At 38.6% G+C, this 102966-nt stretch overlaps 1 protein-coding gene across 1 annotated transcript; it reads right to left on the bottom strand.

The window, feature by feature from the left end:
* Positions 1-13165: 13165 nt before the first annotated feature.
* Positions 13166-101732, bottom strand: LOC117402603 (shieldin complex subunit 1-like). The gene is made up of 3 exons (XM_034003926.3): positions 101601-101732; positions 92570-92730; positions 13166-17363 (listed from the first exon to the last, which is right to left on the bottom strand). Exons 1-3 carry the CDS (start codon positions 101606-101608, stop codon positions 16864-16866), a joined length of 669 nt encoding a protein of 222 aa, XP_033859817.3. The 5' UTR covers positions 101609-101732; the 3' UTR covers positions 13166-16863.
* Between the last annotated feature and the right edge of the window lie 1234 nt (positions 101733-102966).

Raw genomic sequence — 102966 nt, forward strand, 5'->3', positions numbered from 1 at the left:
GGGAGGGGATGGTGGAGTCAGAGGTGGGGAAGGAGAGGAAAATCTGAGCATCATCAGCATAGAAATGATATGAAAAACCATAGGATGCAATGAGGGGGCCCAGGGAGCGGGTGTAGAGAGAGAACAGGAGAGGACTCAAGACTGACCCTTGGGGGACTCCTGTTGAGAGAGGGTGAGGTGTGGAGGTTGCTCCACGCCAGGTTACCTGGTAAGTGCAGTTGGAGAGGTAGGAGGAGAACCAGGCCAGAGCAGTGCCAGAGATTCCCAGGTCAGCGAGACAGGATGGTAGAATAGAGTGATTGACAGTGTCAAAGGCAGCAGAGAGGTCGAGGAGAATTAGGACAGAGGAGAGAGATGCAGCTCGGGCAGAGTTTAGTGAGTAGGTGACAGACAGGAGGGCGGTTTCAGTGGAGTGATCTGAGCGGAAGCCAGATTGGAGAGGGTCGAGCAGAGAGTGGTTGGACAGGAAAGCAGAGAGCTGGCGGTGTACAGCCCGCTCAAGGGTTTTGGAGAGGAAGGGTAGGAGGGAGACAGGACGGTATCTCTGGAGTGAGGTGGGGTCGAGGATAGGTTTTTTGAGGAGAGGAGTGATAGAGGCTTGTTTGAAGGCAGAGGGAAAGAGACCAGAGAGGTGTTGAGAAGGGAGGAGATGAAGGGAAGTAGAGCAGGAGCAGCAGCTTGAAAGAGGTGAGTGGGGAGGGGGTCCAGGGCACACGTGGTGGGTTTGTGACCCTGGAGCAGGGAGGAGAGGTCAGTCTGAGAGAGGAGAGAAGGTGGAGAAGGAGGGTGAGTTAGTAGGGGATGCAGTGGGTGTAGGGGTTGGAGCAGGAGGGAGTGCGGGGGAGGGAGAGGTGTTAAAGAGTTTGCAGATATCTGAGATTTTAGAAGAGAAGAAAGAAGCAAAGTCATCAGAGGAGATAGAGGAGGGAGGAGGGGGTAGGGTTTAGGAGGGAGGAGAAGGTAGAGAATAGTTTACGTGGGTTGTTAGTGGAGGCTTGGATTACAGATTGGAAATAAGTACATTTAGCAGAGGAGAGAGTAGAGGAGAAGGAGGAGAGGAGAGTGTGGTAGAGGTCTAGGGCAGCAGAGAGTTTGGTTCTCTTCCATTTCTTTTCAGCAGATCGCAGTGTGATTCTTGCTGAGCGGAGCGCAGAGTAGAGCCAGGGTTGGGGAGGGGAAGGGCGAGCAGGTCGGGAGGTGAGGGGAGGGAGGAGGTGAGGGAGGAGAAGAGGGTGGAGGTAGCAGAGTCTACAGAGAGTTGTGAGAAGGAGTCGATAGGAGGGAGGTGAGAGAGAGCAGTGGAGGCAAGGACAGAGGGGGAGAGAGCGGAGGTTACGGCGAGAGGTGACAGTGGGGGTAGGAGGAGCAGGGAGAGAGGGGAGAGACAGAGAAAAAGAGATGAAATAGTGATCAGAGAGGTCCAGGGGGGTGACAGAGAGGGTGGAGGGGCAGCAGGCCCTGGAGAAGGTGAGGTCCAGTTGACGGCCAGCTTTGTGGGTAGGGGGGGGGGGGTGGAGAGAGACAGAAGTCGAAGGAATGAAGGAGAGGGAGGAATCCGGCAGAGTGGCTGGGTTTGGAGAGATGGATATTGAAGTCATCTACCAGGACAGTTGGGGTAGACAGAGAGGGGAGGGAGGAGAGTAGATAGAGCCTTCATCCACGTGTATGTATATATATATATATATATATATATATATATATATATATATATATATATATATATATATATATATATATATATATATGTACCTACTTATTAGACCAAGCATGGAAAATCATTTTTCACAATAAACCTAAACTTCACTGCAAACAATCCTTTACTGACTTCGCTGATAGGTCTCAAAACTTGCTGGTCAAAATGAGATGCGATGTGCATGAAGGCCTATCCCAATCAGTATTTTGTGTAAACTTGTGGATGAGCTGTACATTGAAACTCAAGAAGGCGCTGTGTGAAGCACATTACATAACTAAAAATGTCAATTTCACAAACATACTGAGGCACAGTGTTATTATTCATGGACAAAAATAAAAATGTATCACTGTCATGTCTGCAGTTGCCAGTGTTTAGATGCATTGATTAGATTACTGAAGAATGATTGGGGAAGTGTCCTATGACAGGCCCCAGTACTTTAAAATCCCCTTGTAATGTGCTTACTGGTTGTACATTGCCTCTGATCCTGAGCTGTCCTGAAATCCTGTAATCTACTTTGGTACACAACACATGGATATTAAAACAATAACTCAAAACGGAATTACTTTATTGCTTACTGCTTCCAAAGTAGCCCTGCCTTCTGAGCACATAGACATATTTCATACCCTTTTCATTAGCATAATATTTAAGTTTGTGTCTGTTTATTATCCTAAAATGTGCTTTTAATCAGCATTTTATACTGTTTTAGCACTCATGGATATTTAGAATGCACCCATAGTGGTCATTTTTAATCTCTTTTGGGAAATTCCACCCAAATATCAATGAAGGCAGAAACAATAATATATTCTGTAAGATGCAGGTCATGGTATGGTGAAGTTTGTTGAGTTAAATGGCAGGTTACATGCACTGAGTTTACATTATGATAAATGCTATGAAAAACACCTTTCTTGGTCCCTTTATATTCTTAAGATAGATATAATTTGTATTTTGGCAATACTAGTCAGTAATAATAATAATAATAAGTCTTGCATATAGTATGCTGTGCATATTCCTCATTTGAAGTTAAAATTCATAGCCTCTTTATTAAAAAAAAACAAAATAAAAAAACATTGTCTTCAGTTTATGCTACCTTCTGAAATAAAAACATTAGTCTACACAGCTAGCCCAGTATTATGAGTTTAATATACTTCAAGTCGATATGTGGAAAGTCATGGTGTGGCAGATTGCAAGCGTGTACAGAATTCTAATAGAAAAGACAATCTCTTCATGTTTTTGTAAGGCCAAGAAAGATGATCTTTTCTGTGGTACACATATCAGGCAAGCCTGCGCTGGGATTTCAATCCCCATGTTTTACTTACGCTGTCAAAACATATTCTGTGCACTACAAATAGGCTAAAGGTAATATTTCAAATACATGATTACATGTCTTCTTAGTAAAAAAATAATGTCTATGTACTTTAATAGTGATAGAGCTTAATTGGCAGCACTGGTCATTGAACTTCTACCTCTTTCTGTGTGAGCAGGGAAAGCTCAAGAAGTGTCATTGCAGTTTCTCACATTGCCCAGCATTTGCTTTAGTGTTTCATGTAGTTTAAAGTCTTAACAGACCATCCCTGATTATTCTTAATACTTTCTACCTTCAATTTACTTTTATGCTCCGCCCTTCTCCACCCTTAAAGTAATTGTAGGTATTAAAATAGTTTCATAAAAAGTCTCTGCCATGCGCATCCATTTATTATACAGGTGTTAAATGTGCAGTTTTGAAAGAAATTTGTTACAGCAAACATATATTTAAATTTCAAAACAAGATATCTGGTACTATGTTAAATAAATCTCTTTTTACAAACTATGCTTTCAGACCATCTTGATGAAGTGCAAGTGCAAACTGATAACTCGAGAATAAGGCATAGAATCTGAAGTACCAGATATCATAAATGAAAATGCATGTGTTTCTTTCAAAACTGAACATCTGACACCTGTATAGCTAATGGAAAGATTAATGGAATTATGTTGTTACTTTAACTTGTACTGTCTTCTGAACCTTAAAGTTATACTTTATCCTCTGAATTTGTATAATATTCTACTATAATATTGTATAATATTCTAATATATAGATTTATTATCCTGTGATATGTGTTTCTACATTCATGGACATTCATGGCAATTTATGTAATGAGGTCTGTACACAAATGACCCCTAGGTGTGTGCACCAGTAATTTCTTCTCCCCTGAAACACTGTTTGACAGGGATTTTCTACTGGATTTCCCACATTGCCCAGCAAGTATGCCTCTAACCTGCCTTGAATGTACATTCCTTTTACAGTATGACTTGTTTCCATTCCATGTGCCTGCCCAAGAGCATCTGGAGTTCAAATGAAATGATACACATAGTACAGGATATGTTTTTCAAAAAATCAACTTGCAAATTGTACCGGTTTTGAAACGTGGAAATACTGTACAACTGGGCTTTTTAAGAACAAATCTGCATTGTTTTTTCTTCCAGATTTAACACCTGGGCTTCAAGACTATTTTTGATGCATAGTGCTATACCTCTGCCTCTTCTGTCCTACTGTCTTTCCTATACTTTCCTATAGGAAAGAAGCTGAAGGACGAGAAGAATCTTCAGAGCAGGTAGGAAAATTTGCTGTGAATCATCTGAATCGGATGAGAGAGCGATAAGGCGAAGTTTAGACATTAGTAAAGACAGAAAGTTTAAGCACGTTTTGACGGTCTGAGCGTTTGCTAGAAAGCAAAAACACTAGACAGAGAAGGTGCATGTGATTGGGGTTTACATTGGAAATTACTAATGATAGACATTAAGCAAGCAGCCCCAGCTCCCGCCCCCCGAAACTTGCACAAAGGCTAACATTTATTGTTTCTGCCTAAATCATTTACCAAGCTTACTAAAAAAAAAAAAAAACTAGGAGAATTTTGATTATGCATCTGTATTATGTGTCTCCTCTGTAACTTGGATTTGTATAAAGATTTTCCATGTACTAAATCAGAGGTGCAGAGGAGGCAAAAAAAAAAAATATTAAAAACAAGTGGACTTTAGAAACTCAGCTTTTGTGAGTCTTTTCTGAAGCGTCCTAGTGGTTGAAAAATTACATTATTAAGTACGGTAAATAATTAGTAGATAATACACAACAGGATATTAGACAGATAATACATTAAATAACCACAAACTATAGCAAGTAATTGTAAAACATATTTTTGCAAGTGAAAATTGCTAAATGTTCATTATCCAGGTTTTCAATGGAGGAACTGGTATTTACAGGTTAATTTTAAATTGCCTTACATTTCTCTAAAGGCAATTTCTGTAAACCACATACAGTCATATTTCACTGGTTGGCTAATGCAAGCATTACTGATAGCACTGTCCACACTAAGAGCTATATATTTAAAAAATGAAAATGGACCCACTTTCAGGTAGTATATTGTAAAAGACAATTTAACCTGGAAAGTAAAATTCTCTCCACCCCTTAAATGCCCTCTTTCCTGTCATTAACCAGTCATCCGCTTTACTTAACGATTAACATGTTGTGCAGCCAGTGATATGCAGATTCTACATGACTTTACATGTAGAATGTACACAAACTACTCCACATTGATAAAGTTAAAAAATGCATATAGAATATAAAGAAGTAAGATTTACAAAGAAAAACAGATTAATCTCAGTTGCATAAGTATTCAACCCTTTGCTACTGCAGCCCTAAATCAGCTCAGGTGCAAATTATTTGTTTGAAAGGCCACAAAATTAGTGAAATGGTTTCAGCCTGTGTGTACTCAAAGTGGTTTAAGTTGTAGATAATTTCCCTCAGGTATATAAAGTCTTTCAAGCTGCAACTCACATAGTGATCCAACAAAGCAACCATGAAGACCAAGGAGCTTTCGAAACAAGTCAGGGATAAGGTGATAGAGAGGCACAGAACAGGAGAAGAGTACAAGAAAATTTCAAAGGTGCTGGTTATCCCTCTCAGCACAGTGAAGTCCAGCATTAAGAAGTGGAAGATCCAGTTGCCCTCCCAAACTGAGCAGCTGGGCAAGCAGGAAACTGGTTCAGGATGTCACTCTGAAACCAACAATGACCTTGAGAGATCTGCAAAGTTCTGTGTCTGAGATGGGAGTCAGTGTCCACACATCAACAATAAGCTGGTCCCTACACAAAGCTGGCGTGTATGGATGGGTGGCAAGAAAGAAGCCATTACTCAAAAAGCCTCATCTTAAAGCATGTATGGGGTTGGTGAAAAAGCATGTAGATGATACTGCAGACATGTGGAAAAAAGATTTTGTGGTCAGACGAGACAAAAATTGAACTTTTCAGCCTAAATTCCAATCTTTACGTCTGGCGCAAGCCCAACACTGCACATCACCCAGTCAACACCATCCCAACTGTCAAGCATGGTGGTGGCAGCATCATGTTATGGGGATGCTTCTCTTCAGTAGGGACTGGGAAGCTTGTCATGATAGAGGGGAGAATGGATGGTGCAAAGTACAGGCGAATCCTTGAGGAAAACCTGTTGAGTCAGCCAAGTCTCTGAAAGTAGGGAGGAAATTCACATTTCAGCAGGACAATGACACGAAGCACAAAGCCAAAGCCAAACTGGAGTGGTTGAACAAGAAAATAATTAATGTTCTTGAGTGGCCCAATCAAAGTCCTGACTTGAATCCAATCAACAATTTATGGCGAGACTTGAAGATTGCAGTCCATCGATGATCCCCAACAAACATCAGAACTGGAGCAATTTTCCTGTGAAGAATGGGCAAGAATATCACCACCCTACTGTGCAAAGCTAGTAGAGATCTAGCCAAAAAGAGTCATAGCAGTAATTGCTTCAAAAGGTGCTTCTACCAAGTACTGACTTAAAGGGCTGAATACTTATGCAAACAGCAAATTTCATTTTGTACATTTTCTTTGCAAGTTTTGCTGACATTTAACCTCCTCCTCATATAACAGTGTTCAGTTTAACCACTACAACTTTGAGTAAAATAAAAAGTTTGTTTGAAAAACTGCATACATTATTTGTAATTCAAAAAATGTGAAAACTTTGCATGGGGGTGAATACTTCTGCAAACCACTGTATGTGTGTGTGTATGTGTATATATATATATATATATATATATATATATATATATATATATATTGTGACAAAGTTAGTCCTTCTTTGCGTACTTTGTTCACAAGTATGAGCGGGGACAACACAATAGACACAACAAGTGTAAGTTTATTTTAAACAGGATGTTACCTGCGTGTTTATTTTCAAGGGAAGTCCAATAATCAGAGTTGTAATGTTAATCCAGAGTGTGCCAACAATCAGGTAGTCATCCAAAATAGGGTCAAGAAAGCCAACAGGGTTATCCAAACAGTCCAGGGTCATACACAATATAGCAATCCAGAAATCAATAGAACACACAGAAATCTTCTCAACACACAGCACCAAACTCCTTCTACTCCCCTCTCGCTATGGTGCTGTCAGTTTGCTCCTTTTATAGGGCTGGTCATTACCCTTGATCACCTGCAGGTGTGCTGACATACCTTAATTACCTGGTAAGGATCCTGGGTAGTGTAGTTTGTGGTGGGCGACCATTTTGGAAACTGTAGTCCTATTGGGACCTCCATTTTGTGAACGGACAAAGTCCTAACAAAATCTCTGCCCTCACATATCTCCCATTCAGGACCATGCCCTGAGGTTTATCACAATATATATATAGTATATATTTTCCCCTTGAAGACTAAGTATTTCAAAAAGTCAATTAAATAAGATAAATGGCCTGTTTTGTAAGAATAGTATGTTTTACTTAGGTATCTTGATATGACTGCACTTACTATATCATTTCACCAAGACAGTAAAGTTCTCTCCAACACTTTGATGCTTTCATTCATGTCAGTAACCAACCAGCTGCTCCCCCAATGACTGGCACTCTTTGACCAGGTAAGGTGAAATAACTAAGAAGTGCAAGTATACTTGAAACTAAGTCATGTAATCTAAAAGTGGTTTTAACCTAGTATTGTACCAAATGCAAATACGTGTTGGTTACAGTATAGCACATGCTTCGTTCAGAACTGCACATGTACTGTAAGACTTAATGGAAGTTCATGTTGTAGGAGGTATCCCTGGTAAACCTTATTGGCAACCTGCCTAATTAATCAAGTATGTAGGAAGTATGGGCAACCTGACTTTATAATGAAATAATTGTGTTACACCATTCAAGAGTTTGTTTGCTACAAGTCACAGAAAGGACAGCAACAGTCATGAGCCTTCTCCAAGAGGTGAAGTTTCTAACCACAAAAATGATCATGAAACAGGAATCTTCTTTCTGAAAATCAGTCAAGGACTTCTACAGAACTAAAATATATTTGGAAAAGGCTGTTATACCTACAAAGGCTAAAACTGTTAGAACTTGAATTACCGGTATTACCTTCTATGGAGAGTGCACCATAGACCTCTACCTGTAAAAGACTATATCAACCCAGCCCAAAAGGATCACAATGCTCTCAAAATCCCAAAACCTAAAGGTGCCGCTCCTTGATGCCCTGAGAGATGAGAACTGTGGGGAGGGAAGCTGATAAACCATGCCAGTGTGAAAGATATATCTGCTGTGTATTAAAAAGGGACTGTTCAGATGAACAAGTCTAAGCCTACTGCATTACAAAGGATCCAGAAAACTAGGTTGGGCCACTTTCATGGCTAATTAATTAAAGAAGAGGACTATGCAGATAGACTGTGTTGATCCCATTGGGGATTAAAAATCATCAGGGAGATTTCATAGTACACTTCAACGGGTCAAGTTCCACAACAAGACAGTGGCTAAGTCAAGGTTGCCCGGGTCTGTTCAGTATAATCTACGTTGCATTCTCCACATGGAACTCAGTTGAGTAATTGAATTATAGTTGCATAACATGTGAAAAGTTATAGTTGCATAACAGTTGTGAAAAGTAACTTTTGATGAACCTTGATAAGTAAATGAAAGTTAGATTACCTCATGTTATTTACATGAAGTAAACTTGCTATTTGTGGACAAATATTTAGATACTTTAGATTGAAGGTTTGATGTTATTGAATGTCTTTGATGCATAGATCCATCCATTATCATTAACCACTTACTCCTTTACAGGGTTACGGTGAGCCGGAGCCTAATCCGGCATACAGAGGGCGCAAGGCGAGACTACACCCTGGACGGGACGCCAGTCCATTGCAGGGCACCACACACAGGGCAATTTAGAGTGACCAATCAACCTGGACAGCATGTCTTTGGACTGTGGGAGGAAACCGGAGTACCCGGAGAAAACCCACGCGAACACGGGGAGAACATGCAAACTCCACACAGACAGTACCCTAGGCCGGATTCGAACCTAGGACCCTAGCGCTGTGAGGCAGCAGTGCTAACCACTACGCCACTGTGCCAAACTGCTGCTATTAATTGAACTTTCTTTGCGTCTAGTGTGGGTGTACACAGTAAGTTCTCAATCTCTCCGAACTTAAATAAAACTTCAGATTGGAAACAACTCGATTGTTCCTATAATGTCAGATAAGATTTATGGAATTATTTAATTAGTTATAATTGCTTTAAGCAGCCTACAATATTCAGTGCATTGATGACCTATTCATTCAGTTTTTACTGCACTTTGTTCTCAATACATCCAGCTAAAGACTACATCTATTTAAGTTTTTCCAGTACTATTTCCAGTACAGAGATTTTTTTTTTGTTATCTCAACAAATGAACTGAAAAATATTCTGAAATCTGGACCGTCTATCCAAAAGGCAAATGTAAGCCTTTGTAATTAGGCAGTGTTTCAAAATATGTATTAGCATTTGGCTTACTATAATCACACATTATTCCTATTAATATGCATTTAAATGTTTGTTTGTTTTTGTTTTACTAAGCTGAAGCTTGGGGATTGTATGAACACTGCAGAAAATGTTTCTGTCAGCTAAGCTCAGTAGCTGAGAGCTGAATGAATATTTTATGAACAATTCTTTATAGAGCTGCAGAGAAGAATTGTGTTCAATTACTGATTTTGAGGTTTCATTATATTGTAGTTATATATCCAGTAACAATCAAAATACATAAAAAGGTTTGTGATAACATGAATAAAAAATACAATTGTAACATAGATGGCACACAGATGTTGGGTAGTTTGGGGTGTTAGAATTACATTAAAAGCAACCTGCACCGAGTGCCTTCCAGTCTTTTTTTAACTATTAATATTCTAGCACGCACCAGGGTTATATTTGTATTTAAAAAACTTAAACATTTGCCAAAAACTAAGTTAAATATTAAAAGCAAGCATAGCTGTTATTAACTATAATATTCTTAATTCAGAACTGGCTATGGACCAGATAAAGCAGGTCCAGAAAAGGGAAATCTCAGTGGATGTAAAAGTAAAGTATTTATACAGCAGTCCATTCAGAAGGATACAAAAGGCCACTCTCAGTTGATTTTACTGTGGTTTACTATCCATTTACCATATTTTTAAATACACCTTACCATACCTCTCTGGGATTTACAGAGCTTATCTATGTTTTACCATGCTTTCACCATGCTTTATTACACATTGCTATGCTTTTACCATGATGCACTGTTATATGGATAATTCGATGCAATGATTATTTAAAATAATCTTTAATTAGGATTTTTTTTGTGTCACACACTTTTTACACAGTAACAACAAAATGTGCTGGGAAAAAATGAAGGTATCCATGCTTTAAAAATAAAACAGTTACATAAGCAAGTATGAAATATTTAGTGTAAAGATCTGCTTAGAAGCCAAAGTGTCTTCCACTGAGATTAATTAAATATGCAGAGCTTGCCTGTAGTTTCAGTTAATTATCTTCATGCATTACCCCTCAATTACTTTTTGTATGGATCATTTTGTGTAAAATGCCAGCATATCCACATATGGTCTACTTAAACTTAAAGTAATACTTTCTATTACATTTTTCTGAATGTGCTTAAAAGAAAGAAGAAAAAATACAGTCGAAAATACAATTACATTTTGGTTTAAGGATTCTTTTGAACAGAAGTAAAATATTTAATAATCATTTTGAAAACTAGACTATTAAGCCGGCCTGCAATTTTCTAAAAGAAATTTGATTAATTTGTTACATTTGGTCTATTACATTAAAACTCCTTGACAAACAGAAAATAGAATGATTGTTTTAATAAAAGAAAATTGACAACATTTTACTGCACCAAATCTGTATTCAGTATAAGCTGCACAGCTATACAGGTACAAAAAATATTTTTTGTAAATGTTTTATGATACATATGGCAACTTGACTACTTTCTGACTCAGCAGCTCAGGAAGCAGGATGATAACCAGTGAATATGGTTCAATCCCCAGAGAGATATAACTGTATTATGTATCTCTTGCTCTTAGACATTGCAACCCTCGGGGCTGGGCTTCCTGGAGACTGGTATTGCCAACCTTAGGGATTTGAGTGAAACTGGAAATATAATATTGCAGAGCAGTTACATAAAGTCCTTTAAAATGCACACTCTGTTTTGTTTAGCTTAATCAATGGCCTACGAAAATGGGTCTTGATTCATGCAAATCTAATAATAAAACTGCTTAATTTGGACATGTTCAATCTGTTTACTATAATACTGTGGTTAACACAGTAAGAAGTGACAAAATTATACAGAAAGCAGCAGAAAACCTGATATGAAGGAATTAAAAGTAGAGACAGTTTTGTCAGAGAATGATGCTGCTAAAATCAGAAATCTGAATTCAAGGCAGTACAAATTGCTGAAAAGAGGACTGAAAAGGTCCACTGCAAATAGCTTGAAACATATTTCCTGTGATTCTTTTAACAGTTTCAATGATTGACCCTACAGAAAAGCATATTTTGAAGAAAGTTCAGCCTAGATTTCCCCACAGATATTCTTAATCTAAAAAGCAATTAACAGCAACAATAATTTAACAGCTGCAACCAATGAAGGCAGATGGACATGTTCCAACCACACAATGGGCCAGTTTCCATGCTATTTACACGTGAAGTGACGATGCACGTACACGTTTGGGAGAATTACTCGTGAGAATCAGGTTTGGGGCAGAAAAAAAGGCCAAAGAGTGAGATAGGGTAAATCTCATTTACTTGTGTAAATGACAAAAAACACAGGAAAACCACGGCCATTTTCACATGGAAACCCGCATTTCACGTGAAAATGAGCTTGTTTGACATCACTATAAACACTGAACTGGAACAGGTCAGTTGTTACTGTGGGTTCAAAGACGGCAAAAAGTAAGTGGCTGATGGGTGGTTTTATGGTTAACAGTGGTATATTTCACCATAATCATTATTGTTTGGTGCTGTGTGCCTGTCATGCTGTATATCTCAAGTGGGTTTACAGTTCTGTATAACACTTACAAATGTACCATGAACTGCGTTCTGCACTTGTTATAGTATTAAAGCAACTGTTGAGAATACCCTTGCTGTAAAAACTACGCTAAAGTTAAACACGAAGAGCAAGTGAGCTGCTTAAATGTCTGTACTGAATTCCCTTGATTTTGATCCCAGCTATGTCCGAAGACAACGTATGTCATCCCTCCACTCAAGTTTGCTGGAGCAAGGAGGAAACCCAGGCGTTGATAAATATAGTTGGTGAACTGGTCCAGGCAGCTTGATTGCCCAAAATGGCGCAACAAGTTGTTGCTGCCCTCTCAGAACGGGGAATACACCGTACAGTCCCACAAGCTACGTACAAATTAAAAACACATAAGCAGTCCTACCTGCAGGAACGTGCAAGGAGGTGCCGTCTGCGAGAAGCAGGGCAGTCTCGGTTTCGGTTCTTGTTAGATATGGACTGTTTATTGAGGCAGCGTCTGAAGAGCCATCCTGCTGCCTTTATGAAGGTAACATCTTGTTGCACTTTACATGTACGTTCAAAAACTTGCATTACTGCTACTTCAAAGTAATTGTGATACTTTCATTTTATTGCTGAACCCTCCACCAGAGCTACCACTTCAGCAGCAACAACCTCCTCAAGTAGAGCTACACAACCGCAAGCTGAACTGGTGAGCAAACAGATTCAGATGCCACGGATGTGGAGCAGCCGGAGGAGGATACTGAGGATGAGGAATTGGTGGATGAGATGCACATTCACAATCTGATGTGGCAGATGAAGGCGGTGAGGCTGTATTTTTATTTGTCTCTTGGGTTTAACTGAACTGTATACAGGCATGATATCCAACACACCAACGGTTGATTTTGGCACTGTCCCAGTTGTTGCCTCTCCTGGCAGAAGCCAAGACGCCCCCTCCATCAGGGGACAATCTATGTGCTGTCCAGGTCGCCCTCCAAAGAGAGGGTAACAACGTACACCATGACAGTAACATGTATAAATGTATAAATAAATAAATAAATAAATAAATAATTTCAAAATAAAATTGCAAATGAACATATTGTGTTTTTTTTTGTTTACATCTGTCATGGATGGCTTGAGTGGTGGGTGTGGGTGGTGCAGTCAGACCAGGAAATGAAAAAACAAATACAGGTAGTACGGGGCAAAATGGCGCTGATGCGCTCGTATTTAATAAATAATACAAAATTAAAGATGTAAATAACACAAAAGAAGAGGGCACACTGGCCAAAGCAAAACGGACAGACTATAAGGATGTTAACAAAATGAGTACCTTTCTAGCGGGTAGCATTTACTCTCTCTTTTCTCAATACTGCTGTCTTTTTCCTACACCCTCTAAGCTCTCTACAAATAATGAGCTTGGAGTGGGTATTTTACATCTGTGGCTGGAGCCTTAATTACCTATTAAACAGTTACCTTATTAACGCTCCAGCCACACTCCCACGAGCTTTACAGGGATGGGGATTCAACCCCATCCACATATTACAAGATAGAGTAGTGGTTAGGGCTCTGGACTCTTGACCGGAGGGTTGTGGGTTCAGTCCACAGTGGGGGACACTGCTGTTGTACCCTTGAGCAAGGTACTTTACCTAGATTGCTCCAGTAAAAACCCAACTGTATAAATGGGTAATTGTATGTAAAAATAATGTGAAATAATGTATAATGTGATATCTTGTAACAATTGTAAGTCGCCCTGGATAAGGGCGTCTGCTAAGAAATAAATAATAATAATAATAATAATAATAATAATAATAATAATAATAATAATAATCTCAAAAAAATAAATAATGATGTTGGACGACTTTCATCTGTCTGCATACAAATACAATACAATAATACTACAAATTATAATAACAACAACAACAACAACAACACAAATACAAATGAAATACATACATAAATAACTAAATAGGCACAAGGGGAGGGTTCCCTGTCACAACATCATTCATATTTAACACAACGGTAAATCCAACAAAACTTACAATAAAGAGAGTCTGACAGCACGAGCCTCCTCAGATCGCTGGTGTCCAACTGAAACTGGTGGCTAAGGTAACCTTCCCCGTCTGTCTCACAGGCGTCAGCCACTGATTCCTGAACACCTCATTTTGTTGTTGACACAGGTTGTGCAGGATACAACAGGCAGTGGCAATTTTGGGAACAAACTCATGCTGCACTTCAGTCCGTTTCAGAAATATCCGCCACCTCCCTTTCAAGTGGCCAAACGCCTGTTCACCACTACCTGCATTTGCCCAAACGTGGTGTTGAATACTTCCTCAGCAGCTATGAGCCATCCAGATGGGTAGGGTTTCATAAGCCAAGGAAGTAGGGGGTATGCAGCATCACCAACTAGATATAAAGGCACACCCTGATCCCCTATATGCTGTATTGCCTGAATGAAAGGGAACTATAGATTACTATTGTAAAAAGGATGTGAAATATATGCAAAAGTCTAAATCTATTGTATTTTGAGCCATACTGACATCCCCCAAACATTTTAAAGTATTAAATATCGAGCACTTACTTTGAAACTACAGCATCAAACACAAACGCTGTTAAGTTAGGAACATGTGTTAAATCTTTATACTTTCAGTCTACACATAACAAAAGATGAATCCCTTAGAAATACTAACCTGCAGAAGTGCGTGTTGACCCATGTACAATATTGAAGACTGGAATGCTGCAGCATCATGCGCAGATCCTGGCATGCCACATGAGATGTCTCTTAAGCTTTGAAATGAAGTAACAAAAAATGCCAAAAGTTGTATTTTGATACATTATGGATTTGTGACTTTATAAGGTACTGTACATGAAAAGTCATAATAGACTGTATTTCTTAGAGATATGTTGTCAAGACCTATGTAAACACAAGAGATAACACACTATATACACATACCTGTAATACACAAATAAAGTAATATTCATGAAATTGCCAGTGTCATCCACTACTGCTTGGGGAATGAAAGATGCCCAGTACTTCCTGTTGAGGTAATCTCACAGACAGTGCCGCGGTGCTTTGATGGGAATGTGGGTAGCATCAATCGTCCCCATTACTTGGACCTGAACTTTTCAGCGACACAGCAGACTTTTATAGGTGTTCCTGTACATAGTTTAGACAATTCATCTGTAAACTTAAATTCATATTGTTCATAGGAAACAAACATCTGTTCATTATACATGTTTCCTATTTAAGTTTTTGTCAACATTAATTCATCATGAACAAGTAAATGTTATAAGTGTGACTGCATAAAAATGTAAAACTTTAGTTTCAAAGCATTTATTTTTACAGTACATGTTAAACTGTTGTTCACACATGCTTCTCTACCAAGATTGAACTGAACAAGTGCCTTAATCCTCCATCGTCTGTAATAAAATCCAATACACATTCGTTATGCAGTAGATATACAGTTTATGTCTTCTGGCAAAAGGTACAACAAAACATTTGCAGTGTTTAACCTCTGCATGTGTATGTCAAAGTGTGGATGAACATACTGCTAAGGATTTCAATATAATAAGGAATAGGGTGTTCAGAGACTTGGATTTTCAGAGTCATTTCCTTTAACATGTTTTAAGTTGGTAGGTATTAATTAAATGGCATAAAACCATTAAAAACATGTTAATTACACAACTAAAACAAATGTTCCCTCCTTTGCCCTTATCTACATATTTCCTGAATACCCATCAATACCAATTTAACAATGTGATTTAAGATACAGTAGAACCTGGTGTGATTAAACAAACTAAAACCATTAATATTTTATTTGAAATGATCTTAAATTGATTTCACTTGGTGATTTTAAATGGGCTTGTTTCTATAGAAATTTGTCATCTCTGCAGGGAATTGTGGGATTGTAGTCCTAGATTAAAGTTGACAAAAAAATACATCTCCGAGTATGCCAAACAGTAGATAATCCAGTCAGAGTGATTAGCTCTTCTGGCAGTGCTAAGGAAAGTTCATGTGTACATGATGAATCCGTGGCAGTTTACAGCTTCATCTGTGGTACGGCAGTAAAAATGTCAACATGGAAGTTCATTGCTGTTCATTGTTACTCAATTGTATAGGGGACAGAATGGCAGCTTTTCTTCTTGTGAAATTAACACATTTTAAACAGGCTTGATTTAATACCTGCCGGCAAAAATAAAAACATATTAACCCTTTGCGGTCCATTTATTAACTGCGCGTCAGGCACGCCAGGTCTAATTAATTTTCACACGCGCAGTTAATTTTATACGCGCTGTTTAAAAGTATTTTTTTCACAGTCAAACGGGTTTAAATGGCCCTGCATATCAACAAAGCACTCAGTAGGCATCTCCAGCACCGCCCCACCCTTTTGTTTGCTATAGTGTTCAGCTATGTAAGAAATAAATAATAATAATAATAATAGTCGTACATACCGATCGATCATCTCCGGATCACTCGTTTTATCACCAAACTCCTCAATAATGCGATCAAAGTCATTATTTTATTATTATAACATCTGAAAAAAGCTCTGCAAATGTCCATGATAGTCTCAGTGCACTGACGCACTCAGCCAGCTTGTTTACTATGGACGCCCATTATCTGATACCTGATACCATGTATGACTATTCATGAAATACGCCTTTTTTTTTTTTTTTTTTTTTTTCCCCCCCGACTTGTCTCGGCTCCTGTCGCGCCCACTCGGCAATTGAATGGTTTTCTCGGCTTTTTCCGGAGAAAAAACGACTAAACATCCGTTTATTGCGTTGCTATAATGATGTCGGACCCAGTCCGACAAAGGACCTGTGAGGAATAATTGCAATGTCGGACCCAGTCCGACAATGGACCGCAAAGGGTTAAAGGGAATTATTCTGCAAACCCCTAATAATAATTATACTTTGATTATTTCCTTTATATTGTCTAATATATACTTGATCACATCCACTGATAGCCCTGGGATTGGTCTGATTTTTTCTGCAGTGCTGTCACTTGATTTAGTAGAACTCGCATGATGATTTTGAAATATTTTAGTCCCATGGCTGTTCAACAGAATTTGAGCCATTTGAAAACTTCTTACAACATATTTCTTTTCACCCTTTTCCTTCAGTTGAGAGACTTTGGACGCAAGTAAATCTGATATCAGTTGAAACATTCTATCTGTGTTTTCAGGTTTACTGGAATTACTATAAAGACTGTCAATGTTTTTCCCTGTGAAATCCTCTTCCTCCTCTCCCTCTCTGGGTCTCTCAGAAGCAGATAAGACAATGTTGAAAGTCCTGCCCACTCTGAATAGTGTTTCTTGGTGGGAACTGAATCCAATGTTTTCTGAGGAAGTAGATGGAGGGTCTGCAACCTGCATACAGACATCTTCATATTCTAGGTCCCCAGGTGCTGGAAAACACATAATAAAACATAATTTCAAAAAAAGAAAATGGCTAATACCACGCCCACACTCGACTAAGCAAATAACACAATACAGCTGTATGTTAGTATTTATCATCCTTACTCTCTTCAAGATAAAAAATAGGAATTTCTTCTGGAGGGAGGTGGGGTCGAGGGTAGGTTTTTTGATATCGATTAGATCACGTTTAGAAAAAATATTATTAATTAAAATCAAAACAGTAAATAAAGACACATGGATCAAATCTTACAATTCATTTTTTTAATATTACAGATTTTACTTCAACTTGTGTTGTAGGATTTGGTAATACTGCGAAAAGAGATATGTACCAATGACCTCGGTGACCCAGGTGCTGCCCACATCAGCCGTATGGTTATTCACACAAATGAAATATACAGTGGTTTGCAGAAGTATTCACCCCCTACCAATAATGTCACATTTTGTTGAATTACAAATAATGTATGCACAGGTTTTCAAACAAACTTCTTTTATTCAAAGCTGTAGTAGTTAAACTGAACACTATTATATGAGGAGGTTAAATGTCAGCAAAACTTGCAAAGAAAATGTACAAAATGAAATATACTGGTTGCATAAGTATTCAGCCCCTTAAGTCAGTACTTGGTAGAAGCACCTTTTGCAACAATTACTGCTGTGAGTCTATTTGGATAGGTCTCTACTAGCTTTACACAGTAGGATGGTGAAATTTTTGCCCATTCTTCATGGGAAAATTGTTCCAGTTCTGATAAGTTTATTGGGGATCGTTGATGGACTGCAAACTTCAAGTCTCACCATAAATTTTCCTTTGGATTCTAGTCAGGACTTTGACTGGGCCACTCAAGAACATACAACCACTCCAGTGTGGCTTTGGCTTTGTGCTTCGGGTCATTGTCCTGCTGAAATGTGAATTTCCTCCCCAGTTTCAGAATCTTGGCTGACTCAAACAGGTTTTCCTCAAGGATTCGCCTGTACTTTGCACCATCCATTCTCCCCTCTATCCTGACAAGCTTCCCAGTCCCTGCTGAAGAGAAGCATCCCCATAACATGATGCTGCCACCACCATGCTTGACAGTTGGGATGGTGTTGACTGGGTGATGTGCAGTGCTGGGCTTGCGCCAGACGTAACGTTTGGAATTTAGACCGAAAAGTTAAATTTTTGTCTCGTCTGACCACAAAATCTTTTTCCACATGTCTGCAGTATCATCTACATGCTTTTTCACAAACTCCATACATGCTTTAAGATGAGGCTTTTTGAGTAATGGCTTCTTTCTTGCCACCCGTCCATACAGGCCAGCTTTGTTTTGGGACCTGTGTAGAACTTTGCAGATCTCTCAAGGTCATTGTTGGCTTCAGAGTGACGTCCCGAACCAGTTTCCTGCTTGCCCAGCTGCTCAGTTTGGGAGGGCGACCTGATCTGGGTAGTGTCTGAGTAGTATGATGCATCTTCTACTTCTTAATGATGGACTTCACTGTGCTGAGAGGGATAATCAGCACCTTTGAAATTTTCTTGTACCCTTCTCCTGCTCTGTGCCTCTCTACCACTTTATCCCTGACTTGTTTCGAAAGCTCCTTGGTCTTCATGGTTGCTTTGTTGGATCACTATGTGAGTTGCAACTTGAAAGTCTTCCTATACCTGAGGGAAATTAAGTTAAACCACTTTGAGTACACACAGGCTGAAACCATTTCACTAATTTTGTGACCTTTCAAACAAATCATTTGCACCTGAGCTGATTTAGGGCTGCAGTAGCAAAGAGGTTGAACACTTACGCAACTGAGATTAATCTGTTTTACTCGGTAAATCTTACTTATTTATATTCTATATGCATTTTTTAACTTTATCAATGTGGAGTAGTTTCTGTAGATTCTACATGTAAAGTCTAATTTGAAAGCGACATGGAGTGCACTCAGGTGCCAACAAAATATGAAAACTTTGCAGGGGGGTGAATACTTCTGCAAACTAATGTATGTGTTCTCCTGTTCAACCCCCGTGGCATTATGATTCTCTTCCCGACTGGCTTGCTGGTTCTGTTTTCAGATTAGGCATGATAGCTCATAGCACCCTAGAAATACAGCTTACCCAATGTTGCAGGTTGACAGGGGTTTAGCAGACAAAAGCAAGTATCAGTAACATATATCCCCCTGCCTTGGCTGTTCAGTATGATGAAAAAGTTGATAACCATGATATATATCCACAGTATGATCAGAACTAGTACAGAATAACAATTACCAAGAAATGACTAATTGCAATTTGATGAATAATTTTCCAGTCATATGTAAACTAAGTGTGACATACAGATGGATGGATGAATGGACAGACAGACACCCTCTTATATGTCCAGAATCTGACACTGTCAATATCAAGTTTTATGACACTGTGATGCACAGTTCTCCAGATATATGCAAAATGTGAAGTGTGACATATGTACAGTACTAGTGCCTCCACTATACCCTCTTCATAGGGGATTTCATCCCTAGCGGGGGATAATAAATGTCCATTTGACAATTACCTTGTTTATTTATGTTTTGCTTCATAAGAATATGTCATGTTAACTACTCCTACCTGGTACACTGCTATATTATATAATGCAGGAGAGACTGCAAAGAAGGATAGAATGTGAAAGAGTGTACTGTAGAGAACCAAGGAAACACCAGTGAAATTTAAGTGTAAAAGTGAATATGACTGTGGAACACTGCAGTTTTAAGTATTGAAGATATTTTTCTAAAGGACTTAACACCTCAAAGAATTTCTGATTGCTGAATAAAAATACAGATCACAGGGTAGGCAGTTTTATTTTTATTTTTATGTAGGTATGCAAAATGCTGCTGCAAGTGTTAACTATGTCTAGGAAATACAATAATATCACCCTGGTTTTGACCTCATTACATTCGCTTCTGTTATGATTTAGAGCTGATTTTAACATTTTACTCCTTACCTATAAGGTGTCACATGGTCTCGCTCCATTACATCTCACTGAATTATTATCGCCATATATCCCTGACTATACACTATGCTCACAGGATGCCAGCCTGCTGTGACTACCACGGTTTATAATGCATACCAGGGGTGAAAGAACATTCCCTTAACTTGCCCAGAGCCTTTAGCATTCCGTACCACTCTTGTTAGAGAAGCAGAGTGTTCCTGTATTTAAATCTTGTTTAAAAACATATCTTTTAGAAAAGGTATTTCCTGGTACACTGTCATAAGGTTATTGATTTATTTTAAACATCTGACTAACAACTAAAATGTTTCTTATTCATTTTAAACTATTTTCAATCATATTTGCTTTGCTAAAATTTGTTCAGCGCTTTGAGAGGACCTGGTCTTGAAAGGCACTATATCATGCAATGTTGTTGTTGCTGAACACAAAAGTGTTTTAATAAATTTTAATTGAAAATAAATGACGTAGCCAGTGGAACATTTAACCACTACAAAGTACAGTGTGAGACAATATCATTGAGAAACCAATGATTTACTACTGTTGCAGCTTACAAATTACATCCACCTTTATTATAACACACAACCATTTTGTATTACCACAGTGCTTCTTGTAATGAGGTTCAAATAAGAAAGAGAACCCTCACACAATGCTATACTTTCCCCCAGTGTCTCATAACTTGCCCCAAACTGCCAACTTCAAACAATTCACTGAAAACACTCCAGACACAGACTATAGAATAAATCTTGCAGCACTGGGCTATTCTAACTTTTTTGAGCTGTTTCTTGAAAGCTGGCTATGAATTATATAAGCTCAATTCAGTAAATTTGCAGGCCTACTTCAATATTTCATAGAATCATAAAGAGCAGCACAAGCTTTCAGTTCAAAGCAAAGAAGTGGGTTAGAAAGAAAAAGGAAAGACTCTGCTGCTAAAACACATAGATTTAGATATTTTTTGTAGGTTCTTGAGATACATTAAAACGTAATAAAGGATAATAGCCCATACAATAGACAATTGAGACACAAGCTTTAATCTTCACTGCGTATTCCCTTCTTCATGCTCTGGCAAAATAGCCAGAATTATTTTGATATTTTTTTTTGTTTTGTTTGAACACAAATAAATGTCTGTGTGGTTAGCATGTTTTTTAACATCAGAATTACATTGTCCACGTAGCAAATCAAAGGCATTGGAAACACTTTCCTTTAATTTGGTTCTTGCACTATACGCCATGGTCTGAATTGCCCTCCTGGCTTTCAATTCAATATCCCAATCAAGATTTCAACTAACCTTTAAACCTTTCATGTTTCCAGTGGGCATATCCACCTACTGTAGGGCTTGTTAGTGAGTTACAAGGAGATATTCTTGGGGGAAAGTGAACAGCAGCCCTGAGTTTTAAAGCATACGCACTTCTCTGATGGGATGAATGACAGGTGCACAGGGTTACTGTAGGAGGCAAGTTGTTTAACTAGTTTGTGCACAAAGCATCAGCTAACAAGCATTCAATTTATTTCCCCAATTTGACACAAAAAACTCACTATGGCTTGGGCTCATGTTAAAATGTATGCAAAATGTATTTTTTTCCTCACAAATGAGAAAATGTTAATATGAGAGAGAAAAAAAAAATGTTGTGTTGCTACCAAGTAAGCTTACCTTTTCAAAACATGTTTAACTGCGTGTGTATGTATATGTAGGACTAGAATATATGTGTACTGTATGTACAGTATGCTGGGGAGTACTGAAAATTCTACCACACAACCCACAATGAAAAAAGAAAATCTGAATCAATTTTAAAAGCTAGTCTGACATTATTTATCCATTACTTTTTTGATTTGAACAGATAGCAAAACTGAGAATGCTCCTTCAAACATTTGTTGACAATGTTTACCAGAATGTCTTTTTTAGTTTCTTAATGTATTTTTTTTTTTAAATGTATAAATTCAAATTCTGTTTAACAAATATAAACTAAAAATGAAAAGAAGCTACATTGCACTGTTTTTTATTGCCATGGTTACTCTGCACTTCTTGAACTGGCAAAAGAGCTTGTGTCCCCAAAGCTTGTTGGGGACATTTTTGCATTATATCATCAAGTTTTGGCCAATTTCACTTTTACTTACATTTGATAACAAAAATAATCTGCTAAATAATAATAATAATAATAATAATAATAATAATAATAATAATAAATAATAATAATAAATAATAATATCATCAGAGCCTTCACCCCCCTCATCACCGTCTGTCATCATTATAACAACCCCAAATAATGAAATCCTATGATTCCAATGCCATTACACAGATTGTGCATTCCCATTTGCTTACCTACAGTACAGTAATTAAAATAGGATTGAATTATGCCAATGAAAATGACCATATATATTTATTATAAGAGATAGACTTTGTGCTAACTATTAAAAGGGTTCATTTGACTACTGTAACTGAATCCTTAATAGTGGGGAAAAGAATGCTCACCCTTAAATGGTGTTTCAGTTTTGTAACTACAGTGCTACCCCGTTATAACCCGACCCGTTATAGTGTGGAATCGGTTATAACACGATTAGGTTGTGGCTCCCATTTCCTCCATAATGCAATTTGACTTGCAAACTTTGGGTGAACGTTCCAGATGTACAGTACGAAGCATGGCAGACAGTAAAAAACTAAAACCTTTCTCCGTTAAAATGAAACTCGATGTGGTGGACAGAGTAAGAAAAGGTGATACTCAAGCAGCAGTTTCAAAAGATATTAATGTTTGAGAATCTACACTGCATTGATGACTAAAAGACAAAGAAAAAAGAAGAGGTTTTCTTGATAAGAGTGACTCCAAAAGAGGGCTGCTCTAGGAAAGAAATGTGTTGCACTAAAGAGTGAGACAAGCTGCTGTGTGAATGTGCTGCTGTGACAGTGCAAGACTGATTGTTGTTTTTGATGTGGCCCAGGCTAACAGGGGCCAGGAGCAATTGTCCCAATAAACCATGGATTCGAGTACCTGCAAATTGTGTGTGTCTCCTTCCTTCATTTTCCACCGTATGCTACAATATTAATTTGGCTTGAGGGTACTGTAAATCATTTCAGGAATAAAAATGCCAATATTAGTTATAAGACAAAACACAAGTAATGCAGTCTCCTAATTATGGACCCCGATAACCATATTATAACAGGGTAGCACTGTAACTTGAAATACAACTACAAAACGCTTTTGAATTTCAGGAAAGACATACATTTGCATACTCAGTAACCATAGCAGCACCATATTCTGATTAAAATGTGCTCCTTTCAGTGGTGATTGTTTCAGTCCTTATATCAGTAAGAAGGTTATTAAAATTCAAAGTGTTTTTGTTTTCAAAAGGACAAACCTCTGAATGTTACAACATATGCAGTTTGCCAACAGATGAAACAGAGGGTTTTGTGAACTTGAACTAATATATGTAGTATTTCAAGTGAGTTGTGTGCTATTTTTTGATATGATGAAACATACAAGTAACTGCTCATTGTGAAACTCATATTAAATGTATTATGATTTTGAGGCTATTTAGATATTACATAGATCATTCACTGTGATTGGGTGAAAAATAACAGGTATTCCACATTTGCCAATATTTAATTCCTTGCCTGTTTACTACCGTATCACCTGTGTTCTTTTTGATTTTCATTCTTTCACCATGGATAATTATGCTTACTAACTATTCCAGCAAAAATGATTCTGAAAAAGATTGTGAAGCGAAAGGTGATGCACAGGCTTCAGTGCAAAATGCCAAATAATGATCTAAGCATAAACAATAAAGAATCACACAGAACACACATACTAGTGTTGTTATTCTGTCATTATGGATTCTAACCCGTCAATCAGATTAGATGAGGTTAAAATCTCTAACCACAAATGTGACAAATCTATATATCATTAAGAGTGGTTAATATGCTTGTTTGAGGTCCGAGTGGTCTCGTCCAGCCTCTGCCCTGTCAGCAGGTACTACCCGGATGTCACGGATTGGCTGCAGACTATCACAGAGGTTTGAGAATGTGATGCACTGCTGTTATTGATTCTGGCACCTGCTCTTATCATCGTGGTTATACTCATTTACAGTGGGTGTGCTCATAGGTTCAGCCTCCGCCCTACTGCAATAGGTAAGAAAATAAATAAACATGATTACATAAAATAGGGCTGTGCAGTTACAGTGCTCAGATTTTCCAATTCATTCTTAAAACGTGTTTTTAGTTGTTTGGTATTTTTCAAATGGAATAAAACTTAAAAAGAAACTCTACAGTGAAGTATTCATTTAACTCACAGTTCAGGTATTTTGAATTAGTATATAGCAATTCTCACTCCACTTATCTGAAACCAAGAAAAAAGCAAGAAAATAAAGTATCCGACGAGCAATGACTAATTGACAGGATACTATGCTAGTTGGCAGGTTCTTGCTTTGACACCATGGTATTTGTATTGAAGGCTTAAAAATACCATATATATATATATATATATATATATATATATATATAAGCAATGCCTACATATTGTGGAATCAAACAATAGAGAAAAAGCATATTATTTACTGTAGATGACAAGAAACCAGCAGCTGCCATAAGAGTAGTTTTCCCAGTGATTTAAACTGCTAGAACACATCTGGGAAACTTTGACTGAAAGCAACTCTATGCCTTAAGTACTCAAATCCATGTTAAACAGAACATATATTTATAATATTCTAAATTACAAGTGTTATAGATTTTTTTTTTTTCAAATATTCCAAAACATTTACAGAAGTATACCAAACACTTAGGAAGGGCACTGTATTAATGCAATGTAATGCACCTTTATGTATAGTATATTTCATATACAAGTGGCTAACCACATGATATATCATTAGCAATCAGGGTTGCCAATTTTCATCTCAAAAAACACCAGAATGCATCTCTGAGCCTGAACTTTCCATCCCCACCTACAGGAGGGGGTTAACTCCGTGCCTTGTTACTCGCTTAACGCAATCCCTTACACAAACTCTCCTGGTCAACTGTCCTGGGACCTTGACAGGTATGTACATCATCATAGTACTATAGTACTTTATAGTACTGCTATATATATACTACAAATCTCCCGTTCTCTAACTGACCTGCATGGCTGATTCTCTCAGTGGCTCTAGTGTAGTTCACAGAATGATTCAAAGTGTGATTAACAACAAAGGGGGCAAAATATTCACCCATTGTATTTATTAAGATTGTATTGGAAGCATGTTCTACAGCTAGTCAATGAATGACACTACAAAACCACTTCCCAGGAGCATGATTTTATGACCTGTGATAGGATCCAATTTAAAATCTGGAAGTATCCTATTGAATGCTCTTAGAATATTTGCAGAGGCCTTATACATACACTACTCTGCTTTCCGAGGTAGACTGTTAATAATAAGATATGCACTGCAAATCTGATGAGGGACATACTAAATAAATGAAGAAGTAACCTATTGTTCCCTTCATAATGAAATGCAGACACACACCATGCTGGACCCCAATCTCTGCAACTATCTGACAGGTGCAAAAGCAGGTGTATATTGAAAACCACATTTTCTAAGTCAGAGCATTTCAATTTTTTAAACACATTTTTTAAGAACACGCTTTATTGACACAATTTTACTGTCTGTCATTTTATCTGACAATAACAACTGAATGGCATAAACAAGGAGGAACCAATGACACAAACAATGTTTGTGTTGAAACTGTGAACGCAAGGGGATTGAATAAAAAGTAAAGATGCTCTCCACTCAGATGCTTTCCAAAATGTTCTTTGCTGTAAGGAACGAGGTGTAGGTGTTATTTCAGATGGAACTTTAACATTTACTAACATATTGTCTAATTTCCCCATATATCTACGTAAAGAATAAGGTTTTGATGAGCTAGAAGGATCAAACCAAAGATTAACTAACTGCCATACAACCCCTAGCAAAACACAGTGCATGTAAATCAAGAATTTTATAAAAGTTTGGAATGAACATCAAACCACTAGGCCCCTTAATTCCAACAAAAAAAAAACCCTGTCAAAATAATAATTCATGTTTCAAAATGATGCAGGAAAGCATTTAGGTAACTCAGGGAGGTGAGTTAACATGTGTTAGCCATATTTAGTCACCCTATTAGAATGTGAATCCTTGTTTAGGAAACAAATGTATTGGCAAGATATTTTTTTCTTTAACAGACAGCTGAGTAATAATTGTTGTAAGTTGTACTTTTATGGGTTTTTTTGCATCCAAGGCAAAGGATGTAAATGCAGCTATCAGGACAAAACTGAGTAATGAAGAGAAACTGTTTGCAAGGATTGTCACATTATTAATACATTAATAAACAAAGTTCTGAACACAATTTTTCATGAAAAATCTCTTTGAGAGTTTTTGTTTCCTTTTATTTGTAATAAACAATTACGGCAAGCAATACTGTACTGTGTATTGCACAGTACAATAGTAATTTAATTGTAGCTGAGTAATAGTAATTGTAGTACAGTACAATAGTACAGTATTACAGTACTTCATTACTATAGTATTGTCATTTTACTTTAGTACATTTTAATATAGTATATTTTTTATAGTAATACTATAGTACTTTTTTTGTACGGGCTATAACGTGTGCACAATTTAAATGAACCGTTACCACACCCCCCAGCCACATCCACCAGAAAGCAGCACGGGATTTGTTGCAGTAGCCCTTCAAGACTAACATTTCATACGTCGATATATGTGACAACTTCAACTCCGCTATGAGACAGCAGCTGCAGGCTGAAGTAATACCCTTCTCTCTGGGGCGGGCAGGCGGGCTGGTGATGGTGGTGGGGGGGTGGTGGGGGGGTGGGGGGGGGGCGTATTGCATTGGTTGGTTAGTACACAGGAAAGAAGCCATTGACTGTAAAATGACCAAGGAAGTGCAACACTATATTTTAAAGTATGGCTTGCAAACACATATTTATTTAATCTAGTGTAGTACTACATTTCATGTTTTAAAATAAAAACACATGTTTTCAACATTTTTTTCTTTCAAAATTGAGACCTACAGTATACTGTAGCAATTGGAAGTGCACAGCAAGTAAGTTATGTTATTACAATCACTTTAACACCACCACCCTGAGCTGCATCCAATATGGAATCATGTAATTTTCTATTTATGATTTGAGCCTGTGCTTTGACCACAATATATAAACCTCTTTAATCTGAAGTGTGTGCCACTGCAATTGAAGTACATTTACTACCAATAACTCTGACCCAGAACACTCACATATGTGCTGCAAGAGAGACAATAAATAAATAAATAAATATTAGGTGCTCATGACAGCATACCCCTGAAAATTATGCAGCAAACTTTGTACATGATTTTACAATATGTTCTAAAATAAACTGATTCAGAACATATGCTGTTTGTCTATTTTACCACCACTGCTACATTATTGTTAATGTACCATGCTTGCTTTTTGTTTTAAAGTTCTGTTATCCATCCATTGTTTATTGTTAATGCTAATTGAGTACTTTGAGTTGCTGCAGTATTATATTAAAACAATGCAATTGATAACCACCCAACAAAAGTCAATATTTACCAATATTTAAGTTTGAAAATCTTGATATTGACCAGAATATTTATATTGTCCCCTTATATATACCAAAACCAAACTTTCAAAATACTTACAGTAATACAAATATAATTTAATACAATTTCAAAAATGTATATTTGAATCTGGCTATTCCATTATAACAATCATACTCGCTGTCTAATTTTCAAGTTTGGATTCATTACACTTTGACGACGGACTTAAATTTTGCGTGCTATACTGTACTGTACTGTACTGTATGTAACCCAGCACATCTTTTGTTCACATTATTTACATTTCTCCTTGGTTCTTTTGCAATTTACAGATCAGTTATTCAAAGCTCTTGTCAAATAGGTTGTCATGTCTGCCATCCACATTCAACATTAAGAAAATTGATATTGAGTATTCAGCAGCTGTTTTAACAGTTTGTTTGTCAGACATTTTTGTTGTCCTTTTGCTCTGGAAACTTTGATTCTCAGTTACAAAAACACTGAATTACAAAATGTTCCATAACATAGCATTGAACAGATAAAACACATCAATTAACCATGGGAGTGTGTGAATAGTCAGCACCCTTATTCTTTTCAAAATACTGTAACGGCAAGCACAGATGGAACACTGTTTTTAATATGCTGTATCATACCTCATTGCTTCAATATACAGCATTAAGTTTGCAATGCATTTTTCTATGGTAAAGGTTTATAAGAGCTGTACATATATATATGTAATGGAGCCTGGGCGGTGCTGTCTCAGACTGGGATTTTGTGTCGGTGGTTGTTTGGCGGAGCCCGGCAGCCCTTGCTGTTCTGTCCTCGGGGGTGTGTTGGTTCCCCAAGCCGGTCCCCCACAGGAGCTGGGATTGATTGCAGTCATTGGGCAAGGGTGGCTGCTTCCCCCAGGGTGAGCCATGGCGACTGGTCGGGCCCTCCTGGAATTGTAGTGTCCCTGTCCAGAGGTCCAGCTGGCTGCAGGTATTTCTCAAAGTCCAGGACAAGAATGGAGGGGTCCTGTACTGCAGTTACCCACACGGGGTGGTTCACCATCTGGCTCGCCTGGCTGAAGTAGTGGCGCTGTGTAGGGTGATGTCGTGTTGTCAGCTGCTTCTGGGGGGAGTGGAGCCCCACTTCCCAGGTTGTACTGTCGTGCTCATCCGGCTGGTAGTGGTTGTAGCAGCGGCGCTGTGTAGGGTGATGCAGCGCGGTCAGCTGCTTCTGGGGGCCACAACTATACGGTGGCTGGGAATTCGGTTTCCCAAGTGCTGACGTGGCATGCTTGAGAGCGGCGAGGCTGTGTGGTCCAGTGGTTAAAGAAAAGGGCTTGTAACCAGGAGGTCCCCGGTTCAAATCCCACCTCAGCCACTGACTCATTGTGTGACCCTGAGCAAGTCACTTAACCTCCTTGTGCTCCGTCTTTCGGGTGAGATGTAGTTGTAAGTGACTCTGCAGCTGATGCATAGTTCACACACCCTAGTCTCTGTAAGTCGCCCTGGATAAAGGCGTCTGCTAAATAAACAAAATATGTCTTCCGGTGATGGTTGTTGTGCCCCGTTGTGCAGGTATCCCGGCTGTCCACAGCCCCAACACAGGTGTGTGCGGGGACCAGCCAACCAGGGCTCCTTTGAGTACGTGGCCCAGAGCAAAGCGATGCGTTCCGGAAGTCAGGTGGGGGTGGACTGGCTGTCCTTTTCCTCTCCTTCTGCCATCTCAACATAGCGAGCTGCCAACAGATGAGGGGGGGTGGTCCAGGTTGGTACCAGGATATCCTCCAGCTGACGTGCCTCGCTGATCGCGTACTGCAAGGTCTGGGCTCTTGCAGCAAGAGGTGGTGCAGCAAATCACCTGGCATCACTGCCCTGATGAACGCATCACTCCCCACCACAGGTGCTAGCTCGGGGAATGGCCACTGTACGAGGACAGTGATTTCATTCCCCAAGGCTCCCAGGGACTCGCCAGGTTGTCTCCGCCGCTCCTGCAACTGTGTCACATGCGTGAAGTTGGAGGCAGCTCACCCGCACTGTTGCTCCAGTGCCATTGCCAGAGCTGTGTAGTCTCTCTTCTCTCCTGGCGATAGCGTAAGGATGCACTTCTAAGCCTCCCCATCCAGCCCTCCTTCTCGGTCTCCAACCACTCGTTGACTTCTGCAATCGCATTGAAGGTGGCCTGGAAGGCCTCCCAGTTGCCCAGCCCATAAAACTTGCCGGTTTTTATGCAAGGTGCTGATGCCACAACAGCCGTCTGCCCACAGGCCCCTCCACTTGCCAGCAGTACCTCAGGCACCACCGCTTCGTCTCCACTCTGGTGCGGTCACACCTCCGCCCTCAGTCCCTCCATGCCGCCTGCCTTTGCCGTTCGCCTCTCTCTGGGTCCTGTCCTGTGGCTGCCTCTCACTCTACCTCAGACTGCACCTCAGCAACCCGGTCTCTCAACCATCCCCTGAGGTCGCTTCCCCTTGGCCTCTCAGGCTGTCCCAGCCTCGGTGTGTCTCTCGTCCCTTGGTGCGGACTGTCCCTGTCCGCTCACTCTCAGCGGCACCCAGCTCCCACTGCAGCCACCTCCCTCTCGATCTCTGTAGCTCTTATCACAGCCAGCTCCCAGAGATCACTCCATCCTGGCTTCTCAACATGTTCTGGCAATGGTGTCACCTGTGTCCCTGCCCGGATCCTCGCCTGAGCAGTGCTACTCAGAAGTCCAAAGCATACGGTTTCTTGGTAAATCATAACATTAACCGGTAAATGTCTGAAAAGCAATCTATTTCTTATAGGGCTGTGTTCAAAGATTCAAAGGTTTGAAGGTTTGTTCGCTAGCCAGGAATTCGAAGGTAGTTCTAAACCTTCGGTTGGTCAGGCAGCATTCACAGACTGTATGTTTTTTTTTTCTCTGTTAACATAAACTGTTTGACAATGTATAATGTATGAATACTATAAAATCACACATTAAATGTCACTCACATGTAAAATGTGATCTTTTGATTTGTATAAGGCATATTACTTAAACAAAAGTTGTTGTATTAAAATCCACTACCAAATGGTTATCCATCGAAACTTTGGCACTGCTGCCGTGCTTTGGAGTATGGTATAGTGGTTGTACTGCTTCAGTAAAATATGTACTGAATATCTAGCGTTCAAGAAATTGTAAGAGAAGTGCTATGGTAGAATATATTTGAAAACATACAAAATATACTGTAGCAGGGCGGTAGTGAGCCCTGCTGTGTAACTGTACTTTGTTTATTTTTAGAACGGGGTTCCCTCCCGCTGTGCAGTTTATTTTGTATTTGTGGTTTATTATTATGATTTAGTTATTGTATTTAAATGACGGCGAAAGTCGTGTCTTTTTGGTGTATGATTTATTTGTATTTATTATTATCGTTGTGTTAATGACGACGTGCGCCGTGTTTGTTATTGTTTTGTTTATTTTTAAAAACGTGTTCTGGCAGAGGTGAGATTGGTGCTCGTCCTCTGCTGGGAATAATTTAAAAACCTTATGCAGAAGGAGGCCATCTCCCGAGTTAACTGAGTGATTGATTTGTTGCTAATCGGGAGATGGTCACCTCCATAAAAGCCTGCAGCTCGCTGCACTCAAGGTGAGGGTGTCAGGAGCAAGAGTGGAGAGAGCGAGAGGAGCGAGAGAAAACGAAACTTAAAAGAATAACTCAAAGGATCAGTGAAGGCTATTGCCCAGCCTGATCGTGTTATTTTGTGTTTGAGACTTGTTTTGTTTCAATATTTATTTTCGCTCTGTGAGCACTTTGTTTTGTGTTAAAAATATTTATTTTGTTTTGTAGTATTTGAATAAAACGGCGCCGCCGCATCTTTTTCTGTTTAAAACTGCAGTCAGTATTTTTAGACCCTGCCTCTGCCTGACGTCACCGCCCAGCCATCCTGTCACATATATGCTAACACTAATATTTTTAATTTCGAACACTGTGCACCGTCTGCCCCTCCCCCCTCCAGCTTGTGTTATCTAGACTGAGACTGAATATTCATTTCTTCATTCGCCATCTCGACAGCAAAGCGTTGTATAGTGTAAGCTGTATTGAAAGAAATGTTTTGAAAACCCTCCGTTGTTTGGGGTCTATTTGTTAAATGCCCAGACGACCACATTTTTAGTTTTATTTAAATTATAAAAACATGACTACTGTTCTATACAATGTATTTTCAAACTACATATTAATGTTTTATTCAAACATTATATAGAGAGATGAGAATATGTGACAGAGAGATATTTTAGGTATTTTAGAAAGATAGAAAGACAGGTGAAAGGTTTGACTATCTGTTAAGGCTGTACTTCTTTCCAAAAAAGACACATGTTGTAATATTGTAGATGACGTAATTCCGACTTTTCGCACAGGGTCGGAGACCCTCGACTCTGACCAGAAATGATGTCGTAGTCTGAAATATGTACTGTAAGTTTTGTAGTCTGAACTAACATTTAAACCTGTCAGTAGTCAAAAGCAATAGTCTTTATATTGTTGGGTTTGGTGTACTATTTAAAAGCTTGTGTATATTGATGTAGCTAAAACTACATTATTTGGTGAACTTGCCCGTGAAATGTACAAAAAATTACCGTGCCAAAATCATAGCCTTAATAATAGATAACAAAAATACAGTATTATATTAATTTATTTAACAGTATGTCATATTAAAAAGTGTTATTATTAAAACAATGTGATTTATGTCCGTAGCGTAGACTCGCATTTTTTAAGCTTAAAACAGTTTGCTATATTTTACAATGTTATGGTAACAAATTTAAAACAAAAAGACAGCAATCAACCTCAGACCGATATACAGGGTGTTAAACAATTCAAGTTCTTGGATAGAAAACGCGTTAACCCTCCCTTTGAAATCAGAAATTCGTGCATGCGTAGTATTGGCGATACCTACTTTTTTCACCATCTACCAATTTCCAAATACCTCGCAAGGCCATTCAGTGCTGTCATAAAACATGTTGGCTGTGTGCCGGTATATGCAATTCAGCCCAAAATGCCGCTTCAATGCCAGCTTTGAACCGTAATAACTTGTCTGTGAAAGGGACTTATAGTTCACCAATGATATAGCAAAATAATTTCCTACAATAGTGTTCATTAATTTAAAAAAGCAATATATAGGCTACTATAGTGTAAGTGTACAATACATTGCAATAATAAAGCTTGTTTTGTATACTATATTGTGCTACTGTACTTCATATAGTACAGTAACTTACTTTCATGTAAACATAATCTTTTGCTTTTAGGTGATATTAAATGGGTTGGAAATCAATGGTTTGACTGGTAAATGAGATAATAACCAAAGTGATATTATCAGCAACTTGTCCACATTGACTCCCAAGTGGAGGGTGACATTAATTGGAGTGCGTGACAGGGTACTGTGTCACATGTGTGGGTAACCGCTGATATGAATGACAGACAGACATGGTGAGGTGGAGCTGAAACGCCCCTCAGGCCCGCAGGATTTATTCACACACAAAACAAAAGTAAATAAATGGGTCCTGTGACACTACCAGTAACACACAAAGGACACATACAGTAAACTACAAATGCAAAATAAAACACAGTACAAAAACTACAAATAAAAGATGCCACACAGGGCGAGCGCTAGCCTTAGTAAACGAGGCATCCCGCTCCAGGAACCGGCTACACTACGTAACCCTTGCTATACATTACTTGGGATCGCCTTCCCCTAAACTAACCTACTTATGAGCTGGTATCCATACGACGACTCCTGCTGCTTCATACGGCCTTGGCTGGGCATTGTTTTCACAAGCATCGCTTGCAGTTTCAGGGTTGCGTAGCTGTAGTTCCTGCAGAGTAGACGTTTTCCTCCTGAGTATACGCAGCTCCCCTCTATAGCATGGCGGTGCAGTTGCCCAGAGCGATCCCCACCGGTTGTTTTTATGCTGACGGACGCTCAGTCGAAACCCGCCGACCTGCTGATTGAGGAGTGGCACAGCCAATCACTTGATGCCCTTCCCCTCAACCAAGCCTAGCAGGCACTAAGTCTGACTACGCCTGAAAAAATAAATTTAAAATCACACACAACTCCAAAAAAGTACACAAAACAAACCTATTTCCACACATTAATTACCAACACTAATTTCCCAAGGCCCTGCCACAGAGTGATAAGCAGGTTTGACTGTATTACTAAGGCTTTCATTGTATTGCAATGGATTATCAATGTGTATCCAAAATATGGTGCCATCCTACCAATGGCTTAAACAATTTCAGCATCATTTTTCTACCCTTGGTCCAGCTGTTAAATTGCTATTGTCCCACTTACTGATGAAAACCATTTGGCAAGGGTATGCCTACTTACTGTGAACTTTGCAACTTTGCATTATATGCAGTCGCTTACAATAGGACATGGATTTAACATCTTATCCACAGGATGGAGCACAAGGAGGTTAAGTGACTTGCTCAGGGTCACACAGTGAGTAATTCAGTGGAAGAGGTGGGATTTGAACCGGTGACCTTCTGGTTACAAGCCCTGGACTTTAACCACTGGACCACACCAAACTATCAATAACCACAGTATATATCAAACAGAGCATGGCATTTGATCAGGGAGTTTTATGTCAGCCACATTTTATTTAGAATTTGCAATACATCAAGGAAAATTAAAGCTGATGAACTGTTTTGAATTATGTGAGTGCCAATGAGACAAGGTCAAATCTTACAACTAGAACCCTGTGTTTTTTGCAAATACAAAATTGCACGAAATAAAACTAAATGCAAATATAAAATGAAAAGTCATTATAAAGCAAACAGAATGGCATTTTTAAATTGGGAGGTTTATAAAAAAAATATACTTTAAATAAATACTTGCAATCATAGTTGTGGCTCATCTGTTACCATAGACAAGGTCTGAAGGGAAACGGAAGCTCTCACTAGCACTTGCGCAGATGTATAATTTGGAACAAGTCGTTTGTGAATTAACGTATGTAGCTGACGGTGACAAAATAATGAGGTGTAGATTTTGTAACTGTCGGCTGGAATGGGAGTCAAAAGATACCGTCGTTATGCATTAGCTGTTTATTCCTTTTGGGGAAAATATGGCTTGATTGCTTATATTTTGTATTAGTGTGCTAATTCTTTGTTTTATTTCAAGTGGTGCAAACTTTGCACTGGAGCAAATGCTGTTTTGGTTTTGAATGGATTCGAATTAATAAATCTGCTTTGCTTCGTGTTTAAATACTGAGAAACCCCAAGCTTGTTGTATACTGCTTCAGTGCAATGGAATTGAAATGGTAGATTGCTGTATATACAATTATGATGACAGCCACACAATAGTAGGGCAGTGTAAATATATATATATATTTTTATTTGATCTTATTGTATTTTTAGAGGGCCTGGGCAGTATTTACCGTAAATAGGCAGTTAATTAAAAAGAGTGGGGGACTGTACGTTACAATTACTGCCACTAATGAGAAATTATGGAAACTACATTATATTTCTGTGCAAGGTCTGTTTGTCAAAATGCTTACATGAATGCTCCTGTGTCCTTAATACAGCCACTGTTTACTTGCACTGTAATCCTAGATTTTAAAATAATTGTAGATTTCAATAATGAATTGCTTTTGTTTTCTTTAAACTCATTCTTGTACTATAGTAAAGCAAATTATATTTCAAAAGCTAATTTCTCTTTGAAAAGCATGATGCTTTTATTGTCTTTCCATTTCAGTATTTTTCAGCATCTAAACCTAAGCAGGTGCAGAATTATTTCTGTGATCTGGTCAGGGGTCCCAGAATGGCCAGGTGGATTAAAACACACAGTTGCAATACAGCAGCAGACTGATGTCAAAACGAGAATGTGAAAGGGCCTGGGTATTAAATATTGATTACGCACATAAAACAAAATAAGGAAAAAGTAAACACATTTCTAAATACGCAGTATTACTTCACTTTTCACATCTCTATGGTATCAATATCCTTTGACAATAATGATCCCTACAAAGGATGACAAAGCAACTCAAATATGGCCTCTGATGGTTGTTTGCAGCTCTAAACAGGATGAGGGTCTCTTTGTGTTGCTATTTAAAACCTATATGCACAAACTATAGACACATAAGAGGACAATAGCGATTTCAAATGCCAAGTGACCTATTCAGACTCAATTTAATTAGTTAGGAAAAAAGAACTATGCAAGTACTGTAGACGCAAGCAGTGCATTTCGAACTACTTATCGGTACTGCATTAATTAAAAAATAGGACACTGTTTTATTTCCTCCTTGTATTCAAGAATCATAGACATACAACCAATTAATTTCCCAATTACTTACATAAACTGCAATTAGTTCCTATTTCTGTAAGCTCATGTTCCCTCTTCAAATTAAAGTGCCAACATCATCTTGAAAGAAACAGACTAGAAGGTATTATTAAAAGCAGTGCATCTATGACCGTTGATATGTATACCATTCTAATGGACATAAGGGAATTAAACAGCAATGCAGTCTTTAGCTTTCTTGCTAAAGTTGCAAATGCTAGCCACCCATTCTTAAATCTTTAATTTAGAAGCACCTGTAACCACTGCCGTTTACTTTACAGAATGCTCTTTCAAAACTGCTGCTTTACAAAACAGGCCGTGGACATATTACTCCACTCTCAACTGCAGACTGCTCTAGTTGTATAGGAAAGATAACTATACTCAAAACAGTACAGTATACTAATTTACAAAAATGTAGAAAATCGCCCTCAGCAGCAGTCATACAATTGAAGAATGAAACAGCTTTAATCATAATTTCACACAAAAAAGCTTGAGTTATTACCCTGACAAATCCTTTCATTAATGTTGTATAGTTACTATAAATCAGGGATACATTTCAATGACACTTTAACCAATGGTCAGGACTGAGTATGTGGAAAATATATAGCTCAATTAAAATTCAAACCAGATTTTGAATTCTGAAAACAGTGGGGAAAAAACAAAATAAAATCAGAACACTTGTAAACCATAGCAGTAGCACAACTCCAGCTAGCTGTCTACAAGACAACACTGCATAACATCTAACCAGAAAGAATCACAGTTCACAGTTACTATGAATACAAATTCAGTTCTGTCTGTATGTCGCCTTGGATAAAGGTATCTGCTAAATAAACAAATATTAATAATTTCATATGTGTGGCCAAAGAGTACAGAATATATATTATTCTCTCCACTGCTTACATGCTTCGTTCATAGAAATATAATTAGAAATGTCAGATGCCTTTTACAGTTTATATATATGGAAATTAGCTTGTGCTGAAGAGTTCAATTCTTCACTTTATGTCAGAAGTGGTTACTCAAAGTCTTTGCATTTAAGATAGTGACCTGTTATAGACCTGTGGTGGAGTGTCCCGCCCCTATATATTTATTTATTAATATTTGTATTTTTGTTTGCGGCGCAGTTTGTGTTATTGTTTTATAATTTAAAACCCCGTGAGGATCCTTGGCTGATCAGCTACTGATTATTTAACTAGCTGACAGTCACGCATCCTTACCAAACGCGTGCAGACTGTGGCCAGAGTATAAGAACCTGCAGCTGTCCGTGCTGCGGGGTTGTTGAGTGTAGAGAGGAGAGTACGGGAGAGCGGAGAGAGAGAGAGCGAGGAGAATATAACGAACAATTGCTATATAAATAAGATATACTTGTTTCTGTTTATTTGTTTGGCCCTCGTGCCCTTTGGTTTCTGTTTTGTTGTTTAAATCTTTTATTTTGTTTATTAATAAATGCGCTGACCGCAGTTGCGTTCAGTTTCACCCGCCCATCCATTGTTTTGGTTCAGTTACTTCCTGGTCCGTGACGTCACCACACCTCACCACTGCAAGCCATCCTGCCACAAGACCATATTGGAATTATATGGCAAGCTACGTAAGCCCTCTGTTTATTTCCATTGCAGGTTCATCATGTCCTACACAGAATTCAGATTCTCAGACAGGTCTGCCATATATCTCAGGTTAGTACATTAATGAACCTACCATACGTACCGTCAATGTAGTGTCACAGAGTTAGTTAAGGTTAGTTAGGCCTGGTCGGATGTGGAAAATATACAAAATAAGCACAGGTGTTCAGGCAGGATCTTTGTCTAATTTAGTGGTATAGGTATAGGTAGAACACAGAGGAGGTTTTAATACATTACAGGGACCAGTTCTGCTACCTGCCTTGGAAAAGAATAGATCTGAAGGAAGGTTTTCACTCTACCTGAATGAACACCAGTCAGAGAAGGCAGAAAACGATGAGGTCCAGCTTGACTCATGGGAGGATGCAGTGACGTGAGTTGGCAGCTTTCAGACATAAATAAATACTGGAGTCAAACTCCAATGAATTGTTCTCAATCGTCGATCTCAACCTGAGCTTGTGACTTGATGAACCCAGCCTTTGCAATTTGAAATCCCGAATAGAAAACTCTGCGTGAAAAATCTTCACCTACTTGACATCACCTGACTGAATTAATTGCTCCTTAAAAGAAAAGAGTAAGAATAAATTCTCTGTCTGAAAAATAGATGTACTATATAAGTAGAATATGCTAACACTGTTAGTTTTAGATGGGTGGATAAGATTGTTTTGTATGCCTGAACAACATAGTACCAAGCTTTAAAATAGGATTGCACTCCTGAAAGATACGAATATGTTTTAAACTACAACGTTTTTTGAATTGAGAGTGTATATTCTTAATAAATACAGTCTCTATGAAGGAGGCTGTTATACTATTAGTCGTTTTGTTCCTCTTAAAAGGTTTATTGGGTTGCTTAAATTCATTTCACTAAGGCCTAGAGCACACAATTATATATATGTGTGAGTGTGTGTGTGTGTGCATAATAGCTAAATCTACAGGGACTGTTAAGGAACTGAATTGCTATCAAGTAGCATCTTATATGTAAAACATATTTGAATTAGAGCTATAGCATGGTACATTAAACATATACTTCAAATACTAGAACAGAGATATAATTATATCGTACAGAGCATAGGAAAGTTGGGTGAACAGAAATAGACACATACACATACCATAAAAACAATTTTATAGGTCACACTGGCATAAAAGTCGCTCCCCCCCTTTTTGTGTTTAAAATACTTTTTTACAATTTATTTTTTCCTACATGCTCAGCACTGATAAATAAAAATACACAGTTTTAGTTTAAAACATTTTATTCCATTAATAATTATATTATTCTGTTTTTCAGAATTTCTAAAAATTTAAAAAGTAGTAATTAACAGAGCTTAAAATCAAGTTATACATCCCACATCAGATCTGTATTAACCTACCGGTATTTTATTTTAGCTTATCAAGTACCCAAACAAGTTCAAGAACATATCTTCTTGCTATACTGAACATTTCTTTCCAAAACCACTTAGGACAATAGTTCCAGCTGGATTGGCTTTTACAAATTTGTTGTATTCATTCAAATTTAAAAGAAAAGTATTAAACAGTGCTGCTTGCATCAATTAAAAAAAAAAAAAAAACACTGAACAGTGCACCATCCAATAACCAGTAAACAAAACATTTTAGTGTTGCATACTGCGCAGTACAATTGCATTACATTTCCAGCTTACAAATACATTCATTTTGTTTTGTTAATCTGAACCATAACCACATACATACTTTAGAAGTGTACCACTGCGTTGCACTGACACGTAGAACAAGTTACATACAATATGTATTAAAGTCATTCAAAGCACTCAATTCAAACAAAATGTTTATCAGCTAGTTTTTCTTTCACCATTTTAAGTTTGTCTTTGTTTCGTCTCCAGTCCCGTACAGTTTTTTCAGCATTGTGATTAACATGTATTTTCGGCAAATTCAACAACGTGCAATTTCAAACCTGTTGTGTAGCATTTTCATTTTTTGTCTGACTGTCCTACTTTATCCAGTCTTAAAGTCACCTGTATTCTTATAGCACTGCAGTTACAATGAATGGAAGACTTGATAAGTTTACTCGGCTTTCTAACCAATAGCTGTTTGCTATGGATCCCAGGGGCGGGTTCAGTCTGAATGTTGACAAATCAATGGCTCGGGAGGGTGGGATTAAGGAAATTCATAGAGACTGACAGCTAGTGTGTTACCAGTGAAGCAGTATAGCTGTGAAGTTTTCATATTCCGAAGATTGCTAACCACTACTTTCTTTTTATCCACATACGCAAGCGTCTGGGTTGAGAGGAGGTCAGTCAAGAGTCAAAGCTTACTGTTAACATTCAAAATGACTAAGGGTAGTATTGAGAGTAACAAATTAAAACTTTTAATTAGAACAGTGATTTTGTGTTTCTACCTAGCAACATGACTTGAATGCCGCAGATCCTGAACAAATAAATTGGGTCGTTGACAGTTCAGTTTGTGTGAGCCATAACCGTGGCTGTAGTAATCCCATTGTGGCACTAGTACAGTATTTTAATATTAGACACACCAGCGTATTAGTCGCTCTCCTCTTTTAAGGGCCCTGCAAAAATGCTTAGAAAATCGACTTATACAGCATTTTTTACGGTATATAGTAGTCTTGTCATATTAGTTCTGAAAGAATAAAAATGTGTATTAAATGAAAAATCAACTCTCTTTGCTACAGCCTCAATGTGGCACAGATTCATCCTAGAACATCCCCACTTTTAATAATATCTGTTGTATAGAGAATACTATTTCAATCATCCAGCTGAGGGTCTGAAGAGCAATTTGATAATATCATAGTGATTTTAGGGTTAGGATTATGTTAACAGGTTTGGGGTTTAAGGGTAGGATTAGGTTTATGTGAAGATGCTCCTTGAGTTATGGGATGTTCCTGGAACCTCTGGCTCTGGACGTACCAATTTGGGAGTGAGGCTGGAACACAGGAAGCGATAGGGTACAGGGAACCAGACAGTTCAATTTATAAATCTATGGTGTGGTATTTGAAAAATCTGCATATAGTGAATTAAAATGACAATGTTACAAAGAAATTCGATTTAAAAGCGTTGGTTAGATTTTATATTTTTTTTAATTTTACCAAGGCAACAGATACTGATTTACAGACCATACATCATTGAGTGTAGAATTCCTAACCCTAATTTGCACGGTTTTGTATTCTGTAGCCAATACACAGTAATAACAAATGTGCAAACACCAGGGGCAAATCTCTTCTAGTCTATCCCCATAAGTCTAACTGAACAAAAAAATAATAAATTTTGTTTGAAATAAACCAATTTAATAACTTCCAGCTACAAACTGGTAAACACTACTTCAAATCTGCTTTGTATGAAGTACTGATCATGACAAATAAATAAACTGCTGATTAAAAATACATTAAGAAGTTTCAAGAAAGTTAGACTGAGCTATAGATTTAATTTTGGGTAACAGATTGAAACTCCAATCAGAAGTTGATTACATAGAATACAATCGCTATTTTTAAATTTAGCAGTTAGCCAACAAATTGTTTCATGCATTATTCAAGGCTTTGGAATTATTGGTACTGTCACAAACCATTTAATTTTACTATCCAGTAAGGTGTCACATTAAAACTTAAACAAGAATCCCCTCTTACTAATAAATCATACAGACATATATTGATCAGCCCAACAATTTTAATTGTCTGCAGTTTTGTTTGGGCTGGAATAGCAAAATAAACAGTTAGGTGATACAACTGGTCCTAAACCAAATCACCTTTTTGGAAGATCTTTACAAGAAAACGTTCATTTCCAATAAATGAACCCGATAAAAATGTTCCAATATACAGCACCTAGAGAAAAGTCTTACCTTTTTTTAACCAAATACTAGAAGCTATGCCTGCAAGCTTAATTGGCCCTTAATTCCTGGTAGTGTTCTAGCCCTAATCTGATATAAACCGTGTAATAGGTTTGTAACACAATTGTTCATCTAGCTATCATTATTTGTACTTCAGAACATATACAATTAATGGCAGACTGGACATCTGCATAGCCCAAAGCTAGCAATGGGTGCATAATGTGGACACAACCAAAGATCCAAATTTGATTTTTCTTGCAGTTACTAGTACAAAGCCTTAGGCTTATAGATAAATAAGGAGTAATAAGGTCCCTGCTGTTAATGTTTGTGAAGTTTGCAATTCCACAAGTCATTATATCTGCAATATAGAGATGAGCACTAAAGAGTTGAAACTATTTCTTATGTGGAATTATAAAATGTTATTTATATTCTGTTTATTCAGAATATGCAGGATATAGACTGGGGGATTATGAATACATTTAGAATGATGAACTACATTGTCTGGCCACTTTATTAGGACCAGTCTATCCAATAGGATTTGGCATTGCCCTTGTTTGGAGCATGGTATCTTCATTACTATGGAAGGAGCACACGCTGTAGTTTAGTTAAATATTTTTTTGCGGTGAAACACTGTGATGGGGTATGCCCTCCCCCATGTTTTGTTTGTATTATTATTATTATTATTATTGTGAATTTTGTTTTATTATGATTTAAAAGTATTGTTTCGTGTTTATTTAACAAAACAACGTTTTATTATTGTTTGGCAGGGTGGATGGGGTTAAATCCCCTTCCCTCTAAACTTGTGTGGAATATGGCCATCTCCAAATTGATTAAGTGATTACCAATCTGGAGATGGCCACATATATAAAAGCATAGCAGCCACTCATAGAGGGGAGAGGGTTAAGAAGAGTGAGAGAGAGAGAGAGAGAGAGAGAGCGAGAGATCTAGAACGAAGGTAAACAATTGCTACTCGTGCTGGGGATAGACCAGTAGATAGTTGTTTTGTATAAGTGTATAGTATTGGCCATTGTGCCTTTTTGTTTTTGTGTTAAAGTGTTTGTTTTGATTTATTTTGATTTGTTTAATAAATAAGTATCCAGCGCTTCACCCACAGTACTGTGCCTCGGTGTCTCCTTCCTGGTCTGACGTCTCACCACGCAGCCGTCCATGACAAACACCCATCCACTATGCCACAATTGTTAGTGAATGGTTTGAGGAGCATGACAGAGACCAAGCATCTTCCATGGCCACCACATTCCCCATATCTCAATGTTTGGGATGAACTTCAAACAACATATTCACCATTTTGATGCCCATCTGTTTTTAAATTACTGCATGGATTAACATCCCTCAAGACAATTTCCAACACAATGGGGAATCTATGCCACGCTATATCAAGGCTGTGATCAGGACAAGCAGTGACTCAGCTCGATACTAGTAACAGGTATACATTTGCATTATATTCATTGCAGTATGTTACAAATACTTACGTGCTACCATTATTTACAGGTAGGCACGTGTAAGGTTTCAAATCAACATATAATCTAACATCTTCACTTAACAATGAAAGACCACCGGCACAAAAGGACAAAGACATTAACAAGTGCTTTCTGGTTCAGACAAGGACCAGGAGATAAAAAGGACTATTAATAACACTAACTCTTGGGTCATGGTTGTGAAGCTGTAAGATTGTTTTCATAATGACTAGCATTATGTTTCGCCATCTAAGATTGTTTTCATAATGACTAGCATTATGTTTCACCATCTTAAATGCTTGATACAGCGCTACTATAAGGATACTGTCACTTTAACTTTGGCAAGGTTAATTAAAAAGGAGGGTGTCATACACTTGTACTTATACAATAGTATTATATAGAAAAAGGATAGCTATAACAGAGGAGCTTTGCATTTTTTAATAATATGGTTTATTTGTTAATAGGGTTATTATAATATGTATGGAGCAAGGCTAAGGCAATACATCTATAAAGGCATTTCCAATTAGGAATTCAAAATTTAACAAAGATAATGGGTGATGGAGCATTTTGTTTTTGGAACTAATGGTGTCAATATTTATGTTTTGATAAATTATAATTTGGCAACTATGTACAATACAAAGTGACATGCTCATAAGCACCAAGTGGTATTTCAACATATATGGCAATAAATCATACACACCAGGCTGATCTAGTTCCTTCGAAATGGACTCCCATATATTATATTTAAAATCTGTATCTTTATGTCATAAAGCTTGGGGTATTTTTTCCTCCAACATTTTGGATACTGCTTCAACCTGCTGGATCACGTGCATTGAAGCTGTTCTCTGATTGCTCAATGCCCCAGTTGACGAGCGTCAAATAGCAAATAATGGGATTCAATCCAATTTATTTTGCGTTGCTCCAGTGCTGCCCTGGTGTCGCTCCCGCATCGCCTGTGGTGTAAAAGACACTTATCAAAAGTATAGGTTCTATTCATTTTGACGCATCGCTGCACCGCCTGCCGCATCGCGTCTAGTGGGTAGCAGCCTTAACATTAATAGAATACGACAGTGGCAACACCTGCTGTTAGGTGGACAAAATATTGCATTTATATTGGGGATACAATCAGGCACCATTTGCCTAACAAGTCAAAAATGAGATTATTTTCTTTGAGAATGGATTGCCAGAACTAAAAATTATGAGTGATGCAATGCAAAACAATTTGTATACCATCAAATTGAGGCATGTAAGGTTGAAAATAAACATATAATATTGTATTCTGTGTATAGATATGAGTCTGGAAGGAGTCCAATGTTAGTCTGGTGTCAGGGTGGATTTCAGTTTCCTATTGTAATGTCCCCACAGGGATACAGGGTTAAATGGAGGAAAAAGGCAATACATATGGTAACATTCCATTCTATGTAAAGTGTTGTGTCATTCTAATGTGAACCAGAACATAGATTATGTAGGATTAAGACTGCACATGTTCAGAGCCAAACGAAATGCAAATGTATATAAGCTTACAGGAGACTATTTGAATTCCTCGGGTCAAAATGGACTGATCACAACTTCTCCGAATTCGACTGATCACATCTTCTCCGAACCCGTCTGAAAAGACATTCCCAGTTGAAGGTAATGGCCAATTACTATTTTGACTGCAAGTTAGGTGCCTACCATTATTCGACTAGAAAAATTGGTTCCAATAATTGTGATGTTTCTGTATCTTGAATAACCAATGAATGTAAACAAATGTAATAATGTACTGACTACAATCACCTGTTAAGAATGATCTTTTATTAATCAATAAACCGTGTAAGTCGAATAATTATAATATCTGTCCGATTCATTATAATAAATAATAGTCACCACACCCAGCATAATTGGCAACCTATATATACTGTATGCCCACACGTGTGTGGGCAATCTTCAGTTGGGGTATTATTTGATGTATTATGTGATTAGTAATCTTAAAATGAATGAAAATGAGGAGGGCTTTAGTATTGTGTGCTAAATTCTCATAATTCAACAAAAGGACAAAAAAAAGACTGAAATTTGATCCAATCTAAAAGAGTGTCTGGACTACTGTAGCTTCAGTTTTGTATTGAGCCATTCATAACAAACAAAACACGATTCCTCAAACCAAAACAAACAAAATTATTTAATTTACAAATGAAAAGACAAACATCCATTTAAACAGATATAACAGAGACATTTTAAATTGTACAGAACTTTAAATACAGACGGTGCCAAGTTCATACAGTAGAAAAGAAGAATGCCCCAGAAAGGCCAGTGAAATTCTCCACAGAAGGATCTGACTGCCAATTGTAGCATGCAAATGATTGCCTATGTTTCTGTTGCAAACCTCTGTCATCTTGCTATTTCTATCAATGATGCATTATATAAAAGCTATTATGTAGTAATTATTAATTGTAGGGTTTTTTTCCGTTACATCTACCAAAGTTGATGTAATCCAAAGCTTTATGGTTGTTTTGATTACTGCATGAATTATTTATAAGGCACTATATTATTACAAACAAACATACCATTAACAAATAAATAACTTTACCTAAACTGTAAGGTCAAACATATGGGCACTAAATGATACACAATCTGAAACCAAAATCCACAGCCCCAGCATCTTGCTTATGGTTACTTCAGGCTACCGCACACATTTTCTTTCTCTGCATCCAGTTTCATCCACTTGCATGATAAGTGTATGGGACTGACAATTGAACAGTATGAGCCACAATAAGGATACCTGGACATAGCCATAGATTCATACTGTGTGTAAAGTATTGTGGGAGAAAAAAAGGGCTTAATCTTAGTCAAAGTTAAAAAATATAGTCTGCAAAACAAAAAGATCAACAGCAAAACAGCAAGAGACTTGCATGGATGTAATTATGACTATTCTACCTTTAGGGGGATATCAGTCATAAATATATAATGGCTTTGGGGGGTTTACCTTGCTCAATGGGCTTTTCATCATTCCTTAAATTTGCTCTAGTGCATTCATGAAAAAAAACCTGTATTTTCAGACACATGTTCCTACATTTGTAAGAAATTTCTGGTTGAATGGCTTGGTCTAAATCTTTCGATGACAAATCCCTGTCAGGGCATACTTTGGGCGTTCAGATAATATGAGTGTATGGTAGTCGGAAGAGAGTTGTTCTATTGAGTAAGCAATGAGCCTTTGCTGAAGAGAAACTTGAGAGTCCATAAAGTGCCTCAAAACAAGAGTGAGCATGAAGCAAACAGGGGGTCGGTAGGGACACAGAAGTGAAGTCAGGACAGAGTCCAGTCAGTCTTCCATTTTAAACTCCATTCCAAATGCAGTCAAAATTAATTTGCAACATTTCATTCATACGTTTATTTCCTGTAAATAAAATTGGTCATAAAAACGCTTTTAACATATTTGTTCAAACATTTCTCCTAATATATTGACAGACATTAAACTGTTTTTTTTTTTGTTTAAATGTGAAGTTAGAGTGGTTAGGCTCTCCAGAGAAAAAAACAAACAAACCAAAAAAAAACATCTGGATGGACCTGAAACAACTAGAATTGCTGGGGCAATACTCTAGATTAAGTTGTGTCCTGTAAAAGTAGGCACGATAGTTTTCCTCCAAAATAACACTTCTAAGAGCTTACGGGTAAAAAGTCTTATGAACCTGCCCTCAATATTTACATATCTGGAAATGCCAGATATGTATCCTAGGGTGTAAGACCCCACATACTGTGTCCGCCATCAAAACAAATTACCAATAACAAATTGAAATAAATAGTTTTGAAAAATATATACCAGTATTTATGAAAGATGGCACCGACGAAAAATATGGAAACAACTAATTTACAAAACAATGTAAATATTTCCTGGTCCAATATTCAATGCAGTGTTGTCCTACACAGTCCTTAGCCAGAAACCCATTTAAAATTAATAGGCAATGTCATACCCAGTCATTCTGCATTGGTAGCAAGTAGATCATGTTTTGGGTTACCCACTGCACTTGTGGGACAGACTGCTCATTAAAATCTTTTGAATATTTTTATGGGAGAGACCCATTTTCTATTATTTCAGGTATGCCAAGATAGTGAGCAAGTAGTCTGTGAGGTTATCTGACAACAGAATCCCCAACTTCAGTTTCACTGCTTTCCTAGAAAAATTAACAGGGGGAAGATCTGTGCTGACTTTTCTGGTGTATTCATAATGCTGCAGGAAGAGAGCAGTAGCCTTGCAATATCCGCCTGTCAGTCATGGCAGTGACAGAGAGGTGGGAGAGGGGGTGTGTGGGCTTTCTTCTCTCTGAGTGGCTGAGAGGCGGGCCTTGGGGGAATTGCTGGCCCTGTAAAATAATGTTCTGTTGTTCCCTCAGCTCTGCCCCTGAAAGACGAACAGATGAGCTAGCGGAAGCTCCGTTCCAGGACCTAGAACGGCCGGGAAAAGAAAAAAAAGAACCCAAAGAAAAGAAAAATATCGATAGTGGGGAAACCTTGGGCAGACCCCATAAGTATATAGCAAGCAGGCTGAGGGAGCGGTCAAGTGTAGGACGGGGACCCGGGCCGTGCGGGTAGCGATGGTCAGGGTAACGCTGCCAAGTGCAGCACCTTTTCTTTGTAGTTTTGATTACTGTGTTTTATTTTCTCTTTTTGATTTCGCCTTTTGTTATTATTTGAGAGCACCTGTGAGAGCGCCGCGGGTCTGTTTACTTGTGGGTATTTCTGTGGTCCTGTCTACCATTGCTGGTATTCAGGCCACGGACAACAGCGCCCTCTGCGGGCTAAACTAAGAAAAAAAACTAAAGTAATAAATAAAACTGGGCACCTGTGCAGTGTCGTCAAATACACTTCTGTCTCTCATGTCAGTGAAGACCCACACCCTTCCACAGTATCATTATACTGAGATGAATTGTTCATTAAAATATTTTGCTGATTTTTAAAAGGAGACGATTGTTTATTCAGAGATACTAAGATATTTAGAAAGTCAAAAGGTCTGAGAGAAAAAAACAGGCAATACAATCCCCACCCCCAGTCTTGCTGTAAATTATTTGTCGTTTTCATAATTTGTGTCGATACTGTATAATAAGTAATGATACTATTTTTTAATCTATACCTTTTTACAGGGATTACATTAAAACATTTAAAAACGGACACACCACCTTTAAGATTCTTGAAACCCTGCCTTGCTACTTGTTCAGTAAATAACAAACAATCTTGGAATATATCTCAGCACTCTCAAGAGGCTTTGAGGGATGATGTGTTATTTGCAGTTTATAGCAATGCAATTTCAGTTTTCACATTGATCTTTGGAAGTTCTGCAAATACATTTTCCAGAACTGCCTGATGTTCACAGAATACAGAGAAAAAGCCCTTTGCCTTGCCCCCGAACAATGCTTCAAACACTGACCCCTTGTAAAAGTTATATTCAAGGTGGAGAGGAATACACATAATAACCATGCAAGTACATTATTTTACTGTATCCATTTAAAGAAAGACTGTGTGTTTTACCAGAATGTTTCCCAGACATATCTGACAGCAAAGAACATATACTGCATTTCAATTGTGTTTTTTTTTTTTGACTGACAAATTCACAAGTTGGAGATTTTTACATAATTGCCTTCAAACTTAAATATCTTAATGTTCTTGTTCTACATGCTGATCCATTGAATATAGCAGTATCTGCATCATTGATTTTATAGGGCTATGTGCCTATAACTGTATTTCTTACACTGTGTACCAATACAATTATGTCCCACAGCGACTCAAAATAAGTCTTAAAGATACTGAACTTCATTCTTAAAACTAGCCATACCTTACCTTTCAGATTTAATTGACAAGGAATCATTTTAAGGTATATGAACATTTAAATTCACATAAAACAGATGTTTTAGTACTACTAATTTACAATCCTGAAATTTAACAAAAACTAAAATATACAAACGTAATTCTTTAGAGATATTTGGAAAATCCAGCCCATTGTTATAGATGGTTCACAATGCTTTGAACAAACATTAGCTTCCTACAGCTTCCAAGATAAAAACATCAATACAATATTACTCCAGATTATATCCCCCATTCTTTATGAAGACTGTCTCAAAAGCTTTTATCAGTCTAGTCATCTCTGCATAGGCCTACAGTGGATTTACAAAATTAGATTCTCTATTCTACTGCTCCTTCCCGACTAAAGAACAGCTCATTTTGGAAATAACTGCTTCTAATCTGATAAGAGGCGTTTCATATCCTTTGGAAGAACCATTTCATAAATAATTCTAAATTGTATTAACACAACTAGAGTACAGAAAACAAAGTCCCTTTTTACTGAGCAGCATACAATGTCACAGGCTATGATGTGTCCGACTTACCAAGTTGCCTCAGAAACACTGGTCACCAAAAATGAAATATATGTGCTAATTAAAATGTAAGACCAATTTAAGCAGTGTCATCAAACTAGAGAAGGGCACTATACACATAATAAAGATCTATACAATTGAAAGATTTATAACTAAGATGTATAGTATAGTATGGGGACTACGATGCTGGCAGTTGCATAATCATCTTAAACTATAGGCCAAAGAGAAATGTAAGGATTTCCAAAGGTAATAAGTGCCATATTGGTTGTACTATGGTATCTTTCTAGTCTTCCATCTTTTGTTGTTATTCTTTAATATATACCATTAGGGTATTTTTTTTTAAAACTATTTTCAAGAAAGCAATGAAAGACAAACAGCAGTAGAAGTAGAAGTATAAAGTACTGCACAATCTGCAGCCTTTTAAATTAGAAAATAAATTGGCTTCACAATATTATTAGCTACCATATTCAGAAATTAGCTGCACAATTTATACCCAATTTCAAATTTTACTCAAAATCGACTAATCCACGGGATGAGATGAAAAAAAGTAGGCAAAGATGTTAAAACACTAAACAAAAATACAAATCTGAATGTTCTATTATGATCCTGTTCTCTTAGGGGCCTGGTTTTATATGTAAATCATGTATATAATGTTGTCACAAAGACGTCCGGAGTGGGTGGTGTCAGACCAGAGCCAGGAAGTAACACACAGAGACTTGGAGTTTTGGTGAGGCTGAGCGCGTGATCGCGCTCAGCATTTAATAATTAACAGACAGAACAGAAAATAAAAGGTTGGAACACAAAACAGGACACGGCACTATACGCCAAAATAAAAAGACAAACAAAAACGGACCAAACAGACAAAACACGGTGAGCTTCTTTTAACAATTACTTTTCTCCTTCTCTCTCTCCCGTTCTCCACTCACCGAACACCCAACCCCGAGTGAAAGAAACGTGCATCTATATATACACTGTTGTGCTGGGATTCAATTACTAATTAATTATTCACTTGAATCCCAGCACGTGAATTAATTCTGTGCAACCCCGTGCTCACATATTACATTTAACCAGCACGTGAAGTGATTTGTGCTCTCCTCGTGCCTAAATACAAATCTACACTTTTTAAATACACGTGAAACACAGACTCGTTTATATCCCGTGTATCAATGACTATACACCAACATTAACACACGCACCATACAACACATAATATGCACACAGGGGCGGGGCACATTGCCACAAATGTATTGATACATTTTAAACCTGTCCAATAGAACACAGCATGTGAAAACAAAAATAACATTTGAAATAAATCAGATAAAAAAATACAAATGAATTATTGAAAATGTATCTGGCAGTAATGAAACAGTTGTATTTTCCCTTTCCCCCTTATGTACTTTTCAGGCATTACATTCATTTAAAAGTGTACCTTACCAGAGCCGTAGGCAAGAACATATTTTTACTGAGGCAACCCTGTTTTTTGGTCTAAAAAGCTGCACTTCAGGGGCACCCATAGTAACTACTAGCTTGATCAAAAACTAAATGGAAATACTTGCACAAAAATATAATATTTTCAAGAAAGCAATGAAAGACAAACAGCAGTAGAAGTAGAAGTATAAAGTACTGCACAATCTGCAGCCTTTTAAATTAGAAAATAAATTGGCTTCACAATATTATTAGCTACCATATTCAGAAATTAGCTGCACAATTTATACCCAATTTCAAATTTTACTCAAAATCGACTAATCCACGGGATGAGATGAAAAAAAGTAGGCAAAGATGTTAAAACACTAAACAAAAATACAAATCTGAATGTTCTATTATGATCCTGTTCTCTTAGGGGCCTGGTTTTATATGTAAATCATGTATATAATGTTGTCACAAAGACGTCCGGAGTGGGTGGTGTCAGACCAGAGCCAGGAAGTAACACACAGAGACTTGGAGTTTTGGTGAGGCTGAGCGCGTGATCGCGCTCAGCATTTAATAATTAACAGACAGAACAGAAAATAAAAGGTTGGAACACAAAACAGGACACGGCACTATACGCCAAAATAAAAAGACAAACAAAAACGGACCAAACAGACAAAACACGGTGAGCTTCTTTTAACAATTACTTTTCTCCTTCTCTCTCTCCCGTTCTCCACTCACCGAACACCCAACCCCGAGTGAAAGAAACGTGCATCTATATATACACTGTTGTGCTGGGATTCAATTACTAATTAATTATTCACTTGAATCCCAGCACGTGAATTAATTCTGTGCAACCCCGTGCTCACATATTACATTTAACCAGCACGTGAAGTGATTTGTGCTCTCCTCGTGCCTAAATACAAATCTACACTTTTTAAATACACGTGAAACACAGACTCGTTTATATCCCGTGTATCAATGACTATACACCAACATTAACACACGCACCATACAACACATAATATGCACACAGGGGCGGGGCACATTGCCACAAATGTATTGATACATTTTAAACCTGTCCAATAGAACACAGCATGTGAAAACAAAAATAACATTTGAAATAAATCAGATAAAAAAATACAAATGAATTATTGAAAATGTATCTGGCAGTAATGAAACAGTTGTATTTTCCCTTTCCCCCTTATGTACTTTTCAGGCATTACATTCATTTAAAAGTGTACCTTACCAGAGCCGTAGGCAAGAACATATTTTTACTGAGGCAACCCTGTTTTTTGGTCTAAAAAGCTGCACTTCAGGGGCACCCATAGTAACTACTAGCTTGATCAAAAACTAAATGGAAATACTTGCACAAAAATATAATATTTTTAGTGGATGAGGAATGGGGAGAAAACATAAATCAGTTTATGAATATTCAAAAGAAAATGAATGTTTCGAAGTAGGACAAAAAGCAAAAATAGCAGAAGTGGGTCAGATGAGGCAGAGGATGCCTAGCGCTGCAAATACAGCTGCACTGAGATACATGTTCACGCTGACAATAAAAGAACATACTGAAAAATAAGCGGCACATTAAACTAAAGCAAGAAAGTGAACAGAGACAAGCAATCCATTTATGCGGCTTTTACACACACTTTAATAAAAAGAAAGAGCAGAATGACTGTGTTAATGAGTTTGTCAGAACACTGTGCTTTGCTGGACAGCCACTGTTTATTGCAGAGAGGTATGTATCGGTGACTTCGTGCGACAGTACTATCTGTCCATCAGCTTGACACGTCTCCCGATGGCTTGCACTACCCAGTTCTGTCAATTTTCTTTTCTTTTTATGATTTCAAGGCGAAATAAACCTGGCTTGTTTTGTGCTGATGTCATTGTTCACAGATTCTGCTTCAATACATCATAAGCAACGCAGAATCAATATGGGTCAGAATAATGGACACAAATTCAAAAGGGCATAATAATAGGCTCTGGACTTGACCGGAGGGTCGTAGGTTCAATTCCAGGTGGGGGACACTGCTGCTGTACCCTTGAGCAAGGTACTTTACCTAGATTGCTCCAGGAAAAACCCAACTGTATAAATGGGTAATTGTATGTAAAAAATAATGTGATATCTTGTAACAATTGTAAGTCGCCCTGGATAAGGGCGTCTGCTAAGAAATAAAAATAATAATAATAGGGTTATGCTATAGACCGCCAAATTCAGGCACCAAGCAAAATGTAATTGTAATACCGATCCACAAAAAGGGAAACAAAACCGAACCAGGTAACTACAAACCAATAAGCCTCTATTATATGTAAACTTATGGAAAATATAATGAGATCCAAAATGGAAAATTACCTATATGATAACAGTATCCTGGGAGACAGTCAGCATGGTTTTAGGAAAGGGAGATCGTGTCTAACTAACCTGCTTGATTTTTTGAGGATGCAACATCGACAATGAATAACTACAAAGCATATGACATGATCATTTACATTTCCAGACAGCTTCTGACAAAGTCCCTCATAAAATATTAATTCTCAAAATGAACACAGTAGGGACTCAAGGAAATGCATGCACATGAATTAGGGAGTGGTTAACCTGCAGAAAACAGAAAGTGCTGATTAGAGGAGAAACCTCAAAATGGAGCGAGATAACCAGTGGAGTAACACAGGGATCAGTATTAGGTCCTCTGCTATTCCTAATCTACATTAATGTCTTAGATTCTGGTATAATAAGTAAACTTGTTAAATTTGCAGACCACACAAAAATAGGAGGAGTGGCAAACACCATTGCAGCAGCAAAGGTCATTCAAAATGATCTAGACAGCATTCAGAACTGGGCAGACACATGGCAAATGACATTTAATAGAGAAAACTGTAAGGTACTCCACACAGGCAATAAAAATGTGCATTATAAACATCATATGGGAGGATACTGAAACTGAAGAAGAAATATATGAAAAAGTCCTAGGAGGTCACATTGACTCAGAAATGTCTTCATCTAGACAAAGTGGTGAAGCTATAAAAAAAGCCCAACAAGATGCTCAGATATATAGTGAAAAGGGTTGAATTTAAATCAAGGGAAGTAATGTTAAAACTTTAAAATGCATTAGTAGACCTCATCTAGAATATTGGTCACCTCGCTACAAAAAGGATATTGCTGCTCTAGAAAAAGTGCAAAGAGTGACCAGAATTATTCTGGGTTTAAAAGGCATTTCATAAGCATACAGGCTAAAAGAACTGAATCTATTCAGTCTTGAACAAAGAAGACTACGTGGCGATCTGATTCAAGCATTCAAAATTCTAAAAAGTATTGACAATGTCGACCCAAGGTACTTTTTCAACCTGAAAAAAGAAACAAGGACCAGGGGTCACAAATGGAGATTAGATAAAGGGGTATTCAGAACAGAAAATAGGAGGCACTTTTTTACACAGGAGTTGGAACCAACTCCCCAGAAATGTTTATGAAGCAGACACCCTGGGATCCTTCAAGAAGCTGCTTGAGGAGATTCTCGGATCAATAAGCTACTAACAACCAAACAAGCAAGATGGGCCGAATGGCCTCCTCTCGTTTGTAAAACTTTCTTATGTTCTAAACAGCTGTAGCAACACGTGGGGGACGTAGAACGCTATTTTTTTTCAGAACCCTGAGCAACATCCGAAGAATCCGACCCTTCCTCACCAACTCCCGCCTAGACTACTGCAACTCCCTCCTGGCTGGCCTCCCTGTGTCCGCCACCCGTCCGCTCCAGCTCATCCAGAACTCTGCTGCTCCTCTGGTGTTCTCTCTGCCTCACTTCTCCCATGCAACTCCACTACTCCACTCACTCCACTGGCTCCCGATCACCGCTCGCATCCAGTTCAAGACTCTTGTACTAGCCTACAGATGCCTTGACCAGACTGCACCCAGCTACCTCCAGACCCTCATCTCTCCCTACACCCCCACTCGACCTCTCCGCTCCGCCTGCTCTAGAAGACTGGCTCTACCTCCTCTACGCTCCCCTGCCTCCAGAGCCCGCTCCTTCTCCACCCTCACCCCGCAGTGGTGGAATGACCTTCCTACAGATGTCAGGACTGCCCAGTCCCTGACCACATTCCGGTGCCTCCTCAAGACTCACCTCTTCAAAAAGCACCTGTAGAACTCCTCTGTTTTTCCCCTGGGACACATCACCCTTCCTTAAATGTGCTTTACTTGCTCTTATCTGCCCCCTATTTTTACTGCATTTAATCCTGTACTTCAGAGTACTATAAAGTAAAGTGTTTAATCTGTAGTATTTTGTATTTAATTATATCCTGATGTAACTATCACTGACACTGTTATCTGCTGTATTATTGAATTGTATTTTGTCACACTTGTACTTGCTTGAACCAAAGTCATTGTATTCATCATTGTATTTATCTTGCTCTTAATTGTATTATTACTTGCACTGATTCTTGAAATGTATTTGTTTACGACTGTAATTCGCCCTGGATAAGGGCGTCTGCTAAGAAATAAATAATAATAATAATAATAATAATAATAATAATAATAATAATAATAATAATAATAATAATAATAATACTTACTCTTTAAATATACACAATGAATTTAAAAACTAAGTTATTGAGTTTTTAATGTCCCATGAAGATAACAAATTCTAGTCTCCCTTGTGTCCATGCTAGCTACGTGAAGTTTTGGTGTGTTAAACTCTTTATAAAACCAGTTGGTTCATGATTCAGAAGTTGATTGACCATTCAGCGAGAGAAAGAAATGCCAGTTATAGTAATTATATGATAAAAGTCTTGCTGGAACTTTATCTTTATAAAAGCGTGAAATATCATTTTTGAAATGATGAGAATCTTTTAAACAGAGGAGCTGTTGCTACAATTGGTAAACACTACTGTGGATGTTAACGTAACATTTAAAAACACATTTAGTTTGTATAATATCTGAAAGTATTTTATTACGGTAAATCTTTATTTCTTTTCAACAACTGAATGTAGAAGAAAGCTGTAGCTAAATGCACACGCTGTTCTCCCTTTCTCTTCGTAATAATAAAAAAGACTTCTCAAAGCTGATTGCCAGGAAAGTGTGTGGGAAGAAAATCATACTATGGTGGAAAAATCAATTGAAGAAGGTGTATATGCAACACTGATATAATTCCATCCCATTTTCTCTTGTTCAGCTTTGATAAGCCTTTTCATGAGCTATTTTTTAGGATAGCTCATGGTAATTAATATTACCAGAAACACAAACGATAAGCACACAGAATACATTATAGTAGGACAAGCAATAAGCAATCTTCTTGAAATAACCATTACATTCCAGGTTAAACCAGGCTATATGCATTTTCTTTTTTTAGAGCACACCCTCGCTATAACACCCTTCATTATAACAAACCTTTGGCTATAACGAACCTGGCCCTGGACCCCAAATAAAATAAAAAATATATATAAACACACACTGTCAACATCGCAGTCTGTACGCACTTGATGCCACTTTGCCAGTGAAGTCAACTCTTTTGTCTTAATAAAAAGAGCTCGCTGTGAAACCAAAACGGAAATCATTTTTGCAACAAACTGGAAACTATATTGATCATTTGTAACCCCCCCCCCCCCCCCCCATCTGCTCCCCCGCTTCCAGATCCCGCTCTTTCTCCACCCCTGTCCCTTAGTGGTGGAACGACCTACCCATGGATATCAGGACTGCTCAGTCCCTGACCATCTTCCGGCACCTCCTCAAGACACACCTGTTCAGGCAACATCTATAAACCTCAACTCTTGACTATAATGACTACATGTCACCCAACTGTACCAGTACTTGCATCATCTTGTACTTGCACGGAACTGCTCCATATTTTGCCATATTCTACTACTGCTCTTAATTAGAACTATTTTCTGTATCTTGTACTTGATTTTACTCTTAAAAGGAATCTGTACTAATCTTAGTCGAATTCGCTCTTAAATGTAATTATTTACTGTATCCTTTATTTTGCTCTTATTTTAATTTGATCTTACTTTCTACTATTATTATTATTATTATTATTATTTCTTAGCAGACGCCCTTATCCAGGGCGACTTACAATCGTAAGCAAATACATTTCAAGTGTTACAATGCAAGTAATACAATAAGAGCAAGGAATACAATAACTTTTGTTCAAGTGTGACAAACCACAATTCAATAATACAGCAGATAATAGTGATAGTTACATCAGGATATGATTAAATAGTGATAGTTACATCAGGATATGATTAAATACAAAATACTACAGGTTAAACACTTGGCAGATTACAGTATTCTGAAGTACAGGATTAAATGCAGTAAAATAGGGGGCAGGTAAGAGCAAAATAAAGCACATTTAAATGAAGGGTGATAGTGTCCCAGGATACAAACCAGAGGAGTTCTACAGGTGCTGTTTGAAGAGGTGAGTCTTAAGGAGGCGCCGGAATGTGGTCAGGGACTGGGCAGTCCTGACATCTGTAGGAAGGTCATTCCACCACTGCAGAGCAAGGGTGGAGAAGGAGCGGGCTCTGGAGGCAGGGGAGCGTAGCGGAGGTAGAGCTAGTCTTCTAGTGCAGGCGGAGCGGAGAGGTCGAGTGGGGGTGTAGGGAGAGATGAGGGTCTGGAGGTAGCTGGGTGCAGTCTGGTCAAGGCATCTGTAGGCTAGTACAAGAGTCTTGAACTGGATGCGAGCGGTGATCGGGAGCCAGTGGAGCGAGCAGAGTAGTGGAGTAGCGTGGGCAAAGTGAGGCAGAGAGAACACCAGGCAGGCAGCAGAGTTCTGGATGAGCTGGAGCGGACGGGTGGCGGACGCAGGGAGGCCAGCCAGGAGGGAGTTGCAGTAGTCTAGGCGGGAGAGTACCAGGGCCTGGACCAGGAGCTGGGTAGCGTAGTTGGTGAGGAAGGGTCGGATTCTTCGGATGTTGCTCAGGAGATTCTTCTACTACTTTTTACTGTAATTTATAACTGCTCTTATCTGTAATGTGATATTTCGTAATGTGATAATTGGCAATGTGATACTTTGTATTGTGATATTTTGTATCTACTGTAAGTCGCCCTGGATAAGGGTGTCTGCTAAGAAATTCATAATAATAATAATAATAATAATAATAATAATAATAATAATAATAAGTCTTGAGAGGTTAACCAACAGGCAGAGCTGCAGTGAGGACAGCTATTTAGAGAAGAGCCTCTTCTACAAACCTGGACAACTGAATTATCTAAAAGGAGCCAACTTAATTTAACAAGAGACAGCGAGATGTGAGAAAAACAGACAAACAAAACCAAGGCAAGTGGCAAACTAAAATAGACAATAACTTTTTAGCAATTTTAAAGTAACAGTTCAATAAACAGAGTTAAAAGAAGCAGTCAGGGAATAAATATTAAACTAAATGGCATCTCAAAGAAAACAGAATAGTTTTTTTTTTTTTTTTTCAAAAAGCGAACCGCTAGTGACATACAATGGTGAGGACGATGAAAGTGACACTTAAGTGTACCAGAAGCAGTGCTGTGTTAGCTGATGGTGAGTGTGACAGCAGACAAAGAGAACAAGAGCCTGAACCCAGGTGCTGATGAAATCAAAGATGACAACCTTCCAGGGTGCTGAACAATGACTTAGAAGGTACAATTCATGGAAAATAATTATTTGATAGTACAATAAGACATTGGGTTGCAAAGCATGCAGAGAGGTTGGAGATCTATATGCCTCTAAAACGCAAGGGATGATAATATCTATGGGACAATATCTTTTTGTCCTCAAAAAATCTAGCATATCAGTTAATTCACTTTAAATTAGTGCATAGAATATATGCAACACCATATCGGCGATATCAATCGCTCCAGACCCTCTCTGTCATAAATGCACTCAGGGTGTGACTGGAACATATTTACATGTGTTCTGGGAATGTCCTAAAATAGAATGTTTCTGGAAATACATGGCTAATGTGCTTTCTGATCTGACTGGTGTGAAAGTGCCGCTGAGTCCCCGACTGCTCCTTCTCAGGGACGACTCCCAAATTAACGTTAACCTTCAGAAACGTCAAATTTTGTTGGCAGGCCTAACAGCAGCTAAAAAGTCAATCTTACGAGGTTGGATGGAGCCTGAGATACCCTTAGATTGCACTTGGTTGTTTTCATTTACAGATATTGTGCTTCTGGGCTTGAAAACATAATAGCTAGTGTGACAAAGGAGACATTTGCAAGTAATGTTTGTGTTTTGTACAGCTTACAAAATTGCTAAACTAAACAGACAGTTTACCGGCACAAAAAGCTGATGTCTGCATTAGTTCTATCCAAACCTAAACAAGCACTTATTCTTGACGAGTCGACACCCTTAAGCAAGAAAGCAACACTAATTGTTTATTTGAGATTGCAGCTCAGTGACATGAGTGGTCCAAGCAATCTCTTTTAAACAGCCTTGCCAAATTTGGAATATCTCAGGAAATCCTGTGAGTGTTTGGTAGCTTTGTGTTGTGATGGGACCTCAGTTATGTTAGGATGGAAATCTGGTGTTGCTCAGTTAATACTTGATGTTTTTACAGGGGTCATCATTTGGCAATGTGCAACACATCGCTTGGAGCTCAGTGTTAATGACACAATCAAGAAAGTAGGTGGCATAAACCACTTTAAAATGTTCATGGAAAACTATATATGCTTTATCATATTTCTTCCAAAAAATAGAGAACTTAATGAAAGTGCTGAAAGACTAGAGTAAGAGATGTTAATAATTGGGGAAAATGCTTGAAACCAGATGGGTGGCCTCAAGTCAAAGAGCTGGCTGGGAATGCTATTCAGCATTATATGTACACTAAGCAGAGTTCAGAGAAACTGGAGAAGGATAACAAAGAGAAAGCCATGTATTCGGGACTTGCCGAGAGACTTTAGTCAGGGGCATTTGTAATGAATTCAGGAACCATGTACGATGCAGTTGAAAAACTGTGTTATCTTTGAATTTCAAAAAAGAGACTTTGCAATTATAGATGCTCACAGGGCAATCTGTAGACAGATTAGTGTTTTTGAGAGCATGGCTGATTGACTTGGCTCTCAGTGTGTTAGGATCAGAAGCAGTGAAAAGAGGAGAATTTAAAACTGTTGCTCTGCACAAAGGCAGAAAATGCAATGTTAAAAAAGCCACTTACCGGTACTTATAATTCTCTCTTCCAATGATAAATCAAAGAATAGCAACCACACAGGGGAAGCTCAATATGTATTACGTGCTTACAGAGAATTAAAGGAAACTGGAGGGAAAATGATGCTTGAAGGAATTAAACTTAATGGCTGCTGTAAATTCAGTGCCAATTTCAAGTGCCGATATGAAAAAGGCTTCAGCCAGCTAAATACTACTGTGACTCCAACGCGCACTGCACTTTCAATGGAAAGAGCCTCAGCTCCGCTGTTCCTTAAACTAGTCAGTCCCCCTCTTGGAAAGTTTAACCCTGATTGTTATGTCCAATTCGATAGCTAAAGGCAAGTATTCAGCTATTGACAAAGTTAAAAACACAATACACCCCCATCATGACCCCCAGATGGAGAAGATTTGGATGCTATTCTAATCCAAGGCTATCAATGTTGCATGACCAGGTCTTCTTGTAGGTGAGTACCCAGGGTCTGGAAAGTATGGGGATGATTTTAGTGAATATTATGGAGATTAAAATGGCCAAGTATATTATAATAATAATAGTAATAATAATAACAATAATAATACTTTATTTTATATAGCTCCTCCGCCCAGGAGAGCAACCGCCAAGAAAAGGTGTTAAAACCATGCCTCGCCCAGGACAACTGGATGCTGCTAGAGACTGGAAAATGCTGGCAGATGTTGGTCAACGGCTTATTTTTCCACCTAAGATTGCCAAGGATATCTACATTATCATATGGAAGGAAATGTAAATGGATGGAGACACAGATGGATCTCATTAGTTTACTGTAAAGCTACATCTTAGTTGGTGCTTATCTTGGCAAGAGCCGAGTTCAAATCAGCATGAAGTTTTAACATCTACTATCATGTAATGGAAATCATGTGCACATCTCAAGGTGCTTCACAAGAATAAAAAAGCAATTTAAACAATTGAAGATGTAGGCGAGAGTCAAAAGATAGATGGCTACGCAGAGGAGTATATGGTGAAAAAAGGTCAGAGATGTAGTTTGGTGCTAACCCATGCAGAGCCTTAAAAGTTCATAGTAGGAGTTTAAATTTCACTCTGAACTCCACTGGAAGCCAATGCAGGGAAGCTAAAACTGGTGTGATGTGATCATAAGATTTTGTTTTAGTTAGAATGTAGGCCGCTGAGTTCTGGACATATTGCAACTTGTTAAGAACGTTTGTTGAAACACCAGCGAGCCAAGCATTGCAATAGTCTACACAGGAAAAAACAAATGCATGTATAAGCTTCTTTGCATCCGGCTCAGTAAGACAAGGGCGAATACGAGCAATAGTCTGCAGGTGGAAAAAGACACCTTAGTAACATTGTGAATACGCTCTTCAAAAGCCAAATTTGGATCAAAAATAATACCAAGGTTCTTTACACATGTGCTAGGCAGGGTCTCAATTCCATCAACCAGTTTAAAACTTTTGCATTTATGAAGCTCATATGAGGAGCCAACCAGCATTACCTCTATCTTATCAGGGATCAGCTGTAACAAATTCTGCTTCATCCAATTCTTAATATCACTCAAGCAGAATGCTACATATAAAATTAGAGGGGTATTTTCAGCCCCGGTTGTGCATTGTTTAGCATGGACCTTTTTGTACAATTATTTTCATTGCACATTGCACATTATAACATCACCCCTTTTAAAGATATCTTGAAACAAAACCCTCTCTACAGCAGGTACTGCATAGATTGTCTCACTACACTGCTCCAAATATCAGTGAAGGAATTAGCTTATTGTCAATTAGCTTACTGTCAGTAAATGATCATGCAAAAGCTATTGACTATATAGAGGATCCTGAACAATCGTTCGTGGTATACGGTTTTTATTTGCCGCAGTAGGAATGCAAGGACATCCTCTTAAGGCAAATAAAAACCATATATACCACAAACGATCATTCATTATACTGTTTATAAATAAATAGCAATAAAAATGTGTAATTTCTTTAAATTAAACCATGTAATTCAAAGATTATTTGATCCTGTTTATGGTCTCTTTGCAATGTTTTTTTTTCTATCCAAACCTAAACAGGCACTTATTCTTGACGAGTCGACACCCTTAAGCAAGAAAGCAACACTAATTGTTTATTTGAGATTGCAGCTCAGTGACATGAGTGGTCCAAGCAATCTCTTTTAAACAGCCTTGCCAAATTTGGAATATCTCAGGAAATCCTGTGAGTGTTTGGTAGCTTTGTGTTGTGATGGGACCTCAGTTATGTTAGGTAAGAATGCAAGGACATCCTCCTAAGGCAAATAAAAACCATATATACCACAAATGATCATTCATTATACTGTTTATAAATAAATAGCAATAAAAATGTGTAATTTCTTTAAATTAAACCAATTAATTCAAAGACTATTTGATCCTGTATGGTCTCTTTGCAATTATTTTTTTTATTTTTTTTTTTTTTTTTTTTTTAAGATAGATTGAAAGAGAATGACACTATTTTTGTTTTTATTGTCTTGAAGGAAACTTTCCATTTCGGCAATATCTACCGATTTAAATTGCTCATTTTCATTAGGCAAGTCTCTGTTGTTCCTACTATTACTGGTGTTAATGAAGCGGCTACAGGCTGTTCGGATAAGTAAAGCCGATCGTGGTCCAAATCAAAAGAACAATACAAATCTGAAAACAATAGAAATCTGAAGACAATAGAAATCTGAAGTTTCAGACATTTTCAAAATGTTATAAAACACGTATCAGTGGCGGTATTATTTGAAGTACCGTCCTTAATTTCAGCAGTACACCACTGGATTGGATTGCAATGCAATTAAGTGGAATATCAAAAATGTATCTGTGGCAAAGTGGTTCGTAGTGCACAGGTGTAGTGGTGATGCGGTGCACAGGAATGACAGACACAAGACAGTTAATGGTGAAAAAGTAGCTTTTTATTTGCTGACAAATAATAATACCTGGCTCTACACAACGATGTGTATCACTCAGGCAAACCACAGGGTTCAGTCCCGAAATAACAACACACTAAACAAGACGCATGCAAACACAACACGGTCACAAGTCCAGAGTGAGTGCTCAGTGAAAGCGGTGATTTACAGGCTTATTTGTGTACAATGGTGAAGTGGAGTCCGGGTTTAATTGCCGGCAGTTTAGCTACAGCTCCCGGAGGTTAGCCCTCTATAATGACAAGCACAGACAGTAAGAAACAAACAAAACACTTAACACTCGCGGTAATTAATTACTTCCGTTTCCCAAACAGGTCCTTTCAGTACCCACATCAAAAGGAACAGATTACATCGTCACACCTCTTGTTATACCATTAGTCACACCCCCTGCGATAGCTAGTTCAGTCACGTCTCCTCCAATCAATGACTGACACATCGCGTACCGCATTAGGGCGATGACTTTGGGCATTGTGACTCCGCCCCCTTCCTGGATGGCTGGCTTCCGACTGACCCTGAAATGAACTGCCAGACCATCTAGTACGAGGCACACTGTTCCTGTTATACAGCGCCCTCACAAGTCGGGAGGGAGATTGTTGACTAGGATTAATCGCTCTCTGTCACAGTATCCCACTCTAGATATACCCACGCTTGTGGTATAAATACAGATAGGACAGTTTTGTGTGGTTGACTAGTGGAAAACAATGATTGCATTAAACCTGCAAACTCTCTGCAACTCTGTATCCACAGATTTAATAGCTGTGCAGTGTTTGACTGTTGACAATGCACCACACTGAGCTGTTCTGTTTTTGTATAAAGAATGTTTCACAGTGGGATGTTAAAATGAATTCCAATTTATAATACTTTCTTTAAAAACACGTTAAAAAAAGAACTGTATCCAAATGACCAACTATTCCATGTAATAGTACACCTTCTCCCCACCTGCTTTGCCCGTTAACTACTTGTTTGCAATTTCCCTCATGTCCATTTTAATTTAATCAGTTTCTCAAACTAAATAAAAATGCTTAGGCATTTAGTAATAATTCCTCTCATGTCACTGTACTACATGTACAAGGTTTAAGGTTCCATGTCCACTAAGGCTCTTATTTTTAAACTTTCTCTAAGCATGTTATACTGTATATAAGATATTGGACACATGTTAAGACAATGACATTTAGAATGCAAAATCTGCCCGTTTAAACAGTTTGATCCAGGGGCGCTTGCCTACTGTTCAAAGCATGGCTGCTTCTACTGCCACTATCTGGGTGTTAGATTTAAGGGAATTAACTATGATTAAACATTAACATTCAACATAGCGACCATTACTCGCTAGATAACTGATAATGGCGACAGTGCGGTGTCCCGAGGAGGTTATCTACAGATAATGGCCACTGCGTAGGGTATTAATGTTATTATAAACTAAACTAATGTGCATATGCACATTGCTCTTAATGGGACCATTTAGACATTTTTACACTTTGTCACTTGCAGGAGGAGACCGCTTTAACCAGGGTGTGACAGGATGGCTGGGTGGACAGAGACTCAGAGACAGTAAAACTACAGTTTAAGCGCTGCAGCGCATTTTTAATAAACACAAAATTAAAAGATTTAACAAGACAAGTCACAAACACAATACACAGAAACAAAATAACCAGCTCAAGGGCCAAAACAAAAGGTTTAAACAAAATACAAAAAAATGTAGGCTGGACGTTCGCCTTCACTACCTTAGGAAAACAAATTAAGTCAACAAACAGACCTTCTATGTGGTCTCCCCTCTCCCAGGCAATTTCCTCTTATTGAGCTGTGTAGCTCCCTTATATACCATGTGGCCATGGTTGATTGACAATTAATCATTCAATCAACGCCTGACCACATTTTCACATGTATCTGGCAGGGATAGGAATTAACCCTATCCCTGCCAACCACCACCACAAACACACCCAAAACAACCAGGGCTGAAATCTTAACTTTCAGCCCTGTCATATCTAACAAACACTTTTTCATATAATATTTACACATATACATTTAATTTACCCGTGCAGGGCGTCTGCCCTGCCACACAGGGATACAAGAATGCAAAGTCACCCAAACACATCTGAACAATGAGAAAGACTTAAAGTCTAAACTTTTGAAGTTGAAGTCATTGAAGTTTTTTAGTATTTCTACACTTATTTCAATTAATCTGTCAGATTAAATCAAAATAATTATTAATACCCTGAATTCTTCACTGCTATTTTCACCATTTCAGTACTTGAAGCTGCAGTTTATAACTTGAATGAGCAGCATTTACAGAGTGAAAAAGACCATTAACTTGTGCTGGAGGCCAGCACAGCTTTGGCCCATCCCATTTGATGTGATTTAATTATTTAAAAGCTTTGACATTAGAGATTTATAACCCAGCCGCCAGAACCTCAATGCTACTAAGTTTTCTTGGATAAATCATTCTACCACAGCACCAACTGCCCATAAAACCTTGTGTGTACAGTCTCATTACAATCTATATCAGTAGTATGAGATGGGGTTTTGCTGGTAATATTCTGTTCTAACAGCACTCTACAACAGCATACAATACTCCCAATGGAGTTAACTGAATGGGTTTTGAACGTACAAGGTTTTCAACTTTTTAAAAGTGTCTGCCTATTCATTAAAGCATAAAAGTAGAACTTTACTTATTCAACTTTTAGGTTATTTTGAAAGGGTGCATTGCAATATTACCCATATAGCTTGTCCAGAACAAGCAGCTTCCTCACCAATTTGGCTCAACCCTGACCCTACATGAGATGGTAGTTCAGCCTCCATGACTAACTATTCTTTGGCCTCTTAAAGAAAATATTTGGAAAGATATTATGTAACACAGTAAAGTTTCAGAAGTGTATTTTCAAATAAAAGCTGGCTTCAATCCTGCTCGTGCCAAGTTGCCAGTCTTGATGGGGAACCACAGGGAGTGCTGCATAGACACCACCCCTGCCCCCGCCCCCACCTGATTCTTCGTGTGATCCTGAGAAAAAAAAAAGGATTTTCATCGCTTTCCCAAAAAAGCAAAGAAAAGAGTGGGTGCAGAAAAGAAGAAGAGACATCAGTCCTAATTTTCAGTTAAAGAACAAGAATCATCCAGTTTAGCGATGTATCTTCACATAACAATATGAGAAACATAACCTTGTTCTTGGTGCAGGACGCTGTGTAGTTTAAGAAATTATTTATAAATGTGTAATGTTTTATAAATAAATCCAAATACATACTGTATATACAGCTGATTATACAATTATACTTTGTAAATTATATACTGTGTGTAACTCTGTAGTGTAATAATCCCACATCTTCTCGGAATACTCATATTTGGAATACTGCTGATCATATTACAAATATGTTATACTTACTACTTATCTGGAATACTGAGGATTCAGAATAATAAAATATTAGCCTGTACGTACAACGTACTGTTTGTGGTATATAGTGGTTATGGTTGCACACATTTAATATGAATTCAGCACAACCACACAAGATTCAAAACACAGAGGTCACCTTATACACAAGTCAAATGTGCCTCTACTGATGTAATAATAAGGGCTTATCAATTAAAAATGTATACTTGAACTTTATTTAACATATGCAGTACAGCACATATTTTTACATTTAAGAAATTATTAAATGTAATACAGCAATGTACCTGGGTGTGAACTTGTCACTGGGTTATAAAACTTTTTATTAATGCATGTTAAAATAATACAAAATGTGTTTGACTAAGAGTTTGTCACAAAATGCATGACAGAATGGGCATCCTTTTACATTCTCCTGCCTCAACTGTATTTAGAAACAATTTTCAAACACATGATTAATACCAGTAGAAACAATACACAAACAGGTACTAAATATAAACGCTGTACATATTAAATTAAATGTTCTCAAACTAAAACTGACAGATATTTTAAACACTTTTTTGAGGATATAAGTTAGCACAGTATGGTATTTACTTTGATACACGAATCATCGATTTACTCTAGGTATCAGTGGCAGCCATGACAGTATCTAGCACACCAAGCCTGGTTTTCAAATCCACCATGGCCGCTTTGCGGATAAAGTCCATTGTATAGTGCATATTGCTTCCCTATATTTGCACATGTATTTCTTATTTGAACATTATTCACAGGGACTAGCTGTACACATTTTTTAAGCTATATAGGTTTTTAGATTGTGTTGGTTGGGGTGACTATAACTGAATTATCATTGTGTTTGTTATATTAAAACGGTTTCTCATTTAGTTGTGAGGTAAACTTAAAATTAGTTTGGGATAGGGGCAAGCTACATGCAGAAGTCATTGCCCCCACCCCATACTGATTTTTAAAAACTTTGTTATGACTCTAGTGGTATGGATGATTTACATTCAGTAGGAACTGAACAGGGTATTGAAAGCTCCAGCAAGAGCCGTTACAGTGCTGAACATTTTAAACAAGCCGTAAAACTGTTTTAGTGATGACAGGGTGATGTCTAACAGGCAGCATAGAAAAATCATCAATATAATACAATTATTTTAAACAGTATTTACTTGCACAAAGAATGTCACTGCCACAGCTAAATGCATGTATTGGCACTGACAGTTCACTGTTGCAAGGCAAGACTGAAGATCAATCTCAAGCCTTTCACAGGCAAGAGCACTAGACCAATGTCAGTATGTTAAAATATTGTGTATAGCCTTGATTTTCCAACAGGTGATACAAGGTGCCCTTTGTAAGTCTATGCACTCTTGATCTGGAGTGGATTAGCCAATCCACAGCAATATATTCAATTTGGCTTGGCATCAAAGTATGCAGTGATCAATGTTTCTAATAAATAATTGTAGTCACAGTCTCTCTGGTTGCATGCTGGTCATTAATATTTTATCACACAACAAGCAGCAGACTGTTTATGGTTCAAAAATGTAGACAAACTTAGTTTTCAAAATCGAAATGAGATATTCAATGCAAGTTGGATGTGCATACTGTAGTTAGTGCTCCAAACAGCATTACCTAACCTCTAACATAATATTATATCAATACCTGACAAAATTAACAATCTTTTTTTTGAGCATGACAGCAAATAAATAATATTGCTATCTTCAGGGAGCCACATCCTTTAATTAATATGTATTTGATTTCATTTGCAGAGATCAGTAATAGAGCAAGAAATAGAAAACAAATCATTTTTTATTGGGTGTCATGCCTGTAAACTTGTTTTTCAAATGATGTGCGATAATCATGTTAATTAATTACTATTAATTGAAAACCAGATACAACTCTAGTTTATTATAAATAACAATACATTGATCATACAGGAAAATAATAAAACTGGTGAGAGTTAATAAAACCATGAGCAAAGTTCTAATAAAAAGGGTACTGAATGTAGTATTGCCTGATATGATTGTAACATTATGCAATTGAAGTTGTAGTGGCTTTCACTATTGATTTGTCAAAGTGACATGTTTATTAGAATACAAAAAGTGTATATATATATCTATATATATATCTATATATATATATATATATAGATATCTATATCTATATCTATATCTATATCTATATCTATATCTATATCTATATCTATATATATATATTAGTGCCTATAGAAAGTCAACACCCCCTTGAACTTTTTTCACATTTTGTTGCGTCAGTGCCTCAGAGTTTCATGCATTTAAATGAGGATTTTTTCCACTTATCTAAACACCATACTCCACACTGTTAAGGGGAAAAAAGTTTTTCTTGAGAACATTATATATTATATATATATATATATATTATTTAACAATTGTAAGTTGCCCTGGATAAGGGCGTCTGCTAAGAAATAAATAATAATAATAATAATAATAATAATAATAATAATAATAATAATAATAAATAATAATAATTAAATACAAAACTGAAAGATGATAATTGGATAAGTCTCCACCCCCCTGAGTTAATACTTGGTGGAAGCACCTTTGGCAGCAATTACAGCTGTGAGTCTGTTGGGATAGGTCTCTACCAACTTTGCACAACTAGATTTGGCAATATTTGACCATTCTTCTTTACAAAACTGTTAAAGCTCTGTCAAGTTCCTTGTGGCTTGGCCTGAGGCTCTTGCCTCTGCGCCAAGAGGCGGTCTGCCACATACGCAGCTGGCTGTCCCTGAAGCTGCTGGCACAGGGATAAAAACCCAAGCAAAATGCAATAGCAAGCAATGTACAGTTGCTGCTGCCTCAGGCAGGAAGAGCACCTACTTGTCCACAGGCAGGCTGGCCTTGCACATCTCACAGGGATAAAACCAGTCATTATGCAAACAGAAAGCAATGTACTGTAAGAATGTACAGTTGCTGCCTCGGCTTACTAAAAACAGTAACTGGACTGTCAACGAGGCCTGCTTGGTACCAGACTGGGGATTGTAAAACCCTGTTCGGTAGCAGGTTGGAACCGGGACTAAACCGGAATGGTACGGGGTCGGTTTGGTTCCGGTTTGGTGCCTGTAGCACTGGGTCAGTACAGTAGTGTACAGTACTGGCTTTGCATGTGTCACAATGATAAAACCCAGGCATTATGCAAATAGCAAGCAATGTACAGTAAGAATGTACAGTTGCTTCCTCAGCTCTTGTTTGGTACCGATTCCGTGCCTGTAGCACCAGGTAGGTACATTAGTGCACAATGGGGGTTACACATCCTCTACGCCCCCACTGCCATTCTAGGTAACGCCCCAGCTTAGGCTGGACGCGTCTGCTCAAGCAGCAAACCAACACAGCCCTAAGACTGGAGAAAGCCTGCTGTCAGAGCCGTGACAGCCTTCGCAATGGTGCTGCGAGCAGAGACCAAGCCGATACCAAACACTGCGGGAAAGATTGCAAGCAATCAGACCTGATGCAGAGCTAGCCTAGCGACTGCATAGTGAATCAGAGTGGTAACATCGTTTGTTGTACAGAATTTGTACCGACGGGAATGGGGTAGGCCTGGACCTACAGTTACCACTTAAGCAGACTAAAGGGGTGCCCACCTACAGCACTTCTGGCAAACCTACATAGTCTTAAGACTAGGGAAAGCCCGTGTCGTGACAGCCTTCGCAATGTCACTGCACGCAGAGACCAGGGAGGCAACGAAACACTACGAGAGGGGCTGCGGACAGCCAGATCTGAAGCAGAGCTTAGCCCAGCAACTGCTAGTGAATCAGAATGGTTACCTCGTTCGATGTACAGTTTATTGGTGGGAATTGGAGTCAGGTCTGCACCTACAGTTACCACAGGAGCGATCTATAGGGATGCCCAGCTACAGTGCTCTTGGTTAATCCAATAGTCTGAAAACTGAGGAAAACTCTTATTAGAGCCCTAACAGTCTTCACAATAATTCTGCAAGCAGAATTAATGCATCTACGAGACACTGGGGGAGAAAACTTCAAGCAGTCCAACAGGTGCGCTAGTATTTCTGTGAAAATAAATAGAATATTACACAACGAGAAACAATTTTTTCGCACACAAAACAGTAAACACTCGATTAAAGTTAATTCTGTACAATTTTTGTAATAAAAAAGGAAATTTTAATATTCAACTTCAACGAAGCTAGCAGCCTGAGAGAGAACACAATTAGGTTAGGGGTGACGGAGCCACTGGCTTCACACGGGGCACAAGGACGCCGAGGGACTTAACGAAAACCACGGCTGAGTGCACAATATATGTAAATAGCAATTTTTATAAATCACGTAAATATTAGTGCTGGGACAAACATCCAAACATTCGAATGAATATTTTTAGACATGTATTCAGATACAAAAATCAGATGTTTGTATTCACTACAAATGACAAAAATACCTTGCACTTATTTACCGTCTCACCAGAATTTATGTACAGATAATTTATAAAATAGTTCTTTGCGCATTCCGCGAAATAAGTTACTTTACCCGTGACACTGCCATGAATTTTAAAGAAAATAGTTATGTGGAATGTAGTAAACGAGAACCAAAACGGTGAGTTTTTTTCCCATTCACTTTGCAGCGCCATTTCCATGTTTGTTTTATTTGAAGTGTTTAAAATTAAATTTCAGTTTTCGTTTGCTTGTTCAGCTACAAAAAGGTACAAGTAAACCTCATGTTAATTTACTTTATGAAAATGTGTCTATGGCCACTGTTTACCATGAAGAAACAGCAATGACAAGGAATGAAAAATAAATAAAATGCGGTGTCAATATTATGTACTATATATCTGGAATAAACAAAACAACATTTAACTTGAACTGTTATTTGGCATCCTTTGGTTTGTAGTTAATTCACCGGTGGTAAAGTAAGTCCTACGCAACTTATTTTTCATTCCTGGGATATTAGAAGGGCTTAGAACAAGAGGGGCGGGGTGTAAGTGACGTTTTCATAATTTTACAGGAGAGCAAAAATAAGATTTTGATTGTGTTTAATTGCCATTTATCAGTACATGTACAGTATCAATATAATTTAAGAAAATTAAACAGTTTAAAATATTTTTGAATTTGAAACTTCAAAAAGTAAGAATAGCACCAGAAATTTCTTAAGTTAGATTTTTCCATAACACACTGAAATGAATACCCATTGCAGAGAAGTGTGGTTTTCTTCACTAGTTCTATCCCAAACTTGTTTTTAATAACAATTAATAAATCAATATGTATCTTTAAAATATAAATGGTTCACATAAACAGTCATATTTCATAAATTATACTTAAATACTACTGTAAAACATAATTTACAAGATGTTCTACAATTGACATGGGCTGGTTCTTATTCTGTAGTGAATTAATTGCTTGAATCCTCAATTTAACTGAGTAAAATATCCACAAAAGTTAGATATTGTTTTACACAAAGCTTTATTTCAGCCATTTTGACTCATCTGCTGTCACGCAGCCATCCCACAATGCAACACTCCGTGCCAGGAGGGCGTAAGTGTGCTAGTTACGCCCTCCTGGCACTAAGTTTACCTAGATCTTGCAGTTGTGTCTTTATTACTTTCTAACTTTATTCAATGCAGTTTATGATTTCAGTTAGGTCCTTCTGGCACTAGATAGATCTCATCAAGACCTTTAATTTGATATATAAAATATGCCATTTTGACAAAAATGTCACTTATGCCCCTCTGGTTCTGAGTCATCGTATTGTAAGATCTTGCTGTAAAATAAGACGCACACACACACACACACAGGCCACGCCCCTTGAAACTGCTGCTATGCTGTCTCTGCCTGCATTTATATAGGCTTTTATTACTTTTTGAAAAACAAACGAATACCCGAACGAATATTTAAATTATGAGCGAATATCTGAACATGTAAATCCTGTGTTCATCCCAGCACGAGTAAAAATAAAATCACATTAACAGTGTAATTACACAAGCGAATAAGCTGATAAAAGTATATTCAGCACTTATCTGTTCGTAGTCTCTCTTGTCTGGTCAGATCACTGTGCGTGCAGTCTATTTATGCCCTCGGGGTGGACATGACTACGTCACAGGCTCAGACAAGCAGAGGTTACAAGGTATTTAAAGATAAACACCTATGAGGTAATGATTACATTTCGTACTTGATAGGGAACTGGAATCACACATTATTGGTTCCCTATTATGATTTGCTGAACAAGCATATGGTTGTACTTTTTTTCCCCTTTTCTGCCCGATAATGAATTATTTATATTTTGACAACTTATGTGTGTTAACCTAAATGACTGCTGCAACACAATCTGACTGTAACCAATGGTAAGTTAAATTATAGACAATGTTTTCTGATGTTGGGCCTTTCACTTGATAAATGGATAGACAGATGTGAGACATACTAGCATGAGTGTCGGCAGGAATGAATAGAGACCCTGAAGCATCTCTTCAGTACAGCACAGTAGTGACACTAACTTTTGATTTGATAAACAATAAATCAAAATAAAAATGGTTTACAGTGTAAGCTATGCTTAAGTGTTAGAAAGCTTACACCAATAGTTTGAATCATTATGCAGCAACACAGATAGACTTGTAAAGTACAGTTTGAAAATAAAATAATTCACCGATAGTAGTAATTAAGGTTTACATAAAAAAGATTCTAAACAAAATGAATAGCCACTGCATAAAATATGGTTATAAACCTGCTTGGAAGAATCCTGCTTTCTGATTGGTTAGCAGCTGTAAATCATCATTAATTTAAAAAAAAAAAAAAGACCCACAATCAAATTTTGATCTTTTTAATTGAAAAACGTATGACAAATGGTAAGAAGATCAATTTCCAGAATCTGACAAAGTACCGGTACCAGTAATTAACTTTACTTTAAAAGAAAAACGGCACAGTAGAATAACAAACAGAACTAACTCGAACTTGAATGAAATGGAAAAAACACAATAAAAGCTTCCAAATGGGCTGTGAACATCATACAAAACTGACTTCAAGAAAAAGGTAAACCTGTTACCTTTCACTTACTTTCTCAGGAAGAACTGAACACAGTCTCCTTAGGGAATTTTATGCTTCCGTAACAAATAAAGATGGAGAGAAGTACATTTCCAGCTTTATCAGTCTGCGAGCTGGTACAGTATCAATCGATTTCTGAATGATCCGCCGTGCAGCAGAAAAGTTAATTTAGCGAAAGATGCTGCATTTAACACAGCTAACAATGTATTTCTAGTAGTAATTAAAACACTGAGACGAAGTGGAAATGACAAAGCAACACACTATCCCCCAATAACACCTGCAGACCTGGAGAAGCTAAAAAAAAATGTGTTATCAGACTTATTTAATTTACAAAGTTATATATGGCCATTAATGAATTAGTATAATAGGTAATTTGTAATTGATATACAGAAATGTTTTTAACATTTTAATAAACACATGCTATATTTACTAAACGTATGTTAATATATAAAAATAAACATTTTTAAAAAATGTTTACGTTACACTGGAACTATTTTTTTGTGCGTAGTGATATTTATTGTTATTGAACATAGTTTTTTTTTTTTAATTTGCTGAATTAATTTAAAAAGTAAATAAATATAATAATTTTAAATTTGATTTATAATAGCATTAAGGGTCCCAGGGGGTGGGCTAACATGAGCTTCACGTCAGGCCTTATAAGATTTAAAATGTAAACGAATCTGCGTACTGTCAATGCAATGCAGTAGTCCGTTTAAAAAAAAAAAAAAAAAAAAAAAAAAGCAAGAAAGAAAGAAAAAAACAAGGACAACCGCATCACAAACGCAGATTCGTTTACATTTTAAATCCAAACCCGTCAAAATGACTACCATGGCGGTTCTAGTGTTAATAGATACCCTTTATGCTACCTCTATGAATGATATTGCACTCATGCACATTAGTGATAAGACACTTTAATTGGTGTAGACATCTGTTAAGATCAATGAATTGGAGTTAACCCAATTACAATTCAAACACAGAAGTGTAGTATAATAAGATCATAAAATAAGAATTAATTTATAGCAGTTTCAAACTGCTTGGCGAGATGAATAGTTGTTTTCAGCTATTAACTACAAGGCCTGCATATTTAATCTCTATTTCAAATAACTTAGACTTAGATACAGTGTAAGAGATTACAGTCTACTGAGGATATTTCAGCCAATCACAGCACCCATTCCACCTGCTGTACTACATAACACCTCACAAAGAAACCCAATTCATGACATCAACCGTATCATATATAGTTTCCATCACGCATATTTAAAAAGTAATACCACCTCTCAGAATTCACTTCAAATACAGTCGATTCAAAACTATGACACCACAATCAGCCACTTAATGCTGCAGGACATCAACCGTTTCCCTCTTTTCATTGAAAACACTATGTAACACAATTTTTGTTCCTGGGTAGTAAGTGTTATTTCCTAATTGCTTATGCCTCAAAAGTATAGAAAATGGCTATTATTCCCCACAAACTTTGCTTTTGTGACCAGGACAGTGATATTTTGAAATTTACCTATTTCCAATGAGAAAACGGGTGAATTTGGTGAATTTGTGTCTTTTCGTTCAGAAAAAAACATATGAATCCAAATTAACATGTATTTATACTAAAGTAATACAAAAATGACTACAAAAGATTTAGAAGCGAGTAGTTTTTCGAGATTTACGATTATACTGTAAATCACTTTCACAAATCAGCCCCCAAATGTAGTGTCCCATCATGTTCTCGTTATACTGTCCTTGGTAGCGGCGTTCAAAGTTCAGTATATCCTGGTGGAAGCGCTCGCCTTGCTCCTCCGAGTACGCTCCCATGTTCTCCTTGAATTTATCAAGATGAGCATCAAGGATATGGACTTTGAGGGACATCCTACAGCCCATTGTGCCGTAGTTCTTCACCAGAGTCTCAACTAGCTCCACATAGTTTTCAGCCTTGTGATTGCCCAGGAAGCCCCGAACCACTGCGACAAAGCTGTTCCAAGCCGCTTTCTCCTTACTAGTGAGCTTCTTGGGGAATTCATTGCACTCCAGGATCTTCTTTATCTGTGGTCCGACGAAGACACCGGCTTTGACCTTTGCCTCGGACAGCTTAGGGAAGAAGTCTTGAAGGTACTTGAAGGCTGCCGACTCCTTATCTAGAGCTCTGACAAATTGTTTCATAAGGCCCAATTTGATGTGCAGTGGTGGCATCAGCACCTTCCGGGGGTCCACCAGTGGCTCCCACTTGACGTTGTTCCTCCCCACAGAGAACTCGGTCCGCTGTGGCCAGTCCCGCCTGTGGTAGTGCGCCTTGGTGTCCCTGCTGTCCCAAAGGCAAAGATAGCAGGGAAACTTGGTAAAACAGCCTTGGAGACCAATCAGGAATGCCACCATTTTGAAGTCTCCTATGACCTTGATGCCATCTCAGAAAAATGCAGATATGTATCCACTTAGGAAGCTGGAACTAAACTGAACTGGTGGGCTCAAGGCCCCTGTATTTATACTACTATTTATATTACTGGAAAGTTCTAGAAAGTTCTAGAAGTTACTCCAAGTTTACTCAGCACTGAATCTATCTGGAATATTCTGGAAAATAGGTACATTTCAAAATATCACTGTCCTGGTCACAAAAGCAAAGTTTGTGAGGAATAATAGCCATTTTCTATACTTTTGAGGCATAAGCAATTAGGAAATAACACTTACTACCCAGGAACAAAAAATAAATAAATAAAAATTGTTACACGGTGAAATCACAATGGACTAAATAAACGATGGTCATGAAAACCAATACAGCTAGATTTTGTAACTTGTATGTTATCAATAAAGAGGATATAAATAGGATGATATTCTTGAACTATGTTGTAAACTAAAAAATGTTTTTAAATTGAAAATGTGTTCTGAACAAAGGCGTTGTGTATTCTTAATAAATATAGTTTCTCCGAAGGAAGCTGTTATCCTATTATAGTGTCGTGACTGGGTTTTTTTTTTTGTTCCTCTTAAAAGGTTTATTGGGTTGCTTAAATTCATTTCACTCTGGCCTAGAGCACAAATATACATATATATAATTATATACACACACACACACACACACACATTATATATATAGTTATATATATATTGTGACAATGCTAAATGTCACATCAGTCGTATCAGTCAAAACTGCCCCTTCCTTGATCCAAAACAACTGATCTCCACGCCGATTTTAGATGCTACAATCCGGAGGGATTTGGTACTTAAGCCCAGGGCTTTACAGGAATTATCAAAGTGACCAAAGAGTTTGAGATTTTGAAGAAAATAAATCCAAGGAAATTGATTGATCTTCAGGAGGTGATTTGTCCCTAGCTGTGCATAAAACAATTCTTACTGCATGGTCTTGTGATCTTTTTCAGCCAATCGCAGTGTTTAATTTTACCAAGCCATTTTATAATTGTACTTATTTGATGTTGTCCAGCACATATAAGAAGTTGCTCTTAATCCCGCCACACCTCTCACTACACTACAGGTAGGATTTATGCCAGGGCTCTTCAACTGGCAGCCCGTGGGTCTTCCTTTTGGCCCGTCGCGTGTCAGCTGTCCTTCATTACAAAAGCTGAAATTGCTGATACGCAAGATTGTAATGTCGCCGCTATCTACAGCATATTTGTGTCCCCTAACAAGTCAGCTGACTGACCAGGTTTCATTCTGATGAGATTTCATTTTGGCATCATGTGGCAAAGTGGTTTGTAGTACCTATGGCACACCTCTCAAAGAAGGCACGTTGGATATGCAAGTTTATTTTCCCTCTATTTACTGTCCTGCTATGTATTTAATTTAGAAACTTTTCATTTACATTTAAACACACTGGAGTTAGAACATGCATATTTAGACACCATGCTACACTTTTAAATCAGGCACTTAAGATGCTTGTACAACATAAATAAAGCGAGCACTAATTGATGTGCTTTCATTAGTTATGAATGCTTGCTGCACAGTCATTTTCTAGTTGCAAGTAGTTATTTCTGACATGTATTAGTTGATTGGTGCAAGCGTAGTGTTGCAAAGTTCTTTTACTGTATGCAAAGTATGATTAGATAGTCAGCTTTTCATGACCATTTAAACAACTCCCCCACCACTAAGCTCATCTAGAGTGCCTTGTGACCCCCCAAGGTTTGGACATTGCCTTATCTGGCCAGCCAGAGAATGTAATTAAGTACCTCTGGTTTATGCACTACTCTAGTGCCACCTAACAGCAGCAGTAGGGAACACTGAAGAATTTTTATTTTATTTTATTTTATTTTATTTGTTGCTATACACTGAAAATTCTGCAAGCAGGGTTTTTTGGAAGGACAACTTAGATCATTAAATTACCAAGATTACTAGCTATTCCAACAAAAAAATATCTTTTGAAGTGAAGTAGTTTGATGAATCAAGAGTGTGCAGCTGTAATTTCTGTCCCTCAAACTAATTTTGTATAGAGAGTTCCAATTTAATAACTCACCGTTGCCCGAGAAGGGGAAGAAATAGCAGCTGAACTTCAGAAAATCGTTGAATATTGACATTTGTTTTAAGAGTTAGTAAGTATGGTGAAAAACAAGTTATGAAAATGTTGATACTCATGAAACTGTTGGAAAAATGGCAAAAACAGCATAGAACTGTTTCATGTGTAGCCCAAAGTATTCATAAAAACAGAACTTAAACATAAAAAACTTCATAAAAACAGAACTTAAAATAGCTTGTGCATTAATAGAGATGACCGTGAATAAAGACCAATGTGAATATCTGGCACTGTGACATACTGTTTAGCTATCAGTCACCTGCACTGATCTGGACCTTACCTAATAGATTTTGGATGCTTGCATTATTTTGTAAATGGAACAGTCCTGAATCTCTCAAGAACAATTAAAATACCTTGGAGACTCATCATGTTGAATCAGTGCTGCCCATTGTGTATTTTAAGGCAACCTCATTTTCTGTCCACCCCTGTACAGTTCTCCTCTAGAACAGTATTTTGGCACATTTTTTTCCCCTCAATTTAACATGCATTTGTATTCCTATTAAAGTAAAAAGCGGAACATGTATGTATCTCCGAACTGTAACTACTGACCAAAGCTTTAAAGAGCAAGCACTAGATCTGTATAATGTACTTTTTTTTTTTTTTTTTTTAAATCAAAATGCATTCCTAGTGGTGCTGCATTACTAGTAAGGACAGAACAGTCAGAACAGGTCATGGTTTACGTTAATTTTAAAGTTAGGTATTTAAGGACTGCAAAACAGACACTTTTTTTTTTTTAAGAGTGTATACCAAAAGTATGGTAAATGTAATTAAAGAAAATTAGTGGAGATAAAATGGTTTGTCCATGCAGTCCACTATATTTTATCACAATAACAGCTGTGCACATTACAATTCAAGTCAATTTTCATAACTGTGTTTATTTTGCCCCTGTGTGAAAGAGCCTAGCTAAGTATGTTCAATGAACATCAAGAAAATGAAAAAATATAAAAATAAATAGTGGTGCTAAGCCCAGGAGAAAAAATTAAGAGGTATTCCTACCATAAATATCGGATGGCTTGCCCATGCAGGAGGTGTTAGCAGTGGTGTAGAGCTAAGTAGCTCCTGCTAGTGACAATACACAGTGATAACTATTTTTAAACAGCTAGTAGGGATCTGAAGCCGCAACAGTCAGCAATGGGAAATATTCATGCTTTTTTTTTTTTTTTTTTTTTAAATTCGATCATAGTTATTTTTAGGATACAGATCTGATTACAGAATATAGAAACGTTGTCTTGCATTAATTCATTGTTACAAGTCATCTGCAGAAACAGGGGGAAGTGGCTATTAATGAAGGCATTCTACTAACGTACTGTTTATGTATTAAAAAAAAAAGTTATGCTTTTTCATTTGGGGATTTCATCGTGTGCCACAGCAGACTCTTTAAACAGAGCAATATGCAATGCATGCATAATTGCATTTTGTATTCAGTAGTGCTGGCAGAACCATGTTAGTGCTGGGTGTATTTTCCTGAATGGAAAGCTGTAGAAATAGAAGAAAAATCTATTCTGGTCCTGTACTGTGAACCATCTTGTTCCTGAGGTGTCAAAAAAGAGTTATATAGACCCAGCTCAATGAATACTATTAGGATAAGATACATTTCCCAAGAAAACCAATAATCATTTTAAAATCAGTCTTGGTTATTCAATTACTACCCAGTGAATTCCATTAGCTCAGTTAAATCTGTTTTTCAACACTATGAAGCCCTGTTAGGAATTGAGAATTAAATAAATCCTGGTATGATGCTGACAGTCTGAGTGAAAAAAAGATGTATGGCTACTTAAGACTGATACTATATGTTTGCAAGACAGACAGAATAAGTAAGGAAGAGGTATCATCCAGTTAGGCTTTTAAAAGGGCCTCAAGCAGAATCGTAGGGGCCCCATTTTAAAACAAGTGCAACACCAAATGTATATATATATATATATATATATATATATATATATATATATATATATATATATATATATATATATAAATAATCAGACTTGTAATCGAGTCCGCAAACCTTGAGTCCGAGTGTTGAGTCCGAGACCGAGTCACTATCATTCGAGTCCAAGTCTGAGTCAGCAGTCCTTGACTTTGATTCTCGAGTCCAAGTCCTTGAAAAAAACTCAAATAAATTAAATTAAACTAGTGGTATAGTGAGATAACAGTTTACCTAATGGACGTTGTCTGATAACCCATAGGTAAAATGTACAAATAATAAAAAATAAAATTATTTCGATTTATTTTTTCTAGCTATATGCTATATATTTTTTAGCTATATATTTTTCTAGCATGCCCATTTCAACTTGTCTGACACGATCTTCTTTTCTTTTGGAATTGGAATAGTGTTTAAATGTACCTGAAGTTTATAGATAAGCTTCAAGTTCAAGTTTGTGGACGTTGTTTTTCACTTTGATAGAAGCCATGATCTGGACTATAGAGCTGATGTACTGTTAGAAAGATACTTCGTCAGAATGTGGTGTGCGTACCAAAACTTGACCCATGTATTGTCAGAAAGTGGTACGCTGTCAGATTTCAGTACAGGTGCAATCAATTGCGATCTGATGGGTGTTTTCCGATTGTCAAAAAAGGGTATATATATTTTTACTTTATTATTTATTTATTTTTTTTACAAACTTAAACTGAAAACAGACAATCAATTTCTCTTAAAAAAAATATTCATGAGAAGTCCACTGCAAAGTTGCACAAGTAAAAAAATATGTATTGCATATGAAAATGTGGCCATATATATTTATTGGTGTTTGGTGGTGGTTGGAAGGGATGGGGTTAATTCCTCCCTGCCAAAAACATGTGAGAATGTGGCTCATCACATAAAAGGAGAGCCCAGGGCTCCATTTGGGGAGAGGAGTTTGGTGAGTGAACCTGTGTTGTTTTTGTGTCTCTGTACTGTCTTTAAAAGTTCAGTGAAGGCTCTGCCCAGCCTTAACAGTTTTTGTATGTTTGTTTAAACCTTTACTTTGCCCTTGTACTTTTGTGTTATTTGTGTTTAATAAAGTGCACTTTAGCTCTAGTACTGCAGTTTCCTGGCTTCTGAGTCTCTGTCTCGCCACTACCCTGTCACATGGTGGCAGAGTGGGTTAAAAACTCCTCCAAAGACACAGAGCAGGTACTGCAGGTACACTTTTTTTAAATAAATAAATAAATGAATAAATAAATAAATAAATAAATAAAAAGAGAGAAGGAAGCATCAGCAATAGCCATTGCAGGCTGGCTACCAAATTTGCCTTGCAGAGGAGTGGTGCCCCAGTTGTGGCAATTTTGGGCACACAGTGGCCATTTGCCCGTTCCAATACCAGGAGGAGAGATGGTTTGATGTGCCCTAAGATAGTGAGGAAGAGCCCCGTTTGTGGTGCTTGGCCCTTGCCCAGAAGAGGGTGAAAGGGAGGAGCAGCTGTGCCAGGAGAAGGCCCAGAAGGGGGGAGCCAGAGCATCCAGCACCCAGAGGGAAGGAGCCTGAGCATCCACAGCCCAAGAAGGGTAAGCCAGAGTCTCCAGAGCAGCACCAGTCTCCAGAGATAGAGGAAGACTGCCTGTCGCTCCTGCCTCCACCGCTAGAGGGAGACTGCGTGCCTCCCCCACTGCTAGGGGAGGACTGTCTGCTGTTTCCGCTGTTTCCACAGGCAACACAAAACCATGCGTAGTAATCCTAGTCCAGAACACAAATGGCCCAACCCTGGTTCAAAACAATTCCAAACAAATAAAATAGTCCAGCATTGGTAAGGGATAAACAAGGCAGGATACAAACAAAGCTCCATACAGACAGTTCCAAAAGGGGCAGGCAAGCTCGTTGTCATTCAGGTTCCAAGTTGTTTAGCCAAAGGTCAGAGTCCAACTACCAAGTCCAAATCAGTGGGCAAGCAGGAAAGACGATACACCATAGCCCGGGTCAGTGATGAAGGCAGCAAAGGTCAAGACAGTTCCAGACTGCCCTTCTAAATAGGGGGTGGGGCTAAATAGGAACCCTAATAGTCTCTCATTTTCAGCAAGGTCCTGTGTCAGTCAGGTGGTATTTACTGTATATTTATAGGTAGGCTGTGTGGGGTGGTAGTTTGGCTTGACAGGCAAACATCAAATCTTCCCTCCAAGTCTTTTTTTTTTTTCTTTTTATAAATTTAGTCGTTGCCAATTAGTTTTTTTTTTATTATTATTATTTTCTCCCCAATTTGAAATGCCCAATTATTTTTAGGCTCAGCTCACCGCTACCACCCCTGCGCTGACTCAGGAGGGGCGAAGATGAACACACGCTGTCCTCCAAAACGTGTGCTGTCAGCCGCCCGCTTCTTTGCACTCTGCAGACTCACCGTGCAGCCGCCTCAGAGCTACAGCGTTGGAGGACAAAGCAGCTCTGGGCAGCTTACAGGCAAGCCCGCAGGCGCCCGGCCAGACTACAGGGGTCGCTGGTGCGCGGTGAGCCGAGGACACCCTGGCCGACCTAACCCTCCCTCCCCCCAGACGACACTCGGCCAATTGAGAGCCGCCTCCTGGGAGCTCCCGTCCACAGTCGGCTGTGGAATAGCCTGGACTCGAACCGGAGACGTCCAGGCTATAGAGCACATCTGGCACTCTAGCGAGTGCTTTTACTGGATGCGCCACTCGGGAGCCCCCCCCTTCCAAGTCTTTTAATGACACTTTCTCATCAGGATTCACTCAAGGGTTGAGACTCTAGGGATTAAGATCAGTCTGTGGAGTGATGAAGGCTAAATTAGGAGGGCTGACTGTCTGTCTGTCACCTGTGAATTAATGCCACTGGTGGGTCCCCGGCTCCTGTTATGGAGAACCAGAGGGGACAATGGGTCGATTCCTGGGAGGCAAAGAGGTCTATCTCTGCTCCGCTGGGAACTCCCCTTGAGAGGAGGTACGCCGCCCAGTTTATCACCCCGGGCAGGTGTACAGCTCACAGTGAGAGGTGATCATGCACCCAGAGCAAAAGCTTGCTGGCTACTAGATGGAGACTGGGGGACCTGTGGTCGTCCTGGTGGTTTATATAAGCCACTACGGTAGTGTTGTCTATCCGAACAAGCACGTCTCCCTTGAGCTTCCTGTAAACAACATGCCATGGGGGTTCCATACCCCTTGCGCTCCCCTGCTATTCCACACAGCGCCCCAGCCGAGGTTGGATGCGTCCGTGGTGATGACCTCCCTTCTGGTGGCGCTGCCCAGCACTACGCCTAAGTGCAGATGGGCAGGCTGTGTCCACCAAGAAAGTGCCTTCAGGCTAGATGAGACACTGTCACCAGGCAGCCACGGTTCAATGGGGGCTGAAAAGCCCTGCTGTTGAACCAGGCTTGGATAGGGCGCATGAGCAGAAGACCCAAAGGAAGGGTCTGGGAAGCTGCTGCCATAAAGCCCAGAAGCCTCTGGAATGTCACTGTTGTGAGCTTTCTGTTGTGCTGAAAAACCTTAAGACAGGTGGTTATTCTCTGCACACTGTCGTCTGACAGAGTCGACAGCTTGGACCTGGAATCCAGGCGCACTCCCATATAGGAGGCTGTCTGTGAGGGCGTTAGCTGGCTCTTTTCACAATTTACTGACAGATCCCAACCGATGAAGGTGACATGTTCTGTGTGGGCCTCTGCTTGCACTGGAGACTGGTAACCGAGTACTCTGATGCCTCTGAGTTTCAAAGGGGCCAGAATAGCCTCCATGCACTTTGAAAAGGCACAGGGAGCTAGAGAGAGGCCGAATGGCAGCACACGTAACTCATACGCTGTCCCTTGGAAAGCGAACCACAGGTACCTCCTGTGCCCTGGTCTTATGGGGATATGAAAGTAAGCATCTTTCAAGTCCACCGTGGTGAAGCAGTCGCCTGGCCTTACAGCTGTTGCATGGTCAACATCTTGAACCTCCGTCGACTAACATAGTAGTAACGCCCCAAAAGGGAGGGGGACTGTATTTAAATTGCAGAGAATAGCTGTACAGTCTGTACAGTAGTGTGCACCCAGTTATCTGTGGTGCACTGGCACCAATACTCCAGGATGTATGAGAGGGAGTAGGCTCATCCTAAAAAATTGACTGCTTCCGTATCTCATCAACAGGCCATGGTACTTGTAAGGCTTCAGTAGCCCTCTTAAAATCAGAGGCAGAAGCTCTGCCAACAGAGAAAGGCGAGCCACCGGCACTGCACTGTCCGATCGTGCCACCCGTTCAACTCTCCTGCTCTCCCTTGGCACAGCGCCCTCAGAGGTGGATGCAGCCATCCCTTTAAGGGATGATGCTAGGGAGCCCTGTCCAGGTGATATAGACGTGGACCACTCCATGGAGCTGCAAGACACCCATTTCTCTAGCATACACTTAGAGAAGGACACACAGAGTGCCCCCTCGGCATGCTACGGTCAAACAGGAAGAGCACTGTCCGTACTTATCCTCTATTGGGAGATTGGCCTCAAACCAGATCCACTGGTACTGGACCAGGGAGGGTATCACTGTTTGTACCACAATACCGACTTTGAACCAAGTCTGAACAGTGATGAACCGAGGTTGAACCGAGCAGAAAGTAAAATGAACTCAGATGAACCCATCGGTTCAGCAGCCACACAGTGCCTGAGCACTAGTGCTGTACTGTACATTAGCCTCGGTACGGTGGTACACAGATCTGTGGTAAACGCAGTACGGTACCTTTGGTACGGTACAGTGGTACACTTGGTGGTGGTACACCCGATACGATACTATCGGTACGGTACAGTAGTACACTCGGTGGTGGTACACCCGGTACATTACCTTCAGTACGCTATAGTGGCACAATCGGTGGTGGTACCGATGGTACCGTACCAGGTGTACGGTACAGTGGTACACTCGGTGGTGGTACACCAGATATGGTACCATCAGTACGGTTTGGTGGTACACTCGGTGGTGGTACACCTGATACAGTGCCTTTGGTACGGTCCAGTGGTATGGTAACCTCGTTTGCCGTTCGGTACGTGTACCGGGTCGGAAACGGGGTAGGTCTGCAACCCACAGTTACCGCAGAAGCAATATATAGGGAACCTATACAGCTTCAGGCAAACCAACACAGCTCGAAGACTGAGGACAGCCTTCACAATGGTACTGCAAGCAGGGACCAAAGCGCCAACGAAACACTGCGGGAAGGACTGCAAGCAAAATCGGACCCGACGCAGAGCTGAGCAACTGCTAGTGAATCTGGATGGTAACCTCATTCGTTGTACAATTACCATGGGAGCGATCTATAGGGATGCCCACCTATAGCGCTTTTGGCTGAACCCAAACAGTCTGAAAACTGAGGAAAGCCTACTGTTAGAGCCCTAACAGACTTCACAGTAATTCTGCAAGCAGAACTAATGCAGCAATGAGACACTTGGAGAAAACAGTTTAACCTGAAGCGTACGTCTCGGTCAAAACACAGGACTGCCAAGCCCAGCAGCTGCATTCGTATTTCTGTGAAAAAACAAACTCTCACACAAAACAATAACCCAATTAAACGTTAAATTTATATAATTTTCGGAACAAAAAATGAAACTTGATTTAACTTCAAAATGAAGCTAGCAGCCTGAGAGAGGGCACAAGGTTGTCAATCCCAGGGAAGGGGCGACGGGAGCCGCTTGCTTTGCGCAGGGCGCGGGTCACAAGGCCGCTGCGTGACTTAACGAAAACAACTGGCTAAGTGCACAACACATGTAAATAGCAAATACTATAAGCACGTAACAATTAAATTGCCTTAATTAGTGTAATTACACAAGTGAATAAGCAGATAAGAAACCTGATACTGTTTCGTATTCTCTCCCGTCAGGTTCGGATGAAAGGAAAAATGATGACTATGTCTGTGTCTGCAGTCCATTTATGCCCTTGGGGGCAGACACGACTGCATCACAGGCTATTTAGGATAAATACCCATTAGGTAATGGTAACATTTCGTACTTCAGAGGGAACTGTTTATCTATCATTAAAATTATTGAAGGAAATGAAGCACATCATCCACTAGAGTGCGCTAAAGAACTAAATAATGAATTTTGTCCTGCACATACAATGCCTGTGTTCATGCAAGTTGAGGTTCTTATAGTGATTGGAGAACTATAGAGCACTATTCCCACTCATATTTTTTTCAAGACTTGATTTATTTTACAATTCTAAAGCAAAACGCTGACATTTTTCAAGGACTACCCCAATAATGCAATGTAATCAACCAATAATCATAAAAAACACATCCCTTTAAAATGTCATCGGTTCAAATGTCATCAGTTCAATAAATGGAAAAAGATGAAGCCCAAACAGCAAGTGAGACTACCTAATGTTACCCAAGGTAAGTTAGTCAAAGATTAATTCCAGTCAGAGACAGCGAAACCTGCTGTTAAAATACCAAAGAGACTTAAATACCGCACTGCCAACTACACTGCTATGTCATCAATTCTCTGGGCTCCAGCCTGGTATATGTATTCTTTCTCCCTGTGAACGACTTAGTGCCTGTGTCACAATGGCAGCCAAGCGTTAAAGAAAAAACACTCATACATGTCATGTAACATAACATAACAGACTATATACTGATACTGCCAATAACATGTGCTAAAAAGTGTCCTCAACAAGTTTCATCACAATTGGGCAAGCTGTTCTCTAGATGCATGCAAAAATGAAACATTAATGAAGAAACAATTATGCCAACCTCCATTATTTTCCAGGAATACGCATCCTGAAAGGATTGTGTGGTTTACAGTGTAAACGACTGTAAACCATACAATTATTCAGCATTAGTAACTTAATCTTTGTGCATGGTAATACCCATGATCCTGGCATGTCAATAATGAAAGAATCCTATAACTTGTAATTCAACTTATGCTGCTAATTGTATACAAATTGATCCCATTAAGCAAAAACTTTCTTTTCAGAGTCCCTGTAGAAATGCTGGGACAACTAATTGTAGCAAGCATGCCTGAATTGCCAGAAACATGTGACCATTAATGCATACCCAATAACTTTTCATAAGCATGAAAGTATGTACAGTTTTATTGAAAGTACTCCTGACTAAGATAATGTTGCATTTTACTCATCAAAAATACATTTCTCAGTGTATAAATTGGAGAGTAAATTACTCAAATCACCCAAAACCTTTATTCGGAGCGCTGCTTATAAATATACATCTCCACTTTATTATTAAATGCTACCACACCTACTACTTCTGGCACTGTACCTACAGTATCTGTGCAACACACCTCGATGATCAAAGGATCATCCTTCAAGTTTAGTGTCTGTCATAAATTGCATTGTTTAAAACACCTAAATAAGTATTCACAGACTGGCCTGGAAACACACTCAATAGCCCTGGATAAGTACCGTATTCAGACTGGCACGAAAACACACTCAATAGCCCTGGATAAGTACCGTATTCAGACTGGCACGGAAACACACCCAATGGCCCTGCTCTTTTTTTCTACACTTTTGCTTATCTAGCAAGGCTACATATATCTATGCCATACAACTACAACAGATCAACAACTCTGAAATAGTCAAAGCACTTTAAAGCAGAAAATGTCAAAAACTGCAATAAGAACCACTCAAAATAATTACAATCCCCATTTGTTTAATTGAGATAATATAACCAAGGCTTTTAATGCATATACTTACCTTTCATTAGCATATTAAAATGATGCTGTATATCGACAACGGCACAGTACAGTATCTCTACTTGCTACTGCAAGGTTACTTTGTTATATTATTACACTTCTTGTAAGTGCTTCACTTCACTCTGTCATCCAACTGATATCCTTAATTTCATAACAGTCTCTAACTGTTCTTTGGAATACATAATAGTCTGCTGTTGTCAGCCTTCTCCTTAATTTAATGTTATATTTGGCATGAAATTGAATAAAATGGTCAATTTTCGGGTCTATTTGACCCGACACTGGTTTCCATTGATTTGAAATGTTACTTTTATTTTCCCCCTATAATATGTTATTACTTTTCCTAGGTTGGGGTTACTTATAAACAGAAAATAAAAACTTTGAGATGTTTTATTTTTTTAATTCTTTTTTACAACTGATCTTTATAAAAACATAAATGCCTTGGTCAATATGACCCAAGGTATTTATCTATGTAGCTTTGTATGCATGAAGAAAATAAAATGCTTTCTCTTGGGCTTTATTCTTATATTTGTATTTGTATTGCTATTATGTCTGGAAATGGCTGCACCTGTCTGGAGAGATGTGTATAGATAAGGTTTATACAAATCTTTACAAGGCAAAGGTTAGAAGAGGTGCATTTTCCCTGCAAGTAACATTATCTCTCTGACAGAGTTTAAAAAGTGAGCAGTTGCAAGTGGTTATCAGACAAATAACTAAGCACAGCTGAACAGAGACAGTTAAGTGAAAGAGGAAGTGTCAGTGTGAAAGACAATAATGATGATGATCCTGATTCCCATGAATCATCCTCTAATGTGTCTGAAAATATATGCCATAGTTTCTCCTTCAACATCAAAGGGAAGAGATGGAGAAGCAAACTCTCCCCACCAGCCCATGGGCAGCATCTCCACATATGACAAGGTAGGCTGTCAAATTCCAATGTCATTAAATGGTTCCTGGGTCTACTGGACATGCTGTTACTTGCATTAATGACATAGCCTCAGCATTTGATCTTTTCATACCACCAGCAATCAAAAATATAATACTGGAATTTATCAACTTTGGAAAGCAGGCATGCACTTGGTGCAAATTGGAAAGAACTTGATATGCATGCATACATTGGGCTACTTTAGTTAGCTGGAGTGTACAGATCCAAAGGAGAAACAACTGCTAGCTTGTGGAATTCAGAAACTGGTAGGGCTATATTTCCAGCCACTATATTACTAGAAACATTTCACATCATTGCTAGAGTGATTTGCTTTTACGTCAGACCAAACTGACGTAAAAGAGACAAATTAGCTACAGGTACTTTCAGAGAAGTGTGGGATAAATGGGTAAATAAGTAAATGGGTAGTGTACAGACCAAATGTTACAGTGGATGAATGTATTATATATGTCTAACAAGCCCGCTAAGTATGGCATAAAAATATGGTCAACCTGCAATGCTAAATCCAGCTACGCATGGAATATGCTAGTGTAGACAGGGGGACTGCCTGGAGAAGCACCTAAAAGAAATGTTGGAATGACTCAAAGACTCCAACGTCATAATGTCATGTGTGGCAACTTCTTCACATCCTACAGGTGCTGAGCTATTTAAAAGTCAGTTGACCATGCTTTTATAGAAAACACAGCAGTTGTTTCATACTGTTAAAAAAAAGCAAGAATGTTATTGTGATGAGCACAATGCAGAAGGATACAGCCATGTGTACCAGGGATGACAAGAAGCCAGAGATGATATTGGACTACACTTCCTCCAAAGGGGGAACTGAGAGGAACCTACACCTGTCAGCAAATGACTGCCTGCTTGTCACTGGTCTTATACAAAAACTTGATCTGTTACTTGGCATACAGAATTTTTCGAGAGATGTTGGGCAAGGCAATAGTGACACCCCTCATTCAAAGAACGCCTAGAGCACCAGCAGCAATTGCTCTTATCCAGAATGTTCAGGCAGAAGGCAGTGCATCTCTGCCTGCAGCAAATCATTTGCAAAAAATGTGAGAAGATGCAACTTTTTCCCTTCAAGCAAAGACAATAAGACAAACATCAGCTGTGTGAAATGCAGACATTATATTTGCAAACACCACATGCCCACCTTCTGTCTCATGTGTAATGTGTTCTCACAGTTATGTCCTGCATTTACAAAGGAAACAGAGTACATATCATTCATCCTAGACAGAAATGTTCTTTAAATAACTTATCCTGGACAGAAATGCTGCTTTGTTTTGTCACAAGTATCTATAGAACCATCTCCTATTTTTGTATATAACCACATTTACTATGACATTTATAAAGAAATGTTATTGAAAATGAATGTAACATAACTATAAATTAGTGAAGAGGTGTTTTTTTATTTATTTTTTACATTCTTGAAATTCTGCACTATGCTCAAGCTTCATTCAATAAAATGGTCATATAAATATTTATGATGGAATTAAATACATGGTTGAGTTGATTACACCGTGTAACAATTATTATTATTTTTTTTTTGGTTCCTGGGTAGTAAGTGTTATTTCCTAATTGCTTATGCCTCAAAAGTATAGAAAATGGCTATTATTCCCCACAAACTTTGCTTTTGTGACCAGGACAGTGATATTTTGAAATTTACCTATTTTCCAGAACATTCCAGATAGATTCAGTGCTGAGTAAACTTGGAGTAACTTCCAGAACTTTCTAGAACTTTCCAGTAATATAAATAGTAGTATAAATACAGGGGCCTTAAGCCTACCAGTTCAGTTTAGTTCCAGCTGCCTAAGTGGATACATATCTGCATTTTTCTGAGATGGCATCAAGGTCATAGGAGACTTCAAAATGCTGGCATTCCTGATGGGTCTCCAGGGCGGTTTTACCAAGTTTCCCTGCTATCTTTGCCTTTGGGACAGCAGGGACACCAAGGCGCACTACCACAGGCGGGACTGGCCACAGCGGACCGAGTTCTCTGTGGGGAGGAACAACGTCAAGTGGGAGCCACTGGTGGACCCCCGGAAGGTGCTGATGCCACCACTGCACATCAAATTGGGCCTTATGAAACAATTTGTCAGAGCTCTAGATAAGGAGTCGGCAGCCTTCAAGTACCTTCAAGACTTCTTCCCTAAGCTGTCTGAGGCAAAGGTCAAAGCCGGTGTCTTCGTCAGACCACAGATAAAGAAGATCCTGGAGTGCAATGAATTCCCCAAGAAGCTCACTAGTAAGGAGAAAGCGGCTTGGAACAGCTTTGTCGCAGTGGTTCAGGGCTTCCTGGGCAATCACAAGGCCGAAAACTATGTGGAGCTGGTTGAGACTCTGGTGAAGAACTACGGCACAATGGGCTGTAGGATGTCCCTCAAAGTCCATATCCTTGATGCTCATCTTGATAAATTCAAGGAGAACATGGGAGCGTACTCGGAGGAGCAAGGCGCGCGCTTCCACCAGGATATACTGGACTTTGAACGCCGCTACCAAGGACAGTATAACGAGAACATGATGGGAGACTACATTTGGGGGTTGATTCATGAAAGTGATTTACAGTATAATCGTAAATCTCGAAAAACTACTCACTTCTAAATCTTTTGTAGACATTTTTGTATTACTTTAGTATAAATACATGTTAATTTGGATTCATATGTTGTTTTTTTCTGACTTTATGTGAACGAAAAGACACAAATTCGCCCGTTTTCTCATTGGAAATAGGTAAATTTCAAAATATCACTGTCCTGGTCACAAAAGCAAAGTTTGTGGGGAATAATAGCCATTTTCTATACTTTTGAGGCATAAGCAATTAGGAAATAACACTTACTACCCAGGAACAAAAATTGTGTTACATAGTGTTATACTGAGAGTTTACATTCATTTTTTATATTTAACATGAGAGTGTAAAAGATATGCAAAGAAAAAACAAACAAACATTCTCAATTCAAGGCTGTTTCAATTTGTTTGAAATTGCACCGGGTCAATATGATCCAAAACATAACAGACGTACCTAAATTCCAAACATAATAGGAAGGTTAATGAAAGAGTTGTTTGTGTGTGTGTTTGGTAAAGTTAAACATAGATACAGTGCTGTCTATTTCTTGGCAGCTGTGGTGTATGTAAATCAGAACGAAAATAGTAATCTCATAAAAGCTCACAACAACTTTTCTAGGTTTAATTACACTTTTTTATAGTCAGCTTTCTGATGCACCTTTTCTTTGCATCAAATTAAATTCTTAATTTAACCTTAATTTAATTTAGTTTCCTAATGATGCCTCTCACAAAAACTTTAGTGTTCTGTTTTTGCAGATTACATCAAGGCTATGGAATCAAGGGTATGGAATTCCCTAACAAACCATTTTCAGAACAACCAGGTCCCAAAACAGTTCACAATGCCCTATCAATTACTTTCTAATTTTCCATAAACTAACACAACATACAGCACAGTAGAACAATTATTTTTTTTGATATGCTCATGTCCACTTACTGTGGCTTCCTTCTGAACTATTATTGCACATTTCTTCTTAAACAGAATCAAGATGTTTTCATAAATTAGCTCCAAATGAGAAAAGTATCTCTGAACAAGAAAACAAGGAGGTTGTACAAATAAATGCAACAGATTTTATCATTATCACTCAGGTAGACCAGTGAACTGTGCTGCAACCTACTGTATGAGTTTAACTGCCTTATTGTACTTCAATCTTTTTGTGACCATATTCTAAATAAAATAATTGATTACCATGTACAAATCTATACTGTACGTGCCAGCGTGAAAACCCGGCACATTAATATTCTATTTCATATTGGCAAAGATTGTCACTCCCCGAATGGATATATAACAAAGGTACCTTTATAAACTACCAGGAGCCATAGTTATAAGACTGTGTCATTTGTGTTCCGGTACAGAATAATGTTTGTGTAATAGAACCCCTGTCATGTGGTCTAATAAACTGTCAATGGCATATGGTATGAAAAAGTATGGAAAATAAAATGTCCATGTCATGTAAAGTTTTATCAATGCAAGACAAGCTGTTCTTAAGATATAGCTAAAAATAACCCACACAGCAACAAGAATTCACATGAATTTAAATACATTAACAGAGCACTTCAACATGAGAAAAAAAGAAAACAAATAATCTTAGTAAATCTTAGTACACAGGCAAAGCCACATATACAAAAATCTCAGCACTGAAATCATGCAGAGACCATTTTAATTAAAGTGTTTCAGACAGTAGTCCAACATATTAAAGCATTTAGCTTTCAAACATTCTAAACTCTAAGTTCTTAATTTGTGAACCAATCAAATCAAAGCAAAAAGAAAAGATAATTTAATTCCAAAAAAATATTGACAACAAGTCTTAGTTGTTTTGTTAATTTACCTGTTTCAGGTGCTGATGAAGTTATGGAATTCAGGGTTGAGCCAGCAACATCTCCATCAGGAAACCCCGTCTGCCCTCCTATGTCAAATGTATTCGGAAGAACCAATATACTGCTAGATTGGGATGGGGAGTCTGATTTGTCATCATTTATTGACATTTGCCTAAAAGAAAACAAAAAAGAAAATTCAGGCGATTATCTTGAATCCTAAAACCACCTTTATTTCAGTTCACCTTCATTTCAGTGTTGTAGTTTAACCCTCTTGTAACTTACATGATTAGTCTCTTTAAGGATAATGTAACCCCGAGAGACAATGGTGTCTATTCAAAAGAACTAAACAGTGGTGGATCTAAATATTGCCACCATTTAAATCACTCAAGTGTAACTCACTTGTCTAACTTTCTGTCTAACTTTACTTTCATTTTGAAAGGCAATAAAACCACCATTGATTGGTTGTTGGAGTCAATGGCTGTTTAAAACGGCTTAAAATGGGCATCAATCGTCACCATTATACCACCATTCATATATGAATGATTTCTAGCGGCGCCGTATCGGAAGGGTCAATAATTATTTTTAATGTCACAGGCTGTGTGGTCCGGTGGTTAAAGAAAATGGCTTGTAACCAGGAGGTCCCTGGTTCAAATCCCAGCTCACTCACTGACCTTGACCTTGAACAAGTCACTTAACCTCCTTGTGTTCTGTCTTTCGGGTGAGATGTTGTTGTAAGTGACTCTGCAGCTGATGCACAGTTCACACACCCTAGTCTCTGTAAGTCGCCTTGGATAAAGGCATCTGCTAAATAAACAAATAATCATACCAGCAAGGCTTGGAACTTTTAGAACTACTCTGCCTGACTGCCTTGACAACAAATACTGTAGGTAAAGCAATCCCAGAAACAAAGCAGCCATTCCATTAAAAAACACGCCTGTTCTTATACATTACTGTTATTTCAGGTCAACATATGAATTTATTTTAAGAACTGACCTCTAGGAAAGCAACAGATACTGTACAGCAGGTCAACCAATCCCAGAAATGAAATAGCTACACTAAACTTCTGTTTTTACATAATAGCGTTACTTCAGGTCAACACGTGATTTCTAGAAAAGCCAGATCTGCTATTAACGGAAAACATCTAAAGTTTTGATGACAGCTCATTCACAGCAATTACTTCTCTTATCTGGTTCTTGTCCCTATGACTAAACTAATGCAAAACTCCTGTTACCAGTTTAGGAACCTGTGACAGGGATGGCTGTATTGGTGACATCAGGCCACAATGCAGTAACAAAAACAAAAACAAAACGCAGTACTGCAGGGCAAAAGACGTGGCATGCGCCGTTTATATTTTTAAATAAGAAAACAAAAAAAGGCTTTAACAAAACAACGCTCACAGATAAAAATAAAAGTTTAAACAAAATAATCACGAACACTAAACACAAACAGTAGGTCAGGTTGGGCAGTTGCAGTTGCTGTCACTGTTCCTATTTATAATTTTAGTTTCGATTTTAATCCACTCCTCTCTCGCTCTCGTTCACTCCTCCGAACACCCACCCCGAGTGCAGAGTGCTGCAGGCTTTTATGCAGGTGACCATTTTTCGATTAGCAACAAATTAATCACTTAATTCAGGAGATGGCCACCTTCTACACAAGGTTTTTAATTATACACTGGCAGAGGACGAGCTGCCTAATCTTGTCTCTGCCAGAAACAAAACAATAACAAAACCCCTGGCTTTCGCCATCATTATATACAAATAAATGAACCATAATACAAACACAAACACAAAATAATAAACTGCACACGGGCGGAGGGGTACCCCGTTCTAAAATAAATAAACAAAAACCTTTGTTTTTAAAATAACAAAACTAAACAAATACATTTATGGCAGGGCTTTGCCCTGCCCCCTTTTCATGTGCAGGACTCCTCGCCCTGTCACATAACCCGCTACCCCTTGTGCAACACACACTTGACCACAACGGCCAACTGCCCCCTTAGTTTCAAAGTCCCGGAAGAGGGTAAGCTAGGTGTCCATGGGGGTGGCCATGGTGGCGGTCCTTCACCCCCCACTTCTTCATGGCTGGCAGCTCCCTCTTCCAGGGCTTCAGCCACGTGATATCCTGCAGTGAAACTGCTGCAGGGGGAGCTGGTCTCCTGACCTACCCCCCTCCTTCATGGCCGTCAGCTCCCCTCTGTGGGGCTCCGGCCACAATATTTCCTGCTGCCATGCAGGACTGGCAGCGACCCCAGGCGAGGCGGAGCCAGCAGCGACCCCAGGCGAAGCAGGCCCACAGGCAACCCCAGGCGAAGAGGGCCAGTCAAAAACCCCAGGCGAAGAGGGCCAGTCAGCAACCCGAGACACAAAAGAAACAGCTCTCCCAGGCGAAGCAGCACAGCAGGTAGCCTCAGTCGATGCAGAGCAGCAGGCAACCCCAGGCGACACGGAGAAGCAGGCAACCCCAGGCGACGCGAAGCATCAGGCAACCCCAGGTGATGCTGAGCAAACAGCAACACCAGGCGATCCTGACGAGGCATCCCTGAGCGCAGCGGACATGGCATCCCTGAGTGCAGCGGGCGTGGTATCCCCGGACGGAGCGAGGAAGGCATCCCCGGGCGGAGCGAGGCAGGCATCCTTTGACCCCAGGCGATGGCAGAAGTGGAACCCTCGGGAGGCGACAGCGGCAGCGGACCCTCAGGAGGCGACCGTGGCACCTCCCCTTCTGGCGGTAAAGGCGGCAACTGTCAAACTTCGTTGTTGTTTTGGGGGAAATATGCACACAAATGTAAGCGCAAAACTATGACCAACAGCACTCTGAAATACAGCCTGCTGTTTTAAGAGTAGTATTGAAACTTCTTTTCAGTACTGCATTCAGTTTATAGTTATTCCTTTTTTAATGTTTAAAAAAATGTGAAAGCAATGAATTGATATGCATGTGCATACAAATAAAACAGCAGTGCTTTACTTGTTTGACTCAGTTTTACATTTATTATACTTGTAAATAACGCTTCAGTACCGCTGTCAGATGTGCTTTGCATAGTGACGTTATAGGGGCTATCAGAAAAATACTAATTTTTAAATAAACCTATCGAGTCCAATACATGTATTGCTGTTTTTGTAAACATCTGCACGGTAATTACTACAAACCATTGCTATGTTCCCCAGCTGTTCAGATGAACGGACTAGTGTTTCCATTTTTATAGCTTCTTAATTGGGAGCTACAACCTGCATTCCGCGTGGTCCTAGTGTCCCACAAATCTATAAATTCATCAAAATCCCAGGGGGGGCTAGCCCCCTTTTTAAAATTCCGGTGGCGGTGGGGGACCTTAAGCCCCCCCCCAGCACCGCCCCCTCGCACCCCCAGCCTCGCCCCTCAGCCCCGCCCCGCCCATACTAGAGGCACAAAACAATTACATCCCAAAAGTAGACAAATCTAAATCTAAAACAAAATGGCCAAAATGGTTTAATAGATCAATTAAAAACAATACTCAGCAAAAAGGCACTTTACAGAGCGTTGAAAAGGGACCAAAAACGAAGTACACAGAAAGAGTACTTAGAACTGCAAACACAAGTTAGAAAGGCCAAGAGAGAGATAGAAATCAATATTGCTAAGGGGGCTAAAACCAATTCCAAAATGTTTTTCCAATATTATAACAGCAAGAGAACACTCAAAGAGGAGGTTAAATGTCTAAGAGTCACAGATGGCAAAATCATAGAAATCAAGAAAAAAAATAGTAAATATATTAAATTATTACTTTTCACAAGTTTTTACAAAGGAGGATACGGACAATATGCCCCACATGCCAACCTGTTCCTATCCAGTTTTAAATAACTTTAGCATAACAGAAGTTTTAAAGGGACTAGGAGCTCTTAAAATAAATAAATCCCCTGGGCCGGATGAGATCCTCCCAATATTACTCAAAGAAATGAAAGAAGTTATTTACAAACCACTAACCAAGATCATGCAACAGTCTCTTGACACAGGGGTTGTACCGACAGACTGGAGAATTGCAAACACAAAAAGGGAGACAAAACCAACCAGGTAACTAAAGACCAATAAGCCTGACTTCTATTATATGTAAACTTATGGAAACTATAATTAGATCCAAAATGGAAAATTACCTATATGGTAACAGTATCCTGGGAGACAGTCAGCATGGTTTTAGGAAAGGGAGAGCGTGTCTAACTAACCTGCTTGATTTTTTTGAGGATTGTGATAAAGAGAGAAAGAGTCGATGTTGTAAATCTCCCTCCCGATCGGAAAGGACGCTGTGTAAGGATGGTGGTACGCTGCCTCCTAGATGGACTGCCTGGACGGTAGGCGGAAACCGGAAGGTGACCATATTAGGGGGAGCGCGTAGTTGCATGTACCCAGAAAGACTCTGTTGCAATCAGCTGCGGGACGACCCTCTTTTGTAGAAACCATGGCAACGGATTGATTGCGGGCAGGGCTTTGTGGCTACAAAGGGGAAGCAGCTATGTCAATACTTCGCCTTGCGCTGACGAACGTAAACAGACTGCCGGAGCCTGTATTGTTTTATTACGTGTGTTTTGTGTTGCAGAGGAGGAGTGAGCACCGCAGAGCTGTAGCTACAGAGCCAGCAGAGGAGGAGTGAGCCACGGACGGGCAAGATATATATAGCACGTCCCTGCACAGCACAGCACCGCACCGCTCACGGCACCACGCTTCTCAGGACACGAGCGCACTGCATGCACGGAGAACGTGGGGACGGACAAAGTCCCGTTTTTGTTTATTTTTGTGTTTAATTAAGATAACTGCCGTGTACCCCCCAATACCATCGCTGGTAAAGGGGAGAACTTATTTTTGTTATAGTTATTATTGTTTTATTATTAAAACACGCAGACTGTTTTGTTTGGACTTGATTTACTCACTGCACATGACCACACTTGGTGTCAAGAAGAAGGGATTACAAATGGACCCAACCGCATTGGCAGTGCTGTTGGAGGCGCAGGAGCGGAGGCATCAGGAATCATTGACGGCCATGATGGAGAGGATGCATGGCTTGTTCCTGTAGGCTAATCGGGGGAGGGAACCGGCGGTTCAACCAGCAGTACCCCTACCAAGGGTAAGGGTAGTGAAGATGTCGCTGGAGGATGACCCCGAGGCTTACTTGGTTGCCTCTGAAAGGCAGGCAACAGCAGCTCAGTGGCCTTGGGAGTGGTGGGCTACCCAGTTAGGCCCCAATTTGATCGGAGAGGCCCAGGCAGCCTACCAAGCCCATGACACATGAGCAAGCCCTGGTGTACGACCAGGTGAAGCAGGCCATTCTCCAGCGGCTTGATATCACGGAGGAGACACACCGCCGCCAGTTCCGGGAGTACCAGCGACCCCCAGGACTGCGACCCCGCGTTGTGGCCCAGCAACTAGTGGAACATGTGACCCGGTGGCTCTGCTCCTGCACCAACGATGCCGAGAAGATCACCAAGCTGATTGCTATAGAGCAGTTTGTGAAGGTGCTGGGGCCGGACACCCAGAACTGGGTCACCAGGCATCGACCCACCACGCTAGAGGCAGCAGTCCGATTGGCTGAGGGGTATGAGAATGCGTTGGTTGATGTACGGGTTGGTGATGTGAGCACCCACGCATTGGTGGACTCAGGATGTGGGCAGACTAATTGAAGAAGCTCTGTTGGCGGGGGTACCTTGGTGGTCACGCGGGGTAGTGGTCATTTCCTGTATTCATGGGCATAACAAGGACTACCCCCTCACTAAATTAGATGTGACGAATGGATGTCATACCCGCCGCATAATCGTGGCAGTGGCTGCAAAGTTGCCATAACCAGTTATTTTAGGTCGAGACTGGCCATATTTTGAAACAATGATTAATAAAATGGTAACACCAGTCTCCGGTAAGACCATGGGCGCAGCGGGGGAAACTATTGGGAAAATATTCCCGCTGCAAGCTGATTTGTTCCATTCCCGATTTCGCACGAAAAAAACAAAAAAAAGGGTCGAAAAATGGGAAGGAATGTCAATGAGACAAGGCTGGGGTTTGGTGGGGGAACATCAGAGTCTGTTAAATGTAAGGGAAAGGGGATTGGGACTCAGTGTGACCTGCGGGGGCGGGTTACTGAAGCCCTCAGTGCTGAAGCTACTGTAGCTCCGCTCGATATCCCGAAATTCTGGGACTGAGATGTGGACCTAGCGTTGGAACAAAAAAATGATCCTTCGCTGGCACACATCTGGGGGCAGGTTCAGTCTATAGAGGGAAAAGATGTAGAGGGTAACCGGCTGCTTGCATATCCTCACCACATTATTGTCGGGCATTTGCTGTATAGGGTATCCCAAGCCACGAGCACAAGCCAGATTGTAACACAATTACTCGTTCCTCAGTCATTTCGACGTGAGATCATGCGGTTGCGGTTGACTAAATTAAAAAAAAAAAAAAAAAAAAGATCGAAAAAAACATTAAATTCTTTAAAAAAAATAAACGTTGATATTAGTGGTCAATATAAGATCTTGTTTACAATGTAATATGTTCTATGATGCGATGTTCAGTGATGTGTTCTATATAGGTGATCAAGAAGGCATTTGTAAACAAATTAAAACAGCAGTGGACTAGACAACACAGATGAAGATGCATTTATATAAATAACATTAGTATTGTCATGTTTAGGTCTACAATTTTTAAATAATGTTATATTTTATAAACGGTCAATCCACACGTATAAAGTATAAATTAAGCATGTGTGATATTAACTGCTAAACAATTAACATGTAACAGAATTTCATAAAAACAAAACTAATATATATATATATATATATACACACACACATATATATTATATATATATATTATATATTATATATATATGTGTGTGTGTGTGTGAGAGAGAGAGAATCTCCCATGCACAGCTGTTCAATAATTTCATCAGAATATATATTACTTTCATAGACATGAAAGCACCCTCTTGGGGAAGATGAATAGCATAGTTAGAAGTAATGTCAAGTAATAAATAATAATTATTTTAAGTATTTTTTTTTGTTGGTTGTTGACATTCCAAAAATTTAATCATCCTGTCCGGTTCTAAGCTAGTGTTCTTTTTGGTCTGGAGCAGGTTGTAATAAAGAAGTAAACTAGACTTGCCTCCCAAGTCAGTTGGAAGATTGGAAGTTGGAAGATTAGGTAGTGCTGCTGGTTTTGCCCTTTAAAAACAACACAGGCAAAGTAAATTAAAAGCAGAGTTACTAAGAGTCAATGTCCCTTCATCCCTGCTGCAATCTGGCTCACCATGTGTCTCATTTAACACTAGAACTGCCACGGTAGTCATTTGACGGGTTTGGATTTAAAATGTAAACAAATCTGCGTTTGTGAATGCAATACGGTTGTCTTTTTTTTTTCCCTTTCTTTTTTTTTGTTTTTTTAAAAACGGACAACCGCATTGCATTGACAGTACACAGATTCGTTTACATTTTAAATCTCATTAATCCCGCGGCGGTTCTAGTGTTAACAGAAATTTGGCTGAACAGAGTAAAAGATACATTGTTTAACTAATATTTGAACTCTTAGTAAAACATGGCATTTCTTAACACACTAACGTATGCCACGGGAGTAAATTCCACCATGTCTCAGTTTTCTGGACACCAAAAGTTTCAGATCTCCTGCCTCAAGTTTTCCTTTTTGGATGTTTGTTTGTTTATATGAAAGACTGCATGGTTTATAACCCACCTGATGACTGTTAATATCTTCTCTGAGCATAATTACTTTCAAGCATACATCCTAGGCAAACACCTTTCTAGTTGGACATTGAAAGAAATTAAGAATATACAGCGCTGTGCCAGGCAGATTGTGTGCCAGAGTGTAACAGGAAATAGAATACAGCAAGACCATTAACAACATTCAGTGAAAAGATAAAGAGCACTCTAGTAGGAACACAGTGGCATAGGTAGTAAACAGAATAGAAAAACACACACCCATATAACTCCTTTGGTGGCCTCACTGCACTGGTTCCCGGTAAAGTTTAGAGTTGATTTAAATAATTTTGCGTTTTAATTATAAAACACTTAAAGGTATGGCACCAGACTATATAAACGGTGCTTTTATTCACATGTTTACATCCTTGTGATTAAAGATCAGCTGATGCAGGCCTTCTGTGCCAGCCACAAATATATACACAAAGGAAGGGGGGAAAAGAGCTTTTAGTTACTATGCTCCCAGATTGTGAAATGCATTACCACCTCAATTCAGGAATGCTACAGAAATCAACAGTTTTAAGGTCAAATTTAAAACATACCTTCATAGTTAATTTTTTTTTTTTTTAATTAATTTTTAAAATTCATACTTCTTGGTATACCAAACTGCTTATATATATATATATATATATATATATATATATATATATATATATATATATATATATAAAATTCAATTACTGCAGCTCTGCTCAACAATAATGGAGGAGTGGTGTTTTGGTGAAGCACAGACCTACAGTCTGACTTGGTGAAACCATTCCACCCACTGCCATGGAACATATTCTGTTTGTTCCATCAAACACCTTTGGAAACTTATGAAAACACTATTCAAATGCAAATAATATATGAAAATTAAAATTACACATTAATTGTATTGCAGTGTGATTTACTAGCAGCATCTAAAGGTGTAGCAAAATAGCTGATATGTATAGTGTACACAGTATCGTTTCACTGTAAGCTTAGGCACTGCAGGTTGTCTGTGCATGCACTGCACCTACATGAGAAAAATATGGTTGTTTTTATGAACATAAGAAAGTTTACTAACGAGAGGAGGCCATTCGGCCCATCTTGCTAGTTTGGTTGTTACTAGTTTATTGATCCCAGAATCTCATCAAGCAGCTTCTGGGTGTCAGCTTCAACAACATTACTGGGGAAGGCAGAGGGTGCTTTCGGTTTTATACAAAACAAAAGCCATTAACCCTAAACTTCTTGTATGGTTAAATAAAAACAACGATGATAAATACAGCACGAAAATATATAGTATACTGCATGGGTAAATCAAAAAAAGGAGGACTTTACGCTATATTCAGTAAAAAGTATTACATCTTACCAATGCATTCTCGATTTAAATAGCACTATTCACAAAACTAAAAACATTATAAACCTGTAGGTTCTCTATTTCAAATTGTCAGTAGCTCTTCTACCACCATTTACACGTCCCAACTACATGCTCTACTCACGTGAGTCGCTTCCTTGTTTGTCGCTGGAACGCTGCGTAACTTGGAAAAGTGTCCTCCTTCGAAATGTAACAAACAGTTCCTACTTTTCAACCTCTTTGCTACAAAAGCCGATATTTTCTGTAAGTGGGAATTGGCAATAATCCGGATTTCACTTTGTAGGTATCGTTTTTAATAATGTGTCAGTACTTCCATCTTTCTTTAGGTATGCATGTACAAACCCGAAGCCCTTTTATATTAGCGAGGAGCTACCAGTGTTGTGCCAAATAATAGTGTCTCCTGCCAGGATTTTGCCAGCACAATTGAAATAATAAAGTAATAATGTGCAATATATTGTATAATAGTATTTATTTGATATTTTAATTGTTTTACGGGTTTTTTTGTTTTGTTTTTGAAGATCAGAGAACATTGTACTGCTAATTAGTCCATTTACCTTTTAATGTGTGTGATCATAAGCTGAGGATGCAAAAAATAATTCTCACTGACGCTTTTTTTAGAAATACATTTTTATTTTTTTTTTAAAAACTGTATGCATATAATAGGCCTAAAGTTAAGATATATGAAGGTTGATATTCAGCAACAGGTTTGTATACGAAAATTAAAGATTACTGTATACGTTCAGAGCAAAACCATTGAAATTAGACACATTAGATCAAAGATGCATATGCATAAAATAATTCGCATGCGCGCTGACTACAAATGAGTCACTTCTTCCTAAAACACTATTTGGCATAACACCTGTTAATTTGCGGGATGGGGGGGGTGGGGGGTTGGGGGGGAGGGAGATTATTAGTCTCACATGACTGGGATCAATGCAAACTTGGCAAGAAGGAAGAAGGCACCAATATGGGTGAACATGATCTGGGACCTGGTTCAATCCTTTCCATATAAAAAAATACCATCCAAAAGCACACATACAGTACCTATAATATTTTGCAGTATGCAATTATTATTGCATACTATAGGAAACGACAGTGTTTTTGGATAGTACTGTAGTATTTGTATATGGGTTAACATCAACAACTGTAAAATGCAGCATTTGCATGGGAACACAGCCCTTCTTGTTAAGCAAATGGAAAGAGATTCTGGTTTCCACAGCAGTACTGCCAAGTGAAATGGCTTGAGAACTAAGTATAACCACCCTGTAAAATCCAGAAACTGGTCCATCATTAAGAAACAGAAAAAACATTATATTTTAATTATTATAATTATTATATTTTATAAAGAGTCAATCCAAAC

Source organism: Acipenser ruthenus, chromosome 5 (assembly GCF_902713425.1).
Source record: "Acipenser ruthenus chromosome 5, fAciRut3.2 maternal haplotype, whole genome shotgun sequence".
NCBI lineage: Eukaryota > Metazoa > Chordata > Actinopteri > Acipenseriformes > Acipenseridae > Acipenser > Acipenser ruthenus.

What these genes read in the sequence shown, in the direction of transcription:
- LOC117402603 (XM_034003926.3), bottom strand. An exon ending in TTCATCAGCACCTGAAACAG is followed by an intron (nt 17,364 to 92,569) that starts GTAAATTAACAA and finishes TGTGTTTTCCAG; the next exon opens with CACCTGGGGACCTAGAATAT.